The sequence below is a fragment of the Hoplias malabaricus genome, chromosome 18 (assembly GCF_029633855.1).
Source record: "Hoplias malabaricus isolate fHopMal1 chromosome 18, fHopMal1.hap1, whole genome shotgun sequence".
Classification (NCBI taxonomy): Eukaryota; Metazoa; Chordata; class Actinopteri; order Characiformes; family Erythrinidae; genus Hoplias; species Hoplias malabaricus.
Genome location: NC_089817.1, coordinates 15174360 through 15299277, shown reverse-complemented (window position 1 = coordinate 15299277; position 124918 = coordinate 15174360). Strand labels below are relative to the sequence as shown.

General features: G+C 38.6%; 2 protein-coding genes across 5 annotated transcripts; one reads left to right on the top strand and one right to left on the bottom strand.

Annotated features, from left to right (window-relative positions):
• Positions 1-35095: 35095 nt before the first annotated feature.
• Positions 35096-84987, top strand: erg (ETS transcription factor ERG). 3 transcript variants are annotated; one of them, XM_066650658.1, is made up of 10 exons: positions 35096-35162; positions 57591-57844; positions 66635-66783; positions 75367-75570; positions 76930-77010; positions 78217-78288; positions 80675-80737; positions 81219-81275; positions 81530-81577; positions 82439-84987. In XM_066650658.1, the coding sequence occupies exons 2-10, from the start codon at positions 57669-57671 to the stop codon at positions 82945-82947; spliced, it is 1359 nt and encodes a 452-aa protein (XP_066506755.1). In that variant the 5' UTR covers positions 35096-35162; positions 57591-57668; the 3' UTR covers positions 82948-84987. The 3 variants fall into 3 exon arrangements, with proteins under 3 accessions (XP_066506755.1, XP_066506753.1, XP_066506754.1); XM_066650656.1 differs by lacking the exon at positions 35096-35162 and adding an exon at positions 49915-50049; XM_066650657.1 differs by lacking the exons at positions 35096-35162; positions 76930-77010 and adding an exon at positions 49915-50049.
• A 1898-nt stretch (positions 84988-86885) lies between these two features.
• kcnj15 (potassium inwardly rectifying channel subfamily J member 15) lies at positions 86886-89996 on the bottom strand. Of its 2 annotated transcripts, none has more exons than XM_066651640.1 (2): positions 89867-89996; positions 86886-88229 (listed from the first exon to the last, which is right to left on the bottom strand). In XM_066651640.1, the coding sequence occupies exon 2, from the start codon at positions 88140-88142 to the stop codon at positions 87126-87128; it is 1017 nt and encodes a 338-aa protein (XP_066507737.1). In that variant the 5' UTR covers positions 88143-88229; positions 89867-89996; the 3' UTR covers positions 86886-87125. The 2 variants fall into 2 exon arrangements, with proteins under 2 accessions (XP_066507737.1, XP_066507738.1); XM_066651641.1 differs by having other exon boundaries at positions 86886-88164; positions 89867-89943.
• Between the last annotated feature and the right edge of the window lie 34922 nt (positions 89997-124918).

The following is a 124918-nucleotide window of genomic DNA, read 5'->3' as shown; positions in this document are numbered from 1 at the left end:
CACGGTCCAAAAACAGACAATGATAGGTGGATTGGCGACTCAAAGGTGTCTATAGGTGTGATGCCCTGTGAAGGACTGCTGCCCCCTCAAGAGTGTATTTACTGCCTTGCACCCAGTGATTCTGCAGCTCTGGACCCACCACAACCCTGAACTGAATAAGTGGTTGCAGATAATGAATGAATGGGAAAGAGTTCTGAGGATAAAAAAGGGGAATTGTAAAGAAAGGTATGAGAAAATTATTTTCCAGATTAAAGATCAATATACTGGACTTCTAACATCTATGCCTCACCTAGTAGACCAACAAACTCACAGGGCGACACGATGCCGCAAAAGGTAGTATCGCTGTCACACAGCTCCAGGGGTCCTGGACTGGATGGTACTGTCTGTGAGGAGTTTGGTGTGTTCTCCCTGTGTCCATGTGGGTTTCCTCCAGGTGTTCCAGTCTCCTCCCATGGCCCAAAAACACACATTGGTAGGTGGATTTGCTACTCAGATGTGTCCATAGGTGTGAATGTGGGAGTGAAATTATTTGGATCATCAGAAGTAGAAAATGCAACAGAATTCTAAGATGGATATTTACAGAAATGTACTTTTTTATACAAAAAGTGGGTTGTCTGAATTGTCTGCAATATATTTGTAGACACATTTTACAGAATGTCTTATCTCTGTGAAGGCAGATTCTTTTAACTTTGTGAGGAGTTATGTGTTAAATCATCTTTTCCTGATTAAAAAGTGATTTCTAATTATCCTTTTGGAAAAAATCTGAATAGAATTAGAACATTCTTACACCAATGCCATAACATGAACTTGAACATAGCATTGAACATTTCATGAATGCATACATTGCTTAATGTAAGATTTTCTCAGTTGCATTTTCAGGTCATGTGTGGATTACTATTGCTCAGCATGAGCATGGCCTGCAAACCGCAGCAAGCTTTGGCCGCAGGGCTTGTTTTATATAAAGCGTAATTTGAAGCATTTAAATGGATAGCCTGGGGGTGAGCGTTCTTGTTAGAAGCTCAGAACGCTCCACGTTTTGTATTGTTTTGGTTTTCACCACCACTGACTGTTGCTTAGCAACCCGTGGCCTTCATCTTCTGTCCATAATGGCAATATGTGTGAGTGTGGAGAACAGGTCCCACAGCACGCACACACGAACACACACACACAAACTCTGCAGACATAATCACTGCATGCATATGTAAACATAGAGCATAAACATGCAATACACAGAAAATGTTTATTCACAGAGATGCTTGAACATTTGCATAATATGTTCGAAATAAAGGGTATGCATATAATTTGCACATGAATAATATAAATACCATTAGCACAGTTTACTTCTGGCAATAATCTTCATGTTGACTATATTTTGGGTGAAATTAATAATATGAAAATGATTATTTGTGACATCTGCAACTTGTTTTACATTGCTTGGTATGTTTGACACAAAAGAGTGTAAAATCCTTTAAAAAATATCACTTTAAACCAATTAATTAATAAATATAAACTTTATTGGTTTTAAAGCTGCACTGTTGGCTGGCAATATGTCTTTTGCACAAGTTGTTGAAGTATATTTTCTAATGTGGACTCCACTTGAAATCTTTCCCTGAGCAGACGACTCTGATGATTGTGAGGGAGTTTTCCAAAGAGATTCATAACTTGAGGAATGGCATGTCTTCTGATGTAAGTGTACTGTCATCATATATTCATCAGTAGAATGTTGAATTTGTATTTGTGAAATCTTAAACCCAGGGTGGCATGGTGGCGCAGCAGGTAGTGTCGCAGTCACACAGCTCCAGGGGCCTGGAGATTGTGGGTTCGATTCCCGCTCCGGGTGACTGTCTGTGGGGAGTTGGTGTGTTCTCCCCGTGTCCACATGGGTTTCCTCTGGGTGCTCCAGTTTCCTCCCACAATCCAAAAACACATGTTGGTAGGTGAATTGGTGACTCAAAAGTATGTGTGTGTGTTGCCCTGTCATCCAAATAACACCCGATATATCAGACTTTTTTTGTTTTATTTTTTAACTATTTTAATATTTTAGCAACTCTTACTTAAAAATAAAAATATTAAATAAAATTATCAAACATACGTCAGCTAAAACTGTAGAACCTATGTGGTTCACATAAAAAATAAACATTGATTTAAGGATTAAATTTGAAAAAAAGTATTTGTACAGAAATACCAAGTACTATAATAAGCTAGTAAGCTATAATAAGGTATAATGGTTGTGTATGAAGAAAGTTTCAGCAATTCCCAGCAAAGACTGGGTGTGTGTTAACTGTTTTGTGAAAAACCTAATGAAAGTTTTGTGAAACAATTGAAATAGAACATTTCTCAATGCCAGATTTCAAATTTATGTCTTTCACCATCTACCTTACATGATATTGTGAAAATTTCAGGAAATCTCAAGATCATGCAGGGCAAGGTCAATAACCACTGGTGAATAAGTATGACCCTGGAGGCCTCACAAAGCCTGGCATTAAAAAGCATCAATATACTGTAATACTTATAGCTACGTTGGCTTTGGAGTTCTTCAGAAACTGATTGGGAAACAGTTTTTATTTAATAAAGTCTGCCACTGCATCACGAAATGCAGCCTGAAATTTTATAAAATTCGGTAAGGGGAAAGCCACACATCAGATATGTGCAGAATTGTGGCCATATGCTCAGAAGCTAATTTACTATTGTCTGAAAGAAAGTGCTGTGGTCAGATGAGTCCATGTTGCAGTTTGTTTTAAGCAAGAAGGAATGGAAAGTTCTCAGTGCCAAAGACAAATGGAGCCATCTAAAATGTTATCAGCAAATGGTGCAAATATCATAATCTGTCATGGTATGGGGTGGGTTTATGAAGGTATGATTTTATAGTTATTAAATACAATCAAATGAAATTAGTCAGAGAAAAAAAGGTTCAGGGGAATGATCATATTACAGATTTTTGGGGTTTGTAGTGGCAACATTTTTAATCAAGTGGATTCTTCTGCCTTCCAAGTGCAAAGGTATGAATAAATTGCTTGAAATGTTTTTCTTCAATTTGGCCAGTGCAATTAAATGACCAGCATGAGTGAATGGGCAGAGCAGTACGTGGGGACACCAAAACTCAATTACAATTTCTGAAAATAAATATCTTTATTTAAAATTTAATTAGGATTTTATTTATTGCATTTGAATCTTTGCAGTGTCCCAAGAACATGTGAAGAACATGCCTTGCTTTAACTGAGATCCTTATACTGTCAGTGCTGTTGTTAGATAGTATTTTCTTGTTTTACAGGTTCTTGCTGATAAATAATCTAAAAGCTGTTGTCTTCCAGCTGGTTACAAAACATATTTAGAGCTGTAGGTCACAGCTAAACATGAACTGTTTCACCACCATTAGCAGCTGATGAGGTAACCTGCAAAAGGTGTCAGAACCTCTTCTAGAAAACTTCCTTTGCACGTGTGATTGCACCAGCACACTGATACAATTTTATTAATAATAGTTTGTCCCCTTCCCATTCAGGAAGAATACAGCTATCATTAAAACAAACAAACAAAAAGTAAGGACTGCCGCTTTAAGAAAAGTGTTTGTACCATCTCACTGCAAAGTACTGCCACAGTTCTTTTAGTGCCCCGAATGTTGTACTGTTCCTCGTTCTCTGACCTTTTTGTATCTGCTCTTCTGCTATTGTTTATGGGAACCCTCCCTGAATTAATGTGAATTATGGTTAGTTTCTTTATGCTCCTTGGACTGTCTGTTCTTTACTCTGCCAGCACCTCAACATGTTTTATTCCCCTAGCAATCTAAAACACAAAGGTTAAATAATGGAGAATGAGCATCTATCACCTTTGGAATGAGCTGGAGTCATATAGCTTTAGCTATAGCTTTACAGGGTGAGAATCCCCATTTTAATACATATTATTTCAATAAGAAAATGTAGGAGGTTTGTACAGATGTCTGACTGTTGTACATTGATGGATTAAAATCCCACACATTACATTCCAGATAGTTACGAACATCTGAGGTTTTGAAAAATAGAAATCGTGTACATAATATGTCTGCATGACTTCATCCGCATTCATGTTCTATTCTTCTACCCACATGCACTGAGCTACAGAGGGCAGATCTCTGATTATCTTACTGCTGTCCATATCAACGTTCAGGAAATGCAATGAAAACAAACTACTGTTGTGAAGTACTTGAGCACCTGCTCAGAGCAGCAGAAAAGCTGATCTCATCTCTCCTGAGTCTTCCCCCTTCTGTCAGCATGATCTTTTCTCTATTTCGATTTGCCTCAATAACGTTCCAGTACACTGTTTCCTCTCAATGTTACATTCATTACATTAGGTTTGTAAACCTAACATGTCCATATAAGACATGCGGGGTGGGGTGGGGGGGACAGAAGCTGTTTGGAAACTGTTCAATATCAATACTGCCAGTCAAATCATCACTAACAACATTTCTCATTGCTGTGCATAATGTCATGGTGCAATTAGAGGTAGAGTGAGTGAGTGAGTGAGTGAGTGAGAAAGAGAGAGAAAGTGTGTGTGTGTGTGTGTGTGTGTGTGAGAGAGAGAGAGAGAGAGAGAGAGAGAGAGAGAGAGAGAGAGAGAAATAAAGAGAGAAACATAGTGCGTCTCTTGGGATGGTTTCATAACAACTGTTATTTGGGCGTAAATTACAGTGGAATCTAAATCATAAGCTAGGCACATTTAACTGCTCATGTTAAATACATTCAGTTTCATTAAGATACCGCTCTATGGGGGGCTGGGGTGATATGACTCCCAGGAATTTGTTTTGATGTCAATTAATAATTATTAAGAGTTAACTTACTTACAATAAAGTTACATAATATTTATTCTCTACACTTTCATCAGCTCCCTCTTGTAAATAACTGATTTTTTTAAATTTGCTGTATTTCATGTATGTCATGGCTATGTTGATGTAACGCGACCTTGAGTGTGAGAAAGGCTTTATATAAATTAAACGTATTATTATTAGTGTTATTATTATAACTGTAAGTAAATATATCAATATAAATACGATATTCAAAATTTGAAGGGCTCCCAAGAAGTGCAGCAGTCTAAGTATTTGTCTTTATTATGAAGAAATTATGAGTTCTATCTGTGGGGATGTCTCAGCCATTTGAAGCTGGGAGTCTTCAGCTGGGAGAGAGCACAACACGACTCACTCTCTGATTGCACACTTCTCCCCCATGTCTGGGCATCTATCAGCTGATAGGACAGATCTGGGCAGTGTGTGTCTACCTTTGGGATGTTGAGCTTTAAAGGAACACTATGTAGTATTTCTACCTTAAAATTACAACTTGTAAATGATTGTAATGTTCCATGGTGCTGTACTAGGGAGAATAGTGCCTCTGCGGCGGCTACACCATGTCCTCTGCTTGGTTACTGCACTAAGAAACTTCTGATTCATGGGGTGGGGGAGTTTCGCGAGAAATGGGTAATGCTTAACGGCACATAGCTCACAGGAAGGTGGTCGCCTAGCTACAAGACGAATCTTGTATTTTAAGATGAATGAAGGCGAGTGCTAGCGTCTGCCAGTGGCGGATGCTGGTCTTTCAAGGAGGGGAAGCTCAATTTCGGCTTACATCATAAAATGTGTCGGCCTGTGAGTGCTTTGTGACGGTGGAGGGGCTCAGCAGCTCCCGCTGGTCAGAAACTGCGATAGAAGTCAGAAAGAGTGATAGAAGTCTGTCTCCAAACACAAGCAGCTACAAAAACCCCACCAGAAATAGAAGCTCGATTTGTCGCTAGTCATTTTTAACAAAGAAAATGCCGCTAAGAGGATTAAGATAGTCTAGTTCAACTCAGAACAGAATGATAATTTAATGTTCCCTCGGAGCTTTAGACCAAAGGATCGCTGATTCGCTCATTTCGCTGTCAATCAAAAAGGGATTCAGCCTCAGACAGATCATCCAATCATCATGCAGAAGCTGAGCGTCCGGGCCAGCCGAGGACAGCCCACTGCCCCATAGACCCCCAGAGACGCTGAGCGTCCGATGGGCGGGACAAAGCCCAGCATTTATCCAATGACTCCTCTCGTTTCGCTGCACTTCGCTGCTTCGCCATTGAACTCTGTGGACACTCAGCGTCCTCACTGTTTAAAGCACTGTGAATCTGCGCGAATGATTGAGAGGAAAGCCGCGTCTTTACCAGTGATAAGAATTCTGAACTGATTCTAAACAAACGTTAATCGCGTTGTAGTGCATATTTATTCAATGACATTTACACACAACAGTATATATTTGATCACTTATTTTTTGACATTTTAGGGGAAGCTGAGCTTCCCTTGCAGTCTTAGAGCACTCACCACTGGCGCCTGCTTACTTTAGCTGGATTAGCACAGTTTAGCATTGGACATTGATTCTGGTATTAAGTGCTTTACTGTTGGTTGCTGTAGTTATAAAGGCTAGTGTACCTCCAAAGTTAAACTTTATGGTTGTAATAACATGGTCCAGTGTGTATTATGAGCAATATATGGGTTTTATCATGTAAACAACATTATTTTATTACACACATTCCCCCATCTGAACAACTGAATCCCTGAGAGACATTTGCTAATTTTGAAAACACCACTCTATGAGTGAGTGAGAGAGAGGTGTGTGTTCATCTGTGAGATTTAAGTGAGTGAGCTGGTTGTGTTTAAGTGAGTGAGTGAGGGAGAGAGGGAGAGAGTTATGTGTATGAGATTTGATTTTGCACAGTACTGTAAACGTGAATTACACCCAGCAGCAGGTAGGGGGTGCTCACAAAAGCTGCAATTTATACATTGTATTCCTTTAAGGCCATTTTGAATAGAAGCGGAAGGTTGGCCACACGTTTCTCAGAGGAAGCACAGATTTGACCCCACAACCCCATTTTGGGGAGAATTTCTGAAAGGATGGAACTGGCAACAGCGACATTTCTGTAGTAAATAATGTAATAATTTTTGTTTAGCCTTCGTCCTTTTCTTGCCAGTGCCTCTGGGCCCTTAAAAAGGGCCAGTCTCATCCCACCAACCTTAGAATCTCATTATAATGACTTGCTGTCTCATGATACTGTGCTGTTATCTCATAAAGATGACTTAGCATTTCATAAAATTGCTTTCTCCCTATTATGACTTATTAACGGCATTATATTTGTTCTAAGTGACTGCGTTCATACAAACTGCTCTTTTAATTGTGGCAGATTGGCGCCATCTGGCGGCAATAGTTATGTAAGCGCTATCTCTACCAAAGGTGGTTATTATGAAAATTCCTGTTTTGTTGTAGTAATGCACTTCAGCGTTTGGTCAGATAGACAGAGTCAAGAGTTTGTATTATTACAATTACAATTGTTTACATACAATTGTAATTGTATACAATTACATACAATTGTTCAGTTTTCCCCAGAAATGGTAATAAAAATATTATTAGCCATCTGCTCTGATAAAATCCCCAGAGCTCCTGGAGGAAAAAAGTACCAAACCTCCAACACCCACAGAACAGCAGCTTATTCAGAGCTACTCTCCCCACCCCGTGTTGTAATAAAAAAAAAAGAAAAAAAAAGTGAAAATATAATGTGGCCATTTTTCATGTGTAATTAGGTAGTGAAATGTGATCCGTCCCTGGAGAGAGGCCTCTTCAGACACACACACACACACACACACACACAAATATACACATGCGCGCACAGAGAGAGAGAGTTAAGCGCAATGGCTTCCAGACTTCACTTCAATCTTTTCTGTCTAGACTCTACGTTGCACCTTTTCCCTGATCCCTCCTCCCTGCTACACCACACACACACACACACACACACACACACACATACACACACATTGAACCCCCTCCTCCCAACAGACTCTATATGCCAAATACCCAATGCTACAGCATTTCTAAGTAGCTGAATCTGGGGCCTCCAGAGACATGTGACAGAATCATGGAGGCCAGATGTTGTAGCACACTACATTTAGCACAACATGAGAATAATTACATACCCACTTCTCCTCCGATTCAAATTCACACAGCAGCACATTCTGTTACTATGTGCCATATTTCAGTTGAACAAAGCAGCCTTGTATAACTGCTGAAAGTGTTCTGAGGATCAAAGTACAGTTCTTTTTTAAAAGTTAAAGACTACTCTTTTTATTCTTTTAATTGACTTTTTCTGAAATCAATCTAACAATCAGTTAATGGTTTGATTATTATTATTATTATTATTATTATTTCCCTCCTTTGCAGTTACCCTAAATATTGGCTTGATGCTGTGAGGCTTTTGACCACATGAACATTGCTAGGTCAGGTACTGATGTTGGAAGATCAGCTCTGGATCACAAATTCCAAGACATCCCAAAAGTTTTGGACAGTACTCTACATCACTGCTATACAGCTCAGTGTTGGGGGATTATACACCTCCCTGGCCAATTCTTAGCATTGAGCATGGTGACTTTAAGCTCACAGGCAGCTGCTCTAGTGCATCCCTTTTCTTTCATGCTTTATAGTGTAAGTAAGAATGGACAGTAAGTGTAGAAACATACGTGTTTTATATATATATATATATATATATATATATATATATATATATATATATATATATATATATATATATATATATTTTTTTTTTTTTATCTTCACTGTGTTCTCCCAGTGTCTGCATGGGTTTACTCAGGGTGCTCTGGTTTCTTCCCACAGTCCAAAAACATACGTTTGTAGGTGGATTGGTGACTCAAAAGTGGCCATAGGTGTGTGTGAATGTGTGAATTAATGTGTGAGTGTGTGTCACCCTTTGGCCTTTGTTCCTTATGCCCAGTGATTCAGAGTAGGCTCCGGGCCCACCTTTACCCAGAACTGGATAAACGGTTACAGACAACGAATTAATGACTTAATGAATGAAAACCATGTATCTATTTTTAGTTTGAACACCGCAGCTGTTGTTCCCATTGGGTAAAACATTAATGATGAATGAACCAATAGAAATGCTTCAAAATTACTTTGAATAAAACTTTTTACATTGACTTCCACTGAAACTATGAAGGTTTTTTCCTTCTCCTGTAAAGTTACTCATTGGAGATACATTGGGAATTAGTAACTCTCTCTCTCTCTCTCTCTCTCTCTCTCTCTCTCTCTCTCACACACACACACACACACACAAGTCTATAATTCATTCATTTGTTGTTACCACTTGATCTTGTCCTGTGTTGCCTGTCCTGGGTCACAGGGCTCACCCACCCATTCACATCTATGGACACTTTTGCACAGCCTGCCCACAGCATTTTTTTTTGACTACTGGAGGAAACCCAAACTCCTCACAGACATTAAACCAAGGTATGAATTGAACCCATAACCCCAGCACCCTGACAGTGACACTACATAAAGCACCAACATGCCGCCCTCAGTCTGTAAGGGTAAATTCAAATATTTCATATTTTTTTTATGTGACAATAAAGTAGACTGAACGCTACAGACAATGTCATCAAATCATTGCTCCAGAAACCAAGCTTGGCATTTCATGTTTATACAACAATCATTCAATCAGTAAATCACAAAGCATAGCTATTTCAAATAAGCAAATATTTATAAGTAGTTATTATAGTGATGTGATATATAGCATGGCTCCATTTTAGTGTATAATACAATTACAGACTATAGTTGAAAGACATATTAAGAATCTCAAGAGAAGCCACTTGAGGAAGACACTCTGTGTGTGTGTGTGTGTGTGTGTGTGTGTGTGTGTGTGTGTGTGTGTGTGTGTGTGTGTGTGTGTTGGCTGCTGTGAACTCTTTGCTTTCTGTTCATGGTGCTTTTTCTTTTCTTTTTTTTTGCAGAGGCACTGGGCTCTGCTCTGTCCAGCTGCAGAGCTTAGTGCCTGGAAGCGTTCCTGATTGGTCTGTTCAGTAAACTGAGTGACTGAGTGTCAGTTATTTTCATGAATGTAGGAGTTAATACCTCCATTAATAAAAGGCCCAATATACTCCATCTGTATTTATGCTAATATTTGTACACTCACTCAATGTCTTGTTTAAAAAAGAAAAATGTTCAGGACCACCAGAGAAGCAGGTATTTTTTGACATTTCTATCAGACAAAGCAGTGCTGCTAGAGTAAGTTTGGTGTATGTAAATGAGGTGTTTGACAATGGACTCAAAAGTACTTTAAGTACATAATTTTCCATATCCTCTGACATATTACAGAAGGTAACGTCCAAAATCCTTATCCACGTAATCCCAGATTTAGTGATGTTGAGATCTGGGTCTTGGGTGGATTGTTTATTTTATTATTTTGATTTTTAAATATCTTTCTATTAACTTTTCTCAGAAAGGGCACTTTTGACTAGAAATGTATAAGGGTGGTCTTTGACATGTGCTGAAATTAATAAGGGTGTACTGTATATGTCTGACAGATCTATAGGTCTTAATAGTATTTTATAAATGGACTGATCTGTAAAGCAATTGTGAAATAAATAAAAGCTTAACTGAGCAAACTCTGTCCTGAGTCAGCACTCTTGAAAAGTTTGGAACATACCAAGATGTGCGTGAGTGTGTGGAAGGAGCCATTCTGTGTCCATAAAGTTTCTGTCGACCCAGACATGAAACAGGATGGGGGTTGGGTCTCTCTCTCTCTCTCTCTCTCTGCCTGTATCCCTCTGTCTCTCTTTCTCCTTGTGTGCTTCTTTTATATTATATCTCTCAGTTTTTCTGGCCGACCGAAGGAATGTCTGATGCAGTGGGACTGGGCCGTCGCTCTCCTGCTGCTGTGCTCTGAAATGAGAGAGCAAAAAAGAGGGAAAGAGGGAAAGTTCGAGACTAGACCACAGAAATGTAAACACGTCTGGAGCTAAAATAACTCAGCGTTCATTGAAAACACCCTTTCGGTGACAGCACTGAGAGCTACACCCTCTACTAAGCTCAATAAACTGCGCACAATGTCCAAGTGGGAGCATGCATCCAATCTCTCTACAGGCTGCTGTGTTAAAGATGCAGAGTATTTCATACACTCGCTGACATCCAAATGTAAAAAGTATTGTGGTACTCCTTAAAATGAGAAAATTGAGCTGCATTAAAGTGCAACCACTGCTGTTAAAGGTAAGCAGTTGCAAACCATCGTCATATAAACGCAGTATTCGTTGTACAGAAAATAACAAGGAGCAGATGCCAAATACCCTCACCATGACCAATGACAAATATTGGCTAGAGTGGTATAAAGCCCCCAGGACTGGGCTGTTGAGCAGTGGAACTGTGTTCACTGGACTGATTGAGCACCATCAAATATTGTTAGGTTAAGCTGAAGATCCAGAAGTAATTCTCAGAGCTGAACACCATCAAAATCCAACATGTGTGTTCTTGTTTCTTTGGTTTATGACTAGAGCTACAAGGCTAACACTTAAAACAATAATCAGCCAAATCCTTTAACTACTGTTTCAAAACTTTTCTAAACCCACATCCGTGTCTTCATTATAGCTTTGTAAACTTGAATTCATGGTGTGGGACATAGATAGTATGTCTGCTTATGTACTTTCAATTAATAACTGTTAGTTTTGAATCAAGAGTAAATTCACCGAATGAATCTGATGTTTCACCAAAATACATGAGTTCATGTCAAACACTGGATGATGTATGGAACTTGATTACCTAAACAACTGTTTGTGTATTTGTAACTGTCTAAATAAATACATAAAAAGTCTGAAACCTTTTTATTTAATTTGGATTTTTTAAGGCCTCAAAATTACAGTCTGAGCCAGAGGCACCAGATTCCTTTCTTGCTGCAGGAGACATTTATAGACCGACATTAGAGACAGACTTTGTCAATTACACTTCATTGCAAAAATTAAGCTCATTTTTTCACACTTGAAGCACTGTAGGATGAACAGCTCACAATATGCAGAAGAAAAGACTAAAGTCTACATTCACATATACGTCCAGGGCTGACTTGTGACTCTCTCCTCTCCCTCTTTCTCTTTTTCTCCCCTTCTCTCTCTCCTCCCCCCACTCTCGCCCTCGCAGTACTATTTTCTCTCATACTTTGTTAGCGCCCTCGGGTTTTTGACTGAACACAGTTCTGACGTGACTTTTTCTGTGTTTTTAGATTTTTTAAACGTTAAAAACTGCATTAATGTGTCGTGGCTTTTTCCTGTTGACGCTATACTTCCTCACTCACCGGAGCCCCTTCTGAGATCTTCTTCTCTACGCTGTTGGCCGTAAGTATCCTGTAAACTCTATATTTATGTATTGGAAGACGCGATGCTGATATCTAATCTGTGTTCTGCTTGGTCGGACTCCCTGGGGTCGCGAGGTGGGGGTCGTTCTGAGGTCACGCACACCCCTCTCTCGAGGGAAAGATGCTCCAGACTCTTCAGTCTATCAGCAGACACCGAAACCGACCGTTACTCTTCCCTTCGATTGATTTAGAGGACAAAAAATGAATGAAAGTTATTAAGTTTTCTATGTTGATGTGCTGCTATTTCTCGTTAGCTGCTAGCGGCGGGGCGACGAGGCTCAGAGTCACACAAACAAACTGACAACAACATCCAAAACAACACGCTCTGAGGGAGAGAGCAGAAAAACAGCTGCTGAGTACATTGCTTTGGCCAAACCGCAAATAACGTTTTACTCCGAAGTATTTTTTTAGCCCCTAAATGTGTTAAAATACAGCTTTGGGTTCATGTTTTTTAAATAAACGCCTCTTTTGCCAAAACTTACTGAAGCTCAACTTCTCCCTTAACATCTCCCTATTTACTGTTTTGACTTTCAGGACAGTGCAAAAGTCAGAGACCACATTTTAATTTATTTAATTCCCAGACAGTCAAGTTATCCCCTTACAGCGTCTCGGAAAAAAAGAAAAGAAAAGAAGGGGGAAAAAAGCACATTTATTAAGCGTCAACAACAAAATATAACATCATTTATTAATTGGGCATGGATGTTACAACTCCAGAGTTCAGTCTTAGAAGTTGATTTCCCACAATCTCATTTCAAAATGTAAATTCAGTACATAAACCTGTAATAGATATTTCAGATGTGCAGTTCTGTCTTGAGAAAAAAAATTCTTGTTCTCAGAAACAGCTTATTGGTAGCTACACGTCCTTTCAGACCCACTGTGTTGTGCTGATATCTCACAGTAGAAGGATGGACAAACTATTTTTCAGACCTGTACAAGAGTAGAGCTTGCGCTTGCTCTCTCTCTCTCTCTCATATAGACATTTTTAATAAGTGGAGAATTATTAACTTTTTACATTACACTTAACACATTCATTCATTCATTCATTTACAGAAAAATAAAACAATAATTTTACCTGCATTAATTTAATCTGGGCCCACACATTTTGCTGTATTCCAAGTAGACTCCAGACCCAGTGTGACCCTGATCAGGAAAAAGCAGTTACAGAAAAATGAATTAATGAATGAATCAGTGTTTGTAGATATGATTGCATGTATGTTGTATATGCATCTTTGTGTGCGCATTGTATGTTAATGGTCACATTGTTTTATTTTGTTTATTTTTTGTTTATTAAATTACATGTAACACACACGTTTTTTCATATTGGTGCTGAGTAGATAAATACTCTAACTGTATTCTCGTAAAGAGAAAATAATAAATTAAAGTTCTGATCTTCTAAGAGCACAGTTGCTCTACACTAAAGTAGACTATGATGGAAGTGTTAGTTAGACATATAATAAAATGACCTGGTTAGACATTGTTTATACTTTGTGTACTTACTGCAATATGACAGTCTGGGTATTCACTGACAATAATGTAGGGTCATATCATTGGATGAAAAATGTAATATTTGTTTTTCAGTCTTGGGAAATACATTTACATGCCAGTATTAATTTAAATATATTATTGGTATTTATTTTCTCTGAAACAATAGAATAAAACAAACAAAACCCCACAGTTTGAACGAATCAGCCTTTACAAATATTGATGTAAAAAAGTTGTAAATTAAACTAAGAATGCATTATTTAAATAAATATAACACTAATATTCTGTTCAAAACACTAAATATTTTTCACCAAATATCAACATTTATTATGTAATCATACATTTTCTGGCAATACCATTTTTTATTGGTAAATGAGTTGTTGGAATTCATTTTTTACAGTCATGACTATATATATATATATATATATATATATATATATATATTTTATGTACGCTTAACCTCTTTCTCAGTATATTTACACTTTCAGCAGATACTAAAAGATTTCCTGTATGCAGGACGATGGTGTTAGATGTTGCACTATAGTTTTTGTCAGTTCTCTACATTTCCATTTTTACTAATGAAGTGTTATATTCTGATACTGCTGAGACAAGCGCTGTGTCTGAAACTGTGTAGTAGACACACTGCATTACTTGTTGTAATAGTGCTGTACTAGTTGATGTACTATGTGGTAAAGCATTATACTCTTAGATATGGCCAAGAAAAAGTTGTTAGACAGCTACAGCTGCCCATATGGTCTTCTGGAAACTCAGCTACCCACATAAAATATGTTTAATTAGTAAATATTTGATACATCATCCAGCTGTATCATCATTTAAGGAAGCTTTAGTTTGCATTTTTATATTTTTACACTAACATTTATGTATATCTTGGACAGTTTCTGCTTGCACCAAAGGGGGGTGACAAAACCTTAAGGCTATTTCACAAGTCCAAGTTATACTAAGAAAAAAACATTTTTTAAACGAAAAATACTGTCTTTCACATCAAAGATGATCCGTTTTTTTTTGTTTTATACTCCTAAACCTCGCTCTGTTCCTTTTTTTTTTAGTATGTGCGGTTATCCAGTGTCTCTGAGTCGTACTGGCTAAAAAAAAAATTAACTGGCATTACTGCACTGTAAATCTGTTTATTCTTCCTTGCATTTACTTTAAGCAAGCATTTAACAAAATTTGTTTTGGACCTGAAGTTTGTGAGTTGAAAACTGCATCCACATATTTTCCATGAAAAACCCAGAGTGTTGCAGCAGTTTAAGTGTTGACCCTATGATGAGGTGATGGCCAGTTCCCTGTTGAGACCAGAACTTCAAGAGGGCAAAATTAGCCTTGCTGTCTGGGTTAGTATTCACATAAGCACAGTGCTAGGCAGCGCAGGCATCTGTTGGCTAACAAAGCAGATCTGGGCAGTTGGCATTCCTCTACAGTGCATTGACTTGTCCAGTGGTGATGCATTTGTGGCAGTTTGAAACCACTGCTTCTTTTTGAGCTGCCACTTATGAAATGCCAGTGGCCAGCTTAAGGTTCCAGAGGAAAGTGCCAGTTGCCTAGATCTGTCTCTTCAACTGAAAGCAGTGTGAGCTTTGAAGAGGCAAAGATGCGTGCTCCTTCTCACCCACAGGGAAAGAACTCCTGGCCTCCAATGGCTGAATTGTCATCAGGGATTGAACTGCAATCTCCCAGTGATAGGGCCAATGCTTACACCACTGTGCCAGTCGGGAGCCCCTCATTACACATTAGATGTTTGATTAATTCTGGTCCACTGTTCAAGGTGGAATGGCCAATATGAATAAGAAACTAGTGAAGTGGAAACAAGCTTCATCCAAATTTTGCTTTGACATCTTTTTTTTTTCGGTTCCAGCTTCTTTAATGTGATGTGTGAACACAGTTCAGCTCTATGCTGAGGACAGTGCTCTGTCGTGTCATGCCCACTACCCAGTCAAAGCCGTGATATTATTCTCAGTGATGCTCTGTCATATTTTATTGTTGAAACTTTTAATGAAATCTGAGCAATGTAAACCAAATCTACCTCTGCCTCAAGTGCTTTTTGAATTAAGAGAGGAAACTATATATGACGTGCTTCATGAGGTATAAATTCACTTCTGAAACACTGGCTAGAACTTCTGACCACAATAACTAAAAATGTAGTGTTAGATAAAGAAAAATAAAAGAAAATATAAATAGGCTACTTTTACAGATGTATGACTTATTGTAAGGCAAGGCAAGGTAAGGCAAGTTTATTTATAGAGCACCTTTCATACACAAGGGCAATTCAGAGTGCTTTAGAGTGAAAAGGAACAGTAAAGACTAGTTAAATTAGGAGCAAGAACAAAAACCTAAAAGGCATTTAAAACAATGAACTGTAATACAGTTGTTCCTCCTGCCCACTCTGATAGCGGCTTAGGATTTGGATTGAGGATTAGGATTGAGCTTTATGGTTTATTTGGAGTCATTGTCAGCAGTAGTCTCAACCACAGACTCTGATACCTTCTGTGCATTAAACTGGCTTTACTGTCACAATTCTGCCAATTGCATGATTAGATATCTGTACATCAGCGATCTATCATTTTGTACTAGGTCTGGTACTGCTCCTTCTACACATCTTGCAAATATATATATATATATATATATATATATATATATATATATATATATATATATATATATATATATATATATATATATATATATATATATATATATATATCAGTCTTCTGACTGGTCCTTTTCATGTCAGTTAAATTTCTTTTCCTGCAGATTTTGGCCACGTTGAGTGGTAAAAGGCAGCAGACTCTCCCTAGAGAGTCTGAAAATGTGAGACTATGTTGTTCTGTGACACTCATCACTCTTACATACTTTATAGATTTATTGTTTATGTGGCGCAGTAGTGAAATGAACTGGGGGGTCAAATGTGCCCAAGCATGGATTGCCTAGTGTGAGTGCAAACTTAGTTCTGACCCAACAATATGGCATGATAATAGTCCTCTGATGGTGATTGGCTCTTGGTGCTATATGTTCTAGGTGCTCTTCAATTATTACTCTTTATCTCAAACTCTAACCGCAGACTCTGGTAAAGGCACTGTGGTATAATTGTGCATGCTATAATGTGAGATAACAGCACTGATCTTTGGCTACGATGGTAGTGCACCAGTGCCAATATCTCACAATATAGCAGTCCCTCTCATTTATTATAATAGCTTTCACGAAAGTGTGGTTTAATCAACATTTGTGAGAGGGCTTTAAGTGCTTATAAGGGACAATCATGAGGACCTGTGTTAGGGGAAATAAAAGAGATGAGCCCCTTAAACTTGCCCAAACAAACAAAGGGTGCAAGTAAAGGAATGGGATCTTTGTGTCAGCCCATAATCAAGGTCTCAGTAATGGTGTAGTAAAAGTGGTTTCATACTATCTCCAGATAAATGTGCTGCTGTCGCTGTGCTGTCATGTTGAATGATGTCCTGCAGAGCTTCTCGTCAGCATCTGGTGTCTGTGTGTCGTCCTCAAAGAAGCAGCTACCGTCTCAAACACTGATCTAAGAGCAGTGTCTGCTTCATTTACAGCGGTCAGGTCACGTGTTGGAGTCAGGGAACTGGTCCAAGATCAGCTTAAAACATGAATTTAAATGCAGAGTGCAGCTCACATGCTTAGCCAACTCTCCACTGTCTTTCTCACTCATTTCACGATTTTTTGATTAGCTCTTGGCCCCACAGTCATTGCAGATCTGGCCGAGCTAAAGACGGGAGGATAATGAAAAAATATTTTGTCCATCTCCCTTCCATATTTTCTCTTTCAGATATCAATAATCCTGTCACACATGGCTTCTTCTATGGGTGATTTGCATGCTTTTTGTACTGCGTCATTTAGAAAATAAATGGCCTAAGAAATTTTGTTCTAGACTAATTGAGCTGATGACATGTCTTGATACTTCAAAGATTGTCATGCTGTTTTTTGACAAAATAAATTGAGAAACTGAGGCCAGCATTTTCAATATGAGTCACAGACAGGTTACAGATTGTGCAACTCCAACCTGTTAGATATTTGATTTCTTATAACTGTGCTTCTTCAAGGACCAAATACACCCAAATCCCAGGACGGTTCAGATTAGCTGGTCCAGATTCAGCTTCTCACTGTTTTTTGTCTTTTCCTAGCCATAAACAAAATGTTTTAGCACCACAGTTTTAAGGAGATTCACATTTGTATCTTGTATTTTGTGTTGAGCATGAATTGGTCACAGTTTCTGGAAAATCTATTAAATACGCCTAGCAACCATTAAGCCAGCTTTTATTATGTATCTTAGTAGCTTGCAGCTATTTTATTTGAGGCATTTATAATTGAGTAATATTTAGTTTAACAGCAATGACAACAGCTTGGCACACGTTTCCTTTAGGAACAATCCAGAGAGGGAAGGTGGAAACTTTCACTCTGAAAATCAGTAAATTATTATAAAGTCAGTATTAATGACAGAGACAATGCAAAAAATCTTATAACAGATAATATTTGCATGAATATATAAAACTCATATGGTCGTATGGTTGCCTGTGTCTTTATGCTGATTGTTCTTTAAGAGTGTATATTCTGTTGCAAAAAAGACATAACAACAATTAAGCACGAGATATTCATTTTTTAATAAGAAATACATTTAGAAAAGAGACATTGCATATTAACCATATTTGTCCTAAAAGATCATAACAATTGTTTTTTTTAGTTTCTTTCCTTGAGGGTTGTTCTCTTTTTGTGAAAATCAAACTTCACCAGTGCTTCAAATGTGGAAAAAACCCAGGTGTTTCTGTCCATCATTCCAGTGTAGACATTACTCTTTGAGATTTAGCTCTGAAAAAATTGAAGGCATGTCTCTCTATATTAAACATGAGGTAGTATTAAAACTGACCTGTAATAGGGACACTAGAGCCATTTAATTGCTGCTCTGGACTTAGCACTGCAGAAACTGAACTTAGGTACGTTTTGGAGGAGGGTAGGAAACCACGCATTCATTCGTTCAGTCATTGCCTGTAACCATTTATCAATTTCAGGGTTGCAGTGGGTCTACCCGGAATCACTGTTTGCAAGGCAGTAAACCTTTTAGACTTCACAGCCAGGATATTTGGCGATAATTGTAATACTCTGAGGGTGGGGAGATGTATATTATTGTCATTAAAAAACCCTTCCAACCCCGGCTTTAATATTCCTCTCTCCAGGCTGCACCGTGGCTCAAAACGTGGCTTCTCTCACTAACTATGCTAGCTAGCTAAACTGCTAACTAGCTCGCTAACTAAGGGCACAGAGTAGGGTGACCAGATCTGAGAGGGCGAAAAAGAGGACACGTCTCTGTACTACTGACGTGCAGACTGACCAATTAAATGTTTACAGAGAAGGTTATCGACCAATAACGGTAGCTCTACCGTCAGACCGTCCAATCAGAAGATTTTAGGCTACTTCACTACTCCTCCTTCTCACTCAAGTGAACCAAACGGAGTAGGGGAGGAGGGCGGGACTAGTTTGGGAAACGCTTCTCCAAATTCTATGTAAACTCTAGAAAAACAAAATCCCGGACGTTTGTGAAATTCCGGCCGGTCATTTTTTTAAGTCTAAAAAGAGGACATGTCCGGGTAAAAGAGGACGTCTGGTCACCCTAGCACAGAGTATACACAATTTAAGCAGTTTGAGTGGAGGTACTCTAATTTGAAGCACAAAGCTGACAAATTTAACTGTGGTGTTGCCTTGCTTTGTTGTGTGTTGTTTTAGCGTGTTAGGTTGTTTTATATGATAGAGTTTTAGGCTTCATTTACACAAAGACTTTTATGTTGCTGAGCCTAAATACGGATGGGGAGAGCACTGTTTTTACTGCTGGAGCCTGAATGTGGTGGAGCGTTGCCTTTATCGATAATCACATTTATTTAAAAAAAAACAGACTCTCAAAATTAGAAACTGAATACATACCCAATGAGCAAATATCTGAATAGCCGAATATTGCCAGCCCTGTTGTATTGAAAGTCAGCTCTCAGCTCCCGCTGTAAAATTAAAAACTGCACTTTAGCTCCCATCATGGCTGAGTAACTCCTGCGCTACATCAGTGGTACTGAAACTTTTTTTATCCTTCCACACATCAGATGAATGGGAATTTCTGTGCCTGTCCCATATCGCCCGCATAAAATAGTAATAAAATACATATGCAAGTTTACAATATTCTAATTTATTTAAGTATTATAGTAATTTATTTAAACTTCTCTCTATATCAGTAGCTTAACATTATAACACCAGATACACTAACATCTGCCCAAGTCAATTGTGCATCAGTTTCTAACTTTTGAATCTGTGCAAAAAATTTGCAAAAGCAGGTGCAAGGGTGTAGGAGTGAGATATTGGGGGGGACATATTTGTAAGTCAAAGCCCAGCCAATACCCAAAATATTAGATAGCTATAGGCTGATTCCTATGTAGATAAGGCAGTAAAATACTGCATTTATAATGATGTGGAACAGCATTTGATTAACATTAACCTGAGGCTGTAGCCCAAATAACACTAGGAAATTTTACATACTACACTACAGAAACACTGCTAAGGGTGGTGTATATATTTTCATGCTATTCAGTGCAGCAGTGTGCAGTTTGGGACACGGCCAGAGTCTAACGTTAAATTGCTGCATGTTTAGAGCACTTTCTCACAACCTGAACACAGCTAATATTAATGTCAACTTTCTCTCAGATCCTCCTTTGTTATCTTAACAGTTATATACAAGCCGCTTTTATAAGTGTAATTAGCCACCATTGTTATCTGTTGTGCTCTTGTTACTGACCTCAAGCCCAGAGCTTGTAAAAACTAACTTTATAAACCAGTCTCTGACTGTGAATCGGAGGCCAGTGAAGCTGATGTTTGGAGCAGCTTTATATTTGAACAGGCGCCTTTCTGAAAGACCCACGATGTCTGACTCACAGCCAAAATGTATTAATCTCGGTGGCGCATTTCCAAAATAAAACTTTGCGAATAAAAGCATATTTTGGTTCCAGGCAAGCTACGTTTTTCTGGGGTCCCATCTAATGTTCTTTTGTTATTCTTAAGGGCTACTAATGAATCCATTGTTACTGGGTGCTTTTTACTGAGTAAACTTCATAGGCAAAACAGAAAGGCATTAATAAAGACAGGCTCATTAATAAAGAAATGCTAATTTCTTTAGATTCCTTGTGCCTCACCTGCAATTCCTACAAACCCCACTAGTGGGGCATGCCTCACACTTTGAGAAACGCTGTGCTACATGGTGCCATTAAGGGCACACAAATAAACCAGAGCTTCTTGTAGGTGTTCTAATTTGAGGTGTAAAGCCGACAAAATAAACTGTAGCTTGCCATGCTTCATCGTAAGTAGATTGCTGTAGTGTTTTAGGCTTCGTTCAAGACTTTTATGTTAACAAGGCTGAATACATGTAAAGTGGAGGGTTGTCTTTATTGCTACATTTATACAAAAAAAAAAAATCCCAATCTCAAAATTATAAACAGAATACAAAGGAATCACTGGGCGCAAGGCATAAACACTCCCTGGAGGGGCGCCAGTCCTTCACAGGGCGACACACACACACTCTCACACTTTTTACTTATACACTCACACCTACGGATACTTTTTGAATCACCAATCCACCTACCAACATGTGTTTTTGGACCGTGGCAGGAAACCAGAGCACCCGGAGGAAGCTCATATAGACACGGGGAGTCCTCACAGACAGTCACCAGGAGTGGGACTCAAACTTGCATCATTGCAAATTTGACTCACAGAGCTGTGCGAGAGAGAGTGTCACCATGCTGCAATTCTAATGAAATCATTTTTTTTAACATAATTGTATGTTTTTAGTCTTGGCTCGTGCAAATAGTGACCCTGCAAGACCTCAATTCTTTGCAAATTTCTAATCTTTAACTAAAAACTGATTCTGTGTTCTGATGTGAAAGAATGTCAGATTTTCATTCTTGTATTCAGTCTTTTTCAAAGTATTCTAGCATCTCTTGTTTGTCTCTTGTTTTTACTTGAAATGAACTAAATGAAGGACAATGAATGAATTTTGTGTCACTTTGTGTAGTGAGAATATTACTGTGTGTCATTTGTAGCCATATGTGTTGCAGTGTGTGTGCATATACGACTGCTGCTTTGTGCTCTGTGTGTGTGTGTGTGTGTGTGTGTGTGTGTGTGTGTGTGTGTGTGTGTGTGCGTGTGTGTATGTGCCTCTTTGGTGTGTGTGAGTGCCATCGTGCTGAACACACCCTGACACATTAGAATGCTAACAGCTACCGTATAAAACCCAGGAATGGCGCTGGAGCCGTCCAGAGCAGCCATAAAGCCTGAAGCAGAGGAAAGGAATGAAGTGGTGAACCCCACACTTGGCGGGCGCACACAGCAGCCCTGCTGCCTAATTGAAACCGGCTGTGTGCGTGTGCATGTGTGAGGGTGCACGCGTGGGCCTGCGTTAGCATCCATGCAGAACAGGCATCACAGTTGCTCAGACATTTGTGCGCATAAATATATGTGTTAACAGGCTCTAGAAAACATGTTTTTTATCATACATTTAACTTTTGATTGTATTTTATTTTTATGTGACTCAAAATACCTGTAAATTATTTATAAATTTGTACCAACTTCTTTATCAACAGGTTGGTTTTCTTGCTGTGACTTTAAAACAAATACAAATAATTGGCTGGTTGTTTGGATTAACCTGCAAGCAAACAAACAAAGCAGTCCAGGATGAAACACTCCCTATAACTTTAGCAGGTATGGGTGGAGCTAAACTCCTGTAGGAGGCATAGGTGTATACTATATACACCAAATATTGGTGGACATGTTAAAATTAAGGATATTAATAAGTTGCTTTTAATGCAACAGCTTCTATTCTCCTGTGATGGCTAGAGAATCTATGTTGCAACACTGTGAGATCAGGTTCTTATGTTAGACGATTAGTTTAGACATGTCACATCAAGGGTGCTGAATGGTATCTATCAAGCCAGAGAATGCGGACTCACTGCTCCACAGCTCTGTGCTGGGGATTGTATACTCTTTGAGCCCATGCTTGGCGTTAAACATGGTCAAATTAAGCCCATGGGCATGTTAAGCAGTTTGGCATAATGCTTTTTTAAATGGAGATTATCATTATATCATTTGTGGACCTTAAAGTAGTGGCACTTCACATATTTTTGATATATATGTATCTCTCTCTCTCTCTATATATATATATATATATAAATATATATATATATATATATATATATATATATATATATATATAATATCTGTATAACTTTGGACCTACAGTGCTTATGGCCATGTCTTCATTTTTAAATTGTAAATTTTTCTGCACTGAAAAAGTAATTTACACCATTCATTCAGTCTGTAACCGCTTATTTAATTCAGGGTTGCGGTGGGTCCAGAGCCTACCTGGAATCACTGGCCGCAAGGCAGGAACACACCCTGAACGGGGTGCCAGTCCTTCACAGGGTAACACATTCACACAGACAGACACTTTTGGGTTGCCAATTCACCTACAAACATGTGCTTTTGGACCGTGGGAGGAAACCGGAGCAAACCCACGTGGACACATGGAGAACAAACAAAACTCCTCAGAGACAGTCACACGGTGTGGGACTGGAACCCACAACTCCAGGTCCCTGGAGCTGTGTGAGTGTGACACTACCTGGTGTGCCACCGTGCCGCCCTTAATTTACACCTTTACTTACCTCTGGCAATAAATGTTTGTTATAAGTTTTCTGCATTATGTCCTTGTAAACAGGGTGTAAAATTCAATTCTCTACATCACAGTTTTTTTCTCTGCGGTAGGTTGGGTGTTCTGATTAGCATTAGCCAGTAATGATATTTTTGTTCTGCTGGCTAAAATTTGTGCGCCTGGAGACTGCAAATGAAACCATCCCGTAAATCTTCTATTATAGGCAGTAAAAACTAATTTTAGATTTCCTGTTCAGGGCACCGTCTCGCCTGATTGCTCACACACACTCTGAGAGGTGCCTGAGCCGTTAAAGCAGTGTCGATGGAGTTTTGTGTGTGTGTGTGTGAGTAGTGATTGAGTGAGTTAGGGGACACTCTAATAACAAGTAGATTTACAGGCCAGGCTTTACCAGTTAAAACCTTTATCACATGTTTAAATGCAGGCAGAATGATTGCATGTCTGGGCAAAGGTGATGGCTAATTGGCTCAGTCAGGCAGTGTGTGTGTGTGTGTGGTGTGTTTGTGTTTGTGTGTGTGTGTGTGTGTGTGTGGTGTTTGTGTGGTTGTGTGTGTGTGTACGTGTGGTTGTGTGTGTGTGTGTGTGTGTGTTTCTTTGTGTAATTGTTCCTGTCACCCACCATGCAAAGCTAACTGCTAAAAGCTGATTTAATTCCATCTACAAAAAATTGGATTATTTTCTACTTTTCAGGCAAATATGTTGTGAACTCGAAAGTACCATCAGCAGTCAGCACAGTTTCTGTGTTATAACAGAGTCCCGTTATCCTGTTGAATAATGTGATGGAGAGGTTTCACACAGCTGTTCTAATCACATCTAATATTGTCTTCTACACCAGATGGGCTGGCTTCTTTCACAACAATTCAGCAAAAGTTTGGCTACTTTTCCTACATCTGAGTTTCCAAACAAATCAAAGTTGGTAATAATTTGAGGCAATGTTGTTGCTGATTTAAATGTATGATCACATGAAATAAAATTTGAGTTGACTTGAAATAGAGTGTGAGTACGTTTGAGCTGATTTAAGAGAAAGCTTAAGATTTGAGTGAGAATCAATAATGCATTTCCACTACATGGTTCCTATTCAACTTGACTATACTCTCTTTTGGTACCTGGTTCCTGTGTAATTTTCTACTACAATGGTTCCTCCATGGAACGTAGCCGGTGACGTCGCAAAACATTGTCTCTAACGGGAAACGCAGGCTTTGGAAACCATAGCAATGGTGGTAGTAATGTTAAGTATTTTTTACTTACTGTGTATTGGTGTTGTTGATTTTTGGGACTGAATGCGACTTAGCCACTACTCAGTTTAAACAGTGAGTGAACAAGAGGTAAAGAAGTACCGTTAGCGGGTATCCGATATCAGATTTATCTAATGGAAAACAATAACATCTAGAGCCGAGTTGAGAAGAGTAACCTCCATGCAGTGGAAAAGCACTGAGTTGATCTGAACCTTTTTCTGTGTTGAGCTGAACTGAGACAAAGTATGAAATCGTGCTATGAGACGTGCTAATTAGCATTTCTGTAAATCTGTAAAATTTGAGTTGAGTTTTTACTCTTCTCTTCAGTTTGAGGTGAATTTTGAGTTGTTTTGAGTTACAGATTGAACTCATATTTGAGTTATGCCAGGATCAGACTACACGCATTTTGCCCGATTTTGGCACAGTTTTGTCGTATCTGACAAATTTCCAGTGTCAGACCTGAATTTGAGCGTAAGGGTGAGTAACGGTCGTGTAGTGTGACATAATCAAAGCTCAGCGATGTGGCGTCTGGGACGTCCCACAACACCACGACGAAAAGTCTAGAATGTTAGAATTCACCTAGTCTGATATTTCCTAGGGCGGCACGGTGGCGGAGCAGGTAGTGTCGCAGTCACACAGCTCCAGATGCCTGGAGGTTGTGGGTTCGATTCCCGCTCCGGGTGACTGTCTGTGAGGAGTTGGTGTGTTCTCCCCGTGTCCACGTGGGTTTCCTCTGGGTGCTCTGGTTTCCTCCCACAGTCCAAAAACATACATAGGTAGGTGGATTGGCGACTCGAAATTGTCCGTAGGGGTGTGTCTGTGTTGCCCTGTGAAGGACTGGCGCCCAATGATTCCAGGTAGGCTCTGGACCCACCACGACCCTGAACTGGATAAGTGGTTACAGATAATGAATGAATGATATTTCCTATGGCATGTTCCTTAACGATGACCAACAGGAGGACAGAGCGCTGTCTGGCAGAAAGTGGGAGGCTGCTGCTGCAGCTGTCAGGTGGAAAAATGAAACTGAGGAAATGCTCTTGATAAGTTAACAAATTATCTGAAGTTCCCTTTGCTTTCTCTCTGTTTTCAAGAACTCTCTGTTTTCTCCTTGAAACACACAGGAATGGGTCCACAATTGTGTTTTCTACTTATTGTCTACTTCTTCTTGGAACACAAAACTGCTAGCAGCACACACAGCGCTTCTGTAACCATGATCTAGTTTCTTGACCCACCTCCCCAAGAAACTCTGAATTCACGCGATTCAATTCAAGTACGAAACTTAGGTATGAGTGTGAACTCATTAGAGCAGAAATGGGAGTTGAGGTACAGTTAAGGTTGATGTGTGCAGTTGATTTCTGCTGAAGCTTGCATTGTTTTGATATTTTTTTCCTGACTGGATAAAACCAGAATGAGAATCCAGCTATGGCTTTATATTTTTCACCTGACTGCTGGTGTTCTGCAGGCTAAGATTCAGTGTCTGAGTGACAGAGAGAGGTGAGCTTTCAGACAGTAACACTGCAGCCTTCTCCACCATAACTGAATACATTTGGCCACAACGATGTTTTTCCTGGAGTCTCAATCAGGCTGTGGGCTCCCATTTAAGATCTGTTGCGAAATGTGACGAGAAAACAGCAGTGAGGTTTGTTGCTGCATGTGTTTGTTTTCCCTCGCGTGGCCCAGCCGACAGTGGCTGCCGACAGGGCTGTGCGTGCGTGAGTGTGTGTGTGTGCTGTAGCTGGACCTCCTCTCTTTTCTCTTTCTGGTCTATCAAGGCTTTATGCTTTGTTTTTGTGGGTTTTTTTCCCCTCTCTCGCTGCACTTCAGATGAGGGAGATTTGCGGTCGACTCTTGGTAAGGCTGAATAATTTGGCTCAGTGCTGGTGAAATATACAACGAATGTGTTTGGTGGAGTCTGACAAGCTGTAATCATATTATTGCATCACACTATGAAGGCCAACTACTTCTATTTAATCCTCAAGGACTCATGCACTTGTAGTATGTACAAAGCAATAAAAGGCTAAATCAATGCCAATGTTTTCCTTGTTTGTTATTTTTTCTAGATGTCACTTCATTTGATTTATAGCCACATAATTTCTTATTAAATCTCTTGTCTCTGCTGTCCTAGTCTAGAAAGGCACCACTCCTTATTATCTGCAAGATGACTCAGAGATTCTATATATGAACTTTCCAGCAGAGAAGGATACAGTCATGAAATCTGCTTTTTATATATTGATTCTTTAATGCTGTAATGCTGAAGCAAGAAAGTGCCTGTTTCTGACTTTAAATAATCTCAACTCCTTCAAAGGCATCACATTTGGATACTTTTATTGTCATAAGGTGCTGTCTCAGGCCAGGAGTTTGAAAAAAGCGTGTTTTTACCCATAGCCATTACCAACACCATTTCAGGGAAGAAAGCAAGGGAAAAAGTGACATCTTTGGGCATGTTTCAAACAAAAAGCGAGCTTGCCTCCCAAGAATTACCACAGTAAGACATTCACAGTCTTATTCACAAACTGTCAAACCAAAACTGTCTATCCAACCTGGAATACAGAAGTAGCCACTGCAGTTGATTTAGCAGACTATATCTTTTTTTATAAACAAACCACAGATCTGGTAGCAGCAGAATATGAATCATTTGGTTGTGAAAAGAACATGAAATTCTAAGATGTATCAATTTCTCCAAGTTCCTTGAGAAGGTGACGTAGCAGGTATGATGCCACAGACACCATGCACGAGTAGAAAACACACCCTAGCTGAGATAAGCTTATAAATCAAAAACAAATTGACCTCAGTTTGTAGTAGGTGGGTTTTTCTGGGCTGATGGAAACATGCTGTAATGTTGTCAACGAACCACTTTTTCTAGTAATTCAGCATATGTTCAACAGTGTTATCTGCATTATTGTTATTAACAGTTAGTTCCATTAACCTCAGCTCTGGTGTCCCCTTTGGCTAACATCTCTGTTGATGTTGTAATAAATTAGAGTTGGGATTTTTCATCAGCTTAAATGATTTTTTTGTTCCAACTTCAGTGGTGCAGAAGTTACTTTCAGTATTGTTAAACATGCTTGGAATTTCTTGAATTGTGTGGTATGGAAAATACAAATATAAATGACCTTGTTGTTTCTACAGTTTTACTTCACTTACCACCATTTATGTGCACTCTGCATTTGTACAATTACAGACTGTAATCCATTTGTTGCTGGGCTGACTGTTCTTCAGTGGTCAGGACCAACAGAGGGCCACAACAGAGCATGAATGATTTGGGTGGTGGATCATTCTGAGATCTGCAGTGACACTGATGCGATGGTGGTGTGTTAGTTTGGATCAGACACAGCAGGGCTACTTGAGTTTTTAAACTGTCCAGTGTTACTGCTACACTGAGAATAGTCCACCAAACAAAAATATCCACCCAACAGTTTCCTGTGGCTGGGGCCCTCTGTCAACTAGAGGACAACCAACACAAACTGTGTAGCAACACATGAGCTACTGTCTCTGACTTTACATTTACAAGATGGACCACCAAAATAGGTGTGTCTAACAGAGTGGACAATGAGTGGACACAGTGTTGAAAAACTCCAGAATTACTTCTGTGTCCGATCCAGGCATACCAGTGCAACACACACTAACACACAACTGCCATGTGAGTGTCACTGCAGCCTTTTAGTCCTGTGGGGGTGGTGAAGAATGGGGTGAATAGGGGCTAACAAAGTATGCAGAGCAACACATTGACTGCTGTCTGTAAATGTAGAATTATAATATAAAGTGCTCCTTTGTAATAAGTGGAGCTGATAAAATGGAGAGTGTAGAATCAAAGTCATTATAATGTTTCGGCATACCTCAGAGAAAGTCTCACTGAAAAGAATGGAAGCTTTATTAAAAACATTATTAAACTTTGTGTTAACTTATTTTTTTTCCAGACAATGAAAAAATGAATAAATTCTGGGTCAGTTATATATGGCTGATGAATTTTGTACATTACTGTAGAAGGCAGATTGTAATTTTTTGAACTACAACCTTTCTTCCTCATTTGGTTAAAGCTCCACTGTAGATGACAAATTCAGACACACCTTAAACAGTACGTTCATCCTTGCGTCATATTTGAGATGGCTCTCCACTGTAAGATTATAGTCAGTGTATAACACACTTCTCTTTTTAGTCTTCATGTTCTCATCCCTCTGAAGTCACTGAAGCTGGTGTGCGGTAGCCACACACACTGCTGCGGCACTTAAAAAAAGGAAACACATGATATGGCCACACACACCCCTACAGCATTTAGAGAAGGTTCCTACACACACAAATGCTAACGCAGCTTTTGGAGAGAGTGGAATACAAACCATAGCATTCCACATGACCATATGTGGCTAATTTGTTGAAAATATGCTAAGTGGTATAATTCTTTAAGGACTATTAAAGGAGACTGATAAGACCACACACTTTACACAAATGCACATGGAGTGCAAGCATGCCTGCCACATTACAACTACAAAATCTCCATAAACAATGCTATGAATGTATTAACAAACTGGAATAAACTTCTGTGATTAAGCCCAGAAGAGCAGTTCAAACTAGTATTTCTGTATCATAAAAACAAATCTGTTCCATAAGAAGTCACATTTTATGTGCATGTGGGTGGTGTATTTCTTAAAATAGGACACTTAAATAGGTACAAAATGACCTAATAGTCTTTGAGTCAAACGGGTGCTTGGTTCTGAGAGCAATACTGTAAATATGCACCATTTAAAAATAGTAAATAATATGTAAAATAAAATAAAAATAGTAAAATTAATGATGAAACACAGTAAAATTATTACAATATACTATGTAAAAATAGATATACAGTACATAAAAATCCTGTGGTATTTAAATTTAGAAAAAAACAAGAAAAGCAGCTTTGTTTTGCAATAAAATATATATATTTTATTATATATATATATTTAGCATATAAATACTGTGGTAAATATAAGAATAGAGATAGTTTAATATAACTATATGTTTTTTATCTTACAATATATTTCTTAATATTGTTTGATACCGATAATATAATTTAGATTCTGAACAAAAAAAAACGTCACAGAAAAGCCAAGAACAAACAAAAAACATGACATCACCTTCAAACATAAACCTCTTGGGTGTGTCAGTATTAATATTTTTAAAGTAACTTTAAAATTGAGTGAAACACACTGAGAGCAGTGCTCTGTAATGAACATCAGTCAGTGATGGAAGAAATATTAAAAATGTGTTAAAAATCACATGTATATTGAAACAATTTATATTGGGATAAGTATAAAATTGAATTTGAAAAATGAATTATTATTTAGCTCTAGGAGATAGCGAAATACCAATACTACTTTGTTTAGCATCCTTTCTAGAGCTTGTTGTTTGTACTTGTTTTTTTTTTACCAAATTCAGGGGGTGCCATTTAGGATAAACTCCCCTGAACTACACACATCACATCACACGCTCAAAACTATTTTGTCTGTATGAATATTACAGAATATTTCTGTTATAAACACAGTGCCTGTGTACTGGAATTAAAAAGAAAAATTACGATTAGTGTTTTGGCTGATGTGTGTATTTACTCTATTTCACTGTTACAGAAATTGTATTCAGATGTTTTAGATATTACAGTCTTTTACCTTCAGGGTTTGTCAGTTTTTCACCTTATTATCTATGGACCTTTGTACAGTGTGGTACTAAAATGCTCTGGCAGCATTTTTTCCAAAAAATGCAGTAACTGAGAGACATTGTCATTCAGGATACTTCTAAAAGCAGTGCTGGCTATGTCATTATAGGCTTATTTTTCATCTGTTCCACTCTTTCTACAGAAATCTGTGTTTAAAATTACCTGAGAATCAAAAACCCATAAAAATTGAGGTTTATAAAGGATATTTTCATAAAATGTTTGCAAAACCAAGCTGATCATTTTACAATTCTAGAACATGTTCTGTTTGAGATAATGATAGGCAGATACGAAGGCAAAAACATCTGCTCAGTAGCCATTACTTTTTACTTACTTTTAGCTTTTCTTATCTTTCTCTTTCTTTGCAAGCATTAAATATATAGAGATGTTTCTGAGTATCCTGGTGTAATTGTTCCTCTTTATGTTGAAACCTGCTTGTCCAATGTTTTTTCTGAAATTAACAGTATTTACAGGAAGTTTGTTCATACTGTTACTGGAAGGGTTAAGACTAGATGGTGGAGAATTGCTATGAGAGTCTGATTGCTTTCAGCCCAAGTACACAAGTGACATCAGGTACTGCTATTGGATGATTATTTCTAGGCCGCAAAAGCCACTCCATCTCATCCCAAAGGTAGCGTTAATGTGCCATAAACATTGAGTAGGAGGGGACTGTCGATTGAAAGTAAATTGAAAGTGTAATATGGTAGCATGGTATTTCCCCAAACATTCAGAAGAGAGAGAGAGAGAAAGAGAGAGAGAGAGAGAGAGAGAGAGAGAGAGAGAAAGAGAGAGAGAGAAAGAGAGAGAGAGAGAGAGAGAGAGAGAGAGAGAGACCCTAAAAAGAGAGCACAGCAAAGTGCAGACAGAGGCAGAAGGGCTGGATGAAGCACTGGCCATGACATCATGTATGACATCACCTGGCCAGTGTTTCAGGACCGCCCACATTAATGCTTCTTCAGCTCCCTGGAGGGGAATTTAATGAATAGACACGTTTCAAACCTGCGTCCATGCATACGCACCCCGCTGAACCTCATCTACCTCCACCTACTACACACACAAACACACACACAAGCTCAACTTCATTTCTCCCTCCCTCGACAGAATAGTCTCTTCCAGTTTGGCACTGATCTAAACATAAACAATATGTGAAAATATACCACCATTTTACTATGGATATTTAAAACACATTTAAAAGGCCCATATAACAATGAAACACAGTTAAATGGGACATTATTCTGCCTCTTTTAACAGTGTAACAGTGAACATTTCAATCAAATCAATTCAATGCGCATTTTATATATGGAATAATAGGTTTGAGTCACAATTCAGTTCTATAAAAGGTGCTAAGCTGCTGTCCAGCTGAAATGACATGGAATCAGGAGAAGTTTACATTTTACTGTTTGTGTTAAATACATTAATAGTGAATATCTAATTGTGTGTGTGTGTGTGTGACTGTCTGTCTGCATGCATGTGCTTGTGTGTGTATTTGTGTTCTTACAGATAGAGATTGTGAGATCTTCAATGTCTTCCAGTGGAAATGATCCAGACTGGAACAGAGCCAGAGCCAGCCACAGCCAGTCATAAGGTACACACACACAATTGTGGTTTTTAAAAGATTTGAAACACTCAGGTTAAGTGTCACACAGATATTTATTTACTAACATTGTTTGTAGCTAATTGTACTGCTGAATAGTACACTTTTTGTGAGATAGATAGATGTAATTTTGTATTTAACTAATGTAGGACCCTTTGATTTCCACAATGTGGAGAACATGGACGGAATCATGGAATTGACGAGTAAAAGTTGAATTCACTGCTGGCACGGTGGGAGTGTTGCAGTCACACAGGAGTTTGGTGTGTTCTCCGTGTGTCTGCATGAGTTTCCTCCGGGTGCTCAGGTTTCCTCCCACAGCCAAAAACACACATTAGTAGGTGGATTTGTGACTCAAAAGTGTCCCTAGTTGGTCACTAAAGGTACAAACTGTGTAAATTTACCTTTAAAGGTACAACAGTGTTTAAAAAAACAGTTTTGTTCCTTAAAGGTACATTACATTATCTTCTCTGGAAGGAGATATAAATGTTTGTAATCTTTCATTTTAGAACTTTTATTATATAAAAAATATAATTTAAGACTTGGAGATGAAACGGGGCGTATGAAATCAACACAATTTTAAAATCTACATTATAATAAATTAAGATACAATTATAAACCCTTAAAGGTACAGATAAGTTCTCTTGAGGGTACCACCACAGTGAGAGCAAAATGTACCACCACAGTGACAAATTTTCTGACAGTGTAGGTGTGAATGAATGTGTGAATGAATATGTGAGTGTGTGTGTTGCCCTGTGAAGGAATGGCGCCCCCTCCAGGGTGTATTCCTGCCTTGTGCCCAATGATTCCAAGAAGGCTCTGGATAAGAGCCAACTGGATAAGCGGTTACAGATAATAAATGAATGAACGAGTGATGTGGAATTCAAGTATAACAACAAGTAATTAAGAAATAAGTAGTTACGAAACAGCAAAGTCGTGGGACGTATATGAGATTGTGGCATGAGTTTGTGGAAGGTTTTCTTGGATTTGTGCCGAATCCAATATATTGCTTGAAAAAATTATATATAGTTATAATTATACATTTATAAAATATGTGCCCTGAATTTATTTATTTATTTTATTTTTATTTTTTTAAATTTAATTTAGTATTTTGCTATTATTAATTTTAATTACAGCACTTATATTACTTCAATAAATACAAAGTTGCCATTTGCTATTGTTCGTTTAATGCCATTTATTTTCTAAAAAAAACAGCTAAAAAACAAAAAATCCGAAGTCTGAAAAAAATCGATACAAAATGAAAACAGAAAAAAAATAAAACAGAATTTGCTAAAAAAATAGGCTACAGAATTGTAACCAGAATTGTCTGAAACACACACTAATCTGTACAGTTCAGTAACTAACAAGATCTCCAGACTGCTCACCTCTCTCTGTCTGTGTCTCTGCTCATCTCTCCCAGTCTGTGTGTGTCTACATCTACAGCAGATGTAGACACTGTTCGCCCTGTGTGTGTGTGGGGGGGGGGGGGGGGGGGGGGGGGGGGGGGGGTAATGGCTTCACCATTCCTATGTCAGTTTGGCTTTACATCTGATCGGTTGTGCAGTGGACATGATTCCTTCAACGTGTTTGTGTGCTTGTACGTGTGCTTGTGTGTGTGCGCACTAAAACAGGTGTCTAAAGCAGTGTTTTTATATACTTCTGTAATTAAGTGTTAATGGTACTTTATGCTGTAGTTGTCAGCCACGCTGTTATCATGTTATCAAGTGTCCTTTTTCAGATTAAATGGTTCTCAGTCCTGGTCCTTGGGGGGCCCGCCCTGCATATTTTAGAGATTCCTATGCAACACATTTGTTGTAACTAATGAACTAATTAACAAGTTCTTCCAAAGAGGAAGTGGGTGTGATGGACTAAGGGAAAACTACAATATGCAGGGAAATGGCCCACCACGACCAGGATTGAGAACCACTGGTGTAAACGCAGTTTAATTTGAAGTTTCTGAATTCCTGCTGCTGAATATGTATTGCTGGGTATCTCCTGGATATATACTGCTACATACGTGTTGTTGGTTATCTGCTGATGTATACCTCCAAATGGATATTTGCTGCTAGATATATGTTACTGGATACCTGCTGCTGAATATCTGCTACTGTATACCTGCTGTGGGATAAATGCTGATGAAAATCTGCTGTTGGATACCTGCTACTGAATGCTGTTGGATTTCTGCTGCACATTTAGAACATAGCAACATATCTTCATGAATTTATGAAATGTCTATTTCTGTTTTTTCCCAACATAAAGTGACATAAAACACCACCAGATTTATATATATATATATATATCCATATATATATATGTACCAAAACGGCAGTGGGGCATGATTACGGTTGGTGGGCATTCATAGACTAAATGTGTGCTCTGTGATATCTCTCCACCCTTTGCTTCCCTACTGGTCCCTGGAAGACTGTGGACAGTGCACTGGTCAATGGTGTCAGTGAGACTGGACACTACTTCATTACACCCAGCTGTATTTTCCAGTGTGACCACGCTGTGCTAGAAGTGTTCTAGTTCACCATGGAAGCTGTTAAATCAGGACACAGCTCCTGTGTCAGCCTCAGGGGGCTTGTTGTCTGTCACAGCATCAGACACTTGACACTATTTCACCTGTGCCTTAAAGCAGAGAAGCTTTCATTTTTCTCTTCAGCCAATCTCTTTACACAAGAGGAGCAGAGATTTGTAAAATATGAGGAGGTTTATCCACAGACACGCACACACACACACACACACACACACACACACACACACACACACACACACACACACACACACAAACACACCGCCAACAGCTAAATTTTATCCTTGTCCTCACGCTCCAAATTCCGACCAAAGGAGCACGCCAGACAGCCCTCGCTCACATCCAAGAAATCTGGCATTCAGGAATTTTATTTGCGCTGGGATCAGACCATGGCCCTTTTCTTTTCTTGTCCTTTTTTCTTCTACTTTTTTCGTGGTGTGTGTATGTTTGTGTGTGTGTGTGTGTGTGTGTGTGTGTGTGTGTGTGTGTGTGTGTGTGTGCGTGTGTGTGTGTAGGGGGACAGGCTTGTGGTCTGGTCACGTTCGCTGTGCTCAGCATGTGCAGAAAACCTGCACTACTCCCAGACATTTGTTACCCAGGAGTCTCAGCAGAGCCCCTGCCAAACTGTGACAGACACACACACACACACACACACAAACACACACACACTAGCATGTGCAGAGTGGCGGTGAGCAGACCGGCACAGATGAGCTCGCAGTGGCAAGAGGGCAGACACACAGCTCTCCAAGGTAATGACACTCTTATTTTTCTCTTCTCTTCTCTTCTCTTCTCTTCTCTTCTCTTCTCTTCTCTTCTCTTCATCCTTTTCTGTTTGTACTGTGGCTTATAACTCAGGCCTGCATTTGCTTTCCTTCTCTTCCCTTCTCTTCTCTTCTCTTCTCTTCTCTTCTCTTCTCTTCTCTTCAGTGATACAGAGGCAACAAAGTAGCAGAGTCACTATGGAAGAGTAAAGCTTAGCATCAGTAACACAGTATGAGTTGAGCATGAGAATGTAATACAACACAGTCCCATATTAGACTGGCCCTCTTCTCCTCTCTTCTCTTCTCTTCTCTTTTCTTTTCTTCTCTTCTTCTCTGATGTGTGGCATGAACGTGTGTTTTCATGTGAAGGAGGAATGTGTTTGGTTTGATGGAGCAGAGTTTATTTTCTAACCGTGACTCTAGAAGAAATGGCATGGCTGTGTGGGAATGGTGTGAATGCGCTTGCATGTGTGTTGCTGTGTGTGTACTCTACGAGGCATGAGGAGCAGGCCACGCTGGGCTCTCTAGAGTGACTGTTTATTTCCACTGTCACCATGAGTGATGCTGTCGCATCCAACAAACACACACACACTCATAGAGAGAGAGAGAGAGAAAACCACAGAGACACAGGCCGTAGTGTTTAAAGACTCCAGCGGTGCAAGCATTAAGTTCTCTAACGTTGGCAGTGGTGCACTGTTGTGGGTGATTCTCACCGTTGCATGTGTGTGTGTGTGTGTGTGTGTGTGTGTGTGTGTGTGTGTGTGTGTGTGTGTGTGTGTGTGTGTGTGTGATCTCTGAATTCTGTCAAATTGGCATTTAATACATCAAATTCCAGTAAAAGACTTCTTATATGACAGTATCTGTGAATGTACAGGGAAATATGTGTGTGTGTGTGTATTGTCGACAAGAAATACCTCTTGCTGTGGTAAATCAACTCTGAAAACATTCATTCAGCTTATAAATGGGTCTCAGCAACTCCATATTCCTTGTGTACAGTAATTGCTCAGTTGGTTACCATCTAAAAAGATTTTATCAAGTAATTGCCGGCTACACTGTAGTGGCACTCCATTTGCAGCTTTAACATTTATACTGCAAGGCCCTATTTGTGCATACACTGAAAAATATTACTCTTTGAATTTACTTTTGGTGTCAAGGGGTTGCATGAACTTAAATCATCTGCATCCAGAGATGTAATTTTAGTAACATGTATTCATTCTTAAATGTTATATCTGGATATAAATTATTAATTTAATTATTGAAATAAAACATCTTCTCTTCTCTTCTCTTCTCTTCTCTTCTCTTCTCTTCTCTTCTCTTCAGTGATACAGGGGCAACAAAGTAGCAGGGTCAAATAAAAGTAAAATCAAAGAGTCATTTTCTTTCAGTGAACAAAATGATTTTTATATAATTCACAATATTTTAATTCTAGTAAAAATATATGGGACATTCCATTTTGTTGTTGTTTAAACAATATTTTAAAATAATTATATTATTCTTAAATGTTATATTCTAGTCTTTATTCCAAGTGTCATGACAAATCACCCTATTCAACTTTGATTGTTTTAAAACCTATACAGATGAAGAGATTGGGTGGCGTGTATTAAGAAACTGCTTGAAATGAGCAATGTCAACAACCAGTTCAGTATAATGACATGGTGAATCCAATAATCTGTCAGAGCATCTGCATAATCCAATAATTCAGGCAGGAGTGGACAGGGAGTGATAGGACCTTTCACACTTGTACTGTTTTAGCAGGTTTCATCTGGACCGCAGGTGCTTCTGTATCTGCAGCCCTGCTGTACATTTCTTTCTCTAACTCTCTCTCTCTCTCTCTCTCTCTCTCTCTCTCTCTCTCTCTCTCTCTCTCGCTCTCTCTCTCTCTCTCTCTCTCTCTCTGTTTTTCTCTCTGTTTAACGTGAGAGTTCTGGAATTCTGTACCGTCCTTAGGGCAACTGGCACGACAATCTCTTATCTATGATTTCCTGTGGCAAGACAGAACCATTCATGCAAGAATGTGTGTGTGTGTGTGTGTATGTGTTTGTGTGTGTTTGTGTTTGTGTATATGTATGCTATCATTCAATAGCTGTCTCTAATAATATAAACCAATTTAAAACCAATAATACCTAATATCGAAAGCCTGACATACTCTGTGCGATTTTAGGAATCCACCTCACATGTTCAACTAAAGTCTGAGATTTTGTGATCTGTCTGTTCAAAAATAATGACATCTGCCAGCTCAACAAATGTATGTGAAGTACAATCTTACAGTCAATGCTGTATGTAATATTAATGTAGACAATTTGTCAAGAAACTTGATCAAAAAAAAAAAAAGATTAGATTGTTAAGAACTTGTTGTTTCCCCGTATTTTTAGTGATATTTTTTTTCCCTCACAGTTTATTCAGGGCTAGTTCCAACCACTAACTTGGATGTGTTCCCACATTGCAAATTCCAACTGCTTTCTTTAAGAAGCTTGTCGCCACTTTGTCTTGAACTGATGCCAAGGCATGTTACCGGACAATTCAACATGTTTGGAGGAGAACGCTGTTCTGACAACCCTCTTACATTAGCAAACAGGTGCCTGCATTGTTAATGGGGGATAGGTAGGGCCATCCTTCCCTCCCAGAGAAAATGAGACCTGTTTGTGTGGATGGAGCAGCATTAGAAAACAGGCAATAGGTCAAATTGATTATTTAATATATATGATAATAGGTCCAACAGTTATATAATATTTATATAAATATTTTAAAGTGTGGGAATGGTGGAAAGGGTGTGTGTGTGTCTTTAGTGCAAAGCTGCACATGCACATATCTGTGGTCCTGTAAATTTGCATGGTGCTGATACAAAGTAACAGAGGTGATAGAGTAATAGAGTGTGGGGGGGTGGGGGCAGTGGAAGCATGTTTGCTGAGGTTTAGTAGTGGTATGTTTGGATGAAAGAAGCAGTGAAATTAACACACAAACTCACACTCTTACACACAGTTTAATGCAGCAAAGTGGTGGACCACTTCCTGCTTCATCCACATATACAGAAATTCTTTCATCCCTGTTCATCTTTACAGAGTGCCAGAGTGTCTGGGCCTCTGCATATTTGTCTGTATATGTGTCCTCCTGGGATAATTCATTCTGTTCTTTTTATGAGTACAATGTAATGTGGTGCTGGTTAAATATTTGTGAATAGTCTATATAAAAAATATTTAGTCCTTGCCTTGTGATGGAGTGTACAGGGTGTGTTCCTGTGTTGCGCCATCTGATTCCAGGTAGGTTCAGGACCTACAGTGACCCTGAACAGGATAAAGCAATTAAAGAAAATGAATGGATGAATATTTAGTCATTTTGAAGTTACTCATGTGCAAAGCAGCTTAGGTATGTGAGTATGCAGCGATATAAATTTTCAAAAATATTACTGTCTGCAGAATCATTGTGAGAAATGATATTGTCATGATTAAAATTGAACATTTGTCATAACAGAACTTTTCTGACTTGTCATTATAGCTTGTCATATTTATGGCAAATTGTCCAGTTAGTTGGACAGAACAAACAAAACTTTGCTAAAGAAAACACACCGTTGGTTATATTAAGTTTTTGATATGACAAAAAAAGAAGCTGAATTATCCAAAATGAGAGATTAAAGGGCGCTGGGCGAGGAGGCTGTAGGTTAAACTTGAGTGGTCTTGTCTGTTAAATGCCGGTTTTTACCAGTTAATGGTTTGTTTGGCTGGAAAAGTGCAGACCAGGGCTGCATACCAGCACATTAGCATCTCTTAAAGAAACAGTACACCTTATTTGGCCCTTGGAGTGTAGAATAGAATGAACAATTATTTACACAATATCACCTCTTTCCTACATATTAACACAGTTCCCTAGAGTCTAAATGAAATGTCATTGACAAGCACTGTGCACCACTGGATTTTCTCCCTGTCTAAACAGACCTAGAGCACCTGTTCCTTTAAATGATAACGAGTCACACATGGCTCTTCACAGCTCATCATATTTTTGCAGTTTTGCTCAATTCTTTGGTTTCTCTGTTGTAATTTTCCTTTTTTCCCCCTTTTTCCGTTCTTTCATTTCTCTCGTTTTTACTTTATTTATTTGGCTGATCGGGCAGCACAGTGGCGCAGCAGGTAGCATCGCAGTCACACGGGTCCAGAGATCTGGAGGTTGTGGGTTCAAATCCCGCTCTGGGTCACTGTCTGTCTGTGAGGAGTTCTGTCTGTGGTGAGTTCTCCACATGGGCTTCCTCCGAGTGTCCACATGGGCTTCCTCCGAGTGCTCCGGTTTCCTCCAACTGTCCAGAAAACACACCCAATGTGAAAACTGACCCAATGTGTGAGTGTGTGTCACCCTGCAAAGGACTGGTGTCCCCTCCAGTCTGTGTTCCCGTATTGTGCCCTGTGATTCAGGGTGGGCTCCAGACCCACAGCACCTCTGAACTGGATGAGCAGTTTCAGACAATGAATAAATGAATTTTGGTTGTTATGTGTATCCACTGTTCATGTGTCTGTTTAATGTGGCTGCAGGAGAAGGTAATTGATCATCTAAGGTTGGCTAGTCTGAAAGTTAAAGCAAGCAAGTCTAGAAGTCTGTCGATTGTCAAAGGAAATCTTGTGCAAGAATTTTTTTGATGGGAGGAGAAATAATTCCTACAGTACTGGATAGACCAGTGAAGAGTTTAGGTAGATGATATAGTGTAGCACTAAACGAACAGGTTATGGGACTAAAAGCTGAACTGGTGAAGGCTGTTAATAGCATTGATAGATTGTGTTTGCCAGGGAAGTTGAAATTGTGGTGTCTCCAGTTTGACTTACTGCCAAGTATTAGGTGGCCATTGAGAGTTTATGATGTTTCAATCACAGAAGTAGAGAGGATAGGTTATTAACAAGGCCATAAGGAAGTGGCTAGGGGTGCTACAAATATTGGTAGAAGCGGGGTGAAGATTGGAAATTAATGGTGGACGTAGGGAAAAAGCTGCAGGTTCCAGAGTGCATTGTGTTAACTACACTGAATTGGGTGGCAGGCACATGTAAGACCGGTGGAGATAGGTGTTAGAGGATTTGTAGCCAAATTGGCCACATCCCTGCTTGTGCAGTTCTGTATCAGGGGCCGGAAACAAAGGGCAGCTGTGAAGGAGTTATCAGAAACAGCTGAAAGGTCTAGTCAGTGGTTGTGGATAAGGAGAGCACAGATTACTAGGGGAAATGCACTGTAGAGGTGCTATTGGGATTGTTGGTGCTGTAGAATGTAAAGTTCACATGGAACTGGTGCCACTGAGCATGCATTAATGGTGCCACTGGGGTTAGGGGGAGGCCACTGGGCTTAGTCACCAGGGAGGCCAGTGTGGATTTACGGTTGTTGATGGTAAAGGGTGAGGTAGGACGGTAAAGCTGGCTTGGAGGGAATGGGTCTGGGACGCCAGACTTCACTGTTTAGCCTTCTGGAGGAGTTGTGGGCTTAATTCAGTGAAATACTGACGAAGGATGGCGCCTACCTGATGACCCCTATGAAGAGCTAGTGATGCAGTGTATATATATTATTATATAATATATAATATATAAAAAATTATAGGGCGGCACGGTGGCGCAGCAGGTAGTGTCGCAGTCACACAGCTCCAGGGGCCTGGAGGTTGTGGGTTCGATTCCCGCTCCGGGTGACTGTCTGTGAGGAGTTGGTGTGTTCTCCCCGTGTCCGCGTGGGTTTCCTCCGGGTGCTCCGGTTTCCTCCCACAGTCCAAAAACACACGTTGCAGGTGGATTGGCGACTCAAAAGTGTCCGTAGGTGTGAGTGTATGTGTGTGGGTGTGTGTTGCCCTGTGAAGGACTGGCGTCCCCTCCAGGGTGTATTCCCGCCTTGCGCCCGATGATTCCAGGTAGGCTCTGGACCCCCCACGAGCCTAAATTGGATAAGCGGTTACAGATAATAATGGATAAAAAATTATACAAACCGAAGTTGGGACACTAAACCAATTGTGAATAAAAACTGAATGCAATGATGTGGAGGTGGCAAATGTCAATATTTTATTCGTAATAGAACATAGATGACAGATCAAAAGTTTAATCTGAGTAAATGTAAAATTTTAAAGGAAAAATATGTTGATTCAAAATTTCACAGTGTCAACAAATCCCAAAAAAGTTTTGACAAGTAGCAATAAGTGGCTGGAAAAAGGAAATTGAGCATATAACGAACAGCTGGAAGACCAATTAACACTAATTAGGTCAATTGACAACATGATTGGATATAAAAAGAGCTTCTCAGAGTGTCAGTGTCTCTCTGAAGCCACGATGGTAAAAGGATCACCAATTCCACCATTGTTGCGCAGAAAGATGATGCGCAGAATGGTGTTACCCAGCATGAAATAGCAAAGACTTTTAAGTTATCATTATCAACCGTCCATAACATCATCAAAAGATTCAGACAATCTGGAACAATTGCTGCGCGTAAGGGTCAACGCCGTAAAACTCTACTGGATGCTCGTGATCTCCGGGCCCTGAAACGTCACTGCACCTCAAACAGGAATGCCACTGTCAAGGAAATAACAGAATGGGCTCAGGATTACTTCCAGAAAGCATCGTCAGTGAACACAATCCACCGTGCCATCCGCCGTTGCCGACTCTGTACTGGTAAATTGAGAGAGCTGAAACTCTACAGTGCAAAGAGGAAGCCATTTCTAAGCAAGCTCCACAAGCTCAGACGTTTGCACTGGGCCAGGGATCTTTTAAAATGGAGTGTGGCAAAATGGAAGACTGTTCTGTGGTCAGAAGTGTCACGATTTGAAGTTCTTTATGGAACACTGGGACGCCATGTCATCCGGACCAGAGAGGACAAGGATAACCCAAGTTGTTATCAATGCTCCGTTCAGAAGCCTGCATCACTGATGGTATGGGGTTGCATGAGTGCTGATGGTACGGGGTTGCATGAGTGCTTGTGGCATGGGCAGCTTGCATGTCTGGAAAGGCACCATTAATGCAGAGAACTATGTTCAGGTTCTAGAACAACATATGCTCCCATCTAGACGTCATCTCTTTTAGGGAAGACCCTGCATTTTTCAACAAGATAATGTCAGACGACATTCTGCAGCAATCACAACATCATGGCTACGTAGGAGAAGGATCCGGGTACTGAAATGGCCAGCTGCAGTCCAGATCTTTCACCTATAGAGTTGTAAGAAGAAGGGGGGATGCCACACAGTGGTAAAAAATGGCCTTGTCCCAACTTTTTTGGGATTTGTTGACGCCATGAAATTTTGAAACAACATATTTTTCACTTAAAATGATACGTTCTCTCAGTTTAAACTTTTGATCTGTGATTTGTGTTCTATTCTGAATAAAATATTGACATTTACCATCTCCACATCATTGCGTTCAGTTTTATTCACAATTTGTTTAGTGTCCCAACTTTTTTGGAATTCGGTTTGTATAAAAAAATAATTATATATATATATATATATATTTATTTTATAAAAAATATAGTTCCTTGGGATATTGTTAGTGTCTCTTTGAAGTACACCTTAATGCTGTTGGCACTTTTGGGAACAGCAATTTAATGGGGAGGGCAGATTTCTGACTTGTTTGTTTGGTTTTAAGACTGGAGGGCTGGAAAACTTTAAATGGCAGTTGGCTACAAACAAGTAAAGATTCAGCTGATATGTTTGATATTATACTTGGAGGCTTCTGTGTAGGTTTCTGGTAAATGAAAGTTTTTCAAAGCTGAGAAATTAGTTACATTTGTACTTAATGAGTGTTTGGACTGGAAGTGACATAAATGAAAGGGAGGCCTCTGATTTTCACACTTGACTTGTAAAATAAACACAACCACTTTATTTCTCTGCCTTGTGCTCTGAGTAGTAAGTGAAGTGTGCAGTCTGCAGTGTTGGCTCAGACCTGGCTGAATAGTGTCATCCAGTATGAATGTGCCTGTATAAAGCCTAATGTGAGTGAGTGGGTATAAACGTACTCTTAAAGTCTGCTGCAGGCCCGATTACTTCAGTAAGTTGCCTATAAAACAATTCAGATAGAGAGATGATAATGAGAGTTTGATTCACCCCAGGGCTTTACAGACCACCATCAGTTCCCACCCCACATACTAGGAACTGCTACAGTTCTTCTTATAGACATAAGTAAATGTATGTATGCATTTGTTTACTTAATCCATCATTTGGATAAGGCCTGTGTCGTTTCAACAACTCAAATCCTGAATTATTGTTTTGGTTTTTTTATATTTCTTTAAAATGTCTGACTGAAAATGTTAGCTGGAACCTCAGAGACCATGAAGGCTGCTGATATTGCATCTCTCTTTAGGTGAAATTGAAACATCGTATAACTAATAATGGAAATATCTCAAAACAAAAATTGACAAATAAGTTCAGTGTTTGTGTGGCTCCAACATGTAATGCATAAAGCCAACTGAAATCTTATACACCTGAATGACATAGATGAATATACTACCAGCGAGTAGCCTGTTCCCTTTATGGAACTGGTTCTGAGTTTAATTAAATTTTACTTTTAACTTCAGGGCTGTCTTTATTTACCTTTTTGCTTGCTTTTAATTAGTATGCTCAAGTAAGGTTTTAGTTTGGTCCATGGTGTAGATGGAAGGGCTGGGCTAGTAGTGTGGAATTCAAAAGCAATCAACCTCAGAAAACAGTGTGCTTGTGTTAACAGTGTGCTTCGTATTGGGCTCTGAGATACCAGCACCAATAAACATGCTTTGACTTCAGGACTGATTGTAGAATTATACTTTTTAATACATTGTGTTAAAAACTATAAATGCTATATAAAGTTGAACATTTTATTGTGTTTATTAAATGAAAAAAATATATTGATTTGTTCTTCAATTTTATTGATTTTTTTATTTATGTATTTTTAGTGGGTTGTTCAGAGACGCTGTCGCTCTTTTTCTGTTTGTACTTGTATTGATTCAGTAGATAGCAGCTGAAAACAGATAGCAGCTGTATTCTTTTATGTTTCTCAGCCAATCAACAGCGTCAATTTGAAACAGGTGCACTGATGATACATTATTGAAAGTTGCTGTTGAAACTCTGTCCTGTTCAGGCTGTACCAAAATAGTTCTGGATTTCTACACCCAGGCCTGTCCTCATCCCTATGACGTACATTACCATCTATTTATTGATTCTGACTGAAAATGGCAAGCCTTTTTTTCTTTTGTAATTTTCAAGCTCACTTGCAGGTCCCATGACTGCCAATAGAGAGTGCTGTGAGCATATAGTTTGTGATTGTCATCAGGGATGTTAATGCATTTATGTCTACCACAGCAGCACAACAATAGCCAGTGTGTGTGTGTGTGTGTGGGTGTGGGTGTGTGTGTGTGTGTCTGTAAGCATGTGTAAATCAGTGCATTTACGCACTAGTTCTGTCAGTTCTCTGTGGTACATGTGGTTAAGGAAATGTGTTTGGAGTAGAGTTTGGGAGATCTATTGGAATGTGTATTTATAGCAGAGGTAAAGGTGTGCGTGTGTGTTGTACAGGACATTCTTGTGGAAGGGCCCTGCCCTGTTTCCCAGCCCCCTACTGAGGAGCATTTCCATCACACACACACACAAAACCACCCAGCTCACTGAATGTGAGACCACAGGTCACTTCCTACAGACATCCTGCAGGACGCCATAAAAATCAAACCTGACTTGAGAGAAAGAGAGAGAAACAAGGCCAAAAGAAAAAGTGAGATACAATCACATGCAAAATTTGGACACCTCTGGTCAAATTATATGTTTTTGCTGATTTTCAAAATTCAAATAAACAAACACAACCTCTAAAGAGAGCAAATTTCAGCTTGATGTTGTCTGAATTGGAAATGAATAGTTGTTCATTTTGGAAATAATAAAACATAACATATTAAATGTACCTTATTTTTTTCTATTAAAATATGCAAGTAGTAGTAAATGTGTATACTTTTCACTTTTCGACAATACATGGCTCTGGACTCAGACCATCAAAACTTTTGCACACAGTAGAAGAGAGTTATTTCTCTTTAACATTATGCAACAAAGTGCCCTTACACTCCTGACATCTTTCATACTGTCCAAATTGCCTTGATGTTGTAAAACAATATTGTAACAGAGCTTCTCTTTTAAAGGAACAGAATGCTCAGCAGGTTTTAAAAGAAATTCCCTACAAGGCAAACTAAAATATTACTACTGCATTTTGTTTTATTCATATACACACACACACACACACACACACACACACATATATATATATATAACTGCACATGATTAGTATACAGGGTGGCACGGTGGCGCAGCAGGTAGTGTTGCAGTCACACAGCTGGGTTCCATTCCCGCTCTGAGTGACTGTCTGTGAGGAGTTGGTGTGTTCTCCCCGTGTCCGCGTGGGTTTCCTCCGGGTGCTCTGGTTACCTCCCACAGTCCAAAAACATACGTTGGTAGGTGGATTAGCGACTCAAAAGTGTCCGTAGGTGTGAGTGAATGTGTGTGTGTGTGTGTGTCTGTGTTGCCCTGTGAAGGACTGGCGCACCCTCCAGGGTGTATTCCTGCCTTGCGCCCAATGATTCCAGGTAGGCTCTGGACCCACCGCGACCCTGAATTGGACAAGCGGTTACAGATAATGAATGAATGAAAGGATGAATGATTAGTATACATTAAACTGAACTAAACTTGTTTCTGAACCTTGCTGTAACCCTGACCTAACCTTAAACTAGCTCCTACATCTAAGAGTTCAGATAAGGAGTAGGAGAACCCTTGGAGGTCTTTCCTTGGAGGTCTCTTCTCACATCTTCATTCACAAAAATTGTTTTCAGATTACAACATTGATCTCCTGTTTCTAAGTGACTGCTATGAAGTCATAAAAATGGTCATGACTCCCACATACTGTTGCAAAAACAGAACAAGACAGTGAAAGTCATATTGAGGTTACATTCTTCATAACCACAGAGAGACAGCCGCAGCTTATTGTATAACAGCACCATGTGTATGATTAGACTGAATCATATCAAATACTATATAACAGCAGCACGTGTATGATTAGACTCAGTCTTGACTGAATAAAATAGGAATGTACTGAAATTGGAATTGTGCACAGATGCTGATATCTAACATACACCAGTCAGCCATAAATAACATTATTTGTTTCTACGCTAACTGTCCATTCTCTCAGCTCCACTAACCGGTTCTTTGTAGTTCTACACTTACAGCAGGAAGTCCATCAGTTTCTCTGCATATTTTGTTTGCCCACTTTCACCCTGTTCTTTGATGGTCAGGACTCCCACAGGACCACCACAGAGCAGGTATGATTTGGGTGGTGGATCATTCTAAGCGTTCTGTGGTGGTCCTGTGGGAGACCTGGCCATTGAAGAGCAGGGAGAGGAGGCAAACAAATGTATGCATAGCTACAGATGGACTATAGTCAGTAGTTGGAGAACTACAAAGTTCTCCTGTATGGTCAGTGGAGCTGAGACAATAAACACTGAGTGTAGAAGCAGGAGGTAGTCATAATGTTATGGCTGATCAGTGCACATTATTTGGCCAAAAGTCTTTTGAAGCCTGCTCATTAAACATTTGTTCAGAAATTAAGATTATTAATGTTTTTTCCCAGTTCAATAATAATCTCTTCTGTATGGAAAGTCTTAACAACACATGTTGCAATATTGCTGTGAATATATGATATCATGCCAGAAGCTGATGTTTTTGAAATTAAGAGGTGCTAATACTACTGCGATCCTAAAACCATCCAATATTAATATTGCTAATATTTAATTCTATAAAACCCACAGCGATTTTCACAGCAGTTTCATATTTAACTAATATTAAGTCATGTAGAATTCATATATATGTATTTTTTTTTAAGCCTGACTTGTTGGTATTTTTGTACAAAGCAATAAAAACAAGAATCTGTTTAACTGACAAAATACAAAGTAAATATTTCCATTGTTTTTAATCAAGTTCATTGTGTGGACAAAGGAACATTTGCTACTGTGTAACATCAGCTTGCATTTTAATTACAATTAAAGAAGTTGCTGTGATTCACGTCTCTCTAGAATTCCTGTATATATCACCACATCAATAGTACCTTCATCAATATCAAGGTCACAATATCAAGGTTGTCATGGGCCCTTATGCCCCCTTATACCATGACAAATGTTGACTTTCACTGATAACTGTCCGGATGGTCCATCATATCTTCAACATCCATTTTTTCCCGAAACACAAGCTGAAACTTGGCCTCATATTTCAGAAATGATGGGTGTCTTTGCATAGAATTGATTTATGACAATCTCCTTGAGTAATAGAGGATCAAGTTGCATTTCTTGCTGCATGGGTGTACTATGTTCATTAAAATTCAAGTACTCCTGAGCCCATGCATCTATATTAATCACAGTACCATGGTGGTTTCTCATGCAATGCCATCTGTGGGCTTGAAGGTCAGACAAATTCAACGGTGGTTTTTGACCTTGCCCTGAACTGATATTTCTTAGGATTCAATATATAGCACAGCACCCATTTCATTCAGGAGCTGAAATAAGTGTTTTTGCATGTAGCTTTTTCTCCCAGTTGCTTTTGGAAATTTTTGGAGATTTGCAGCTTACAGTGGAGAGCATTTGGTCCATCTTTTTTAGTTGTTGCTACAATAAAACATCAGTGAGATGTTATATAAATAAAGTCACCACATTTTTCATATCTGAAAAATAATATTTGGAACACAACATATCAGTCATCCATGTGTTTTAAATAAATGTATTTGTTAAGGTCATGATTGTAACCATTGTTCCCGGTTCTGCTTCAAGTCACACTTAGGTTGTTGCAGAATGCATGCTCTTGCAATATTTATTGCCTTGCTCCCAACTAGCAAACATGTTGAAACCTTTGTCATAATCTGATTAGAATATTAGAAAATGATCTAAGCTTTATAAAGTTCGTAATTATTGTGACTGAGCATTTTAGGCATGAAGCATGATTCATAATGTTTGCTGTTCAACAGTCTCAGTTCCTTATCAATTACTTTGATATCTGTCCTTTTAAAACACATGGTCTGGGCATGGTGTGTTTTCGCCATTAACTGATTTCAAAACGTTTTAAACTCCTCTTGTCACAACTTCCTCAAAGCAACTGCCATTACACAATACCATCTGCAGCATGAAACGCACGAATGCACACACACACACACATACACACACACACACGCACGTGTCAACACATCACTGAGCACACAAATGCAACATGAATAGTATCAAAGTCAATGTTAATAATGTTCCATCATACACTACAGTTAAGAAGGGTGGAATTTTTTATGTTTTTGGGAATATGTGAAGTTATTTAATGATGAACATGATACTGTATTTTCATTTCTTAATATGTGATCTTTTTTTGATCACTTACAAATAATGGTGATTTATGTTGTTTGCATTTTACTGCCATTTTGATTATATATGAATTAACACCCAATGTTTAACGTTTTTTAAATTAGCTAATTCGGCTACTTTAATGTGCATCCACTGACGCAGGAGTTCTACTGTGACCATACAAAGTATGAAATCAAATGGGATGTTCTGTAGCAGCTGCATATTAGTTTAAGTTCATCATCATGCTCCATGCCAACTATCATTTTACGGGTTGTGGAGCAGTGGAACTGCATTCTCTGGAGCGATTAAGCACTTATCTTATGTGGTTCACAATTAATCTTCTGTCACAACAGCCTGACCTCACTGATGTTCTTGTGGCTGAATGCAATCAAATGCCCAGAAATGAATCAACATGTTGTGCAGTGACTTTGCAGGACAACAGAAGCTGTTGCTGCAGCAAATAGACACAGGCTACTTCTTTATAGCAGTAGATTAATTAGGATATTTGCATAAGCAGGTGTTAATTAACTTTTGGCAAAGTTATTTGTATGAGGATATCTTCAAAGGAGTTGAATAATCAGCCATGGATTGCTTTGTGGCATGTATTTCATTCTTTCTTTTCTCTCTCTCTCTCTCTCTCTCTCTCTCTCTCTCTGCCTCTCGCTCTCCCCATTACTCTTTCACTGCGTGTAACTCTCTTGGGGCACCCTTGCTGCTTGCAATTGTGGCAAATACAGTGTATATGATCACACATCTGCATCCTGTCCTATAACCGGCCTTCTCTGTCTTTCTTATCATCTGTCCGTCTCTCTGTTTCATTCTCCATCTCTGTGGCTGTCCCCCATAGACACATAGACATATGCATGTTTAGGGCAGAATGAATTCTATATAAGAATATATAGTTTTATTACTATTATTATTTAATATTATATATTTTTGTGGTTATTATATGGGTGGACGTCTGTGTTCGATTGGTCTAATTTATCTACAAGCAGTTCACAAGCTATGGTTTAAGTTAGGTAAAATTTCCCAACTTACAAATTGTTAAGAACGCTTTGTTGACAATGTGTTTTGAGTAAGTATTAGAATTTGAAAATAGCACTCAAACTCCAATTGTGATATAAAACAGATTAATCTTTCAGCTCTATGTACAGTACATAGGGCACCTGCCTTGAGGAAACTAAACTGCTGAAATATAATAGGGGTTCCCTTGTATCTCTTAAAGGACCCATGAGTGTATCTTACAGAATAACAACATTGTTTCAGTCTTTCTTATCTCCTCACTCCCAAATATCCTGTTTCTTCGAGCTATGTCGGCCAGAACCAATAGAAAGCTCTTCCTGCTATTGGCTGACTTCACTTCCAGCGTTAGCACAATCTCATCCGCTCCAAACAGCGCTCAGTGGAACCTCAACTCAAACTCTCCAACATCACCCGAAAAAAATTCACCACCACGCACACACACATACACATACACACACACAAACACACACATACACTGTAATTACAATTGGTTTCCTTGAACAGGACTGAATAGTCCTGGGCTACGATGGCCAGCACCATCAAGGTAAGTTTAAAAATTATGTTTTTGTTTTTAAAAAAGTTGAACCGTTTTTAAACACTTTTTAAAAAATCTTTCAATACCCAGCGAACAGATTTGAGCGGGAGCGGGTAACACCCTTTTGCCATAGCACTACGACAAGATTTCCTTTTCGCTGCTTTGTAAATTTCCTTTTTCCTATTCTCACCGTCTGCACGGTTTAGCAAAATCTTGCAAGCATTGATAATCACCAAGGCTCACACCGAAGAATCAACACTATAGAACTCGTCATTAGGAATATGTTCCTGTTCGTAGTAATTCAAGTTATTGATTTAACTTTTTTTTTGTAACTTAGATTTAATGTCAGTCTAAACCAAATTAGATCATTCATGATCTTCTCAAACAGAAGATCATTCTTCTTATTTTTATTTTGGTTGTATTTGACAAAACATAGCGTCATGTACAGAAAGGACTGTTCTTATTTAAAAGGTTGGATTACTTGCTTCGTTAAATTTCTATTATTTTGACACAAAAGGAATCTGTGGTTTTTGCTAGGTCAACTTATGCTTAAATATTCATTCGAAATTTTAGAAAACCTAGTACATAATTAAAGTAATTTTTTTACAATACAATATTGATAATTGGATATTTAATATTTTGCTCCATTTTTTTCTGAAACAGATTTTAAATTACAATTGCTATTCATATTTGCTACTGACAGCACTGAAATTACTTGAATATTTAAAAAAAATTACTACATGTGGTGATAGAAGGAAAGGCCAGACACAAAAAAAACTTCTGTTTTGTTCCAATCACTATATCACTGTGGTCTGATTAACTACAACACCCAACCTAGAGATGTCCCTTATATTAAGGGATGTAAAACCATACAATGTATTCAATATAAATATATTATTTAATTATTTAACCTTAAAGCCCCTTCAAATCACTTTACAGTTTAACATCCCAAGTATTTTTTAGTAACTACACTGATAACTGTCTGAGGTGTTATTATAAGTGAGTAATAACAGTTTTGCTCCTGAAGGGATTTCTCGACATTTAAGAGCCTTACAAGTTTCTACCCATCTCGTTGGTTTAAAGAATGGACCTGTAAACAACTGAATGTTGTACTCATCTGATTTACAGAAACTGTCTTTGTCCACTTTAGTAAAACATGTTTTCCAGTGCTTTTATACTTTTTTCTATATATTTTTTATACAGTGCTTCAAATGAACCCATAACCACTTATATTAACTGTGGCAGCTAGTTATGTTGTTTTGGATAAAACCAAACAATAACACAATATGAATTAGATTTTATGAATATGTACAGTATGTGTGTTTGCTGTGAGGTTCATTCTTAATGTACAGAGATATACAGACATTAGTATTACAGGTTCATTATTGCCTTATCTGAAGAATTTCATGTATTCCATTCACACTATAAAAGTTAGTCATACAGAATTTCAGTTTACATTACTACATACTCAGTTTTTACAGTACGCATGTTTTTCAACATCAATTTATTATCAAACCAACTGGCAGTTTTCTATCTTTCTTATTTATTATTTGTTTGTTTATTTAAACTGAGGTCATGTAACGTATGATGAATAGACCAATAGAAATGATTCGCAATGACTTGGAAAAACAACACTGACTTACAGTACAAGTTAAGAATATTTTCCCTTCTCCTATAAAGCTAACATATTTGATATTTTGTTCCAACAGTAGCCTAATGATATGCGAACACATGCTGGAAATGTGTTGTAAATAAGGGCTGTGTAGTTAAACTGTACTGTGGCAGATTTAAGCACAGTAATAGTGTAGTGGGCTGAAGACTGTGTAGACCTCCGTGCTTTAAATAATGTATGGGGCAGAAATGTTAGGACAGTGCAGTGTGTTCTTTGTGCTTGGGGCGAGCGAGTTTGTCTGATTGTTTGGGCAGACATGAGTAGGTGCAGCTCTGTCTGTGCTCTCTCCCTTGCGCAAACACTTTTCTGCTAAACTCATCAGAAGGCTTTACTTACCATCGTTTTTGGCTCTTTGTGTTCAACCTCTACATTCTGTTCTAGACAGAGTGGTATGTGTTAAGGGTAATGAGTGTTTACTGCTAAGGTTATGTATTTGTTATCATTAATATTATCATTATTATCCTAGAACTTACACTGCACATCCAAACATGTTACACTTCTCCTAACTAGTGATTTCTCCTACATTAAGGTGCAACCAGTGCCAACAGAGGCACTATGTTTGTACAGTTTCCATTGAATACACTGCCAATATAAAGGATAGGTCACCATGACCAATGCCAAGTTTCTGCTAGAGGGGTATAAAGACTCCCAGTATTCAGTGTCGACCAAGTATCTAACCACCCAGCAATGGGCTATGGAGCCCTGGAACTGAAGACTTCAAAGCATGAGCTTAGCTGCTAATTATTTAAAACCACCACTCTATTAAAGGTTCCAATGAGCAGTTGAGGCATATGAGGCAGTGGGTGTGGCACGTGGTGTGGCAGGTGTGGTGGCATTCTGTACGAGCTGGTGGTGATGACAACCATGCTGCTCAAGATCATGTGAGGGATGTCTCATCAGCAGTGATTGTGCAGAAGGAGTGGATTAGATACAGCATTTGTCATCCTCCTGGAGTACAATGAACTGTTTAGAACTGTTGTTTTATTTTATTTTTGTCTGGAACATTATAGATCCTGGTGAATGGGAAAGATATTCTAGAACATTGTGCACAGAGGGAGAACATTCTTTAACAGTGTATAGAAGGAGAACATTTTAGAACACAAAGTTAGGAAACTTTCTAAAACAATGTGTCCACTGGGGCAGTATTCTAGAACCATTTTTTATAATAAACAGAGTTTATATAGGAAGAACATTCTAGAACAGTGTGCACAGTGGAATATTCTAAAACAGTGCACAGAGTGGGAGAATATTTTATGATTGTGTACATTGTACAACATTTTTGACTCCTGTTTACATTGGGAGAACATTTTTCACTAGTGTGTACAGTGGGACAATATTTTTGAATGGCATGTACAGTAGAAGAACATTCTAGAGCAGTGCATACAGTGGAAAAACATTCTAGAACCATGCTTATAAAGGAAGAACATTCTGAAACAGAGCATAGAGTGGGAGAATATTTCAGAATCATGTACATAGGGGGGTAACATTTCTGACTCGTGTTTACATTGGGATAATATTTTATTATGTTAAGCCTTCGGCTTGCTCGCGTTGGGCTTTTATTGAAATGTTCTGTTCTGATGTTAAATATGTGAAGCTGCTTTGTGACAATGTCAGTTGTAAAAGGCGCTATATAAATACATTTGATTTGATTTGATTTGATTTGATTTGATTATTTTTCACTGGTGTGTTCAGTGGGACAACATTTATAGAGTGTTAAGGGTCACACAAGGGTATAGCATACCATCCCAATATTTAGGTTTGTTGTGACCTATATGTTGTGATGTGCTCCTAAAGTATTGGTGAGGGAAAGGGAGAGAAATGATAGAGGGAAAATATATGATTTGTATAAAGAAGAGAAAGAGAAAAGACTGCGTGTAAGGTGGATGGAAGGAGCGATTGTTTTTTGAGCGAGAGGGTGGGTGAGATTTGTGAGTGTGACGTGGGTGAAAGGTGCGATTTCATTGGAGAGGGATTGGATTGGAGTGATTTGTAAGGGAGAGTTAGGGGAAAGAGGGCTTTGTAAAAGAGGATGGTGTAAGGGAGTGAGTGGTAATGAGGAAGAGAGATGGGTGATTATTGGGAAGAAGCGAATGAGGGAGCTGTAAGTGTGATATATATATATATAAAGGAGTGAGAGTGATTCTGTAAGAGAGGGAAAAAAGAAGCAATGCAATGATTAATGGTGGACGGAGAGAGTGATTAATGATGGAGAGAAAAGAGTGAGCAGGGTTAATGTGGCAGAGTGAGAGCTGATGTCAGGGAAAGCAAGGAATGATAATTAAGAGACAGAAAAGTGAAGAAATGAATAGCAAATGGGAGATGTTTAGGAAGCAGTGATAAATGGAGGATATAGAAAAGAGTGAATAATTAGTAAAATAGCAAGAAATGAAGGTGAGGGGGAGAAAAGAGTGATTAAGAAATGATGAGACAGGAGTTAGAGAGTGATTAGTGTGGGCGAGAGATGTGAGGTTAGTGAGGGAGAGGCAGTATAAACAGAGAGCTGTATGGGTTGCTGATGGGGGAAACGCAAGGGTACAGTTGCTGTGCTGACCTTTGCCAGGGTTAATGGCCACCCATGCCAGAGGTGTAAATGACAGGGCGTCATCCATCCTCTCTCTCTCTCCCTCTCTCTCTCTCTCTCTCTCTCTCTCTCTCTCTCTCTCTCTCTCTCTCTCTTCACTGAAGGCCTCACTGGCCCAGATTGCAATCAGAATGTCGATAGATGGGCTTTTCCTCTTTTCCACTCCCCTCCTCCATTATCCTTTGCTATCTGGGGCTTGTAAAGCAGGAAAGGGCCAGCACAGAGCTTCCTGTCTGCCACCAAGCTTCTGCTGCATGAATGAGCTTCCAGTTCCATTCACACTGAATGTGAACAGGACACACAGACACTGCTGAACTACATTTTGACTGTTTTAATGAACACTGTTTAAAATTCAGGAACCCCCGACCCCCTAATTTGCAATGATGAACCACATTGAAGAATCTAACAGAAACTAAATTTCATGACACAATTCCACATTAAATTACCTTGGATTCTTATCTGAGGTTTCCTTTCCACCTTAAATATAGCAGTTGTTATGCTCAATACATATTATAGGTTAAATAAACAGTGTACAATGCTAAAGCTAAGGTGTTCCTTCCAGTGAAAAAAACAGCACATCTGCTTAGTTTCACTCAATTACAGCAGAAGCTTTGTTCAACCAAGTCACATGGCCATGTTAAAACAGCAAACAGTGATGAATGCCATTTCCATGAAAGCAGAATCCATGAAACCTTTCATCCTCTATAGATGTGGTGGCGTGGACACAGAGGTAAATCAGGCTACGCATATTGTCTTGTGCTAATTTTAATTGGCTAGAGAACGGAGGCCTTTAAATTCTCTAGGGGTTCAGGCTGAAGGCATGTCCATTCTGACCATTTCTGTGCATGCCCAGGCCATGGCCCAGTCCATTTTAAAAATGGTCAGTAGAAAGGGAATCTGCTTTTCCAGTATTTTTGGTAGTTGTAGTATATGGAACATTGGAGCTGGATGATCAGGGCCCTCAATTTGCCAAAGAGAACATCACTTTGTTTTCACACATTTTAAATCTGGCAGCAGTGATTCTCTTGTTTCTACACAGTCTCCACGTAGTTCCAACTCACCAATGTTTAACGGAATAGCTCAGTGAATAATCAGGAAAACAGAATTTAATATTGAGTCACAGAGAAGTTTTGCTGTGTTCAAACAGCACGTGAAAGTAGCCCAAATCCAATATTTTCTTCATATGTGACAGTCTGTATGGCTGTATGAACAGCACCAAACACTGTATATGACCTTTTTCAGTCCTAACTTGGGATACTTTCATTTGTGGTACTGGAATCTGATATGTACCCAACATGTAGCAATGCAACAGTGTGAGTTAGACCAGAATTCATGTAACTTTTACATCAATCCATCTCCACATTTTTTGAAATTCAGCTCTCTGTATTTTGAGCTTTTGGTTGGCAGAATGGCTTTGGAACCATACTCTGAAATAACTTTAGTCAGCAATATCTGCATATATGGTGCATGATAAAATGGTTTTCCTCAAGCAGTGTTAGGAAATGTTTTGCTAAATATGGATCTTTTTTGTATTTCTTTTTTCTTTAGCTTTTGTTTTCTGTTTCTGTATTTCTTAGTACACACTTTGAAAAATGACTATTTTTTCTAGCTCTTGTATTCAGATTTTGAAACAAAATAATCAAATAATATCTCTTAAAGTAATTTGGAATGTTTTTAAAATACAATGACTACTGTTTACCTGTGGAAGTGTGTGTAATTGTACTTTTGCACATTGGATCAATTAAGAGAGTGTGATCTATTCAGCTTAGTGTCGAATATTGGTAACATTAAAAACATACTACATACAGCTTTAAAAAAATGGTCAGACGTAGGGCTGGGCAATTAATTGAAAATTTATCGAAATCGACATTCAGAACTTCTAATTAACATAATCTTGTTTATGTAGATTATATAGATTTTTTTTAAACCTTTTTTTTATTATTCTGTTATGTCATGTACTGCCCCTTTAAAACCACGCTACCAAGTTGTAGTCATGTGATTCTGCTCTTATCTGCCACATGGATACAACCAAACCAAGCTCGTACCAAAGAAAAACATAGCATCTGTGGTTTGGGCGTCCTGTGTTTTTACTATAATTAAGACGACAAATGTAAACACTGAGAAAAAACAGTGACCAAAGCACAATCACACACCAAATATAAATAGTGCTCAAAATATGAGAGGAACAAGCTCCCAGCAACATAAAAAAATATCCCATATTTAATACTGGAGCATATTTACAGTACAAGCCTCGTCACTGAACTATGAGTGTTCATTAACCGTAATCATGGTAAAATGTACACTTAATCGTGATATTGATTTGCGCTCATATCGTCCAGCACTAGCCAGACGTGAGTTTGGGTGACTCAAAATGTAATTTGTCAGATTAGAACTGCATTTTTAGATTAAGACCAACTCATGAAACCGGCTTTTTGTTCACATTATAACATTTAACAGTAAATGCTGTTCTCTTACAGTGCTTCTCAGATATGACACCGTGTGTTCATTGGAAGTACGTGTATGATTAGTTTGCTTAGTGCGTGTCTGCAGTTAGCCTTTAAACATTAAACATTGCTGTTTGTTAATTTGTGAAATAACTTATTGTTGTTGTTTTTTTTTTTTTAAAGTCAAATTTAAGACATTCGGAAAAAGGGGATATGTTGTGTAAACTGGATTAAGTGTTGTACTAGGGCTGTTGTGTTTTTATATTCTATGTGCATTGTGGTTGTTTTCATCAGCCTGTTCTGATGGGTTGTTCCATAAGATAAAAACAGAGGAAGTGTGTTGCTGGGTGTAGGGCCCTGAGTGAGTGAGAGTGTGTGCCTTTTGTTTTGGTTAAGTGTCTAGAAGCTGGGGTGTGGGGGTCTAAGCTGCTGGGAGATGGGTGGGTAATGGTTTGAGAGTGCGGATTGCTGCCCCTCTGGCAGGTGAAGGTTCATGTGGCCCAGCGCTGCAGTAATGGCTTTTACAGCTGAGCAGCAGTGAGAGAGTGTTTAATCTGCTTCCGACACAACTTCCCTTTCCTCCTTCTCCTGCTGCTGCTTTCCAAACCTGATCAGTGTTTGAAGCACAGTTCACTTTATACTATTCATATCGCAGTAATGCGTGACCTCACTTTGTTTTATTTTTTTCTTCTCACTTTCTGTCTCTTTATTATACTCTCCCTCTCTCTCTCTCTCTCTCTCTCTCTCTCTCTCTCTCTCTCTCTATCTCTCTGTCTCTCTCTCTCTCTCTCTTTCTCTCTCTCTCTCTCTCTCTCTCTCTCTCTCTCTCTCTCTCTCTCTCTCTCTCCTGTAGGAGGCTCTCTCTGTGGTGAGTGAGGATCAGTCTCTGTTTGAGTGCGCCTACAGCGTGGCCCAGCAGAGTAAGGCAGAGATGACGGCGTCAGCGGCCAGCGAGTACAGTCAGAGTAAACTGAGCCCCAGAGCCCCTCAGGACTGGCTGGCCGCTCCCCCAGGCCGAGTCACCATCAAGATGGAGTGCAACAGCGGAGGAGGAGCCACAGGGGCTGGAGGAGGAGGAGGAGGAGGAGGGCAGGTTAATGGCTCCAGGTGAGAATCATTACTGAATTATAAGAGTGTTATTTCTTTAAGATTTTATTGAAAATTTGGTCATGTTTCTCAATTACTCTGTCCAACCTGAGGTCAGTACATTGTCACAGCTATTCTACCTGGAGACATGGGGTTAAGTGCCTTGCCCAAGGGCACAACCGAGTGTGCTTGACTAGTCTGGAGATTTGAACAATCAACCCTCCAATTGCTTGGAGGCATTTCTTCAGCAGGATACAAAAAGTTGTAGTCCATTTCCCCTTTATCCTGAATCATAACAGTAAAAGCTCATGTCCCAAATTGCTTACAGGAGAAAATAATGAATTTGTGGGAGAAAACATACATCTACAGCATAAGTCCTTATATAGCAAAAACAGTTTCTGGCCATATTAGAAAAATGTATACAGTTGATTACAGTTGCACAAAATGCAATAGCTGCAATAATGCTTAAAACACATGTTTGGCTACTGCGCATATACCTAGAGAAGGCACAAAAACAAGTCCATCTGGCCTGAAAACTTATGCCATTTTGAGTGCTGCAAGATTTACTTTGTATTTTTCAATAGTCTTCTCCTTCTTTATAATATTTGTGGTATATATGAAGTGGAAGGCATAGTATACTTACCAAATGTATGAAAACAGCTAGGTTTAAACAAGGCTAACAAGCCAATCAGGGTTAGGCATTAAATGGACATGTTTGCTGAACATTCAGCTGGAAAACAAATACTTACACAGTAAAAATACATTAGTTGAATGTCATTTGCAAGCTGTTTAAAACAAAATTTTTTTTAGAGAGCTAAGATATATTATTACTTTAAAGGAACACAACATTACAGCTTCAAAATGAATGTGAATGTCATTTCTCCTCTGGCCTCAGCACTGTAGCTACTATACCATGTATATTTTGGGTGAGGCTAAGAGTTTACCCTGTTTTCAGGACAGTGCTGCAAAAGTGAACTGTGTTGGGGGTCAGGAGCATAATTTCCAAGTCTTGTCTCGTGTTGCTTTAATTATTTTATTAATTATTGTATGATTATAGCTTGAATAAACATATAAATGCTACTTATATACTACAGGTTTGCACACTGAACAAATGTTACATTGTGTGGTTAATACATAATCAAAGTTATGCTAATAAAAATTTAAATGTCTATCAAAATAGCGTGAAAAACATTTTCACACATTTTAATACTTTTTAACACCTTTTAATACTTTTTATATTACCTCTAATTATGTGTTTAACAATGTGCCAATATCATAAATCATGAAAAAAAGCAAGGCAATTATCTAGATATCTGCAATATAAAAAAAAGGTTTCCCCCCATTTTCTTTAAAATTTCACATTAAAATGAAGTTGCTCAAACTGTGGGCAGGTTCGATCAAATATGCTCTTTTGGTTGGTCCACATGACAGCTGCTCTGACAGTGTCTGTGGGTTTGAGATACTTGCTAACCATAATAAACATATGAAAAAATTTTCCAGTGCTTGGTGGCCTACGGCTATTCAGATTACATTTCTGCAATCCAGGCACAAAATATCTAGGCTTCTGTTAGTATATTTATGTGTGAGTGTTTGCTCTGTTAATGAGAGATATATCCACAGTGTGGAATAAGACTGGCAGTCTTGCTTGAAATCAACACTCGAGATTGGTTTTTACCAGTGGTGTTGAAATGAAAGGTTGTGCATGTGGTCGTGAAAAGGTTGTTTGGGTTTTAGAGGCCACCAATTAATCCATCAGCCAGCGGCTGCACAGGAGCCATCACAAACCTGCGACAAACACACATATGCGAGCCGTGACACGTCAAACCGCAGCCGAATCCCAAACTTAAAACAGCTGTACTAAATCCCCTCTCCATTTTATGGATTGCCACAGTCGAAATATTTGTAACACGTCACAGGCTCACACACCGCACACACACATGCACCCACATACATACCACAGACACCTCAGAACAGAGTAGGCTTAATTTATCTAGTGGTGCGATGTTGGAAAGATTGTTCCAATTGGAACTGAGTCAGAGAGTAGGAAAAGATTTACTGTACAGATTAAAACTCTCTCTCTCTCTCTCTCTCTCTCTCTCTCTCACACACACACACACACACACACCATACACACACAAACACACACAGCTTCTGCTGCTAGGCAATATCATAGAATAGCATGTATTTGTTATGAGTGTGAAGGCCTGTGGTCGGCTAAACTTGAAACCTCTGCATCGGAGCTGTTGAAAACTAAAAACTATTAACCTATTAATGTTATTATCTGCTATGTTTCTTGCTGTTTTCTAAGCTTTTTTGTATTTTTGCTAAGCAAGATTTTTTTTTGCTAAAAGGAAAGGTACATTCTCTTGATTATTTTTATTTTAACGGGAACATTATGACATTTGATATAAATGTACATATTATTGACAAAAATTAAGTGTCAAGAAGGAGGTTAGTCTTGTTTTTAGCTATTCGCAGTGTTGGGTACTAAAAAATAAGATCTATTAAAAATGAATGCTAATTATTGCTATTGCATAGTAATGAAAATATTTTTAATTATTACTTCTTAGAAAAACTAATCACAGTTGTACTCACTTCTTCAGTTTGACTCTGAAACCAACTCACATCTGTTCCAACTGGAAAGTACTTTTGGGTCTTTCATACTTAGCCAACCACAGTAAATATCATTTAAAAACTCTGTCACTGTCCCAGCCTTTGAACAAGACAAAGCCAATTATGATGTTTAAAATTATGAACAGCTGATGCTGTTTGAAATAGCTAGGAAACTAGCCAAGAGAAACAGTTAAAATAGATAGATTTCTTGCAGATTTTATGGTACTTAATCAAAGCCATGCAGTTAGAATTTGCAGGTAGCACATGCACACACAAAGTACTCATAATGCAGAGGACATATATTTTTTAAGTTAAAAATAAATACAACCTACAGAGAACACATTCTTTACATTTTAATGCACACTTACTTTTTTATTACTTTGAAATTAATCACAGTGCGAAAAAAACTGTGGCTTGTGTAAATGTTTCAGCACAATGACTGTTTTATGTTTTATTAATCTGATATATTTATCACTGAAAAAAATCTCATTTTAATATCTTTTTAGTAGAATGTGTTAACTTATTTTCACTTTGAAAATCAGCAATATATGGAATGTCACCAGAGGTTTTCACATTTATGACTATATATGACTGTGTGCAGAAGTGATTAAAATGACATATTTTATGGTTTAGAGTATCTCCAAATAAAGTAATTTTACAGGAGAAAGAAAAACAATATTTTGCTTTTACTTTGTAAAACATGGGACAGGTGAATGAGATTTGATTATTTATTAGCTACATTAGGCACTAGTCTGTGAAGGCTGCAGGTATTGTAGGAAATCACATTGAAAATCACACATCAACAGATATCGACAATGCTTTTGCTGCTGCTGTTGCTGCTGCTGTATTGTTTCAATCTTTCTTACTGCACATACACAAAGACATACACAGATGAGAGCAATACATCTTCACATTTCCCAATAATTGATCACATCCAGAGTTTTTATCTCTTTATCAAAAAAAAAAAAAAAGATGAAAAACAGCATATGGCGATGTGGCTGCTATCCACCGTCAGATGCACATCAGCCCTTAATTCTTGGAAAGGCGACACATTGTGATCTTCTGCCCAACCTGCACTTTATCAAGTGGGAATTATTAACAGGACATGAAACACGGGCTGATGTTTTCCCCATTTCCCAAAGTAAAAAAAAAAAGAATCCTATTAGCATGTAAACAGGGTTATAAGCATCTTATTTCTATTATATGAAACACAACATACACCTGCAATTGATTATTTTTACTGTGTAATATTGCTAAAGTCTTTTATTACACTGTACATTTGTTTACATTTTTTAAAACCTTTTTATCTCCACGGTTTTCTATTTTAGCTCTAAATTACTAAGTGCTTGAATGCTGAAGTGTATTTCATCCTTACACAGCTACAGTACAATAGCACTATGCATTAACAATTTTTATTACAATAACAACATACATTTTTAATGGGTTTAGAAAAACCATACATATACCATAGTCCTAACAATAACACGGTACAAATACAATATTTAGAAACAATCACACTATAAAACATACATATAACAGCTGCAACCTGAACAAAAAACAAATATAATGCTTATTATAACATTATGTGATGGTTAGTTAAGTGAAATGTAACATACAAACATGATTAGACTAACAAAACATATAAAATGCATTCAGATGTTATAAAGAAAAAGAACTCAAAGTTAACTGACAAAGGAATGCCACAACGCTCCAATAACTCGTGACAGGATTACGCACATGAAGTCACTTTTTAAATAAAGGCTGATTACTGTTAAATCTAAAATTTAAACTTATTTGACCTATATGGCCCAGAGTGAGAATACAGTACATTATATTTGGAAAAAAAAATAATGTGAGACATGAGGAGAAAGGGAGCCTGTGCTTAGATGATTGCAACACAAGACTGGACTGGCAGGAGCTGAGCCTGACTGAAGTGACAGAACTGTACCCCTAACACGCTGAAAGGGTCTGGAGCTTAGAGCAGGACTGGAAGGGAGGAAGCTAGGACAGTGAAACAATGACAGTTCTCCTCCCTTAACATACTGGAAGGGCCTGGAACTGAGAGCCATACTGGAATACATGGAGTATGGTCGGAGAAATGGTGACAGGACATTGTCTCTCCAACATTCAGGAGATGCTTGGAGATGAGTCCAGGACTGGAAGGGCTGAAGACAGGCCGAAGATCCAGTGAAAAATCATCCATTCCCAGAGGGATCTGAAAATGAGAACGAAAAAGCAACAGGGATAGGAGTTGAAATGGGCTAGGAGACAGTGGATGTGACAAAGACAGGAACAGGGCTAGAGAAAGATACAGTAGACTAGTGCATAGCTGAAGAACATCATAAAGAACCATAAATGGAAACAATACAGGTTTCAGAATAGCCACAGGAAGAGGAGAAGGTCAAGACTGCTGGAGACTGGCAGGCTGCAATCTTGGGCATCACGCCCAACTGAGGATCTTGCAGGTGAGACAAAAGGCCTAGGGATGTAAAGGCAATGTCTGCGGTTGAGGGGAAATGCTGTTCTCTCTGGTTTGTTTACGTTCAGTTCTCTATTTCTTTTAAGCTGGAACAGTATGTTTGGAGGAAAAAACGACAGTTGTTTCTATGTGGCTGAAGTTTTATTTGTCTGTAAATTTTTATTCACCTTTTGAAGTACCACCGAAATGCATTTTTTACTCAAGGTGTTTAGCTTTGTAGCGTTTTAAGTCTGTTTTTACATTCATGCTGTTAGCAACCTGAATTTATAGTCAGTTTCATCTACAGCAAAAATAAGTTATAATATTATCCACTTGCGGAGCAGGAATAGAGCAATTTCCTCATCTCAGTTTATGCTTTTCAATGTTTGGAGGTCTTTAAAAACCTCCAGATATAAGCAGAGTGAATAAACCTAGCATACTGGACCAAGATACTTTGTCTTTGTCTGGTCGTTTAGCACCATTATATTTATATAATACGCAATGTTTACTTAATATGTAATATTTGTGCTGTTTCAGATTACTTATGGTGGAAATGTCCCCAAATTAAACTTTACTAATATTAAAGCATTACTGAAAGTGCTAAAAAACTAAACAACTCGAGTAACAAATGAATTTCTGTTGTAATTCAGACAGTGAATAAACTTACAGACAAGTTCATCTTCAGCCACTTACAAACAACAGTTGATTTTTTCCTCAAGACATACAGTTCCACCATAAAAGACGTGAAGCTTCTGAACATAAACAAAACAGAGAGAACAGTGTTTCCCTTCAAGAACACAGCTGCCCTGAAGCCAGATAGCCACTGTACACGCTCCTTTGCCACAGAGGAGATATGGCAAGTTCAACTTTGTAGAGTGCTTATTCTTGTCTGTAAGGGTTCTTTCCCAAGAAGTGACTGACACTGCCATGCTAAAATAAAAAGTTTGCTTTCAACAGCAGTCAGATGTTGCTTCGGTCTCATTGGATCGGATTGGATTGCATTCGGATCATTGGATGACATGGCATTCTGCAATGAGGCAGCAGAATAGAAATAGGCTGTAATAATAGAAGAACAGTTAGAAAACGAGTGTGAATCTATTTATAATCAAAGAAAAAGTAGACAAGTACTAATATTTTAAAATATATGGGATACAGAATACAAAGAACATGTCATATACACCCATATATATATATATATATATATATATGGGTCAAAAGCTGGTAACACAGATTAAAGGAGTATGACAGACAGGGTAGAGACTCTAAATGTCAGAGCTTGTTTGAAGTACACTGAGAAACCTTCATGATTACTGGATGGGGCATGAAGGTGAGTGTGATCATAGCTGTCAGTTCATCTGTGATGAGGATTTAGCTTTCTTTGCTGTGAAGACAAGGTGGTCTGATCCACTTGGCATTTAGTAAGTTATATATTGTGAATTGTAGAGTTTGGATGAAAATATTAAAAAAAAATGCCTAGGGTCTGTGAGAGCTACACCTCATGATAATGATACAGATACAGTGATATAAATTTGTCTCTAGCACGCACATTCTCATTTGTGTTTTTCCTCTGGTATAGAAAAATTTAAACACAGCAAAGTGGCAGTTTTACAACTCAATTTCAGAAACAAGATGAAATTCAAAATGATAAACATCGATCAAACTACCGTTCTCCACTTTAAAAAAAAAAAATACTGGGTATTTTACTACATGGAAAATATAACTACAAGGTTCCATCCATCCATCCATTATCTGTAACCGCTTATCCAATTTAGGGTCGCGGGGGGTCCAGAGCCTACCTGGAATCATCGGGCGCAAGGCGGGAATACACCCTGGAGGGGACGCCAGTCCTTCACAGGGCAACTAACTACAAGGTTACAATTTAAAAAAGACTCTTTTAAAAGATTAAAAGATTTTAATTAAATGCTCCCCAATTATTTCATATTTTACAATTGATGAAGTTTAAGTGATATTTTACTTGAACGAATTATAAATTCTATATAGATTTTATTTATTTATTTATTTATTTTAAGTTTGGGGATATATCAATATTTATTCCAATTATTGTCAGGTTATTGAAATCCATTGAGTATTGTGAGACATTTTTGCCAGTTTTAACTTTGAAAGCATGTCTCTACGTATTTTACAACCGTACCTGATAATAAAAAAAAACACGATAAAAAAAGACGTTAAAAAAAAAAAGAAAATACTGGGGATAAAATTTTGAAGTCAATGGTGTGAATAATCCCAGAGCAGCACATCAACAAATCAGAATAAAATTAAATACTAAAAGAATAATGTACTATAATTGTTATATTTACTTATATTGATATATTTAAGTAATAGTAAGAAGTATTGTACACTTAAGTATTGTAAAGTTTGGACTCCCCTTTTCAAATGGCATGTCTTCTACATGAAAATAAGTCCGCATTCCCCACATTGAACAAAATGAACGAACTTTTGCACATGACTGTAACAGAGTAAATATATGTGGTTACTACCCACCTCTGTAGATGGACACTTGAGTGGGCAGTGATAAGGGCTTGGGGCAGCGTGTGTCCTTGGCAAGTTGATGTGAGTGTGATGGGACATTCCAGTAGTGATCCTTCACATCTGTTTCTCAGACTGTGGCCAGATGTGCGCGTGGCAACCGAGCTGGTGCATGAACACAGTGCTGCACACTGCTCTGTGAATACAAATCCCCTGCTCTTCTTCACAAAGCCCCATTTTAACACATTTGCCATATAATTTACTTGCTCTGTTCAATATGTTAAAGTTTGTCATTCAGTAACTACATAGAAAACAGTACAAGGCTATATTATATATACATTTTTATAGAAATGAAAAAGGTTTAATTGTGAAGTTTAACATATCTGAAGAAAAAGTATAAAATGTGCCCTGTGAATATTTTATGTGTTTTATAGTAAATTATTATATTAGTATATAGTATAGTATTAGTATATATTAGTATTTTTTAGAATATTTTTAAATATGTTTCACATTTGCAATTAGAAATAATATATGAAATATAATATATATATGTATATGAAAGACTGCAGGAGTTCTTTTTTGTTTGTTTGTTTGTTTGATGGATTTATTAAATAGAAAAGTACTATTGAAATAAATAATTCAAATGAATACAAGAATGTGCCAAACTAGTCCTCTTTGATGTATCAAAGGGATTGTTTGCTATTCGGGACAATTCATATCATATTAAGAGGATTATGATTGATATATACATATATACTTGAATAATAATAATAAAAAATAAGCTCAAAGTCTTACATACTATGAGTGAGACAAAATTAAGCTGTTTAAAATTAAGTGTGTGATGAAGAGGGTTTCACTACTGTTTGCAATTCAGGGCAAAATCTTAAAAGCACTTTGTATTATTTCTGATTTATGTGTGTCCCTCATTGCTGTAATCGCTTATCCAGGTCAGGATCACTTAGCCTACCTGGAATCACTGGGTGCAATGCAGGAACACACCCTGGTCAGGGCACCAGTCCATCACGGGCACCACACACTAACACATTTAGTTACCTATTCACACCTAAGGACACATTTGCATGGCCAGTCCACCTACCAGCATGTGATTCTGGACTGTGGGAGGAACTGGGGCACCCTGTGGAAAACTGTGCAGAAACGAGGAGGGCACGCCAAATGTCACACAGACTGTCCCTCCGAGTTGGGGCTCGAACCTACCTGTAATTAACAATACTTTGATTTGTATGTGTATGCAGGAGCCCTCCTGATGACTGCGGTGTGGGTAAAGGGAAGATAGCTGGTGGAGGAGATGGGGCTCCAATGACCTACAGCAGCTACATTGAGGACAAACACATGCCCCCACCCAACATGACCACCAATGAGCGCAGAGTCATCGTACCTGCAGGTCTCTCTCTCTCTCTCCCCCCCCCTCTCTCTCTCTCTCTCTCTCTCACACACACACGCAAGCTAACTTCATATGACTATAACCTTTTATCAGCAACTGAGTGTTGGGTGAAATTGCTAATTTCATAACTGTGCAATTAAAAAAATAAATTTAATACAATTCCTTTACCCTCAACAAACTAAACATCTCGCAGACAATATATTCTGCATTTGTTTTAAAATTTGACACATATCCCTCTGCAACCATGTTCTATATCCCTGTAAAATATATGCACAATCCTTTATTTATGATATTTTTTTTCTGAGTGTGGGCAAGGTCATTTAGAACACTCAAGCTGCTTAAATCAGGCAAAAATAATGGTATATGTTTATAATGTTTTTATTATAGTGGATTATAATTGATTTTCTGCAGTGTTTCTTTTTGCATGGTTTGTGTGTGTGTGTGTGTGTGTGTGTGTCTTGTCTAGACTGTTTCCTTTGGTCAGAATTTCTAAGAGAGTGGGGAAACACTGGACACATGCTGTTGAGAGAGAGAGAGATAGCAAAAAAGAGAGAGACAGAGTGAGAAAGAGAAAGAGAGAGAGAGAGAGAGAGAGAGAGAGAGAGAGAGAGAGAGAAAGAGAGAAAGAGGGAGAGAGAGATAGTTTTTCTTATCAGTGATTAGAGACCCTCTCCAGATTGTTCAGTGAGGATACTTCCTTTTTAAATTTAAACTTAAAATTCCTCTGGATCTGTGAAACAGAACCATCAAAAGAAAAGCATTACCAAAATATAAAATAAAAAAATATAGAATTTTACAAGGTGTTATTTTTAACTAGTTCTCTATAACCTAAACTCTGGACTGACATTACCCTTGTACTGAGACTGTCACCATCATTCAATTCAAATGTTGATTAATGTTCTCTTGCACAGACAAATGAGGTATTGAAAATTGAGCACACACTTCTGAACTGAAGAACTTTGAGAACTATTGAATAGTGCTGAACAGTGACTGTTAGAGTGAAGCCTTCAGCTGAAATGATAAATATCGAAAACAAGGAGAACAACACTTTTACAGTTATGTTAATTTATGTTATGAGAGATTAATAAAGGGTGGCAGGGTGGTGCAGCAGGTAGTGTCGCAGTCACACAGCTCCAGGGACTTGGAAGTTGTGGGTTCCCGCTCAGGGTGACGGTCTGTGAAGAGTTTGGTGTGTCCCGTGTCAGTGTGGGTTTCCTCCGGTTGCTCCAGTTTCCTTCCACAGTCCAAAAACACACGTTGGTAGATTGGTGACTCAAAAGTGTCTGTAGGAGGGAGTGTATGGGGTCAAAATAGGTTAAAAAAGATTTTGAGTTTGTAAAACAATACTCACCAATGTAACAGACTTTGTAACTGCGTTTGAGCTACTACATACACGTAAAACTATCTAGCGCTATGGTTGACAGCAACAAATCAGTGTTCTGATTGGTTAAACAAACCTCACGATCTGATTGGTCCAGCTAAAGCTTTCCTATTGGTCCGTCAATTGGCCGTCAAAACAGGGTCTTAAATCTGCAACTGCAAAAAGAGATTCGCACACGCAGCAGAGAAGGCGAATGTTTGGATTTTTTCCACCTCATTCAAAAACTCCCACTGTCATATTTGGAACTTTAAAAAGGTTTACTCTTGCACATTTTAAGCCGTTTGAGAAGGTACTGATTCACACATTCACGACATTTGATTTACAAATGCAAATCTTTTTTTACATATTTGTGATTTTAAGTTATTATTATTGTTGTTTTAAATGTGTGCATTCAAATACATTTGTGGATTTTAGTTTTACGTGTATGTAGTTGCTCAAACGCAGTTACAAAGTCTGTTACATTTGTGAGTATTGTTTTACCAACTCAAAACCCATAGGAGTGTGTGAGTGAATGTGGGAATGTGTGTGTGTGTGTTGCCCTGTGAAGGACTGGCGCCCCCTCCAGAGTGTATTAATGCCTTGCGCCCAATAATTCCAGGTAGGCTCTGGACCCACCGCAGCTCTGAACTGGATAAGGGTTACAGATAATGAATGAATGAATGAATGAGATTAATAGCATTATTGTATTATTTTGATGTTCGTGATTAATTAATTAATTTATTCATTGTCTGTATCCAGGAACAGTCTCTTGCAGGGCAACACACACTCACACATTAGGTCTGTCCCAAAACCTAGTGAGCTGCCTAGGTAGGCACTAACTACATAGACAGCTGTTTAAGTTTTTCTAACAGTCATCTGAAGCAGATTATTGAGACGCTGTAGTTAGAAAGCGATTGCCGCTTGTTCCCGCCCACTGCAGACAACCAGTGTTTCTTTACTTCAGCGGCTAGCGTCACCTCAGCGTTTCAGCACGGTGGATTCTACTCTTCCTGTTTTTAATCATGTTTTTAATTACTTTTGCTCTGGGAGAAGAGTGAAATAGATGGGAGTTGTCCTGGTGTTGAATCATGGGATTGTCTTTTGCGGCTGAGGAAGGGTTCGGTATGGAAGCACTTTGAAATATTATCACCTTTGAATACTGAATTTTTTTTGCACTGAAATTATTCATCTGAATATAATTGCTCTTGAATAGAACATGTGAATTTTCAAGAACACGTTTTCACTGTTATTATTCAAGGTTAATAAATTCAGATAAAAAAAAATTCAATCTTAAAAAAATTCAAACAATATATTTCGAAGTTGCTCAAATTCTGTAGACGAAATTCAGATACCAATATACGAGTTACAAAAAAATTCAGAGTACACATCTGGGACACCAAGGATGAGCAATCGATTCATTTGGATTTTCTCTTTCACCTTAAATGCTGCACTAGTCGCCGCTAGGTGGCGAAATACGAACACAACTTCCATATCGTGGAAAAACTACACGTTTAGCTTCCTTCCACGGATATTATCTCTTTATTTTCAATGTGTCTCAAAAATCTGAAAGACTCACTAAAGACACAATGTAACAGACTATTGATATCCTGAAGATGAAGAAATTTTACTGTGGAAAGTTTTTTGTAAGATAAGATATAAGATTAAACTAATCTTATTTAAATTGTATAACTGTTTATATTTTTTCTTTCATAGAAATCACTAAACCATGATCTGGAAGGTTTAGTGGGGCTTGTTATCAAATTAAACCATGGTTATGTAGTTGTAGGGTAAATAGCTTTACTTACAAACAGATACACATACGCTCTCTCTCTCTCTGTCTCTCTCTCTTTATCTCTCTCTTATAAAATGTGAAATAGTATTTGTTACCATACATAAAATACAATATGATTTCACCTCTGACTCATGTCTGCTGTCAAATTATTTGACAGAATAAAGTATCAGTGTGTGTATGTGTGTGTGCATTCATTTGCGTGCATGGGCCAAGTCTTCTTGCATTGAGCAATGAGTTCTGCCCCACACTGCAACTTCCTCCTCAACTGAAGCTGACAGGCACAGTGAGGCGGTGTGTTCAGTGCATCCTGTTTTTGCCGTGTGGATGGACAATGGACGTAGGGGACGCAGGAATGCAGCAAGAGGGCAGGAAACACATCCCTCACAGCACACAACTCAACACTTTTGTAAGCTCTCAACCTCGTAATGGGGCCAGCACACCTCAGTGGGGGCTATCAGTTTTTAATGAAGCCCACTGTGGAAAAAAGTGACTGCCTGAACATTTTGATGTCACTGAATGTCAAATATATCCACAGAAAAGATGTGTTTCAATCTTTTAACTTAATATATGTTACACAAAATTTTGAAGGATGTGTGGTTAGTGATTTGTAACACGGGAGATTATCACATTTTTACAATCAACATTACTAGAAAATAAGTAATGCACCTAAATTAAAATTCTTAGCTAAAAGCGGAACTGGAATTGAAGTCATTTGTAGCCATTAAATAGCATTTGATTAAAATGCTTGTTGTACTCTATGGGCTACAGTGCATACCACAAAATACATTGTATTCAAGACATTATCCAAGGCAATGATTGCCACTATTAGTAAAGATTTAATAAGCATCTTATTCAAAGTTTGTCACAGAAAGCTGTCACATTCTGAGGCTTAAGCTTCAAATTCATTTGGTTTGTTCCACCTTAAATTGTGCAGTAACTGCAGCACTCCTTAAGGTGGAAGCGAATATTTAAATAAATAACTGACCAGTAGAAATGCAACTTCAGCTTGGTTCTACTTTGCACGTCACCATGCATTGTCTGTCTGTTTTTCAGAAATATTTGAACCATTATTAAAACGAAATCTCCAGATGGTGTTACTAAAGGGTACTTTCCTTTCTGCTTCTTTTGTCTGTGTTCTGCTTATCAAGAGGGATGTTGTGTTTTTGTGGTACCAAACCTATAATAGAGAAGTTCTTGGGGGTTGTATCTGATCATATACAGGGGGCATAAATCATGCTCGTTGGTGAAATAATTTAAATAATGGAATAATTTCACAAAGCCAATATTAATCCACTAAAGATAGGGTTATCTGACACTTTTTAAACTTGTGTACTGACAGGCACTGAATATGGGGAGTCAAGCAGTGTTTTAACTTATAGTTAGGCCTATTTAATCTTTGTTATGTATGACTATTTTTGACCATTTTTGATTAATGTTGAGAGAAAATGTTTAGTGGCTGAAATATTGCTGCAACCCTGCTATAAACATTTCAGGAAGAGTATGCAGTTAAGAAAACCAACACATATTATTTCAGAGTTGTGGGAACATGGGAATCCTGTCTGCAGTTTTGCTGTAAATGCTGTACATTATGTTCTGGTTTGTTAGTGATTTACAAATGGAGCTGATGTATATTTGTGCAGTAACGTAGGAGAAGTAGGGTTCTTGGGACAAATTTTGGCACTAGTTTGCTGTAGTCACAAGTAAATGAACCAGTAACTACGTCTCACCTGATACCACCACTATAAGCATAATGTGAGAGCAACTGCAGTATCTCAGTCTGTAGCATTAAAGGCAATGTCTGCAATAGAATTCTGTTCTCTCGTAAGTTTCTGTCAGAAGCTCTGTGTGTTTTAAGCTTGAATTGTATGTTTGAGGGAAAAATGTCTTGTTGAACTTGTCTGTAAGTTTTTTCACTGTTTGAATTACCACAGAAACTTGTTTGTTACTCAAGCACTCTCCCGGAGAGCTAGCACATGGTGAGGAATCATCATCCGCATTTTATAAAAGAGTTTTGTTTTAATTAAAATTGTGAATATCACTTTTAAGTTCTATCCAACTAGTGCCTGTATCTCAACTTAAAACATCTTTTTAATCAGTGACATCAGAAATGCTTGTGTTGTTTGGTTGACATATTTCATTTCAGAGAAGCGAGACAATTGGGCAGAGGAAGTTTACTTCTAGGATATGAAACATTGCCGGAACAAATATATACAAAATTGTCAAAACAAAGATAGTCAGAATCAAAACAAATAATAGTTTTACAACAATATTCAATACAACTTTATTTAAAATACAGCTGATATGCATGACTAAGCAAACAACAAAGGCAAATATTAATAAATAATTAGCTTATGAATAACCAAACCGACAGATACTCTTTTAAAGAAGGATCACAGCAAAATATTTGTCTGGGAAACCTAATAGATAAAATCTTTATTAATGAGAATATTTTAAACATATATATATATATATATATATATATATATATATATATATATATATATATATATATATATTATATATTATATATATATATATATGTGTGTGTGTGTGTGTGTGTGTGTGTGTGTGTACAGTTTTCAGCAGTAATCTGGATAAGTGTGTAGGTGGTTTTCAGTAGGTGTGAGAGCAGGAAAAATGAATGTGAATTTGCAGTCTCTGGCAGATGCTGTTGTTACAGATGTTACAGTTTGAATCATGCACTGTAAAAAAATTAAATGTAAATCTATAGTAATTTACTGGCAGCTGTTCCACCAGTATTTTTTTATTTATTTTTTTGTAACAGTTCTTATACTGTAATAACAAATACAGCACATTACTGTAATCCAAAAATACGTTTTTAATATTGTATTAATTTGTACAATTTTACAGCAGCTAAATGTATATTGAATTTGGGGCTGGACCTTTTTTTTTAAAAAAAGGCAATACTCCACTCTATGAAAGCCTTGTACCCACATTCAGGCTTGTCAATATAAAAGCCCTTGTATGGACTTGTCAAGGCGACACTGTTAAAACAGCTAAAAATATTAATGCAAATGAAAATATAAGAACTTCAGAGCCTCTATCAGTGCACTCTTATAAAACAACTACCTGAACACATTTTGAGCATAAATAAATTAGGATGCAAACACAAGTCAAATTCTTTATGCTACATGTATTTCCTGATGAACAACCAGTGTCTCAGCATCCTTTGCTATTCGCAGTTTCTTATCCTAAGTTACTGTACTTAGAAAATTTTAACATGGGTGTTGGGGAGGAAGGGGGTGCAATATAATTACAGTGAATATGCCCATAACGCTTTTCTGTCCGCAGCAATGTTCCATATTTAATTTAAACAGTAGTTTACTGTAAGAGTTTCCTTGTAAAATTACATCAGTCTTTTTAGTGTGTTACAGTAAATGCAAATGAACTTTAGGAGTCTTGCCCAATTGGTGTAATATGTTGTAGTTACACAAATAGGGAATTGAATCTTAGTTTCCCACTAATCTACTCAGTATTCCTAGTATGACGGTAAAGTCTAACTAGAACTATTAGCTGCTCCTCAATCATCTAACCACTGTGTCATTTGTACACAACCAAAAAATACAGAATTAATAATTCTGCATGATGTATTTCATGTGAAGACAATCATAACAACATAAGTACATTCATATTCTCTACATGTATCTCCTTTGTAAAACCATCTCAAAAGCTTTTAGGTTCTTTTGCTGTGTGAGCCGTGTAAGCTGCTTTAAAAAAAAGGAGTGAAATTAGTGAAAGTGCTAACACATTTGCATTTCATATACCCTTGCTTTGCTAAGACTGTGACAATGAAAACAACACAGCTTTGTTTTATGTGTTTAAGCAACTGAGAAAAAACATACTGCTGTGGGGTGCTGAGTCATTAGATGGAGAATGAAATTATAGTTCAGAGAAAGAGAGAATCATCTAAGTGAACAATGTAATGAGCAATTTAGTAATTCGTTCCCTCAATTTAGTAATCCATTCCCTCAATTTAGTAATCCCTTCCCTCAATTTAGTAATCCATTCCCTCAATTTAGTAATCCATTCCCTCAATTTAATAATCCATTCCCTCAATTTAATAATCCGTTCCCTCAATTTAGTAATCCGTTCCCTCAGTTTAGTAATCCATTCCCTCAATTTAGTAATCCATTCCCTCAATTTAGTAATCCGTTCCCTCAATTTAGTAATCCGTTCCCTCAATTTAGTAATTCATTCCCTTAATTTAGTAATCCGTTCCCTCAATTTAGTAATCCATTCCCTCAATTTAATAATCCATTCCCTCAATTTAATAATCCGTTCCCTCAATTTAGTAATCCATTCCCTCAATTTAGTAATCCGTTCCCTCAATTTAGTAATCCATTCCCTCAATTTAGTAATCCGTTCCCTCAATTTAGTAATCCGTTCCCTCAATTTAGTAATCTATTCCCTCAATTTAGTAATCCATTCCCTCAATTTAATAATCCGTTCCCTCAATTTAGTAATCCATTCCCTCAATTTAGTAATCCATTCCCTCAATTTAGTAATCCGTTCCCTCAATTTAGTAATCCGTTCCCTCAATTTAGTAATCTATTCCCTCAATTTAGTAATCCGTTCCCTCAATTTAGTAATCTATTCCCTCAATTTAGTAATCCATTCCCTTAATTTAATAATCCATTCCCTCAATTTAGTAATCCATTTAGATAATGTTTTAAGGAATTTGACCAGGACGTATGTCCAATGGAGGGTCTAACTAGTGTGCTGTGCAAGAAAATCCATGGAAAAATTATGGTACCATTTTATAATAAGGCTACACTTATAAATCATCTACAATTTGTTTATAGATTGTAATTAAATAAGTTGTAAAGGCATTAAATGACATACATAGAAAGACAAATACATAGAAAGAGTAACCTGTTTTTTGAATAGTGAACCCACATCCATCCACTAAATAGTGAACCTACACCCATCTAAACTGTTACAACTCAGATCTTGAAGAGTACTGACCGTACAGCTTTTAAACCATTTATAAACTTTGATAAGTATAGTATTATTTTAAAGTGGTCCCACAATTATAAACACAAAGCCAAGGGAACATAAAGTGAGCACTGCTGCCCCTGCTCATGCCCTGTGCATTTTCATCACTGATGTTTATTATTAGTTTTGACAGAGTGATAGCACACAAATTCATAAAAAGGAAAATTGATTTAAAGTCCATGAAGAAAATTATTATTATTGCCAAGGAGTACTTTTCAAGCAAAGCCAACTGTCAAATGAACTTGTGATTGTTTGGGTGACAGATAAATCATGTTACTTAGTAGTAACTGCACTTAAGTTCATACTGCAGTCATCTTGAAGCCAGACCTAGTGGTGAAACAGCTGTGAACACATGAGAGGAGAATGAATGAACAGATGAGTGATGGTATAGTGATTCTGTTATATGTCTTTGCAGACCCCACACTGTGGTCAGCGGATCATGTACGTCAGTGGCTGGAGTGGGCAGTGAGGGAGTACGGCCTGCTGGAGGTGGACGTGTCTCTCTTCCACAGCATTGATGGGAAGGAGCTGTGTAAGATGAGCAAAGAGGACTTTCAGCGTCTCACACCCAGCTACAACGCTGATATCTTACTCTCTCACCTTCACTACCTGCGCGAGAGTGAGTGTCACAAACACATAGCTAAAATACTGACACCTTATTGTCTCAACGGCAATTCCTGCACACGCACACACATACACACACTCATGGGCAGAGATACAGAGTATTGGCTCTTTAGAGTATTGCATGTATGTTCATTTTATTATTACAATTTGACCTGAATTCCTTCTGAGTCTGAATATATTCAGAATACTGTGGCATCACTAGGTTATGCTGAATGTATATGTTGATTTGATTCAGTTCCCAATGAGCTGGGCTTCAGTGCAAGTTTTGCAATGTGTTTACAGGAACTGTGCAGACCTTTAGATAAAATGAGAAGAGATGTTTCAGCTCTCAGTGTTTTTATAGAGATGAGAGGAACTGCAATATCTATGCTTTAAACAGATATAGTGAGAGTTGGAGTAAAAACTGAGGGGGAAAAAGAAAGAAAGAAAGAAAGAAAGATAAAAACTAAATAAAACATGGAACAGGGAGGGTATGACAGAGAACCCTAAAGAGAGCTGTATTCAGACATCCTCCATCTTTCTCCATCACGTAATCTCTCTCTCTCTCTCTCTCTCTCTCTCTCTGCCTCTCTCTCTCTCTCTCTCTCTCTCTCTCTCTCTCTCTCTGCCTCACTCTCTCTCTCTCTCTCTCTCTCTCTCTCTCTGCCTCTCTCTCTCTCTCTCTCTCTCTCTCTCTCTCTCTCTCGCTCTCTGCTGGGAAGGGGAGTAAGTGATGGGAAAGAGAGGAATGCTTCTTTATTTCTATCCTTGCATTTTTTCTCTGTGTCTTTGGCCACAAAGCACAGTCCATGGTAGTCACAAGCAAAATCACACACACACACACACATACACACACACACGCACACACACACACACACACACATTCTCTTTCTAACCGAATGTATTTAAGGGACAAGATTGCTGCACGTTTTTAACTCAGTGAATTGAGTAAATATTTCTGTTAAAGGCTCTGTGATAGCATGTGCCATACTTACACCAGGAGCTTTATTTTTGGTCCCCTTTATCTTCATTCCTCATTCTTTCTCTCCTTTCTTTCTCTCTATTCCTTCACTTTCTCACATTCTCCTTCAGTCCGCTCTCTCTCTCTCTCTCTCTCTCTCTCTCTCTCTCTCTCTCTCTCTCTCTCTCTCTCTCTTGCTCCTTCTCTCTGTTGCCCATCATTTTCTTATTTTATTTCTTTCTCTCTCTCTCTCTCTCTCTCTCTCTCTCTCTCTCTCTCTCTCTCTCTCTCTCTCTCTCTCTCTCTCTTTCTCTCTCTCTCTCTCTGATCACACTAAAGGATGTTTTTGAACTTTTTTTTTTTAACAAATTTCATGTTTGTCACTCCCTTCTTTCAAAATGTTTTCTTTCTCAGCTCCACTTCCCCACTTGACTTCAGACGATGTTGACAAAGCCTTGCAAAACTCGCCGCGGTTAATGCATGCCCGTAACACAGGTAAGCAGCACCCCTCGCATCCCTGCAGCCTCCTTAGCCCCTCACCTGCATTGTTCCCAGCCCTGACCGGCAGTCCTAATGCTTCTCGCCTCAACCAAGAGACTGTGATATTAAAGCTGCTCTAAACAGTTCTGATCCACCAGGGGGCACCACTGAGTACATACAACACATCATACAATGCAGCTCTAGTCCCAAATGGAGCCTTATGCCCTGCAGTCCTTCTCAAAGCCAGCAACAGGCTGAAAACTAGGCTTTGCGCGCATGTGAGCATTTGTGACAGACTTAAACAAAAATGCATTTGTTTTTACGTCTTAGTATTGTTCTGTGGGTCAGACAGTTGTAAATAAAATTGTTTTATTTTATTATCCTCCTCACTGAAGGCCACGTCGAGGTGCATTTTGATAAGCAAAATAAGAAATAAGAGGCCCTACATCCTCTCAGCCCTTGCCTGTATGTGCAGTGGTGGTCTGTTGAACCACAATGAGTTATTTTACACCGTGCTTTAATGGCACTCATTTGCACAGTCTGCTGCTTCTTATAAATGTGGAGATAAAACAACATTCTCTTCCCATTTTTACCTGGTGGCTGGTAACTGCATAGAGCAGCTTTAATCTGATCCTGCGTCTCTTCCAGTTTTGGACTTTAAGGTGCATGCTTTCTTGTAGTCTAGTCTTTTCTTTTTTGTATTCACCTATCATTTTACATTTATGTAAATAATATAGAGACCACAAATCATTTGCAACCAGCAAATACTGAAAAATGGAAAATGGGACAAAACACATTTCTACACTTACATAGAGAGAAATTGATTCCCACCAAACATGCCAAACTGGAGGGGATAACATTTTTATCATAGTACCAGCTTGAGATCAGCAACCGCCTTCTAAGAATAAACTTCTGAGATGTGGGGGGAAAAACCCCGGCAGAGTTCTTTAGGTCTCCTGAAAATGAAGGTAAAATGTGTCAACACTAAATTCTTAAATTTCACATAGTTAGTTGTTTCCAGCTTTTTGTTTCATTTTTTTATCAGGCACTAAAAAATATACAAGTTAATGGCTTATATGCATTGGCTTGACAACAAACAAATGGTCTCTGAGTTGCTCATTTACAGTAAACTGATACAGTTATTGTTACAATGCATTAAGTGTTATGTGTAGGAAGGCATTCATTTTCATTTGAATTAATTAATATTATATTCTTCTTCAGGAGGCGCAAGCTTCATCTTCCCCAATGCCCCCGTCTACCCTCCTGACACCTCCCGAGCTCCTGCCAGACCGGGTGAGTCTCCTTCCACACTAGTGTTAAAGAAATGTTACAAACCGGATTCTAATAAAGTTGGGACACTAAACAAATTGTGAATAAAAACTGAATGCAATGATGTGGAGATGGCAAATGTCAATATTTTATTCGTAATAGAACATACATGACAGATCAAAAGTTTAATCTGAGTAAATGTAATATTTTAAAGGAAAAATATGTTGATTCAAAATTTCACAGCGTGAATAAATCCCAAAAAAGTTGGGACAAGTAGCAATAAGTGGCTGGAAAAAGGAAATTGAGCATATAACGAACAGCTGGAAGACCAATTAACACTAATTAGGTCAATTGACAACATGATTGGGTATAAAAAGAGCTTCTCAGAGTGTCAGTGTCTCTCTGAAGCCACGATGGTAAAAGGATCACCAATTCCACCATTGTTGTGCAGAAAGATAGTGCAGCAATACCAGAATGGTGTTACCCAGCGTAAAATAGCAAAGACTTTTAAATTATCATCATCAACCGTCCATAACATCATCAAAAGATTCAGAGAATCTGGAACAATTGCTGTGCATAAGGGTCAAGGCCGTAAAACTCTACTGGATGCTCGTGATCTCCGGGCCCTTAAACGTCACAGCACCTCAAACAGGAATGCCACTGTCAGGGAAATAACAGAATGGGCTCAGGGATACTTCCAGAAAGCATTGTCAGTGAACACAATCCACCGTGCCATCCGCCGTTGCCAGCTGAAACTCTACAGTGCAAAGAGGAAGCCATTTCTAAGCAAGCTCCACAAGCTCAGACGTTTGCACTGGGCCAGGGGTCTTTTTAAAATGGAGTGTGGCAAAATGGAAGACTGTTCTGTGGTCAGATGAGTCACGATTTGAAGTTCTTTATGGAACACTGGGACGCCATGTCATCCGGACCAGAGAGGACAAGGATAACCCAAGTTGTTATCAATGCTCTGTTCAGAAGCCTGCATCACTGATGGTATTGGGTTGCATGAGTGCTTGTGGCATGGGCAGCTTGCATGTCTGGAAAGGCACCATTAATGCAGAGAACTATGTTCAGGTTCTAGAACAACATATGCTCCCATCTAGACGTCATCTCTTTCAGGGAAGACCCTGCATTTTTCAACAAGATAATGTCAGACCACATTCTGCAGCAATCACAACATCATGGCTACGTAGGAGAAGGATCTGGGTACTGAAATGGCCAGCCTGCAGTCCAGATCTTTCACCTATAGAGAACATTAAGCGCATCATAAAGAGGAAGGTGCGACAAAGAAGGCCCAAGATGATTGAACAGTTAGAGGCTTGTATTAGACATGAATGGGAGAGCATTCCTATTTCTAAACTTGAGAAACTGGTCTCCTCTGTCCCCAGACGTCTGAGTGTTGTAAGAAGAAGGGGGATGCCACACAGTGGTAAAAAATGGCCTTGTCCCAACTTTTTTGGGATTTGTTGATGCCATGAAATTTTGAAACAACATATTTTTCACTTAAAATGATCCGTTCTCTCAGTTTAAACTTTTGATCTGTGATTTGTGTTCTATTCTGAATAAAATATTAGGTGTTGGCACTTCCACATCATTGCATTTAGTTTTTATTCACAATTTGTTTAGTGTCCCAACTTTTTTGGAATCCGGTTTGTATATTACAATGTGATATTATTGGATGAGACAGTTGATATTTCAGAAGAAGTTGCAAATCTAAGCGTTTCTCTGGTAAAAGGGTACTGTGAATTTTTAAACATTGCTGTGTTTACCCTCAGTGTGGGGAATGGCGTTCCGCTGCTCCTTATTTTAACCACAGAGGTCAACCACTGAAACTAACCCAGCCCTCAACTTACACAAACACACACACATGTTCACTGCTTATGTCCACCCACATACACACACACACACACATATTGATACTGTACACATATTGTACACCCCTCTCTAGTGGACATTGTGTGAACTGCACGTAGTGTTTTTGTTTAAAAAGAGATGCACACAAATATAAAAACACAATCTGAAGCACTCACTCATAATGCATATTATCAGGTTTACCTCCTATAAACTTTATTTATTGACAGTTTTCCTTATGATGCTGCACCATTTCTCTTCCATCCATCCATCCCTCCATCAGTGTAAGAACCCTCTATAGGAACACCTCAGAGATTTGCTGCTCAGTATCCACATTAAGGGAGATATATTTGAGTGGAGCATACTGAGCTCATATGAATGTGTTAGTGATGGTCCTAGTGTGGTTCATTTCTATCAATGAATGTGTGAAAGGAGGCTGATTCTATTCAGCTGCAATCAGTAATTGCAAAACTGAAAAGTGCACCTACATTGTTGGTCTCACACCTAGAAATGACTACTGTGAATATATATATTTAATGTATATAATTTTCTATTTTAGATTTGGCTTATGAAGCTGCCAGACGATCAGCATGGCCACCTCAATCAGCGTCGGTCAATAAAGGTAAAAAAAACTCCAAAGTGTTGTCTATGTGGTCTGATATATATATATATATATTACATGCTGTTTTGATTTCACAAGAATTATTAAAGTGTTTATAAATTTATTTTCCAAATTATTGATTTTATGATAGAAATATTCCAACATTTAGACTTTGTTTTCACACTATTTTTCTCTAAAATGTGGTTGAAGTTTGCTGTGTGACTCACAATAAAAATAATTTTGTACTTTTTGTAATTTAATACCAGAGTGATGTGGGTCCGCGCTCTGCTTGTTTTGCCAGTTGCTAAAATGACTGAAATCTGGCAGATGGTGCTGTTGCATTTTAATGCTGTTTGCTGATGAACAGTTAATTCAATGTGAAAGTTATTAACATGTTGCTGTGGCTGGTTTGGCTGGTATCTTGCAGTGACAATGACACTGTGAACACTCTGTTTGTGTGTGTTTGTGTGTGTGTGTGTGTGTGTATGTGTGTGCGCGCTAGCCTCACAGTCCTCACCAGCCATTGTCACCAAAACAGAGGAGCAGAGGCCACAGCTCGGTGAGAATCTTGCTAAGTCTTATTTAGTCAAACGTATGTCAGTTGAAAGCAGGGATGGGAGATGATGAAATATTCACGCAATCATAAATTGTGCAATGCAGTGTCCCAGTTTTAACAGTGTTGCAGGAGTTTTTATTTCACCACAGATTGGAAGCCATATTGTCTGACTAATGTATTATATATATCTATGTCAGTATTAAATTTGATAACATACAGTATGTACATGATAACTGTGATCTCCTGCTCTCTGTCAGATCCTTATCAGGTTTTGGGGCCCACAAGCAGCAGGTTGGCAAACCCAGGTGAGACACATAGCTGATATACTGTTCAAAAGTTTGGTATTACTGTTTCCAATCTGGTCGCAGATATGTAAAATAATTTTATAACACCAAAAAGAAATAAAAGTGCCGTTTCAATAGTTTATGAGAATTATTTTACCAGCTTTGAATAATATACGTTCAGTCTTCCGAGATGTGTGTGCTATATGATGGGGAAAAGAGAGTTCTACACTAATGACTCAAGGACAGCAAGGTCAGTTAGTTATGCTCCCTCTGGATGGAAGGGGCATCTCAGAAGACAGGAAATTTGCAATTCAAAGCTGGTAAAAGAAGACCTATACAATTCAAAGCTGTTGTGTTCTACTCCAATCATGTTGAACTGATCAAGGATAGTGTAGCTGGTTTCCATGTGCACTGTGTGATTAGGGGAGTCCTAACCAGTGGGTGAAATATACATAGCTGCAATTCATTCATTCATTGTTTGTAACCGCTTATCCAGTTCAGGGACGCGGTGGGTCTGGAGTCAGAATCACACCCTGTAGGGGACGTCAGTCTTTCACAGGGCGACACAAACACACACACACACATTCACTCACACCTATGGACACTTTTGAGTCGCCAATCCACCTACCAACGTGTGTTTTTAATCTGTGGGAGTGTGTTTTAAACTGGAGCACCCGGAGGAAACCCATGCGCACATGGGGAGAACACACCAAACCCCTCACAGACAGTCACCCGGAGAGGGACTAGAACCCACAACCTTCAGGTCCCTGGAGCTGTGCGACTGCAACACTACCTGCTGTGCCGCCGTACCGCCTCCATACTTACAATTAAAAAACAAAATGTAAACATTTAGAAATTCTTGTCTTTTGTCTTTCGCCACAGGCTCAGGTCAGATCCAGCTGTGGCAGTTCTTGCTGGAGCTGCTCTCAGACAGCTCCAACTCCAACTGCATCACGTGGGAGGGCACCAACGGTGAGTTTAAAATGACGGACCCGGATGAGGTGGCGCGACGCTGGGGAGAGCGCAAGAGCAAGCCCAACATGAACTATGACAAGCTGAGCCGTGCGCTGCGCTACTACTATGACAAGAACATCATGACCAAGGTGCATGGCAAACGCTATGCCTACAAGTTCGACTTCCATGGCATTGCCCAGGCCTTGCAGCCACACCCACCCGAGTCCTCCGTCTACAAGTACCCTACAGACCTGACCTACATGGGCTCCTACCACCCTCACCCACAGAAGATGAACTTTGTGTCCCCTCACCCCCAGGCCCTGCCTGTCACATCGTCCAGCTTTTTCGCTGCGCCAAACCCCTACTGGAACTCGCCATATTCCAATCCACGCCATCCTGCTGCCCACATGCCCTCACACTTGGGCACATATTACTAGACTGAAGAAGCATCTGTGCAATCATGGCAGAAATATCTTGACACCTAAGTCCAACTGGAGAACCCCCTAGGAGCTGAGGCTTGCCTCACAAGGGAAAACTGAGCCCACTGAGCCAAGCACCGCTAACAAAAATATCAGGGGAGTGAATTAAAACAGGAGACAGTAAAGGAGCTGATGAAACACAGATGGTTTGTCTTACAGGGCTGAGGGAGGTAGGGAGGTAGAGATGCACCATAAGTTGGGGACATTACATCAGGTGCACTAAATTTTCTTTATTCAAATATGTACATGATTTCACTTTGAATAAACTGTATTGCACCAACACAATTAATGCAGAAGATAAGTAACTGGAAATTAATTATGACTGCATTAATTATATATACAGTTCTGTGCAAAGGTCAGAGCCCATGCTTCATTTATATACCCTTAGGATATTTAAGTTTTAGATTCAGTAATGTAAGAAAAAAAAAAACAATATCACATCCTCAATGGCTGCACTTTACCTGTATTACAGCTTCTATTCTTTGCTGAAGACTTGCTTTCATTTTTTCACATTTACCAGGTTTGTTTTCTAGAAGCTGGCTGCATTCTCCATTTACAACAGTTTTAGTGGTTTTCCAGGTCTTTCCTGATTTTAACTGGAAAAAAATTAACCATAGGGTGGTGACTGACTTTTGCAGAGTACTTTACATTTTTATAGAGTTTTAATGCGGAACTGGTGTGCACATTTGAATAAAGTAATATTCATTGTAGTTTAGATTCGAAATAGCACAATGTAGTAAATTACATCAAAGTAGCCAAAGACTGTGCAAAATATGGCACGTTTGACTGCAGATGCACTGGCCACATAACACAGGTCAGTTTCTTTAAGTTTGACCAGAGTGAAGCCCTTTGTCTGAATGAAAATTCAAATGAACGTCAGTAGCAAGTGATTTAGAGCAATGTCAGAGGACAGTTGAGCAAGTTACATTCATGTAAAAAGGGCTTTTAATCTACCAAAAAACAAAAAAACAAAAAAAAAAAACAGGTGCATGAACCGCTATGTATTATTCTATGTTTTAAAAGTATAAACTACCTTATTTTGAACAAACGGACATATCAGAGGGCAGAGAAAGCATCAGGAAGGTGTGACAGAAGTTAAAAGGATAAAGGAAAAGAGAAAAAGCTTTGAAAAAAAGGGCAGATGTAAGTAAAGCTGTGGAGCAGATGTAAGGCGAGCGATCATTAAGTATTATTGCTTTGGATGTACATTGCCATATTTATCAGTATTATACTACACAGTAGTTTATATGGCATTAGATAGGGGGAAGAAGGGACTTTCATTGGACTGTTCATTTAAAAAAAAAGGGATGAACCTTGGAAATGACACGTCTTTGTTTTGCTATGTAGAAAACTGGAAAGCAAAAGATTCTTTAAGTGTTTTTTTAATGACCTCAAACCTTTTTTAAGGACAAAGGTGTTTTTTTAAATCAGTGCCTTATGGAAGTCGTTACTCACACCGCCATGAAGGTTTTGCCAAAGCACCAGTTTTTTATTGTGTTCTTATTTTATTTTCCGAGTCGCAAACGCTGTGCGTTTGTCAGATTGAAGTATGCAATTCAGTGTTATATTTCTTTTTATATGACAGATATATAACTTATGCATTTAAACACTACGAGTTGATCTCAGCCAGCCAAAGACAGACATTTTTATGATAGATTTAGTATAATAAAAAAAAAAGAAACGTGGACCAAAGTTGCCAATAGCAATTGACCAATTGTGGCCTTTGAACTTTAAGCTCTATATACTATTGTTTACAAGTGTAAGTCCAATTATATGATCAAGTGTCAGATTTATTGTTTGTGTGGAAGCTGGTCTGGTTATGGCACTCAGCCTGGATTCAGTGGTAGCGGGATTTACAGAATGAAGAGAATTTTCTCTGTTAATCTCTTTCTCTGCTGAGCACCTGGACTGATGCTCTGAGATTGCTGACAAAACAAAGAAAACATATACTTTCATAAATTATATGATTTTCTACTGAGTCAATTTAATAAACTATTTTCAAACCAAACAGAGTCGCCTGAGTGTGTTGCATCGCGTTCAGCTCATAAACCAAAGCCAATCACTTTCTCTGTTGCCATAACACACTCTCTCTAGCTGTCTGTGTCAGACTGTGCATGCCCTGTGTCCTCATATGTTGCCACAACAAAAGGGGAAACTTAAGTTTCTTCAGAACGAGCTGAGGATAGGGTGTCGGAATACAATATATTGTGTGTCCAAATGTTTTTGACAGCCCTTATAATTAATAAGCTCAGCTACTTTAAGATGAACCCATTGCAGATGGAGAACTTCGGATGGACTCTGAAGCAGGCACACATCAGCCTAAGGTCACCATTCTCAATAACATGCATTGGCCAGTAGGGTTTAGCCACCAGTAAATTTTCTGAGCATTATAACAAATAAAAAATATTAGATGCTTGACATTTGTTTGCAACATACAGTAGGATAACAGACCTTCTCATGTCTAAGTATAAGATTTAATAGTGTTCTATATTTACACACTCCTAATTTTACACATACATAGTTTCTGATTAACACAGTTATTCAGAGAAATAGCAGAGAGAGGTGTACACAATTTGTATCATTTTGCTGTATCATTTATAAACCCTTTAAAAGCATTCGAGGAACAATAATATTTTTGTACAAGGTGCATACACTTCTACAACCAACACTAAGCTTATATGAAGGGTTAACTGTAACAGACTGAGAGTCTACTTGTCAAACACATTGAAACCTCTGGTCAACCAGTGAAAAAGAGTTTGATACACTCCTAATGGTCCATCTATGATGTTTCCAGATGGTGTAAAGAGCATATGGTGTGTTCAAAAGATGGGGCAATGATACATGATATTTTTGACAGTGACAATATACTGTTATAAAACAAATATAACTTGAAATTTATATTGGAACCTAATTAGGAACAAATATCGAATAAACCTGAATGTTTTTATTCTATCATTATAGTGCATCTATGCAATAAATACAACCCAACATTGCATTTTAACTGTATATGGGCATTTGAAAGTCACTTGAAAGTAGTACTTTACTCATAGTCCTCAGGGTAAATTAATATAATATTTTTATTTCTGTCAACGTTTGCAGACTCTGTTATTATAGGAATACAAGAACCATTTAATCTTCTTAAATTTTAACTATATAAAATGTCTATGTTCTAATTTCACCCTGCGTGAGCTTGTGCCATGTTGTCCCCTACACGATTTGGGTGCAGCTCCTATTTGTTCAAATGAGTGTTTTATTAATCCTGGGTATCTGCTGCCTTGTACAGCTTGTTTCAGCTATTCCCTGCATCAGCATTTTATCTACTAAATCAGTCCCCAGGAGCAGAACTAGAAACACAGAACTAAAGTCAGTAAGTGACAATAAGTTAACACATCCTTTAGGAACACATATTTCTGTTTAAGTTCACATCATACAGTTAGTACTGTACTTATGAACAATCAACTTGCAAATCAATGGTGGCGCAGTAGGTAATGTTGCTGTCACACATATCCAGGGTCTTGGGGCTGGGGTTGTGGGTTTGAGTCTCGCTCCGGGTGACTGTCTATGAGGAGTTTGGTGTGTTCTCCCAGTGTCTGCGTGGGTTTCCTCTGGGTGCTCCGGTTTCCTCCCACGGTCAAAAAAACACATGTTGTTAGGTGGTTTGGCGACACAAAAGTGTCTGTAGGTGTGAGTGAATGGTGGTATGTTGCCCTGCAAAGGAGTGTCGCCCCTTCCAGTGTGTGTTCCCGCCGGGTGAGTTGAGTGCTATATACTGTAGGCTCTTAGAATCTAACACTTTGATATGTAGAGAACTGACTGTAGTGCACATATTTATGCATTGCGAAAAAATTACAACATTAATGTGAACAAATAAAAATATATTTCTGAACATGCCTCATTTTATGTGCTCTTTTTTTATGTGCAAAAAAAACTATAATTGTTTATGGAATTGTGTTCCCTGTAAAGATTGTGTATTTATTTTCACTTAGAAGATGAACGGACCATGTCATCTGACTACAAGTGATCAAACGTCAGCTTAATTTAGAACAATTCAACATGACTATGTAGTCTTCTTCCATCTCTACACACCCAACTTAGCACATTACATTTACCAGTGTCCATTCTACCCCTGCTTCCTTTTACTCTTTCCTGTACTCTTCCTCCAGCTGGAGCTTTTCCATCACCACCTGCTGTAGCAGTGACGAACCCCTGCTCTCCTGAAGCTTATCAAAGTAATCAAAGTCTGTGATGTACCTGCCTCCAGGTGTGCTGAACAGTAGTGGCGTAAACTCATAATTCCAGCGGACTTCCTGAGGAAGGTAGGAGGTGCGGCTCTGGCAAGTGGCGGCGGTGGACTCCATGGTTGCATTGAGGGTCACCACCAGCTCAAAGTCTTTGGTCTTCAGGTTTTCAGCTGTGAGACCCCCCAGAGGACTGTTCTCATCCAAAACATGATAGAAGGTCAAGGGCAGAAGAAGGAAAGGACAGTCCTGGCTTTTGTCCAATTGGAAATCCACAGGCTCTTGGTGAAGAAGGATCTTCTCACCTTCCTGGGTTACATAAGGTGAGAGAAGCTTGCCAGATAACTGGCACTGGATCAGAAGACTTTTCCTCACATTGGCCACTCGAACCATCAAGCATGGCTTGCCTTGGCACATGCAGACCACCACATACTGGCTAAACATGATAGTCTCTGCCCGCTTCTTGGGCCGGGCAAGCTTGGCCAAGAAGGCAGCCGTCACAAAGATCTCAGCAAGACCTGTGAAGACCAGTTGTGCCACCAGAGTAAAGATGGCCAGGGGGCATTCCTCAGAGATGTGACGGAAGCCATAGCCTATGGTGGTCTGAGACTCCAGAGAAAAGAGGTACGCTCCGGTAAGACTTGCCACATTCATCACGCAAGGCGTGTGGTTAGACCCAGGTTCTAGCCCCAAATCCCCATTGCTCATAGCTATGAGGTAGAAGAGGACACCAAAGATGAACCAGGTACCCAAGAATGTAGAAACAAAGAGGGTAAGCTTATAGCGCCACTTCATGTCCACCACTGTGGTCCAGATGTCATGTAGGAAGAGCTTGACCATGCCCTCCACGTTGTCAATCCGTACATTGCTGTGTCCATTCTTGGACACCAGACGCCGTCTGACAGCACCGCTCATCCTGGACAGTTGATATGTGAGGCTTGAGTGAAGAGAGAGTTCAAATTAGGCTTTTCTATTTGATTCCAAATCAATAAGGCAAATGCTCTGCAAGGAGAAAATAAACATCAAGAACACAGCACAGTTTGTAAGATCATACAACTAGAACATATAAAGGAACTTCTCGCTTAGATTTCACAAGTGTACTTACAAAAGCAATCAGTCATTCACTAGTAACAATTTCTACCATGTATGGATTTCAGACTTGCTAGGTTTTCTCTTTGGTTGAATACCATTTCACCCCTTAGCCCTAACACTTATCCCAACTCCTGTGTTTGGCCTATGGGTACGATGTCTCAGAAAGAGTGTAGGGCCAAGTGAATCAGTAGCAAGATGGCTAGGCAAGCAACCAAACCAAAACAGTCACAAAAGGTTCTCTTTAAATACTATGATAACCCTTTAATTATCTTAGTTTAATGTAGTTTCAGTGCATTTGTTTCTTTTACTTCACTGATAGCGGTATGCCAAATTTCCATTTGGTAAAGCAATTCCATTCTAGCGCCTGAGGGTACTGCACCATTTAAGGTGGAACTGGAAGGTTCAAACAAAAATCGGCCAAATAAGCAGACAATTTCAACCTCATATCACAGAAAGTTAGTAGTGGTTGATAATATAGGATTGTCAAATATATTTAAAGGCATATGATGATCTTTAACTACGTTAAAGTACAGAAGCAGGTCCAGAAGGGTCATCCCATTTCATAGCGTAAGATTCATCCACTACAACTTGTAGCTCAGTTCCAAGGGCAAAATAACATTCAAAAACAACAGGGAGGGATAAAATAAGAAATGGGATTCGGCATTGATCTTTCTTCCAAAACCACCTGGTGAAATCAATCGATGATTTATATATACACAGAGATGATAATCAAAGCCCTGGATTTACTGCTATATTACATGGCCAAAAGTTTATGGATACCTATTCACCCTACAAGGGTATTAATAGTTTGTTCTTTGTTTGCTACACAAACAATCTTTAGTTTTATGGGAAGACTTTATACTATGTTGAAACATTTCTGTCACAGGAATAAGTGAGGTCAGATACAGATGTTGGCTGATCCATTTTGGGTCAAAAGCCACACTATAACTCATTCCAAAGTTATGTGATGGCACTCATAGAAAATGCAGTGTCACTACTTTTTACTGTTTATGACCCATTATCAACACAATTTATACCACACATGCTTACCATTGAGCACAGTGTTCTATTTTGTTTCATGCTTTTCGATGACGATTATGCAAGCTGTGTCCATATCTGAATATCTGTCCACAGTGACGTGCAACTTAAAGTTGATTCCAGTGATTAGGTGTTTCCACAAGCATTTGGACATGTAGTGACCATTGGTCGTTCATTAAAAATGCTAACACATCTTCCACACGACCTCTTAGTTTTAAACACTCAGCTATGATTTTATCTCAAACTGGAGGTAGAATGGACTTTAAAAAATTACAAAACAACAAACGCTCATTCAAGTCATTGAGACTAAAATAGCATTAGATTTCTTTTCTGTTGCTTTGCTGTGTTTTTGATGTTATTCATCAGTTTTTAAAAGCTATTAAAAAGCCTGAGACAATTGATCAAACTAGAGTGTACTTGACGTAAAGAGGGTAAAAAAATATTAATAATAATAAATAAGAGAAAAAATATGAATACTATATAGCAATTAAATGAAAATATGCACTTACATTCCAGCTACTTTTCTGTTGCATATGTGGGTCCGACTGTGTCTGCACTGCCTCTTGTTTGTATTAGAAAACCACAGGGATTTAACCTCCCTTTTGAAGGATTTAAAATTCCCTTTTTCTCTATTGTCTTCTCTTATGTTCCCTGAACTCAAGCACAATTGATATAGAGACTGGTTAGTAATAGAGGGGGCGGTTAAGAAAAAAAAACTACTCTGAAAAGTGTCAACTTGTGAGGCAGGTTTTCTCAACAACTCCTCCCTCATCCATTCACTTCGTTCCAGCAGATGAGATGAATGGAAGTCGAGTTGTGCTGCCCTATTTCACACTGTTTTCACTAGAAACACGTTGATACTGAGCCCATGGGAGACACAGACACTCAAATATCCAGGAGAAGAAGGTCATGACTGTCTGTATCTAACAATCACACTCACACTAACACTTCCTTAAATTTCAGGCTGTAACACTAGAGCAGGCACCTTTCAAATTCAGTACAAATTCTACCAACCTGTGAAGGTGAAATAGGTCACCAAGTTGAACTTAGCACCTTTACATTTCAGTGTCGTTTGTGATGAGCTCCCTTATCTGGCTTCTAATTAAACTGCTCTATCAGAGATCACACCTTGTCTACACTCTCTGCAAGCACACACAATAGAATTACAAATAAAAATGCACCACAAAATAGGGTTTTAATCCCAGGTGGCCTCACCCGATTAACAATAGGTTTATTGCGTTTGGCAGATGCTCTTATCCAGGGTGACTTATGGTTTAAATCAGGATTTAAAAGGAAGTAAATATTGTTTTACAATACTTCTCTGTGTAGGATTGTGTGCTCAAGCAGGAAGCAAATCCCAGTCAGTCACTTGGAGGGCAATAGTGTTACTCACTACCCCATACCAACCATTATTTTCTAACTATTTACACTATACTAAAATCATGATTTTAAAACAGGGACATACTCTAAATGTGACTCAAATGTAGCTCAAAATGACTAAACTATAAAATAATAGTCATTGCAAGGACTATAGCTTTTCTTTGTAGTTATAATTTACCTTACCCAAAAGGCTGTAAAAAGGTTTGAATACCTCTAGTCACATTACATGCTTTGCTGCTTTTCTAAGTAAAAAATAAGAACAGATCCTCTGCACCTAAATTATAAACCCTAGGACTAAAGATCATAGAACATTCCTAATATCCATTCAGAGTCATTTGCTCAAAAAATTTACTATAACGGGAGTTTGAGATGGTCTGAGAAATCAGTCAATGGGTTTATTAGTATACAGATTATTTTTAAGTGTCTTGATCAACAACAACAGGCCTGTGACAATCATTGCCTTTAATCGTTGCCAAATATGGTTAGGAACTGTTTGAACTTCAACCTTATGTTAATATGTGTTAAAAGAATCTTGTTTGGACCTGTTCGAGACCTGTAGAGATCAGTGACCTTTTGCTGCATGTATAGGTCAGGTAATTATTATTAGACTTTGTTATTAGCGTCATGCTGCCATGCCACTGCTGTGGAGGTGAGCGGGTTGGTTTGTTATTATTATATTAGAAACCTGTCGCCAAACAGGTGGAACACTCAAAACTTAGCGGCTCTCTTGCTCCTTCTGGAGGGTCTTGTATCCTGATTATAGCGTTTATTTCTGTTTCTTTGTCATCCATTATTTGAAATCCAACCATAAGTTGGACTAAAGTGATATAAAATTACAGATAAACTTTGAAAAAAAACTGAAAAAGTTATAGATTTGCAACTTCAGGTTAATAAATAATATGAGCAAACGTTTTAATGAGTTGCATGGAACAGTTACACTGTCTGCACAGCTTATGCCCCCTGTCCTTCTCTTAGTTGCCAAGATTAGTGGTGTTCACAAAGGGTCAGTTATTTGTCCTCTTTTATTCACCTACTGTCAAAAATACTAGGATCACTGAAAGATATTTTTTGTAACACTACTCTGCATATCACATAACTTTACTTCTGTTTACGTCCAGCTGAGTGGAGAGTGTTCATAGCACTCAGTATCACTGCTCCTCCACAGAGAAAAGTTTCTCATATAGACGCCTTCAGAGAAAAATAATAAGACACAAAAGAGAGACAAAGGAGAGAGCAGGGTTTAATTCATCTGATAAATCTGAGCCCAGTTTGTGACTTTACTGAGAACTCCAATAAAACACACGAGATAATTGAGGTCTTTATCTCAAGAGTCACATTTGAGCAGCAGGAGACTTATGCTGATGTCTCCTTGTTTTTTATTTTTCCATCTGATCTCATTGTTGTCTATGAGAAACTACAGAGGCCTTAAGGAGATCTCATTTTTTATTTTTCTTTCCACTTTTTCACCGTTGGTCATGTAGCGAAATATCTTATTTCCAATGACTATTGGGTGGTTTATTTTATATAGTGGGCAGCACCTCTGCCTTGTAAACAGGTGACTTGGGCTTTTTTTTTCCTTGAGCAAGACACCTAACACTTCCACTAATATGATCATATTGCAAGTCACTCTGAGTAACAGAATTTGCCAAATGTCATTGGTGTAAATGTAAAACAGCTAGGAGGGATTCTTCACAATAAGAAATGATCTTGATCACCTCAGCTCACTAATTCATGCAGTTAAGGCAGCTGCTGGTTATTTTACTGCATAATCTCCTAGAGTTTCCTCATGTGACTCTGTTACAAAGATCTTTTGTCTCCATGTGAATGCAAAAATCAGATACATAGCCTTTGTTCCATCACTGCAGGCTTTAGAAGATTTTTGTCTGTATCCGCTTATCCAATTCAGGGTCATGGTGGGTCCGGAACCTACACAGAATCATTGGGCACAAGGCAGGAACACACCCTGGAGGGGGCACTAGTCCTTCACAGGGTGACACACACTCACACCTAAGGGCACTTTTGAGTCGCCAATCCACTTACCAACGTATGTTTTAGGACTGTGGGAGGAAACCGGAGCATCCGGAGGAAATCCACACAGACACGGGGTGAACACACCAAACTCCTCACAGACAGTCACCCGGAGCAGGACTTGAACCCACAACTTCCAGGTCCCTGGAGATGTGAGGCTGTGACACGATCTGCTGCATCACCGTGCCATCCCAAATATCTAAGCAATCTAAGATTTATAAGGCTTGCTTCTTTAGAATCCTTGAATGAACCTCCTCCTGAACTGAACAAGTTCGAATTTAAGATTCCAAAATATCTGATAAATTAGCTTTGATTACATCAAAATTAAGAGCAATAACAACCGGCATGTGGTGGAAAAACAATTAAACATCAGTAGTAGTCTGTTATTTTTGTTGAACAGAAGCAGACAAAACATTTTAAATCATTGTGTGTAATGGCTTTAAATAGACATATAACACAGTGGGTTATATGAAGCATGAGCACAAAAATGGTTTTGTGCTTATTAAAAACCTTAAGCTGTGGCTGAGTGTGTTAATTAACTCCCAGTGAAAGTGGACCAGTCCTGTAGTGATAAACCCATCTGGCTGTCTGACAGGCTCTGTGTGCTAATAAAGCCAGCATTCTGTCACAGGCATGAGAGAGAACTGAAGGGGGTTATTGGTTTTCAGATAAATCAGCAACTCCATCAGTCTGTAAATGGAATTGTGTGAGCGTCTATGATCTCAGTAGGACATACTGTATGGAATTCTTGCTTTGTTTTGTTTTCTTTTTTTTTTTTCACCAATCTCTACCAATGTGGTGCTGCTGTGTAACACCACCCCATCTGTGTCACTGCTGTGCTGAAAATGATCCACCAGGCCAAATAATGACACACACATTCACGTATAGAAACTTTTGAGTCGCTAATCCACCTACAAATGTGTGTTTTTGGACCGTGGGAGGAAACCCACGCAGACACTGGGAGAACACACCAAACTCCTCACAGAGGGTCACCCAGAGCGTGACTTGAACCCACAACCTCCAGGTACCTGCAGCTGTGTGACTGAGACACTACCTGCTACACCACCGTGCTGCTCTCAAATTAAATTCCAAGTGTAAAATAGTACCTAAAACTTTAGAGGTGTGAAAATGCAGTAGATTATCCATCTAAACTTGGTAATTCTACTCTATCAATTTTGGAATATTGCAGTCAGTTAAAATAATATTCAGAAAAGTATTATATACACACATTCTGTAAATTTATGAACACACATTTACAGAGGAATCAATGTGCTCTGTGTGTGTGTGTGTGTGTGTGTGTGTGTATTTATAGTATACTACAGCAGACTGCGATGGCAGACTCTGATGTTTCATTTAAAGTCTTCAGCCTTGGCGAGCCATAGTTATTGAGTAAAGGTGGATTGGGCAGACGGTGATTGGGTTATTTGATCTACTCACCACAGCACTGCTTTTGAATTTGCTCTTAAGGCAGCCTCACTGAAGAGCTGATCTATTGTTATTGACTATCTCCAGACTAACAATTCCCAGGCAGCAAGGAACATGGGCTACAAATAAAACCCATAACTTTATATGGTCACATATTAGCATCTTAATATAAAGATTTTTGTATTATTTATTGACATTTTGTTCCTTTATACATTGTTATAAAGCAGTGGCTCCCTCCGCACTGCAGTTTAGATTTTCCCTAAACCCAGGCTTAATCCCATCTGCTTTGAATATAAGCATTTTCTAGTTCAATCAGCTGTATACAGACAGAAGAGTAAATAGAACACTTAGCTGTGGGTAAGTGCAGTGGGTTGTTGGTAAGTTTAGAGACCTTGATTTGTCCAGTGCTGTGATGGGAGAGATTCAGATGGGTCCAGTGCTGTGATGGGAGAGATTCAGACGGGTCCAGTGCTGTGATGGGAGAGATTCAGATGGGTCCAGTGCTGTGATGGGAGAGATTCAGATGGGTCCAGTGCTGTGATGGGAGAGATTCAGACGGGTCCAGCGCTGTGATGGGAGAGATTCAGATGGGTCTAGTGCTGTGATGGAGAACTCTGTGAGCTCCAGATCCCCAAATGAATATGCTAATGCGCTCAAAAAATTTGTTTCCATTCAAAAGGAAAATGTACAATTGTAGGGAAACACAGATCTCTCACTTTTCCAGTTCTGTTTTTATGAACGATAGATTGCTGTGACATCAGAGACTGAACGTTTATGATCCAGGTAATAAGGCCAGCTCTTGGTATGACACCCCATTTGCCGTGGAATATCAGTAGCAAATAAGTGGCTTATTTATCAAGGCACAAAATGCTGCATATTTTTTATTTACTGTAAAAATACTGCATGTATTTATTTGCAATTCAGAGCACCGTGCGGCGGCCCAGCAGAGGGCGCCAGATCCTCAGCACTTACTTCATAGAGCAGCGAACATATGAGGACAACAACGAGTGTCTTGGGAAGTGCGTGTGAAGTGTTTTTGCCGGAACTATGTGGTGTGGAGAAACTGATGGGTGAGAGTGTGTGAGGTTATGTGTTCGCAGGTGTATATGAAGCGTGCGCCTGTGAGGGCTGTGTGTGTGGTGTGTGTAGTGTGGGGAAGAGTGTGTAGTGTGTAGTGAGGTGTGATTGATTGGCAGATGGTGGATGATGGGATTAGGTTCTGCTGGTTTCTCCTGAGCACCGCTCCTCAGTGACATTTTTCCATTACACTCCAAACACTCTCCCGCTGCTCCGCCATGTGCAGACATGAGCCACGCGTGGGGTCTCTGTGTGTGTGTGTGTGTGTGTGTATAAGGATGTGAGAATGAGTGTGCATCTCTAAGGAAGGGGCATCACTAGTGGTTCGAATGGTTTCTGGATGAAGCAATATGGTGTAGTTTTCCACAAGCCCCCCCCCTCTCTCTCTCGGTTTATGCAAAAACCATATTTATTTCAGGTACATCGAATTTTAATGATTGTATTGTGATGCTCCAAAAATACCAGATGTGTTATTAGTATGGAGAACTTATCTTGGAACTCTTGGCATAGTTGTACACGTACAAATGTTTTAATGGCCTACATTCAAGTGTACTGGATATATGGTGTGTGTTAAACACTGGTGAGTGGTGATTCTCCTAAAACCCCTTAAGAGAGACACATTATGCTTCCAAAAGGTCTGTAGACATCACTTGAAAATTGTGATTCCATTACATTAAGGTTCTCCCGTTGCTGAGATGTGTATTCAACTACACATGCACAGCTTGTACACTCCCTGCAGAACAGCTGCATGTGAGCCTATGCCCACTGTTTAGTATCAGCTAGAGGGGTATAATGGCCTCCAGTACTGGGCTGGTACAGAACTAATTATTCAGCAGAAATGTGGTAATAGACCTATCAGTACTATCAGTTACGCATGTATACACAGGAAAATAAAAAATAATGTTCAGGTTTCTTATTAAAATAAAATATTATTTTATCATTACTTATAGTCTGCAGTGGTGTACCATACTGTCTTTTAATTAGATGTGAACATATTGAACAGATGTTTTTTCATTGAGAGAGCGCAAGGTGTCATCGTCTGACATGACTCTGGATTCCTCTCTGAGCCTTCTTTTCATTAAAACGTAACATAAGTGTAGCTGAAATGTGGAGCAGAATCTATCTGTGTCAGAAAACATCTGGTGACTGAACTAAACTCGACAACAGTGTCTATGCAAACCTGCACACATCAAATTACATCCATAATTATTCAAAAGTGGTCACTCTCTCCGATTAAACACAGAGTACACTGTAGCTCAAGACACCGTGACTCATGTCCTTTTCATTTTGGCATCAATTGACCTGTGCATTCTCCACCCACCAATGCATTCTTTAATAGCATCAGCTACAAGGGAGGTCACGCTGTCAACAACATACACAAACTTCCATTAAATCTAATTGTGCAATTATAGTTCCATTCCTTTTGTCCAGACCAAAGTAAAAAATGATAATTGTTGCATTTTTATTGCTGGCTCACTATGCATTAACACGACATATTAGACATTCCATATGGAGAAAAATCACAACGAGCTGAATAACATCCACAGGTCTCTCTGAACTGCATTGTTTTCAGTTAAAACTGTTCAATAAACCTCAAGAAAACTCATTATCCTGGATTTAACACAATACACGTTTGGGTGCAGTTTATGTGGTATATCATTTTGTAAGTGGTGGACAAAATAAACAAACCATGTACTTGAGTAAAAATACAGATACTCAAGGTAAAATATATAACTCCAGTAAAAGTAGAAGTCCTTGTTGATCTCCACTTGAGTAAAAGTACAAACATATTTCCCTTCAAATGTACTTAAGTATCAAAAGTAAAATTGCTACGATGTATTAATGCTGTAATGTCCTATTATAATTTGTGTAACAAGACTCATGCTTAACACATTGTAGCTGAAAAGACTCTAGTGTCACTCTTGGTTCCCCAGTTATTTAATAGATTGTCATTAATTAGTCTGATACTGAACACAGCAGAAATGGCTAAAGATTAAATATAAAGAATTATGTTATATGAACTATTACATACACCCAAGGTACTGCCCCTCCAAACCAACAGAGGTTGCTGTCTCCTGAGTAATAAGCCCAACTTATGCTTCTGTGTTGAACCTATGCCATAGGCAGCGTGGCTTGATACGCGCCTCTCCAGAAACGTGCCTCGTGGAGCCTACGCAGACCACAACGACTGTGATTGGTCTGCAGTCAGACGAACATAGTTCAAGTTGCTCAAGTCAAGAAGTCCAGAAGTATTAACTCCTCTACACTACACTTTAAAGATTCGTAAAACTAGTACCACTACACCACTACATTATGTACTGCACAGGGTTGAAGGATATGTTTGAAATTCAGCCCTGCCTGGGAGGAGTTGGTGTGTTCTCCCTGTGTCCGCGTGGGTTTCCTCTGGGTGCTCCAGTTTCCTCTCACGGTCCAAAAAACACAAGCTGGTAGGTGGATTGGTGACACAAAAGTGTCCATAGGTGTGAGTAAATGAGTGAATGTCTGAGTGTGTGTCACCTGAGAAGGACTGGCGCCCCATGCAGGGTGTGTCTTTTGGACTTGTTTATCTTTTTGTACTGATTTTTGGGTTTTGGATTATTTCTTCTGGTTTTGACCTTGCTTCATACGGTTCTAAGAACTGAACATGATTACTTACAGTCTCAAATTCTCACAACAGTTGATAAGGCTACCTTTGGCATTATTGGTTTTGTTCGTCTCCTAGCAATGGTGCCGCTGTGTGGCGAGGAAAACTGTGTGGAGCAGGGAGGTTTTTTCAAATTTTACCCACACATCAACCAAAAGGAATGACAGATTTTCATAATGTAGTGGAGTAAAGAGTAAGATATTTGACTTTGAAATGTAGTGGAAATACTTCAGTAAAGTAAAGATTCACAAAAAAGTACATGGAAATGTACTAATTATTGAGAAAATTACATTAAAAAAACTGTTTATCTGAGAAATAAGAGTTTCCTTGCTCAAAGTAAAAAAGAAAAAACAAACAAACAAAAAACGTATTAGAATAAAAACAAATAACATTATTATGGTAAATAGTGACATTCTGTGTGAGTGTTTGGTTTAACCCTTTTCAAATATGTCCTTATGGCAATCCAGGATTCTCTGATGTTATCACCCAATACCTAGTTTTACTGGTTAATAGATACGTCATTATGTTACATCAAGTGTTCTTTTGATTTAACAAATCCATGCAGTAAGGTAGAACACCTAGAAACTATGTTCTTCACACTAGATTACATTACACTACATTTAACTTTTACAGAATTTATGTCTTTGTATTTTTTGTATATATATATATATATATATATATATATATATATATATATATATGTGTGTGTATGTATATAATTTTATACAGCGCTAAATGTCAAAGGTTTATTGCTTTGACAAATGTAGGCTATTATATGAATAGCTGCAGTTATATAATTTTGTTCAAGTTTAATAGCTGATTTACTTTCATGCAACATCATTAACTTGCTTGTAGCATGCATGTAGCATTATTCATATTCTGACTCCTTAGCGACCTCATAATTTAGAGGATCCAGGGACGTTCAGGCGAGGAATTTACATAAGATAAAACGTTTTAAAACAAGAGAAAATAATTGAATTTCTTTTTTTTTCATAGATAAAAACAGTGTAGAGCCAGCAAAATGGCACACTGTCAGAAGTCTGTTCATTGCTGCTTTGATCATATTGGAGTCAAAATGAGACCAGTCCCTTCTGGTGTGAGGGGTGAGAAGGTGGTTGATTGACAAGTACATACTCTGATGTCCGTCTAAAGGTTCTGGGTCACTTTTGTACTTGTATTACTTCACTGTCTAGAGCGAAATGCCAGTATCTGAAGCATCTTTATTATTCTCCCAGAAGGGAGAGATGATACCAAATGTACTATGGAGGCCATTAAGTGTCTCTAGGGTTAGTTATTTTTTGGTCTGTGATGATGCAAGAGGTTTAATGAGCGTCTGAGGGAATGCTCTCTGTGCCCCACATATGCACATCCATATCACCATCATTATCATATTTAAGTAACCCTCATGTCTCTTGCTTCACCACTGGTGCTTTCAATATATAAGGCACTATTAGTGCATTAGTGTGTGTGTAGATTATGTGTGTGTGTGTGTGTGAGAAGGAGCAATCTAAATTAAGCAAACTCTTTGGGAAAACTCTTGGAACCACAAGCCATATTTTCTGCCAGGCTACATTTGAATGACCAGACTCTTCACGCAGAGCCAATGAGAAGGGAATGATAAAGAGTGGCACACATTTTGGCCGGTTGTTATTCTTGTTCTTTTGTTCTCTGTAGCTGTCTCTGTATTTGTAGTGTGATAAAGTACACTTGTCTTTGCTCTCTCTTTACACAGGACCTGCTTCATGGTTTAGAATAATTCTGTGCCAAAGGCTTTAAAACCTACAGCCTCTTTGATTCTCAATGTGTTTTTTACTCATTGTTCATGAACATAGCCGCATTTCGTGGTCCATTTTTCTCGAGTGTGCACAGCCACTTGTTCCATGTGGCTATAGTATGTGGACTGTATGTGTGGGTGTATCTGACCTGCTTTTCGTTTGGCTCTATCATGAACACACACTGGGAGGAGGGTGAGGACGATGAGGGTTGCTCTGTGGCATAGCTGGAAAACTGTGGAAGACCATCTGGAGTTTGCACTCCTTTCCTTCTATAGTACTTGCACAATGACAACCTCAAGAACAATAGCACCACAACAACCTCTACAGTGCCCTCACAATAACAACACAATCAGATTTGTCTTTGGGTGATTCCAGAATTAAGAGATTTACAGCACATCAATTCTATTAACAGTACAACCTTGAAAATTAAACAACCCTGGCAGTCAATGGCAACTGAGAGATGTCTAGTACTATAAAATACTATACAATTTTCCCCCACATGACACCCACAGAACATGTACCATTTGGGTAGTGAAACTTTATCATTGTGGCAGTAACACAGACCTGGTGGTGATCTGTTAAAATGTGTTGCGCTGGTACGGGTGGATCAGACATAGCAGTGCTGCTTGAGTTAAAATATACTGTCCACTCACTCTCCACTCTGTTAGATACACCCCCTCGTTGGTTCACTTTGTAGATGTAAAGTCAGAGACAGCAGCTCATCTGTTTGTGCTGGTTGTCCTTTATTCCATCATCAGTGGACACAGGAAACGACCCACAGGATGCTGTTGGCTGGATAGTTTTGGTTGATGGACTATTCTTACTCTAGCAGTAACACTGAGAGTTTAAAACCTCTTGAAGCACTGCTGTATCTGATCCACTCACTCGATAATATTGTCATTAATCAAAGGCAGGGAGCCACAGACAAATGTTTGGGAACAGATGCTACAGACTATTATTAGACTATTCTCACAACAAACTCATAAATCCATCTCATATTACCCCTACCATACATGACAGTCCCCTCACTGTAATCTAAACACAAACAGTTCTTCCTGCCAGCTTTACTCCTCAAACAGTTCTCTCACCATTACAACCCTGAACACAACATAACATTGGCAATGCACACAATGACCCCAGATCCCAGAAGACCCACAACAACACTGTCAATCACTGCTCTTAGCCTAAAAATCTAGACCACAGTATTAAAAAGTACACTCGCCATGATAATCCAGAGAACAGCTGCCCTATCACATCCCAGAAAGTTCTTTCACAATGACACGCAAGAGCAATGAGACCATTACAATGTATACATTTCTCTCACCATGACATTGTACATGTATACATTTCAACTCAGTGAACATAGCACCATGGCAACCCATTTTGTGCCTTCACAATGACAACCTAGACACCATGGCACTCTGGCAACCCATATACTGTTCTCACCATGACAACCCTCAGAACAACCGCACCATGGCATCGCTCTTACTTCTCTCACTAAGACACTCTAGAGAACAATGCTTCCATAGAAACCCATTTTGTGATCTCACTAATGATAATATGATAACGGACACCATACTCTCACAGTGAAAACACCAAATCCCATCCCTTTGTGTGTAATTCTGGCTTTACAGCTCATACTAGTCTCTTACTGTTACAATCCAGAGAACAATATCACCATGACAACCAATATTCCCACTCCTAATGTATAACAGTTTTACAGCTCACGCTCATTCAGTCCTATGTCTCAGGGAAAGTGAACAACCTGTAGCTATGTGTTTTGCCTCTGTCAAGCCTGTGTGTGTGTGTGTGTGTCTGTATGTGTACCCGGGGATGTGTCTGCTGATCGTGTTTGGCAGCAGTAAGTGACCCTGTGCTCCTCACTAAGCTTGGCCAGTCAGGGGAGCAGTGTTTAGTGCTTTACACCTTGCTGCTCTGTGTGTCTCACCTGTGTCCTACACAGGCCTGCCTGCAGAGACATGACAGCACTTTAACTGGGGTAATCTGGGGATCACACCCACTTACACCTACACACACTCGCTTGATCCAGGAGGCAAGAGGTTCAGAGCAGTGTTATTCCAGGCTGTGTGAAGGAAGTAGGTCTTTGGCCATGTTCATGCTCTGATAAAGGTACAGAAGAGGTACGTTATTGGTCACTTAAGGTACAAACAGTGTAAATGTACCTTTAAAGATACAGTATTGGTGTTAAAGTCCAGTTGTGTTTGTTACATTACATTCTCTTCTCCAGAAGGAGAAGTTTTCATTATAGATCTGTGTTAAATAAAAAAAAAACATAATGTAAACCCTGGAGATGAAATGGGGCATATGAAATCAACACAATTTTAAAATATACCATTATAATACAATACGGAACAATTATGTTCCTTAATTAAAGGTACAGAAATGTACCTTTGAGGGTTATCACCACAGTGACAGCGAAAGGTACCATCACAGTGACAATTTTTCTGACCGTGTGGATCTTTTTTAGTTTATTTTAGAAGGCATTTTCTCAAAAAAAAATAATAAGGGTCTTGCCCTGATGTCTTGGGTAAATCTGCCACAGTGGCTACTTCAGGCCTCCTAACTATTCCCATTTTCAGAACATTGAAAAACCACTTCAGGTGGATACTCTACATTGGTAGTGGATAAGGGGATTTCCTTCATTTTCAAAAAATTAGAACACAGTCCAATTTAGAAGTGTAACCATCCTTCATTAATTGTGCAAAATATCCACCTTTTGTCTTTGTTTAATGACTGTTCTTTCAGTTGGCCTCTTTAACTTTACCACATCCAAAGTTCAGTCAGAAGCTGACTGCATTTTCTGTATCTCAGCATCCAAGTTATATGAGTAATAAATCTAGACTCATCCACACATAAAATGTCAAATACTCCAGGTCCAGTTTAAATGTTGTGGTGTAATTCTCTTCTTTTTTTTGTTTATTTTCTAATCTAATTTGCTGCTAATTTAGAGCTGTTCATTCTTTTAGGCCCGCATCATTGTGTTGTGTTCTCACAGTTAAAGAATAGACAGAAAGAGATGTTAATATTTCAGATCAGAAGTGAGAGTGGGGCTTGATTACTTTTGTTTTTCCTCTAAGAGATGCAAGTTATTTTGTGCTGTTTATCTGATGAGTCCAAATTTGTCCAAATCTCTTGTAATGAAGTTTCAGAAATTGATTTCCCTGTGCCTTATGTTATATCTAATGTAGATTAGAGATGTCTGATACAACATTGCCTTTAGCTATTTGGAATGCATGTGACTGAAATGTGTAATATAGCTCAGGCGAATGTTAGAGTCTGTTTAAAGAGGGATATAATGACAGTGAGGTGCTTTGGGAACTGATTATGTTGGAGATCACATCCTTAATGGAAAAGTACACAAAATGAACAGAATAATTAAACAGAGGCTATGGTGTACATTTTGTGTGTGATGCTGAGAAATTAATGACTGAGAAATAGTTTGTGTTTTTAAAGGCAACATAAAGGCCTCTGACTTTTGCAAATGAAATTACGAAGCAAATCGCCACAGTTTTGCAGTTAGCTGGAAATGAAAGATACTGTAATCTTCCTACTGCTTACTCTTCTGTTTACTAGATCAAACTGAGTGGACCAGCTTGATGATCTGTTCGGATCAGATCTGAAGATGCTCTTGTATCATGTAAACCCTGTGTATTACCAGCTATTGCAGCAGTGTTTCACCACATATCTCCCACCTACACCTGAGCTCATTTCTAAAGCATGCTGGTTTCATCCCAGTTGATGACTCTCACTGAGGTGCAGTTGAGTAAATCACACAGTAATAAAAGATGCTTGTGACTGTATCGCTAAGTTCTTCTCTCCCAAAGGTGCTCTTCTTCCAGCAGCCTCAGACGCTATAGGGCAGCACTGTGATGCAACGCCACTGTGAGGAGAGAGATAAGCTGAGCAGCCCACTTCAGCTGGCAAGCCTAGGAGGCTGACCGCTGGCAACACACACACAAGCACATACGTCACACCTCTTCAACTGGAAGAGAAAGAAAAACAGAGTATTCACAATAGAATTCCATCAAGTTTTCATGTCATGATAATGATTTGTAGCTATTTTTTGGTCTTCTTAACAATAGAAACCAAGAACGCTCTCACATTTAATGAAGAATAGTTTGCAAATGTTAGAGACCACACTTCTGGTCAACAGTATAAATAAGTAAATAAGTCCTTTTTTCTGCTGATAAATGATGAAATTTGAACACAATTATTATGAATTATGTCTGATTAGATCTAAATTACTTCCATACTTCCACTGTTGAGAAGAGAATTCTACACTGGGGCTGAAAAGATATGTAACTGTTACTGTTACTGTTAATGTAATGTAAGCTGTTACTGACCAAGTATGTTAAACACAAAAGGAATTTGATTCCGGTTGATGGTGTCTCTCTAGTACAGATATACAGTTACATATTATTTAAAGACTATACAATATACAAAATTACATATAATTATACATTTGCAGTTTAAACAAATGAACTGCAGGTTTTCTCAGAATAATCAGTTTCCCATAGTGTAGATCTCCACACCACTAAATGTTTACTTAAATTTACGAGAACAACCAACATCTTGAACTGAACTTTGGAAAATTGAAGAACTGAAAGCACGTTTATTGAAAAGAGTAGAAGCTGTAATGAAGACAAATTGTGGACAATGCATTTTAATTCATATTTACCTGACTAGGTTTAATACTAATGTATTTTAAATATTAATATATGGAGTCTGTGTTTTTCCTAATGCTGAAAATGAATGTGTACTTGTAGTTAATAGCTTTTTAGGTTACAAATGAAATAAACTAATGGTGGTCCTGGACCATTAATGCAGTGCACTGAACATTAATGTATCAAAATAAATTTTACCATTTTCTTAAGAGTCAATTTTTCATGGAACTTTCACACAAGCTAAAAGGCAGTGGGTGTATTCCAGTAGTGTAAAAAAATGATTATTATTTAAAAGAGGAATTGTGAAAAGTTTTACATATCCGTATGATGTATCGTTTCCTTTTTTATGCCAGCAGTGTGTTTCCAGGCCATAAAAAGATAATTATACTTGTCACAGAAAGAGAGGCAGAGTGGTTAGATAAAGAACCCTCAGGTCTGGGTTGGTGCTCTATCTCTGTGTGTGTGTGTGTGTGTGTGTGTGTGTGTGTGTGTGTGTGTGTGTGTGTGTGTGCGCGCGTGCTTGAAGCTGTGTATAACAAAGTGTGTAGCCTTCAGTGGGTTAATTAACTGTGCCATTTAAGGCCTGGGCATAAGCAATCCCAGCATAAACCTATACAAAACGAAGCACAATTACACGAGTCCTCCTGCTGTGCATTTAGGCTACACACACACACACACACAAACACACACACACACACAAAGCTGCAGGGTAATAAAGTTCTGCATTAAAAGAGGAGAGGGCAGAGGTGGGTAGGTGCTACAGTAAGAAAATTCTTTCAGCATCACTAATTATCTTCAGTATGTCCAGCAGACCTGGCTGAGTCAAATACAGTTAAACCCTGCACTGTCATGACAGTTTCCCACATTTTAATGATAACAGAATGACCTGAGTAATGGCTACTCTGGAACACTACCCAATTCAGACACAGCATTCTCCAGATTCTGAAACTCATATCAGATCTGATCAACTCACTGCACAAAAAGAATATAAAAAAGTAACTTTAGGTAAAAACCTCATGTATTTCTAATGTAAGTTCATGTAATGAGACTTTATTCTAAGTAAATGAGTTGTTGGTGTGGTTAATACTACACTATTCACACTGCATTGTGTCTGAGGTGTGGGGGGGGGGGGGTAATGATGGGTGGTTCAAAACACTGACATACAAACATTTATATACTCTTCTTACTTATAAGGTTAAATATTAAAATAAATGTACATCCATGCCTGGAAGAATTTTGAAATTCAATTTTAAACACCACTACAATGGACCCTACACCTCTCCTCTGCCCGTCTCACGCATATTATTGGTTATTTGGATTACGTCTTCATTAAGTGGCACCTACACATGCCAGATAAGGCATTACATGTAAATAGCTATCTAGATTTTTAAAAACCCTTTATTGCCTGCAGTAAATCACTCACATGAAGATGTCAGATTGTTCAATTTTACCATTCCACCATAAATGCTGTAGTGGCGACACGTTTCAGGCTGAGGATGAGTTTTTTAGGCGGCTTTTAAGGTGAAACAGAAGATTCAAATAAGAAGCCAGGTTTATGTTTTATGTGGACTGTATTTTCTGCACAACATAAGCAGAAATGTATAAAGCTCATTGAGAACTTAATATCTACTACAAGCTCAAAGTAATGTATGCACCATTTTAAGGTGGAAGGGAAAATTTGAACAAAAACCTGAAAACTTAAAAAACTGGTGGCTGTACTAGTGAGGTATTAGCTGCTGCTGAGAGTTCTACAGTAAACTCAAATATTACTGCAGTGAATCAATACATTGATGTATAATCTTGAAGTACTTAAAAAAATTGTTTACTTAACATTATTCACTAAAAGAGAATCTACTTTGGAGACTAACAATAGCCAAGCTTCTATATTAGCCTCTCCTACACTCTCCCCTTAACATTTCACATTGTAGATGCTGTATTGGTCCCAGTATGCATGGATGAGATAGGACAAAAGCCTAAACTACAGTGATTTTTAATGGCAATATTCCCATTTATTCAGAATTAATTAATACATGGTTCCAATGGAAGAGATTCTGTGTGGTTAGAATTTCATTTTCAGGGCAAGAAAACTGCTGACAGATTTTGATTACTAGGTGTTTTATGCCTTTAGTCAGGTACAGGACTAAATTTTGTACGGTAGTAACCAATAGCATTGTATGATTTTGTTCTGTAATTTATTGTTGGTGACCCCTGATGACAAAGGCTGTTTTGTGGTATGTGACACATTAACTACTGTAATGGATGCAATATTAATGTACTGCAGAAATTACAGTAAACAAGCAAGGATTGTAAGCATTGTAAGACTTCGGTTTACTGAAGCACACAAAAGTTGACACCCCACATCCCCACCCCAATTGTCATTGTATAATTCGCACCTTGCTCCTAATGCTGAATTGCAGCTGGGCCTCAATGTGAATTTGTAAAAAATTGACTAAAAGACCATTCCCATTGTTTATACAATGTGCACAATATAGTTAACCTTTTGTGGATCTACAAATTAATTTCTGGCACCTACCCAATGGGACAATTCACGGTAATCCTGTCCCATCCATAAGCCTAACTTTAACCATAACCCTAAGCTTAAACTAAGCCAATGTGTTAGTCTCAAATGATTAGAAATGACAGGATTTTCTCTTGTGTAATATTTTTCCACCACATTTTACATCACTGACTCTGTGATTGTGTATTAGCTTCCTAACAGACAGTTTCATTATGTTTTGTCACACCTCCACTCAATAGGTCATGTTTGGATATGTGAAGAAACAGTACTGTTACCAGTGGCATCACTGCCATTTTAGTGTAACCTTCCCTGTAAACCAAACTGATTATCACTTAATGAACTGTGATATTCTATAACATTATCGAGCATGTGCACAAACAGATTTCTAATTGTTTTGCCAAATGTGAGAGAAGTGGAACTAGTTAATAATTGGGGAAATATATCTGTCTCTGCTTTTATGAATATGAACATTTGCTGTTTTTCATTTTTCTGGGGAAATATGACTGTTTAGAATGATCTATTGCAGACATGTGTGATTGGTTTTGCTTTGTATTTCATGAAATTTTTCACTACAGACATTTTAATCTCAGTTCAATGTATGGATATTTTTTTTTCATTAGCAGTATCAATATGTTTCATCAGTCCTCTAAAGATGGAGTAAGAGATTTTATGAACAATATATTAATCTACAACATCCTATATCTCTGCCACACAATTACATTTGCTAAATTATAGCAAACAATCAGTACATTTATTGTCAGTTTATTAATAACTGTATTGCCTTTAATTGCCTGATAATTGTATTTACCATATATGTTCAACTGTGCATACATTGAGTCAGTTTGGATGAAAATATTGTGCCATCCTCAATTGTTGACCTATTTATAGTCCACCCAAAAATGAATTCTGTCTGTTGCAAGGTCAGACAGGTATTCAGACTTTTGTGCATTTAACATAACACATTCAGTCCACTTTCTACAACCTGAAATCTCATATATGGACAGATGCTTGTCTTTAAGAAGTTGGTTTCTCGGTTCAGGAGTTCTAGTGTTATCACATGTGGTGAAACTTAGGAGCACAAAAGGAACAGAGAATTGCCAGATCCTACCTGTGTGTATTTATTAACCTTGGGCACTACTCAGAACTCTTGAGAAGCTCAGTACTTTAAATGAGACAGGTGAGACTTATATTTGAGTCAGTGTTTCACAAAATAGCAACACCTTTATCTGAGTATCGGTTTAGACTGGATTGCCTAACTCTGCGACTGAGCAGCTGATTATTATAGGAGATGTGTCAAGTTCTAGCTAAGTTTAGTAATTGACTCAGCGGGTCACAGTAGCATTGGGTATAAATCACAAACCTCAGACTAGCGGCCTCAATTTTGGAGCCGACCAGAGTTACGTAGTCAGATATGCTTTGTGTTCTCTGGACTTCCAGCATATTTGATTCTCTACTTCGGGGTGAGTCATGCAGTCCAGTCATGTAGTTTTAAGCACTGTTTGAGCTGGATTAGTGTAACCAGAGGGTGCTAAGGTAGTTTTTGACCAGGATTTCAGAAATTTGTTGAGGTGAATAGCATGACAAAGTGCCAGTGCAAATTCCTACATATACTTAAGCTTGAACCATTACATCCTAGATGTGTCCATTAGTGTTATGTGACATTCACCACTCTCATTAAAAATTACAACACACCTCATTGTCATGCTTTTATGACTTACTGTGGAGTCCGTTCTAAAAGCCCCAACTACAATGCACTTTGCATGGTGCATTCAAATATTAATTATTTCTTGTAGCATGTAATGTAGTTAAATACATGAATACATTTCAACTACATGAAATGTAGTTAAATTATTCCATTTGGATTTGTTAAGCAGTAATACAGTATTTCATAATTATATGAATTTGATTAAAGAAAAAAAAGTGATGTTACATTTTTAATGTTGTTACTGTCCAATGAAAACCATGTATCTCCACTTTTGTCAATGAAATTAAGTTTACTACATCATTTGCACACAGCAGCTGTTCTCAACACAGGTGAAAACTGCATGATGAATGGACCAATAGGAATGCTCCAAAATTAGTCTTTTCACATTGACGTCCAATGAAAGTTATTTTTCTTTTCCCTTCTCCTGTAAACTTGGTATTTGGAGATACATGTTTTTCATTGGACAGAAACAATATGCTTTTCAATTTTTTTTTACATTGAAACAAATGGAAGAAACCATCCTTACAAATGCAGGCCATTTGTGTAATTTTGCATGTAGTAAATATGTAATAAACAACTACCTTCTAAACAGAAATAACCACCCTTTATTGCTTATTAGGAGATTGCTGATTGCTTGCCTGGCTCCAGAAGAGCCACAGATACCTGGCGAGTCAAGCTAGACGGCCAGTCTGGCTGAGCTGACCGCAGGCAGCTTTCCCAGGAGACTGGTCTCCATTTAGTAAGCAGCCATACAGAGGACTTCCTCAAAATAGCTACAGAAACCAGAACATGGAATAGTCATTTATGTGCATTTTGAAATTCATGCTGCCTGACTCAAGCACTCATGCAGATAAAGAGTGGAGAATGAACAGTGGATGGGTGGTGGGCTGGACTGATGACTTAGGATTTTGTCACTGACATGTTTAAAACAACCTACAATTGTTTTTAAAATGACTTTCACTGTGGTGGTACCCTCAAGGGTGCATATTCAGTACCTTTAATTAGGGAACATAATTGTACCTTATTCTATTATAACTGTATATTTTAAACATATCCCCAGTTTCATCTCCAGAACTTATATTTGTTCTTTTATTTTACACAGTTCTATAGTGAGATTTTTACAAATATACACATCTCAATGTAATGCACCTTTCAAGTATGGGTCAATCTCAAACAATACCCTACCCTTCACCTTAGATATATAGGTCTGTTTTATACAGAATCCTGCTTGCTCATTTCCACTTTTTTGGACTTGACCTTAAGGTTCTTTACCAGTTTAAACATTAGTAGCAAAAAATGTTTCTTTTTTATGGAACCAATACTTCTATGGCATCACTCAACAAACCTTTTGTAGCACATTTTTTTAAGTGTTGTAAATATTGCAATGAATTCTGGGAATGCACATCAGCTCCCTAAATCCACAGGAAAATAATTTACATATAAAAAACAAGCTATAGTAAAAGAAATGTGCTGTATTTCCCTGCTAAGGAGCAAGCAACATTTGGGGTATGAAGTCACAAATATATGTTCCTGTGTTGGTTATAACAAAACATGAGAAGAAACACTTCCATTAAACAGTTTCTGGGACCCTAAAAAAATAATGTCCTTGCAATTTTTAACAATGTTTTAAAGACCACCAGTCATTTGCTTCTAGAACTGACAGCTCAGACAAAGTCCCAGCAGGAAAGTCCCATCCCATTCATTTTTCAACTTGCGTAATGTTCCACCCTCTTCTAGAACCTCTATGGTTGAGTACTCACTGTCCACTTCATTTTAAATAATTTTCAGAAAAGATCTACTCATAAAATACATGTAATAAATATTAATTAATAAGCTTAAGAATTTTTAATACATAACCTTTACAGTAAATTGACCTGTGTTAAATCAACACTATTAGTGTTAAATTAACACTGAGACTCTTGCCAAGTTTACATTTTTACACTAATGGTGTTGATTTAACACGGGTGAATTTGCTGTGTACCTTTCACTGATCTTAAATCTGACCTTAAAGCAGCGAATCAGCCCAGACACTAATTGACCAAATGTTTTTAGACAACTCCTCATCCAACATTTCTCCAAAAAATCGTCTCCCATTCCTGCAGTTAAAATTGTATTCTTGTTGGAAGGTTTTAGACTAGATGTTGAAACAGCGCTGTGAGGATTTTTGAGTTATTGATGGTGAATAATTAGTTCTGGATCACATACCCCACTCCAACTCATCCCAAAGTTATTCATTGGAGACTCCAGAGAACACAGTTCCACTGTTCCATACCCCAATGCTGCAGGGGTTTATATAACGTTTATGAACACCTTCCAGTAGCTGAATACACAAATTATTGAAGGTGTCTCCAAACTTTTGGAATATAGTGTAGCATCCCTATAAGCAACTCTAGCAATATAAGAAACAAAGTGTGAGAGGGCTAATGTTGAGCTGGGTGTGTGCCTGCTTAGCTCAGCGGCTGGTCTACTGCCAATGAAAACAGCTCATTTTTTAAGGTGTAAACAACTCGTTTTTCTGTTTCTCTCTTATTTATTATCCATATACAAGATGCTGCAAGAATCTCAATCTCACTGGCAGCCTGTCAGCTGAGCGCACCAGCACCAGGCCCAGACATTAGACACAAAACAGCGGGAAATATGATGCAAAGATCTCTCAACTCTGATTCAACCAAGCAGATCGATGGGCCATCTGTGGCAAAGATGCAGAGGCACATAAATGACCTAAAGTCATATGCTACCATTTGGGAACACCTTATCAAATAACAAGTTTTCTTAACCTTCACATTGAAAATAAATGAAGTTGTCTACTTTAGTATCCATTAGATTAATTAGGATTGTTGAAAGAATTCTCTGAAGCTCCAGCAACCTGGCAACGGTTGCTATGAAAGAAACAAGTGGGCGGAGCATTGACATGTCAGTTTGTAACAATTCGAATGAGGTACAATTGGAACATAGCCTTCAAACATTAACATACACTGAGCAGGGGCAGTTTGTTCCTTAGGGTGATGGGGCAACACAGTAAAAACCTGTGGATCTGTATTAACCAAGCTCTGCCAGATAGTTTGTCCTGTCTCTAAGTATTGTATCTCTAAGTTTTGTTCCCTAAATATAAGTATCTTTAAGTTTTGTTCCATATAATCCTGCCTCTTTTTTGGGGCAGTTTCAAGATGGTGGAAAATTGCCCTAGACTCTTCTCATAATCTCTCATGTTAAAGCTCTATTTTTCGAGCTGCAGAGCCTTCAATACATTCCCATTGGTTTCCGGGAGGGCTCACCACAACAAACTTTCATCATATACAAGGTGAGGCATATTCCAAATGGTCCATACTCTATTGCCTACATTGCTTGCTGTGTAGTGAAGTATATAGTGAATAGGGCATTGATTAATTTTGGGCACAACCCTGTACATATACGCAAAGCAGATTGCAGCGAGCGATCTGCTCAGTACAACTTCAATAAACTTCACAATACTCCTTATTCTGGAACTCCTGCACCTAAAATAAAATATCTGAAGAGTGGAAAATGTGTGGAATTTTATATGAGTAGTGATAAAGCTGGCCTCTTTTCAAAATATCTGAGGGCAACTTTATTTGGTGGCAGTTTATTTGTTAATGACCACATTTGATTGTTGATTCGCTCCAGAGGCAAAGTAACTTTATTAAAGAAACCCTTTATAATGAACTCCTGGATAAACGCTCCACAAATACTGTACAGTATGTAGATAAAGTGCAAATTTTATGAATCTAGTGGTTACTGGTGGTATTTCTACATGAGGTGACGACATAAATTTAACTCTTCAACGTTATCTGACACTGTCAAGTTAGATTCCTGATTAATTTGTACAGTGCAATGTGCCAATTGTCTAGATGGCTAGCTCTTAATTTGTCCAGTAAACAAGTCACCTTAGCAGTTATCGCAACAACTGTAACCCCTAAGAGATTTGTCAGGAACTGCCACTGACACTGGGTCATACAGTGGGTCTCTAAGTCAGAGGATTAGTGATCTCCTTCTAGTGTGTTGAGGCACTCGGTTACTCTACATGGATAATACATTAAAGACAGTAAGACTCCCCCAGATTTCAATTGTAGAAGTGATACTTATTAGGTAGATATTTACTAGCATTAAAATAAGACTACACTGGGATGAAGGTTACTTTTTTTTGGCAGCAGTGTCAAAGATTGTGTCAAAATGGAAAGTTTAATACATTTAATTAAAAAAACCCTCTCCTTCATTATGTGGTGGACCTGCAGTGAGAACCAGGCTCAGACACTAAACACAAATAGGTTAAAGCAGAAAAAGAGTAGCCACACTCAGACAAATCTAAAAGTCATACTATTGTACATACGTAAAAACAATTCTGTACATTTTACATTGTATTGTACATCCTGAAAACCAGTCAGCAGAAAATCATACTAGAAGAAAAATATTTCATCATATCACTTCTGGTCATGCACACATGGCTCTTTCGCTCCCCAAAATATCCTCCTGAGCTAGTAGATAATTTGTGGGGTATTTATAACAATCCATAAATAATGCACATGTTGATATCTGAGACCAGCCAAAACAAGACTGTCAAATACGCTTGGAAAGCCACAAATGGAGAAGTCTTGGTGGAAATCCCTGCTGTTGTGAGAATGGAGACTTCCAGGAAACTTTTAATGAGCCCCTCATTTCCAATGTGTTATTGTGGTCACTACTGTGGTCACTGCCGAAAACAGCCTCATGCTGGTCCTGTCTGGGTCCAGATAATAAAGGAGTGCAATCTGATTAAGTACATGAAGTCCTAATAACTTGAAAATGTTTGCATGGCAGCTCCAGTAAATACCCATTGATTTCAGGTCACACCTTCACAGTTGTATGCTCACAAATGTCTGTACAACGTCCCTAATGACTATCCATTGATTGTGGGTTCATGTGTAAGCTCAGACGCTTAGTGTTAATGGAAATGGTAGGCTTTTATAACAGTTTGATAGTGGCATCCTTTAACAATTGTGAAGAATATCAGGTAATAAACGTTCTGCTTCCTATGCTGAGATGTTCATGGTACGGTATTTTAATTTAGAATTACTGAGTCAAGTTAATTTAATTTTAGGGTTTACAGTACCCCTTACAGTATGACACTACTCGACTTGGCACAACTCTTTTGCTTTTCTACTGGCCAAATCAGGTACCTGGCCCCTTGAAGGTAGGTTTTCAGTCCCAGCTCGCTCAGGGTTCCAACCATGTCACGTAGGCACTAAATGGTGTAAACCCTGCAGAGCACTGACTGGCCAGAGCCATGTCAGTCACCACGAAATACAGAGCTCATTCAAATCCAGCACAAACTGCTGTTTGTAGAATCTCTTAAGTTACAGCAGCTTTCACATGTATTTTTATCAGACTCACAACAACAGCTCAGAACTTTACCTCGAGGTGATTTGAAGAGGTTTATATGCACCTTGGGCCGATCGTTGACAAAAATTTCCAGCGAAAGCTGAAAGTGCAACAAGTAAAACTGATCTGTGAGAACTGGGGCGCAGAGCCGTGTTTAGTCCAAAAAACAAAAACAACATGTAAATACACGGTGAGTAAACATTGCCTAACTTTACCGCAGCAATTGTTGTTTTCAAAGCCAGCAATTCCTGTTAGAGACGTGGCTTTTCAATGGCTCCATTTTGCAGGGGAGCCCTGCCAGCGGAAAAGTGACAAGCTTTAAGTGTGCCGAGCCAAGCGGTGTCAAGCTGAGTCATGAAGAGCTGGACCCATGCGGTGGAAAAGCACCATAGGATAGTAGGGAGGGAACAGTAACCAAGGTATTGGAGGAAAAGAGGAGGCAGCAAGGCGACCAACCAGTAACAGGCCAGTAAATACAAATATGCAGACTTTTAAGAAAGAATGCTTATACAAAATGCACACAGAGTTGTAAATGGGCAGACAACCCTGAGGACAGAGGAACATGCTCAGTACCCACGAAAAAAAAAAAAAAAAGACAATCACCTAAGCTGTAACCTTATATTAAATACCTACAGACTGCAACAATACAGGGGGTGGTGCCTGCCCTCTAACCTGGTGTGTCTATACAGGAAGAAAACTACATGTGCACAATGTAAGTGCCCACGCATCTAGCCTTTCCTCACCCTCCAAGGGAGACTGAGACAAACATTACGGGAAGGATGTTAAAAAGGGCAAATGACAAGCACAATAACAAAAATAAACTTAACAAGGCTTAACAGTTTCAAAGTGCATAGATTACACAAAGCTCAGTGCTAGAAAACAACTACACAGACAAGTCTGGAAGAGCTTAAGTTACTCCTCTTCAGGACCAATACACTGTTGCGGTTTTTTGGGATTGACTGGGGCTGGAAGTTTGGTTCACATGTTATTGGAGATTGGCATTCCAGTCTACCTAGAGAGAGAGAGGATTCTTAATGCCAAGGACACAAATAATGGACTTGTGTTCTCTAGAAGAGCATTCTTCAGAAGTCAACATTCAAAAGCAAATTTGTAATGCAGCAGATCATTGTCTTGCGCAATCACAAACTGTTGCGTTCTTTTTATTTTGTGTGGATTGAGGACAACATCCAGGTACTTCAACTGTTCTTGGCATTCCAGTTCTTAATTATTGGAACATAACTTTGGCAGTGGAAGATGATGTCAAGTAAGAACAAGAGAATGTAAGAACACAAGAACACATATTGAAAAACAACCAAAATTTAATATGTGTAAAATGCCATAGAAAGAGCTGACCCTGAATGACTCATGATTATTCCACAACCTCATCAGTGACTTTATTCGTATGATATGATCTTAACAGCTGGTCAAAAATGAGGCTGTGGTCAGTAACTGACCAGTGATAAATGTGTCGAAATTTTCCATGACAACAAATTAACCTTATGAAATGACCATTAAGAAGAGAATTACGGTGGGTTTCTCCAAAAAAAAAAAAAAACAGACATTGCTTGAGTGTATCCTGAGTTTACTTGTCCCTTTGTTGTATTTACCCACACCTAATCTCTATAGAAAAGAAAAAGCTTATGGTAAATATTCCCAATGCCAAGGCTATAGAGCCCCCAGCACTGGACTGTGATGCAAAAAACCTGTGTTCTCTGGACTAATAAAGCCCCATACAAATACCTTAGGGATGAGTTGGAGTGGTGTTTGTGAACCAGAAATAATCACTGGTGCCTCATTATGGTTAGTGTCTGTATGCAATCAATTACTCATAGAAATGTTCAGACATCAAGTGTAAATCTTTCCTAGAGGAAAGCAAGCCGTTATTGCAGTTGTGGGTGGGGGTGGGTGAGGGGGTGCAAACTCAGTGTATACTGGCCATACAGGGTACATGGAAGCTGGCAGAGTTATTCTTAAGTTGTAAAACAAAACAGCTTGGGACCACCAACAGGTCTTAGCCATTTAAGGGCTTTAAACAAAGTGGCACATAATCAGTCAAAGTCAATTATTGATTTCCACTTTGGTTGTGGTCCATTGCTCAACATGGTACATTGCCTTTGTAAGCTTACTGCAGTGTGGAATATGTCTCGCAAATAAATTAAGAACAGGGGAGATTGATTAATGAAGGTGTGTAAATACAATAACTAAACAACAGCATGTTTCTGAGTGCCACTCATGGAAGCAATCTCAACAATCAGCCAGTAATGGTTTACTAAGTCACAACAGTTGTGATTGAGGAGCTGCTGGTGTGTGTCGGCACTTTTCCACTTCATGGTACCTGCACTATTCTATGTGACTCTACTATGCATTTTATTTTATTTTATTTCTTTATATTTTGTTTTTTGCCCTACCTTTAGGCAAAATTCATGCCTGATACCTGGAAAAGGGTATTTTAGTACCTGCTCACTCAGGGTACAATGTCATGTGTAAACCTTGCAGAGAGATGTTTGGCCAGCAAGAATCTAGCCAAGCTACACTTGTGAGCACATTTCTTTTCATCCAACTCATAATGACAGCTTGTAAAATTACGTTGTGGTCTTTTGAAGAGGTACAAACACTTCTTGGATTGGTGGCTGACAAAAGACTTAAGTGAGAACTGGACAGTCCCATGTTTAATGAAAAATACTATACTAAGCTGGTGTGTGGCTAGGTTGTGTTCAGACCCCAACAACAGCAACAACATACCAGAATTGTGGATTCTGTGGTTCCTATTAGAGACTGTTTTGCGACATCACTGGCTACATTTTGAGGAGAGCCATGGTAATGGAAAACAAACCATGTACCAGGTACCAAAGTGTGAGCAGAGTAAGGTAGTGTAAGCACCATGCAGTGGAAAAGTGCCATCTGTATGTGTGGGGAGGGGCTCTGCTGTGTCAGCAGTGTGGACCTGACCTGCTAAATGGGCCAATGGCCTTCTGAATGACCCGTGTCAAATAGTGGCTACCACCTCATGCCCCACTAAACCACTTCTCAAGCATTGGTTCTGATTGGCTGGTAATAGGTCACTGCATGCTGAGAGAAGACGTAGAAGCTTGAGAAGACCAAGCGAGGTGAGGTCAATGTGGTGCTGTTTGCTCATTCTCTAAGGAGATATCTGCCCAGTAACGATATGAGAAATCCATTGACTGATTCCATTAGCAAAGCTTCCTGGAAACTGAGTATCCAGCTATTGCCAGCTGTGACCTTCGTTGTGTTTGAGTACTTGGACATACTGTCTTTCTCCCTCTCTGTCTCTCTCTCTGTCTCTCTCTCTCTCTCACACACACACACACACACACACACACACACATCTATACACACACACACACACACACACACACACACATTTAATTCAGGGAGTGAGGTCTGGACACAGTTTTGCAAACTCAAATTCTCGTATTTTGCTTTTTTTTTTCATGTGTAAAGTGAATGCTTTTTTACATACAGCTGATTATACCTATGCCCCATATATTCACTGTCAGAAGAAACCTTACTGTGGCCAGCCATTCGGCAACCCTGGAAGTAGTCTTCTGTCTTTTTATTAACAAACATCACCATCAAAAATTCAAAATTAAGCAGCCTTTCAGCATCATATTAACAAAACAAATTTGTCTACTTCTCTCTTTCTTTTCCTCTCCTCAACACTCCCCAGCATTTTACATTCATCTGCTTGAGCCAGTAGCTACTCAGGACCAAAACTAAGAGCCATGTGGCTGCAGCCATGCCCCTGACTGTGTGGGTCTTGACCCTAATCTCTGCCGCCTGGGTTTTTCCCCAGCTTATTACCTCACTGGGGGAGGCAGTGCATGGTCAGCGGTGAAGCAACCATGTCCGGGGGCAACTTTAATGTGCATGAATGTGTGTTTCACTGTGTTTGTAAATGCCATAAAACAACATAAATGTGTTTTGGCATCCTACCGACAATAAGTATCACATAAAGATATGTGACAAATTAAAGGGAAAACCTGAATAAAGCCACCAGGACACCTTCAGAGCTTTCTGCAGAAATTTAGAAGTCACTGAAAATGTGCTGAATGAACAGAACTTTGCTCTTATGGATATTCCCTGAACTGGTATTTGGATGATGGGGATGCAATCCCAGATCTATACCCAGGCTATAGCATATGATTTACATAATCTTCAAACTCACCAAACCATGTAGTGACCATTAAAGGCGAGTGTCATCCTGGAACAAACATAGCAATGGTTGCTAGGTCAAACAAGTTTATAAGGCATTCCTTTTGAATAAACACCATTCAGTCACCATTTAGTCAGTTCCACTTAGCATACAGTTGCACTCAATTACAGACTGTGATCCAGCTGTTTCTCTGTATACTTTTTAGCCTCCTTTCACCCTGTTCTGTAATGGTCAGGATCAAAGCAGGTGATTTGGGTGGTGGGTCATTCTTAGTGCTGGAGTGTCACAGATGTGGTGGCAGTGCAGTTTTAAAACACTGCCATCTCTCACAAGGAGTACAGATAAAAACAGGTAATTTTAATGTTTTGGCTGGACATTATATTTGTGTAAAAGGTCACAATGGAGGGACATTAATAGTGTTAGCTCATAATGCAGTTCTTAGTTGGGTATTGAAGCAAATGATCAAATATTCTGTCAGTGACCACTCAGCTGAGATCGAAAACGGTGGATTGAGCTAAAGAAAAGAGTCCAAAATACAAGAGCAAGCATCCTGGAAGGTCTGGAGATCCAAAGAGAGGTTATTTACATATATCTGTCTTAAGGGCACAATAACATGTGAACAAAATACAAAGCATTAAGCATTTTAAGCACTTTCAAGGACAGGAACATTTAGTTATTCTTCTTGGTTGATTCTGGTTGGACATATTTCCTGAATATGTATAAACACACACACACACACACACACACATAAACTCATGATGAACAACATGTCTGCACACATTGCCATTGCCTGCAGTGAAACAGGAAGAGAGGTGCATGCTGGGATATGGATAGGCAACCAACTTCCTCTCCATGTCAATGAGCAGCTGTTGTCCCAGCCAGAGTCCTGGAACATGGGCAGGAGACACACACTCATACACCAACACACACACACATACACACACACACACACACACACACACACACACACACACACGAACAACACAGTAAAATTGGCAATTATAATTTATGCAAATGATTATTTCCATGAAGTGTAACTCATATAAAGTCAAATGCTTTGTGTTCCCTGAATGAACCACTTTATGCCTCATAGAGTGAGGCCCTCAAACGGGGTTTAGAATCTCTGATACAGCCAGGTGTCCGGGTGTCAGTATAATGATAGTTTCAGAACATGAAGAAGAATCATTGGAGAAAATGACTGATTCCTCCTATAAAATGTTAAGTAAACATTCTCTGTAGAATCTCAATTATGTCAAAAAAACCCACATTTTAGAATATTTACTGTCAGGGCAACAAAGCAGTTCATGCAAAATATTCAATAAATTTGGTCACACATAAAAGTCTATATTTGCTTTTTCATCGGATTTTGACCAATGCCACTTTCCACTTGCAGTCTGTTCTTTTATCTACTGCTGCCAATAGCGAGCTTTGGTAATATCTGCATGATCAGGATGGGATGCAAGACATTGATAATGTCAACTTGCTTCTCAGAGCCTTACAATGCAACCCTTCTTACACTCCTCCAACTGCTTGAATTGCTTCTGAACTCTTCTCTAAGATAGACTTCACTTGCAAAGTGTGCAACCAACACAATAGCAAGAAACAGAATGGAAACCATTTACAAAGGGACAACCTTACATATTCAGTCAGGTACAGGGTCTTTGTCCTTGCGTGGCCAAGCATGACACTTGACCCATTTGCATGTCTCACAATGTCAAACCTACCCACCAAGTTTTATTCCTATCAGTTTATTCCTTCCGGATGCAACTATTTTTTGATGATGAATGTATATAGAGTCTATAATTTTATAAATGCATCTATATGTTAAGGGTGGATAAAATTGACAATGAGTGTAGGTTTTAATGCTATGGCTATTAGGAACCATCTAGTTTGTACCAGCTTTAAAGTCAAGGCCATTTTTCACTTGCTTAAGATTCATCAGTGATGCTTTTCTAAAGTACACTATGATACTCTGTGTATTGTGTGTGGTGCATGGTGGAGAGCCTTTGTGTGATACATAATGCATCAGCGTGTGAGTGTGTGTGTGTGTGTGTGTATGCCTGCATTCATATGAGTGCTGAGATCAGGTCTGTACTTGCCTGGTGCTCTGATGGGGGATAAAAATGAGTACAGGGACTCTGTTCTTCACGGTATGTGTGAAAAACTGGAATAGATTTTTAGATTGGTTCATTCTTCTTTAACTCAGTGGAGAATGCAGCAAAGTCTCCTCATTGTGCTTCTTTAAGCACTGAAATGCACTCAACTGTGCTGAAATATGATGAAGATAGAATTATTGACTTATCAATAATTGAACTATTAATCACTGCTTAACATGAAGTGACCGTAGAAGTGAAATACTGATCATTACTTACTATGGAGAGTCAATAATATAATTACACTCAAAGTAATGGGCCAGAATATAAACCCACGATCATTGGGTTCAATGACCTCAGTAATGACCTTGCATTTTCAGTAAAGCAAATCAGGCAGGTCCTTCAGCAGTGAAAGAAAGTACAGTTTTAGTCGTTTGAAAATAGGCCTGTTGGGATTGTGAATTTTTAGATAAAAGAAATTGCCATAACAAATCACTACCTTATAAATAACTAAATAGTCTAAAGTGGCCAGACTGGCTGAGCAATGCTTGTAATTCTTTTATTAAAGGGAAACACTAAACAAGAAAGAGCATTCCCAGTACAACCACCTGGTCTCTGAGCAAGTTCACTCAGGATGAACCAAGTTATATTATAGATTTTCCAAAGTAAAAACTTTAGAAACTCCAAGGCAGCATTAGTAACTACCAGTTGAGGAAAACAACAGCAGGAACTTTGTATAAAATCTTATACTGCTGTTCTCTAAGAGTGTTCTGGCACCAGCCAGAACCTAAAAATGACTAAAATATGAACATTTCAACTTTTGTATCAGCAAAATAATAAACAGTGTATTCAAGGCTTTCTTTTTCTCTTTCAAATTTCACACCTGTTTTCTTTCAGCAAAAAAAAATGACAGAATGGACAATGATCACAGGAAGACAACATTTTTATGCTCAGAAAAAAAAATGTCAACACATATCTTGGATACATTCAGTTCTAGAAAAAGAACAAAACATTAATTTCACTGTTTCATGGAACTTCTTTAGATATCAGTAACTCAGTCTAAACCGTTTATAAATGATGTCCACAAAGTTTTGGCATTAGTGTAGAAATACCACTCTGAGGTCTTATTTCAGGGTTTGTTGAGTCACAGAAAAAAAATAAAACGATCTTTTATCTATTTTGTTGTTGCAATGTCAAAGCCAGAGACAAACTCAGTGAAGTTTTGTTGTCATGGCAATTTATAAAAATTGAACAGGGCCAAGTATAATAAAGTCACATTTTAGCTGTGTAAAGAAACACATTTAATGTGCCAGATACCCTCAACTATACACATGTTAGAATTGAACTTAGTGACCACAGCACACATCTCTATTGTCTTTCAGACCATTTGACATGATTTCAGGTGCAGCGAGCAATAGGTATTCAGGTTGTATTTTTTGATGCAGTGACAGTTGATTCAATTAAATAACAATGATTTTCCAAAGTACTAAATTGAGTCACATTTATTAAGTCAGGGTCATGTTAAGTTTATTATAAAATTGTCAATCGTTCCTCAATAGAAGCATAGATTAATGCATAGTATCTTACAGTCTTATTATCAGATTCACAATCACATTACAATTGTGCTCTCATTCATTATTGATTTTTTAAAAAAGAAATGCACCATCAAAAAGGATATGCATCCTTTATTTCTTAATGGCAGCACACACACACACACACACACTGATCATATTCTGCTTTGACTACATGACTTTAAGATCTGAAGTGCTGATTTTCCAGTCCTGCAGAATGAATAATGCATAAATGCCTTCTATATGATTCAAGGTTTTGCATTATATATGTCATAAATTCTCCACTTGTAAATGTGTAAGGGTCTGGATTTTACACTCACTGTGCACTTTGTGTTTCAACTCAATGTCCTTACCTCATATGTCAGTATATTTGTATTATATTGCCCCTCATTTGTCACTGATCAGTTTCTGATCACAGGGCCATAGTACTACAGTTGAGTATTTGGATGGCAGACCACTCTCAATACAAGAATAGATGTGTGTATTGTATTTATATACATCAGTGTCACTACTAATATTGTTTACCACCTAAAAATATTCATCCAGCAGCAGCTCAGTGGCTAGAAATTGACCGTTGATGAAAGCTTACAGAAGAAGTTGGCTATTGAGTCGCAGTTCCCGTTAAAGGTCTTTGACTACCTTTGAGCCTTAGGAGTCTTTAAACCACAAGGCCCCACACTGGGAACAGTAAATGAAATAAAGGCCCCACAGTCCATATCCTGCCAACTTACTTAATATAAATAGAAGTCACCTAATATTATATGTGCAGAAATATGCAGGAAATGATATGTGGGGTATGATGGGAAATGACGGGTATTGGGAATTAACTGTGAATGTTTTTGTTTGTCTACATTGTGTACATTTATGTGCATTTTTTCAAATGTTGGCCAAAGCAAAAGTTTAGATGTGAAACACCTTTTAGGACTCACTCACACACATATTTGTGTTTGGGAACTTGGGAAAATGCTCCACAAGGGGGCCCTATTGAGTGCTTCACGTCAAAGACTTGTGTTCTTTACTAATTATGATTTAGTAATTTTTATTGTTATTTTTGTTTCAATATCAGAGTGAGAGCCTTTTGTGACATTTGTAAAACAAGACCCAATCTGTTAGGTGTTATTTGTAAAAAAATAAAATGGAACTGGCTGAATTTCAGCTTCACTATCCATCATTTAACATGAAGTAATATGGGAGGAGCAATGCCTGATTAATTGCCTAAAGCAGTAGGGATTGTTGTTGGAAGCAAAAGGACACATTCTTGATTTTAACCAAAAGACACTTTTCATAAAGTTCTGAGGATGTTTCCTCATCATTTGTTGCTCTCCAGTCTGTTTGCTTGGTCAAAAGTAAGTGGGTAAAAAAACAAAGTGTCTCGTGCCGGTATGCTAGGCTTCATTGCTCATCTCATGGCAGAAATACTGCATTTTGGAGGAAAAACAAAGACAACAAAGAGACTTACAAACATTGAAAAGCATGAACCATGATGAGGACATTCAAGCATATAGTCACACCTAAAAGGCGCCGAGCTTCTGAACATAAACAAAACAGAGAACAGTGTTTCTCCACAACTGTAGATGTTCCATTTAAGGTGTATTTGGGTGGCTTTTCTTGCAGTTTGTGGGGGGTCTCAGCTGATTAACAGATGAACTAAATGTCATAAAACACACAGTAGTACACACAAATCATGTTCGAAAATGGACTTGGCATCATCAATATGAAGCTTACCCTCTCCTCTCTGCAAAATGGACAAATTGTATAGTTCACACCTAGCTTACTACATTTCTGTTTTTCTGGACTTTCAGTGGACTGCATGGAACAAGTTTGTAAAGCTATATTCTCGCTCAACTTTCCACATAGGATGCCATACTGTATTGAATAGAGAGCGTGCCAACAGATGGAACGTCCGTATGGGAGGTGTTGCATGTCACACACCGTGCGCGCACCCACATCATGTAATGCATTTAGACCAATTACTTTCTTACAGTGTGAGCTGATGATTCAGGACCAAGTGTGCACTTTGAATTGCCATCCAAGGATCCAAATGCTGAGGGGAGTGCATGTGAACATATGCTTTTATTTGGATTTAGTGCATAGACAGAAGTGGCAAAAGATTTACCAGCCATGTTTTAAACAAGTTTCCCTGTCAGCTGTGTGTGTGTGTGTGTGTGTGTGTGTGTGTGTGTGCATTATCTGGCCTCCCCTCCGTTCTCTGATCACACACTTCAACACACCTCCCAGAGAGTGGCACAGCAGAGGTCATACACTGTCTCCCTCTGATCTCTGTCTGTCTCTCTCTCTCTCTCTCTCTCTCTCTCTCTCTCTCTCTCTCTCTCTCACACACACACACACACACACACACACTTTCTTCGTCATTCTCTTTCTCTTGCTAGCTCTCTATTTCTACTTATGCATGTGCATTAATTCAGCTACTTTGCATGTGTGTGTGTGTGTGTGTGTGTGTGTGTTGATCTAAGCTACTTTTCATGCAGGATTTTTTTTTATCCCTTAAAGGCTTACTCCACACAGCTGGAGTGTGTAGAGCCCACATCTCTCTCTCTCTCTCTCTCTCTCTCTCTCTTCAGACACTCTTCAACCTTCAACATTCAGAAACATACACTCACACACTTTCTTCAATCCTCAAACACTGACTGCAGACAAAAATGTATACACACACATTCCAGACTTTAAACACACACACAAACACAGAGCCGGACTAGACCTGCTGTCCCAGGCATTGTGAGTGACAGTGTGTGTGTGTGTGTGTGTGTGTGTGTGTGTGTGTGTGTGTGTGTGTGTGTGTGTGTGTGTGTGTGTGTGTGTGTGTTTTAAATGGCCTGGTTTTAAATTACTGAAACATTAAACATTATACAGCTTCACTGAAACAGCAGCATTGGGTCAGCCACCTCACACAAACACACACACAAAAACAGCATCGCTCACTTCATTTCACTGCAAACAGACAATCTGGACAATCAATAACTCAGTCACACACAAACACACACACAATGCCAGGCTTTCTATAACCGAGACTGAACGACAGATGTTCATCTGTTGCAACAGCGCATTGTTCCCACAGGAGAGCCCACTGGAGATTCACCCTTTCCTCCCTCTCT

Coding starts and splice junctions, on each gene's coding strand:
- erg (XM_066650656.1), top strand. Junction 81,276..81,529: donor GGAGCAGAGGCCACAGCTCG/GTGAGAATCTTG, acceptor GCTCTCTGTCAG/ATCCTTATCAGGTTTTGGGG. Junction 81,578..82,438: donor CAGCAGGTTGGCAAACCCAG/GTGAGACACATA, acceptor CTTTCGCCACAG/GCTCAGGTCAGATCCAGCTG.
- kcnj15 (XM_066651640.1), bottom strand. CDS start 88,142: ATGAGCGGTGCTGTCAGACGGCGTCTGGTGTCCAAGAATGGACACAGC.